Source organism: Hippopotamus amphibius, chromosome 3, assembly GCF_030028045.1.
Source record: "Hippopotamus amphibius kiboko isolate mHipAmp2 chromosome 3, mHipAmp2.hap2, whole genome shotgun sequence".
NCBI lineage: Eukaryota > Metazoa > Chordata > Mammalia > Artiodactyla > Hippopotamidae > Hippopotamus > Hippopotamus amphibius.
Window position 1 is genome coordinate 171,601,040 of NC_080188.1, and position 101,172 is coordinate 171,702,211.

The following is a 101,172-nucleotide window of genomic DNA, read 5'->3' on the forward strand; positions in this document are numbered from 1 at the left end:
AGAATTTATTTATTTATTTGTTTATTTATTTACTGGCTGTGTTGGGTCTTCATTGGTGCACACGGGCTTTCTCTAGTTGCGGCAAGCGGGGGGCACTCTTCATTGTGGTGCACGGGCTCCTCATTGTGGTGACTTCTCTCATTGTGGAGCACGGGTTCTAGGCGTGTGGGCTTCAGCAGTTGTGACACACAGGCTCAATAGTTGTGGCACACGGGCTTAGTTGCTCCGCGGCACGTGGGATCTTCCTGGAGCAGGGATTGAACCCGTGTCCCCCGCATTGGCAGGCAGATTCTTATCCACCTCACCACCTAGGAAGTCCCTCCTCTCACTTTAAAGGGGAGTTTTTACCTTAAGGATAGTCAGCAAACGGAGGTGATGGTATCAGAAGGACAAACTAGCATTTCCTTCTTCTTTTTAAAAAGAAACAAGGTTATTTTGTCTCTGACATACACATGTGCTGAGTGGAAAGAGAAGTGTGTTGGGAGTCGGCACCCCTCTGAGCAGCTTTGCCAAATTGAAACAGGGAGGGAAGGGGGCAGGGCACAACCTTGAAAAGAATGACACAGCCAGAGGACATGACGAAACTGGTTAGAACCAACCAACTAGGTCCAAGATGGCGGAAGATGTGACTTCCAGTGGACCTTGAGCCTCCTTATATGCTCACTGTAATGCGTTAGCATATGCCCAATGACATACTCCCCCAGGGCCACGACAGTTCTGAGGCCAACTTTAAAAGGGCAAAAAGTGGGCAGTGGCCCAATTCCTGGAAATCCCTGCCCTTTCCCCCAAATAACTGGAATAATCCTCCCACTCATTAGCCTATGAAATTACCCAGCCTATAAAAACTAACCAAGACATATTTCAGAGCCTCTTGCCTTCTGAGATGGCCCACTGTCTGTGGAGTGTGTTTCTCTCTAAAGAAATCGACTTCTTACCCATCACTTTGTCTTTCACTGAATTCTTTCTGAGACAAGATATCAAGAACCTCAGCTTCATTAAGTCCTGAGACCAGGTGTGTGATCTCAGTTAAAAGACTGTGGATTCAGGTCCCAATCTGAGTTGCACGGTTACAAAATCACCTAACCTCTGTTTCCTTCTCTGCAAAACCGGGCAGAGTGGGCTTAACAGTGTTCAGTGTCAGTGTGAGGTCAGATAAGAGTGTGTGTGTGAAAGCCCCTCACACACTCTAAGACACTAGCAACACTTTAAAACCAATATGCTGCCTTTGCAAATAGATTAAAAATTTTTTTTCTTGTCTTTTTAAACATTTTTCTTGCCAGAGTATACTGGACTTTGGAACGAGAAACTGGCCTTGCAGTCCTGACTCTGTTAGCTCACTGCCTGCCCCGCTGAGAAGAGTCATTCCTCTGAGATGCAGCTTCCTCATCTCCAAAACGGGAGGAGGACCAGTTGATTTCTGTTAACATTCTAAAATCCCCTTCACTCTTGTCTTTCAGCTCCTCTTACTACAAGCTTTATCTATGCTTTGACTTAAAAGCTCTCAGTTCTTTCCACATCTGTGAGGCCCCATTGCTTATAAGAGGCCCTCTTCACCGGGGTAACATTTCTTCTATCTTTGTTTTCAGACCTTGACTGAGGACAAAGAAGATGATTCTATTTTCTCCCGTAGGTTTCTGAGTCAAACCAAGGAAAACAAACACAAGAGATCCCAAATCACAGCGGGTTGTACATCCCTTAATACGGTAAAGACCCTGAAAAGTGACCTGGGGTTCTTCTATCAATTTGGTCTATTTGCTGAGTTCAAGGTCATTTTGGGTTCAGCAGAATGTCATGCTGTGTTTCCAGCCTTTGGACAATAAGAGAATGCAAAGCACATTTTGTAGTTAGGTTTTACACACACGGGGTTCCAAGATAAATTCAATACATATGTTCTGATTCATTCACACTTTACTCACTAAATAACTATTCGATATCTAAGAAGGCTTCGGGGTGTTAATGAAAAGTCTCTTCAAAGTATTCTTTCCTTTGAACTCAGCAGTCATATTTTCCTAAGGCTAAGAATGAATAATAGCCCATAGAATCTGTGGGTGTTTGAAACACTGCCAAAATCCCTCTCTTCTTAACTTCAGGGTTCCTTCAAAATGTATAATGTACATAATCATAATTTTTTAAAAATTCATGTACATGGGGTGTGTGTGTGTGTCAACTATGTGGCTGTGTGCCAGGAATTGTGCTCAGCACTCTACATATATTGTCACTAATGCTTATAACAATGTCTGAAGGTAGGTATTAATCCTCTCATCTGTAGCTTCAGAAGGTTTTACGGTTTGCCCAAGGCCAGAGCTGACAAGTCACTATGCCAAGATTCTATTGAACTCTCTCTGTTCGAATCTTCTTAGTTAATTTTGTTCAATTCAGCAAATACTTATCGAGTGCCTCTATGTGCCAGGAGCTGTCCCAAACCTGAGAAGAAACTAAAACTAAAGAAAGATCTTGAGTTGCTCCCAGTGAAGGGCTTCTTCTATTTTTATCCACCAGCATGTGATTGGAGATAGAAGGTAATTGGGGGGTTTATAGGGTTGTGTCTATTAGGATGCGTTTGATTATAAATAACAGGAAACACAATTCAAACTGCCTTAAACAGTAAGGAAGACACACAGTGGCTGAGAGTGCTAGTTATCCCCAAAGAGTCATTTTCCTCTTCTACCAGGAGAGGAACCCCCCACTTTTTAGCCAGGCATATGACCTCCCAGAATAAAGAAATTTTTCAGCCACACCTGAAGCTAGATGTAGCCATATAACTAAGTTCTGGCATGTAACCAGTGTTATGTGTGTCTTCTGAGAAGTGACGTTCCCTTTACTCCTTCTTGCTGACTGGATGCTGGTGTGATGGCAGTAGTTAGAGCAGCCATTTTGGACTACAGAGGAAGACATTATGTGCTAAGATGGCAGAGCTATCAGACGGGAGGTATACTATCCCTGGACTATCCACCATGACTTTTTTTTTTTTAAACCTGAGAAAGAAATAACCCTTTAGCTTGTTTAAGCCACTTTTATTGGGGTTTACAGTTACTTGCAACTGAATCTAATCCTAACTCATGTATTCCCATTGCTTGAAGTCTAGAGGTAGGGTGGCTTCAGTGTTAATTTGATTCAGCACCTCTGTGATAGTATCAAGGAATCAGTTTTGCTCTAGGTCTTTGTTTTGCCTTTGGTGTCAATTTCATCCTATGGCTGAGGCAAGATGGCTGCTAACAAAATAGACCAATATATGCTTCCTTATCAATTTTCAGAGAGAGAGAAAGAGTGACATCCAGAGTGTTCCCATAAAAACAATGAAGTTCCTTTCCCAGAAACCCTCTGGTATCTTCTTGCTTTTCATTGCTCTTAATTAGGCCAAATGCAGCCAGGGGAATGCTGTGAACTGACTGGCTTAGTTCTGATAAAACCAATCACTGTGGCAAGGGAGTGGGCTTATACTAAATGATTTAAATTAATCAGGGTCCACTGCTGGAGGTGGGGTAGTTTTTCTTTTTAAATTCGGGATAACATATTAATATTGGGTCAGTATAGTCAAGTCTTGGCATTGATGAATTTAACCTTCATCGTTTACCCTGTCCTTGAAGGGATCTAATGGTCCACTGCGTAAGGGGGTTAGCATAACACCTTCCTTGTGTGGTTGCTAAGAGGAGTCAATGAAATATGCAGCCCCTCTATTTCAGGAAATAGAAAGAGGCTGGTGGGCTAGAGGGAGTCATTTTACTGGGGAGTCCAAACAACGGATCCTTGGAGTCCCCAGATAAATCCCTTGGAGACGTGCATGGCTTGTCAGTACCAAACCCTCCCAGGGTGGTGGGACTCGGGGAGGGCTGCTACCTGCAAATGTCTCTTCTATACCCGCCGCCCTCAACCACCACTCCTTCAAGGCTACCTGAAGGGCCTATAATTCCTGGAATTTCTATTCTTTGGGCTGAAGATATCTTTCCAAAAAGGCTTCAGTAACCTAGGGGGAGCGACACATTAAACCTCAACACAGATACACTGATTACTTCCTTAGATCCCCACTTCCCAGCCCTCAGCACCACCCCTGTCTCCTCCTACACCAGGGACACTGAGCCAAGTGGGCAGTTGGGGTGCTGTCATAGAAAAGAAAACGTTCTCATGTTCTGGCTAATCAGAGAGGGCACGGCGGAATATCAAAATGAGGGTCCTGAGTCCCTGACCAGCAGAGGAGGCAGGGATAATAAGAGGGACCAGGAAGTGGAGATGGTGGGGAAACATCAAAGTCAATTTCAGGGACTTAATAATTTAGCCCAGGGCTAGCCCAGTGCAATCTATTCTGAATGACAAAATAGCTATCCTTTGAGTCTGTGGCTGTCGAGAGACCAGAGCTCCACTACTTCCCATCTTGGGTGCACCAGCGGCTGCCAGAATCTTTGAAGCCTGGTTTCTCCCTCAGCCATCTGGCCTGTGGCATGCCCACTTGGCTTGGGACGCAGCCTTGTTAAAATGACAGGATTCCATTATTCTCCCCCAAACGGAAAGGAGGACATTCATTCAGCACAGAAATCATGTCAGAGAAGTGGTGAAACCAGAAACACAGGCCGGAAATAGGATTAGAGGAAGCTGAGGTGAAGTGGAAAACAAAAGTCTTTTCCGTTATTTTCAACCCCTGTAAGAGCAATTCTACAATAAATATCTTTTTCTGTAGTGAATTCATTTGAGTAACATCTTCCAACAGGGCGTCAGCTCATTAGCTTATTTCAGCTTATCATTCAAAGCAATTAGATATGTTAATTTAATCCCTAACGTTCTTCTGAAGGGCCATTCCTGAAGTTCTTGTGAAGTGTTTTATTTGACTTTTACATTAGTATTTCTCTAAGTGTCATCCCTAGACCATTCATATACAAATCACATGGCAGGGGAAGAGGGCTGATGATGGGGTTGAGGAATTAAAATGCAGGTCTCCAAGCTCCATCCAGAATCTACTCAACTAGACTCTCTGGGAACAGGGCCTAGAAATGAATATTCTAAACCAGTGAGTCACATGATTTTAATACACTCCAGGATTTAAGCCCATTAACTCCTAGAGCACGCCGCCAATCACGATACCTTATAGTTGACGGCATTCCATGCTTTACAAAGACTTTTGTATAATACCTCATTTGAGCCTCACCACAAGCCTCAGGGAAGAATGTCAGAGCAGGTATTATCATTTCCATTTTATGAAGCAGAGCCCACAGCTCTGTGTGGTCAAGTAACTTGCACGAGGTCACATGCTCATAAGTTGGGTAGCCTGGACTGTAATTCAGGTCTTTCAAGCACCGAGTTCAGTGCTTCTGTTACCCCCGATGGTTACAACATTCCAGTTGACTAAATGTGGAATTTCATCTTTGGTCACTGCCTAAAGGGAAATAGTCTGAGCAGCCACAGGAAGGAGCATCATTTGTGGAAAGAGACAATAAAGCCATAAAAACTTGGAAGAGATCAACAGCCAGCATACATAAGGTCATTAATGGTCTAATCATAATGTTGAATCTGTTCAAACTACAAGTATAAGAAATAATTATTCTTATTACATATTGAGATTTGGCCTGGTTGACTCTATAATTGGCTTGAGCAGGAATAATCACATTTTTACAGTAGTGAACCATGTGATCAGAAATTCAAGTAAGTTACACTCATTCACTTTTAGTGATAATGGTGTTGGAAGGCAGCTGTGCTCACCACCGTACCACCAACGCTGGGTTTTCAGTGATAATGGTGTTGAATGGAAATGCATGTGACTCAACTCTGAGTCAAGGACATTCGGGGAATTATTCATACCTATTTTCCTTTTGTCAGCAATCCATCATGTCCCTGCTTCATTCTGAAATTTTAGTGGAATTAAATCTGAGGGATGAAGTTTGGTTCGATTCCAATTATTAGCCAATCCAAGCCTGCTCATGAGACACACGTGGGCAATTAGTGTCACAACCATAGTGTTAGGCAGATGGGTAGTCCCTGCTGAACCCCTACATACATGTGTGATGGTTAATTTTACGTGTCCGCTTGACTGGGCCATAGGGTACCCAGGTATCTAGTTACACTTTACTTTGGGTGTGTCTGTGAGAGTGTTTCCAGAAGTGGTCAGTACTGGAGATAGTAGACTGAGTAAAGCAGATTGCTCTCCCTGATGCAGGTGAGCATCACCCGGTCTGCTGAGGGTCTGAACAGAACAGAAAGGTGGAGGGAGAGCACACTTGCTCCTTGTTTGTTGGGACACTGATCTTCTCTTGCACTCAGATTAGAACTTACACCATCGTTCCCCCACCCCGCCCCTCCGCAGGTCCTCAGGCCTTCAGGCTTGGACTGTAACTACACCAGCCTTCCTGGGTCCCCGTCTTGTAAACAACGGGTGGGTCGTGGGATTTCTTAGCCTCCATAATTGCCTGAGCCAATATCTTATCTCAAAATCTCTCTCAACAGAGGTGGGGGGGTGTCACTTTTGTTTCTCTGGAAAATCCTAACACTGTACCTTTTTCTCACCTTGACGTCTCAGTGGCCACACCGTGGGGTCACCTAGCCCTGATCCCTTGCTGGCTAGTAAACTTCTAACATAACGCTAAGGAGGCCAGGGTTTGGTGTGGGGCCCCTGTGGAACTGCCAGCTCGGCTTTGCCTCGTGGCCGCAGGCTTGGCAGCCATCTTGTGGTGCGAGAGCGTCAGTGGCTGGTTCGTAAGGATGGGAAAGCCCAGGCCCCTTTCCAGCATCGCGTCCTCTGGTGAGACACTGCCTAAGCTGAATAAGTCCTTTGTTAGCTTGGAGTCTGCACGAATGTTTATGTCACATTTGGTGAAAAATGCAGATTACACTGCTGGGCTTACGCCACTATAATTAAAACATTTTGCTAATAGTCAGTCACTTATGGGTTAATTATAGTTGATCCTGAGTTAGAATAAATCCAGGGCATTTTGGGGCAATCTGGGTACACGATGGGATTGTATTTCTGTAAGTGTCAGTCAGGCTGTATATTTTTTTCCATGATCCCTCTGTCTAATCTTCTGTTTTTTGTTTTTTTTTGATCCCAGAAATGTATCTGTCCTCCATCACTGAAATAAATATATTACTTGTTTTCTAATTTTTAAAATAGTTTGCGGTCGTTGTTTATTCTTTGAACCATCTGGGTTTATCAAAATGCAGGATGTGGGCTTCCCTGGTGGCACAGTGGTTAAGAATCTGCCTGCCAATGCAGGGGACATGGGTTTGATCCCTGGTCCGGGAAGATCCTACATGCTGTGGAGCAACTAAGCCAGTGCGCCACAACTACTGAGCCCATGCATCTCAACTACTGAAGCCTGCACGCCTAGAGCCCTGCTCTGCAACAAGTCACCACCATAAACAGCCCGTGCACTGCAATGAAGAGTAGCCCCCACTCTCTGCAACTACAGAAAGCCTGTGTGCAACAATGAAACACATTCAATAAATAAATAAATAAATAAATAAAATGTAGGATACATGCAACAGGTATGAAATCTTCTACTGTGCTTGAGGTGCAAGAAATATGACTTTATTTTTCTTGCTCAAGATTCACTCTCTGAGCCCAGTAGTGATCATTTAGGAAGGGGGTCCTCGCTCTCCCCTGCCCCTCCCTGAGTTGTTTCAGGCCCTCGGGGCCCACTGAGTCTAGGAGGACAGGGAAAGAGGCCTCTGTCATTAACCCATCCGGTCACCACAGAAGATGCTCCTCGCCCAGGTGTGCACAGACCTCCTGACAGCTGGTAGGCCCTGTAGCTGTGCTCTCTCCTCACCAGGCCAGTGAGCATGGCAGCTGCTCCCACACTGAGGGGCATGGTGACTGGCCTTGACACCATCCCTGCAGCCGTCCCCCACTCAAGGTCCCGCCCCTCCTGGGCACTGTGTGTTCCCCTCTCCCTAGGCACCTCAAACCAGAGAGCCAACCACTCTCAGCCTGGCATCAAGCCTCTCCCCAGCTCCAGACACCCCAGCCCTCCCCCCACCAGCCTCCTGCTGCCTGGGAACCAGTGCTCCCAAACAAAGGCTTGATCCTAAAACACAAAATGTGTCCCTCGGGAGCCAGGAACACAGGAACACAAAGACTGACTGCCTTCTCTGAGAGGGGTGAGGGGAAAATTCCCTTCAGTCTTTGCTGATGAGTCCACAGCAGAGAAAACAAAAAAAAGCTTCCACAAAACCATAAACCACCAAAACTAGGCAAGACACCAGATACTTTCTCAATAATTCACTCTAAGTATGACATATATGTATATAGAATGATTCCTCTGTTTTGCCTACAATTTTGCTTAAATAATGTTTCTTTTCTGTATTCTTATACTGCTTACGCTCCTTCCCTCTCCCAGTGTATTTTGTCCCTATCGCTGTTGAATTTATTTCTGGAGTATCTATTTTATTCAATTAGTGATTTTTTTCCCTCTCATTGTTTTGATGTCAATACCATACAGTTTTCATGAAGATTTAGTTGTTACATGTTTCAAAATCTAATAGGATAACTTCAATAAAATTTAAAAAAAAATTGTTATTCTTTTTTTTTTAAAATTAATTAATTTATTTTATTGGCAGTGTTGGGTCTTTGTTGCTGCACACGGGCTTTCTCTAGTTGTGGTGAGCGGGGGCTACTCTTTTTTTTTTTTTTTTTTGCTACTTAAATTGTAAATTTATTTTTTATTTTTTATTTTCTTTTATTTTTTTTATTATTTTTTGGGGGGTACACCAGGTTCAATCATCTGTTTTTATACACATATCCCCGTATTCCCTCCCTTCCTTGACTCCCCCCCCCCTCGAGTCCCCCCACCCTCCCCACCCCAGTCCTCTAAGGCATCTTCCATCCTAGGGGGGCTACTCTTGATTGTGGTGCACCGGCTTCTCATTGCGGTTGACTCTCTTGTTGCAGAGCATGGGCTCTAGGTGCGAGGGCTTCAGTAGTTGAAGCACATGGGCTCAGTAGTTGTGGCTCACAGGCTCTAGAGCGCAGCCTCGATAGTTGTGGTGCACAGGCTTAGTTGCTCCGCGGCATGTGGTATCTTCCTGGGGCGGGGATCGAACCCGTGTCCCCTGCATTGGCAGGCGGATTCTTACCCACTGCGCCACCTAGGAAGTCCAAAATTTGTTATTCTTTACTGCTCTTTCTTTTGGACTAATTTCACATTATTTATCAAGCTGTACAAATTATCTTTGGGGAACTTTAATTGCACTAAATTTGCATGCTTATTTAATATATATTATCTTTACTGTATTCTCTTCTTAACCAGAAGCAAGGAAATATTGCCATTTTTTCATCTCCGTTTACTTTTCCTATTATGGTGTTTCACATTTCTTTCAAAAAGATAAAATTTTTTTATTCCAAGTTGAGTCAATACTCAAGAATTTATGTTTTTTGTTACTCTTATAGAATGGAATCTCTTTTTTCTGTGTGTACCACTACTATAAAGAATAACACCAAATTTTGCGGATTTGCCTTCTACTCCATAGCTCCTTGTCACCTCTTGTCTCCTGGGTTTTATAAGTTTATAATAGTATCATCTCAATGATACTTTAATTATTCCTTTCCAGTGTAGATGCTGCGGTTTCTTGCCTTTCTTAAAACATTGCTCTCGGCCCTTTAATATTGTGCTGAGGGCGATGAGGGGCAGAGAGCCTGCTGGCTCTGATTCTGCTTTGAAGGGATTCTCCGTTTTATACACCATTGGCTCATAGTTTCTGTTTCTTTAAGAAACTTTAATACAGAAACACTTTTTGTTAAAATATTTAGAGTTTTCAAAAGGAATAAATGTTGATTTGATTTGAATCATTTTTTGGCATCTATTGAGATGATAAAGTCATTTTACAAATTTTTCCTATTAGCATGATGATTTAAAACCCATCCCTTGAACAGATATGTGGGCAATGCAGTTATACCTGGATTTGGCTCCTAGCTCAAAGCTTAAAAAACAAAGAAGCAAGCAAACAAGTAAACAAACCAACCAACCCGGGAGCTCAGAAAGGCCTGAGCTTCTTTCTGAAAGAAGCACAGTTTATTTGGGAGTGTTCATTCCCAGAAAGCCCACCACTGGCAGTCCTTTGAAAGGTGCTCAGCTGATACCCAGACCACTTCTTGGCCCCTCCTGCTCATCCCTGCATTTAATTGTCCTGTGGATTGTGGTCAGGCCTCTGCCCGGCTCTGAGGATGTCCCTCTCTGACAATCTTCAATTGAGCTTTGCAACCATGATGGACTCTTTTTGGTCATTCAATCATAGGGATGAACATTTTAGTTACTGCCTGTTACTACAAACCATACCTATTTTATGTCATGAGATGAAGTTCATGTCCAACTATAGAGTTGGGCTTTCATTGCTTGATATACACTGACAATTAACAATAAATAGTAGTTTTTGGTAAGTGGATACTGGAGTGAAATACTACAACCCTGAGTTACACAATCTTGCTTAGAAGAATTGTGTGATTGTCTGATATATTTTGGATTGTGACCAATAAACACACTTTGTATTGGTCAACAATAGAAATTTTTTCTTTACAAGTATTTTGTTTAAAAATCCTTTAAAAAAACAGCAACATATATTGGGCTTCTCTGGTGGCACAGTGGTTGGGAATCTGCTTGCCAATGCAGGGGACACAGGTTTGGGCCCTGGTCCGGGAAGATCCCACATGCTGCAGAGCAACTAGGCCTGCGAGCCACAACTACTGAGCCCATGCACCACAACTACTGAAGCCCGCATGCCTAGAGCCTGTGCTCCACAACAAGACAAGCCACCACAATGAGAGGACTGCACACTGCAGAGAAGCCCCCACTCCCCACAACTACAGAAAGCCTGTGCGTAGCAATGAAGATCCAAAGCAGCCAATAAATAATAAAATAAAATAAAATAATAAAATGAAAAAAACATATATCAAGTTGGCACAGTTTGAAAAAAAGTTAACCCACAGTAAGTGAAGGTGAGGACATTTAGCAATATCTATCAAAATTGTACATGTCAAATTACCAATGGCATTTTTCACAGAACTAGAGCAAGAAATCTTACGATTTGTATGGAAACGCAAAAGACCCCGAATAGCCAAAGCAATCTTGAGAAGGAAAAATGGAGTTGGTGGAATCAGGCTTCCTGACTTCAAACTCTACTACAAGGCCATAGTGATCAAGACAGTATGGTACTGGCACAAAAATAGAAAGGATGATCAATGGAATAGAACAGAGAACTCAGAAGTAAGCCCAAACACATATGGGCACCTTATCTTTGACAAAGGAGGCAAGAATATACAATGGAAAAAAGACAGCCTCTTCAATAAGTGGTGCTGGGACAATTGGACAGCAACATGTCAAAGAATGAAATTAGAACACTTCCTAACACCATACACAAAAATCAACTCCAAATGGATTAAAGACCTACATGTAAGGCCAGACACTATAAAACTCCTAGAGGAAAACATAGGCAGAACACTCTATGACATTCATCAAAGCAACATCCTTTTTGACCCACCTCCTAGAATCAGGGAAATAAAATCAAGAATAAACGAATGGGACCTCATGAAACTTAAAAGCTTTTGCACAGCAAAAGAAACCATAAATAAGACTAAAAGGCAACCCTCAGAATGGGAAAAAATAATTGCCTATGAAACAACGGACAAAGGATTAACCTCCAAAATATACAAGCAGCTCATGAAGCTTAATACCAAAAAAGCAAATAACCCAATCCACAAATGGGCAGAAGACCTAAATAGACATTTCTCCAAAGAAGACATACAGATGGCCAACAAACACATGAAAAGATGCTCAACATCACTCATCATCAGAGAAATGCAAGTCAAAGCCACAATGAGGTATCACCTCACACCAATCAGAATGGCCATCATCACAAAGTCTGGAAACCACAAATGTTGGAGAGGGTGTGGAGAAAAGGGAACTCTCCTGCACTGTTGGTGGGACTGTAAGTTGGTACAGCCACTATGGAAAACAATTTGGAGGTTCCTTAAAAAACTACAAATAGAATTACCATATGATCCAGTAATCCCACTTCTGGGCATATACCCAAAGAAAACCATAATCCCAAAAGAAACATGTACCATAATGTTTATTGCAGCACTATTTACAATAGCCAGGACATGGAAGCAACCGAAATGCCCATCAACAAATGAATGGATAAAGAAGATGTGGCATATATATACAATGGAATATTACTCAGCTATAAAAAGGGATGAGATGGAGCTATATGTAATGAGGTGGATAGAACTACTATCTGTCATACATAGTGAAGTAAGTCAGAAAGAGAAGGACAAATATTGTATGCTAACTCACATATACGGAATCTAAAAATGGTACTGATGAACTCAGTGACAAGAATAAGGATGCAGATACAGAGAATGGACTGGAGAACTCGAGGTATGGGAGGGGGCGGGGGGTGAAGGGGAAACTGAGACGAAGCGAGAGAGTAGCACAGACATATATATACTACCAACTGTAAAATAGTCAGTGGGAAGTTGTTGTATAACAAAGGGAGTTCAACTCGAGGATGGAAGATGCCTTAGAGGACTGGGGCAGGGAGGGTGGGGGGGACTCGGGGGGGGGAGTCAAGGAAGGGAGGGAATACGGGGATATGTGTATAAAAACAAATGATTGAACCTGGTGTACCCCCCCAAAAAAAAAAAAATTGTACATGTACATGCCCTTTCACCCAGTAATTCCACTGCTAGGTAGTTATTGCTCATATGCAATTAAATGTGTGTGCAATGTATAAGGACCTAAACATAGTGTATTTATAATTTATAATATCAAAAAAATCTAGAAACATTTTAAATATGTCTAAAAATGGATTGATTAAATGTTATGATACATCCTTTCAATGGAATCCCATGAAACTGCTAAAGAATGAAAGAATGAGGTAGATATATGGGTCCTGACATGCAAATAGGACCAAAGCAAATTAAGTGAAAAAAGCAAGTATGTACAGCATGCCCTTATTTGTGGTTTTAGAAAATAGAATTAGGGGATATCCCCTAATTAGGGGATATATGTATAAATATAGCTGATTCACTTTGTTGTACAGCAGAAACTAACACAACATTGTAAAGCTATTATACTCCAATAAAGATGTACTAGAAAAAAAAAAAAGAGAACTTACCTGGTGACACAGTGGTTAAGAATCTGCCTGTCAATGCAGGGGACACAGGTTCGATCCCTGGGTGGGGAAGATCCCACATGCCGAGGAGCAAATAAGCCTGTGTGCCACAACTGCTGAGTCTGTGCTCTAGAGCCCGTGAGCCACAACTATTGAACCCATGGCCCGTGCAACTAGAACCTGTGCTCCATAACAAGAGAAGCCACTGCAATGAGAAACCCATGCACCATAACGAAGAGTAGCCCCCGCTTGCCACAACTAGAGAAAGCCCACGTGCAGCAACAAAGACCCAATGCAGCCAATAAATTAATTTTAAAAAAAATTCTATAGGTAACCAGACAAAAGAGAAAAAAAACAGAATTAGCTTCTAGATGTATAGAAAAATTCTGAAAGAATACTATTTGACTATTTCGTGTGATCTTGGGCAAGTTGTGTAACTGAACTGAACCACATTTCCTCTTCAATAACACGAGTAAAATAAAAGCTGGCCTTATCTACGTTATGATGATATTGTGAGGATTAGATGAGCTATCACAGACAAAGTGCTCTTTGAATTGAAAGTCTGGTCAGAATCTACCCACTACCCTAACGCAGACCCTCAGGGGCTTCCCCCTCCCCGTCTGCTCATTCCACCTTCTCCTTATTTGAGATCCTCTGGGAGGAGCTCACCTACTGAACAGTGAAGTCCAGACTCAATCTGGCAGATTCTCACAATCTGGACCAAACCCACATGTCTAGCCCCATCTGCTGATCCCACCATCTTAGCACCATTTTCTCCCTTCCATTCACTTTCACATGGAAACATATTCTCCAGGGTATCTTTTTGATACTGCCTTTACCTAGAATATCCTTTATCTTCTCCTGTGCTTGGCAAAATCCTACTCATCCTTCAAGGTCCAGGTCCAATGCCAGCTTTTCTCTGAAGGCTTCCCTGACATCAAAGACTAAAATACTGGTTTCTTTCTCTGGCTCACTCAGCACTTGACCTATACCCATTTAACACATGGTTCAAGAATCCCTTGACTCTTGCGGTGTAATTTTCACCTTGTGGTGTGTCTGCGCATGCCATGATTCATCTCCATTTTTTCAGGACATGCCTTCTTGTGCAGCAGCCTTATTTGGCCATAGCTGATGGGAACATGGGTGACTCCTTGGGCCAATAAAATTCTCTTTTCTGGGACTTTCGAATGGACATTTAGGATGCTAGTCAGTGTTTCTGCAAATGAGAACATGTACCTTGAGGAGCTGAGCTTGCCTTTATGGGGTGGCCATCTGGGGCCCATCTGGGTACACACAGGCAGAGAATGTGGTCTGCCAAGAAGATCCAGAAGTAATGAACGGACAGCAGAGGCCATATAACCTGGGTGAGAGAGTGACCGAGAGGAAGTGCCTTGATCCCAGGCAGCTTCCCAAATTCAGGGTCCCAGTGTTTGAGAGGCCCAACTGCACTTCCAGCAGCTTTGGGTTCCGTGAAGTAACCCCATGTAAATAACCTCTCCCTTCTGCTTAAGGAAGACGCATGCATAAATCACCATAAAATAGTGCGGATGTTCAGTAACAGAGACACACCCAAGGTTTTATGGAGCACCGGGGGTGGGGGGGGTGGGGGGGCGGGGGGGGTGAGGGAAGTTGCTGAGGTGAGCGGTTAGGAACGGATTCCCGTAGAAGATGAGGTTGGGCCAGTAGGGAGGGTGTTTCGGACCTCAAGGGCAGCATAAGCAATGGTGTGATGGTGGGAACTGTAAGCAGGTCAGTGTTGCTGGAACGTAAAGGCATGGAGAGGCCAGGAGGGAGGCTGGCTGGAGAGGTGAGCAGGGGCTCAGTCAAGAAAAGTCTTGGGTGCCACGGGAAGGGGCTTGGGCTTCATCCTGGAGGTCAGTGGTTCTCACCCCTGGCTGCACGTCAGTTTCCTAGAGAGTTTCAAAAACAAATATGGGTGCCTTCTCCTACCCTGTCAATTAAATCAGAATTTCTCGGGGTGGAAGCTGGGCATTGACATTTTTTTTCTTTTAAAGCTGCCCAGGTGATTCTAATGTGTAGAGAGCACAGAGAACCTGACGGGAGACCTTGAAGGGTTTTAAGCTAGAGATAGATGTGGCTTTAGAAAAATTGGTAGTTGGACTTAAAGTATGAAAAGGCAGGCAGGGAGCCTGCTGGCCACTGTAGCAGCGAGCAGGTGAGGGTCTGAGGAGGACTTGATGGAGGGCAGAGGCTGTGGGGATGGAGAGGAGAAGAAGTTTATGAACACCTGTTTAGGAGATAAAATAGTTTGAACTTTTTAAAAAGATTTAGTGACTCAAGAGGAGGGGGAGGTAGTAAGGGTTGACTTGAGGGTCCTCGCTTGGGAAACTGGAAATGCTTCAGACAGGCAGACAGGAGGAAAGGGTCTGGGGGAAGCTGGTGAGTTCCGCTTCGGACATATGGAATGGGAGGTGGGACCTGGATGTCCAGGTAGAGGTCAGGCCGCGGGACAGAACAGTCTAAAGCTGGGAGCTCTACCAGGTGGAGGGAATTTGCAGTTTGTTAGCTGATTGAGGGTTCTTTTATCTTTTTACCATTTATTCAGAGTAGCCTCCCCAAAAGTTGCTTTTCTAGCTCACAAAGGTGTTATGCATGTGAAAAGCAAGGAGTGGGCCCCACCCCAGATCAGCTTCTGAGATAGGGTGTGATGCGTATCTCCCAAGTGCCTTGAGGTCAGGTGGTTTCTCAGAGAGGTCTAAACTTAGCAGAGCAGCTGTGCGTGGTGGGTCGCGTTGCTGGGGCTCACTCGGCCGAGACCTGGGCCTTCCTGCCGTGGACTCTGTGTGTGAGTAGGTCTAGGATCAAGCAAGACTCTGTTTCTTTGAAGGATTCCCCCAGGAGCCGCGTGTCATGCCAGCGTGCTCTAAGGGGAGAGAAAATGTCTTCTGTCGCCAGGTGAAAGGGAAAGACAGGGAGGGGTGTACTAGAAGGAGACTCACATATGAATGATTTTTCAAGGATGTTCACTGTAGAAATGACACCCTTAAAAGCAGGTGAGGAGGCAGTTTGCATGGGAGGAGTCAGAATTAGGTCTGAAACTGAAAACTTGCTGTGTGGCTCTGCCCTTTGCACCGAAGAATACTGTGCAAATGCTTCCTGGTTGTGGTTTTGACGCTCCAGAGTGGTTCAACCTGGCCTCCAGAGGAGCGCCCTGCTGCCAGCACCACCAACCGGAGGATCTGGGGAGGGGGGCCCAGAAGGGGTGAGAGAGTGTGTGTGTGTGTGTGTGTGTGTGTGTGTGTGTGTGTGTGTGTGTGTGTGAGTGTGCGTATAAAATCTCAAACCTCAAAACAGACAAATGGCTGGGGAGACTCAGAGGCGAAGGACAGTAAATGACAAACTATTTCAACCTGGTTCCATGATATTGGATTTTCCCCTCTCTGAGCTCTGGTCTGCAGATTATTACACATTCAGGCGAAGGAACCCTGAGAGAATTAAAAGTGACCAGGTATAGGACTCACTACCTAACCGAAAAATGAATCAGTAACAAGCTGTCAGGAAGTTATAAATCCAGGGGTATCAATGTACATAGCATTTATTTGGGGATGCTTTTTCTACAAATACCACCATAATCCCAGATAATACCAGAAGATATTTAGTAGCAAGATTTAAAAAGTAATCTCGACGTGTCCTTTGGATTAATGTCCTTCACTTGCACAAGGAGTCTCCATTCCCTGTCCGGAGAGGCGGCCCCAGCTCTCTCTGTAACTGCTGGGGATGGATGAGAGTGCCAGGAGTGGCACTGGGAGGGAAGGGATAAAAGGGGAAGGCAGGTGGGATGTGAACAGGGCAACACCTAAGGACCAAAAAGGAGGCCTTTTCGGCTGGGTCTCCTGGTTTTGTACAGAGTTGGAGAAAAGAAACTGCCCAAGAAGCTCTGTCAGTTTGGCCCATGTGCACCCAGATGTACAGTATCCTAGGCTGAGCTGTATCTGTGCCTGGAATATTCTCTTCTGTAATCTTAGATGTGTTTCCTTGGATGAATTTAAGGGGAGCTTCCAAAGCCAGGAGAGCAAGAGAGCAGCAAGTTCCCCCTTGAGGGAGGGCAGAGAGAGTCCCAGTGGAGAGGAAAACTGCAGGTGGAGGTGAGTCCTAGAGGTGAAGGCTTTGGAAGGAGGGAGTTGCAGGCAGCTGGGACTGACAACGCCATGCAAACCCTCCTTTCTCTTTATACTTTCCATCTTTATCTTTCTTAATTTTATTCAATGTTCAACATTCAGCCCACTTACTTTACTTATTATAGCTGGCAAAGGCCTTTATAATCCTCCAGGAGCCAAGAGAAACGACTGGGCCAGTGTACTCTGTGCCTCTCCCTCACATTTAACGAAACGGGCCAGGGCACCACCCGGCACAGGCCCCACGCCCCGGGCCCCAGCGCTGGGTATCTCTCCTGCTTCTCAGCCTCCCCTCCTCCAGCCCCGGACCCAGGATCTTGGTGGCTCCTCTTTGCCTCCCCTCAGTCCCCTTCCCTTATAGCCAGGCTTCAGGGTGTGGTGCGTGTCCAGTGGCGGCTTACCCTGCAAAGCTACTCCTGGACAGCTTGAGCCCATCTCAGGCTACCTGCCAGGTAAAGGGGAGGAATTTCCAAACACGCGGCTGCCTTCGGGAATCACCTAGGGGAGCTATTTATTGTGAGGGGCAGGGGGCTCCACAGAGAACCTAGTGCCCACCTTTATCCGTGCTCACTTCTCATGCGTTCAGAAGTGGAGGCTAAACCACAAAATCCAATACAACATGAGGTCAGAAAATGGGTGTATCAGCGTTTCTGCATATATTACATACAACGTTCCTTTTACCTCGATCAATTTAAGAGCGCATCTGCCCTCATCTGAGGGCACAGGAATGGCATAGGCAGTATGTCTCTTATGTGGCATTTCAGGCTCAGTTTATAAAGCTTCTCAAAGTGGTGAAGCAGGATACTTTTTGGTGATAACTTGCTAAAGGAGCACATGAGGTGACTATAGTGAAGGCTGATGTCTAGACTCAGGGATTCCATGCCTTCTTGTTTGTATTTGGTTGACCATTTGGAGATGCTCTCAGGATGTCCCTTTGCTTCTCTGTAAACATTAAAAGAAACCAACAGTTATTGAGTAACCAGTTCCATGCACGGTGCTAAACACTTGATATAGATGTATCTGTGTGATTTAATCCTTGACACAATTTTGTGAGATAGGCATCTGTGATCCCACTTTACAGATGAAAATTCTTTACAGAGTCACCATGAGGTGAAGCAACTTGATGGCAGTCTGAGGGCTCGTTCGTAAGGGATGTGAGATCCTAATCCAGCTCATCTGGTGTCAAAGTCCATGTACTTTCTTGATGCTATGCTACCTCCCAGTAAAGAATTAAATCCCTCTTTTTATCAAGTTTGAAAGAATGAATAAGGAACTACATGAGAAAGCTTTGATAAGTGTAAATCCAAGTATCTGTAAGTCTTAGATTCTTAAGTATGATGAAAAGAAAATGGAAAGGTATCAGTCAAAATCTCATAAATTCAAAATGTATTGTTGAGGAATCCTCAAAATTAGAAATTGTAAGTAAGAACAGGGATGTCATTCTTTTCATTCAGAGGTAAGAAGCTACTGAGGCTCAGTTTGACTACAGATTCCAAACTGGTTAATGTGTACATGCATATTGATAGAACAGCTTCCCAAGCTTGAAGAACCCTCGGTCATCAAAAGATGAAGGGTTTACGATGATCGCAATTTTTAAAGAGGGCTATTAGTAAAGGAAATTTAGACTTCTGATAGATTAAAACAGATTTGTTAAAAGAATCCATGACTGCTTTACAAAGTGCCTGTGTGATGGACAAAGACAATAACATTAATTTCCATTTTCTGTGAGGAAAGGTTTATCTCATTTAATTCAAATCAACCCAACAGTCCTCAGGATTTGGAGACCTAGATCATTCTCCTAGATTTGAGCCAGGGCAATGTATGACATGTACAGGCTTAGGCGTCTGAAGAAAATCATATCGTTCCAGAGGAAATGTTAACACCTCACAGAGGCTCTGAGGATAATGCATGATTTCAATTGTTTTGTAAAGAAAGGAGTGGCCTTTGAATTGTGACACAGCTCCTAGCACTGCAGGAACCTCAAATCAACCTAGGTTCTCTGAATAGGTTGGTTTCAGTGCGTTTGGTTCTTTTTTTTTCCCCCAATATTTTATTTATTTATTTATTTATTTATTTATTTATTTATTTATTGGCTGCGTTGGGTCTTAGTTGCGGCACGTGGGACCTTTCACTGCAGAGCGCTGGCTTCTCTCTAGTTGTGGCGCACAGGCTTCTCTCCTACTTGTGGCATGCAAGCTTAGTTGCCGTGCAGCATGTGGGATCTTAGTTCCCCAATCAGGGATTGAGCTCGAGTCCTATCTGTGTTGGAAGGCGGATTCTTAACCACTGGACCACCAGGGAAATCCCTCGGTGCATTTGGTTCTGAAGTGCTCTAAACAAAGACATATTTTCCTTTCTACTTTAAAAAGATATCTGGTCTACCAGCAGAGTCCTATGATGGAGGATGCCACCAAAATAGAGAAAATCCAATGTCTTCTTTTCACAGTCTAACTCTTTTGGATAGAGATAATTTTCCTATTTGACTACACTTTTCATGTTGGCTAACTCTAGTTGAAGAATATGTCAGAGCCCCTTTGGGTGCTTGGCTGCGAGTCTTGGATATTGAGCTGTAATAGAATATGTAGCCCCTTTCTGGGGGAGAGAGAGGGAGTGTTCATAGAATCTGAGCTGGGAGGGGCCTTGGAGAGAATGTGTGGTAGGCAGCCTCTAAAATAGTTTCCAAGGAGCCCAGCCTCCTGGTATTCATGCCCTTGCATACTCCCCTCCCTTGGGTGTGGAGCTGGATTTAGTGAGTTAATTCTACAGAACAGAATACAGAAATAGTGACGGGATGTCACAGAGACTCTGACTTCTGTTTTGCTCACCCTCTCTTGCTAACCAAAACCAGCTGCCATGTTGTGAGCTGCCCTGTAGAGAAACCTTTGAAGCAAGAGTCTGAGGGAGGCCTCCAGCCAACAGCCAGAGAGGAATTGACGTTCTTATTCCAACTGTGACTCTTAGTCTAGAATTCAGAGAGGAATTGGATCCTGCCAACAACCTCTCGGGTGCTGGAAAGTAGAACCTCTCCACGTTGAACCCTGAGATGACTGTAGCCCCAGCTGACACCTTCACTGTAGCCTCAGAGAGACCCTAAGTCAGAGGAGCTGGCTATGCAGTGCCTGGATTCCTGACCCACAGTATCTGTGAGATAAAAGGTTGATTGCTTTAAGCTGCTAAGGTTTGGGTTGATTTGTGTCATCTTAGATAACTAATACTTCATCTAATCCAACGTCTATATTCTCAGTGAGCTAACAGAGACCTGGAAAGATTTGGTACTTTGCCTGAGCCCTCACAGACTCAGACCGGACCAGAAGTCAGGCCCCTGAATTCCCAGGCAGGGTTCTCTCACCAATTTACAATGCCCTTTTGCAATTTGGTGTTGTGGAAATTTGCCTGGTATGGCCTTAGGTAACCCCTCTATAAATGAGCCCACACTTTTTTCCTAATAGGATAACTCTGTTTCCAGCTGGCCAGGAAGAGGATGGGGCAGAGTCTGAAAGCCTGGCCCCTGGGCAGGGCTCCCCACTCCCAGCCAAACCCTATTCCAGGCGCTGGGCTTTGTCTTCTACAGTTGGCCCTCTGTATCTGCAGATTCTACATCCACGGATTCAATCAACTTCATATAAAAAATATTTGAAAAATAAAATGCCAGAAAGTTCCAAAGAGCAAAACTCAAATTTGCTGCATGCTGGAAGCTATTTACATATCATTTACATTTTATTTATAACTATTTACATAAATTACATTGTATTAGGTACTGTAAGTAATTTAGAGATGATCTAAAGTATACAAAGGGAGGATGTGCATAGGTTATATGCAAATACTATACATTTTACATAAGGGACTTCAGCATCTGTGGATTTCGGTATCCTGGTGGGTGGGTGTTCTGCCACTAATCTCCTGCAGATATCAAGGGATGACTGCACTCTGAAAAACCCTGAAATTTCCAAATCTCCCTAGATAATAGATGTTAGCATTTTATAGCCTTTGTCTCTCCTTCTACAATTTAGAACTATCTTGTCCTGTTAATTCTTAGTGAAATGAGGAGTCTCCCCTTATCCCATTCTCCTCAAGTCACAGATTTATGTTGTATGCTGTCTGTAGCCCTGGGCCTCCTGAGGAGAGGAAATGAAGTGGCTCTGGGAGGGGCAGGACAGTCCCAGCAGCTCAGCTTTGAGTGTCTGGATAGAGGAGGAAGTGGATGGGGTGGGGTAAGCCTGGGTGAAGCTGGGAGCAGAGGGCGGGGCTGGGCCAAGAGAACCTGGGCCAGGGTGGAGGTGGAGACAGATGGGAAGTCTTTGCTGGGTGAGGGGCAGACCGGGGTTGCATGCTGTGGGTATGAGTAACGGTATAAGGGTCAAAACCAGACTGAGAGACAGGAGGAGTTCACAGCTTGGGAGACAAGACAGCTAAGAGCCAAAACAGGGCAAGGTCAGGCAGGGGATCAGGAACTCAGGCCTCAAACACAGGTATTGGCATGAAGTAGACCTCGATCCTGGGCCTTGATGTGAAAACAGCTGTCTGCCCAGGTGGCCTGTTGGCTCCCAGTTACAGTAGAAACCAACCCCACGGCGTGGATATCCTTCCTCTTCGGTGACTTTCCACTTCGCACCAAGTGCCCTGCTGCTCAGAGGATGGAGGAGGCCGGGTCAGGGCTGTTTGCCTTTCATGCTCCACAAACTGGACCCTGAGTGGCCCTTGGGGTGAGGATGGTGTACCGGGCAGGGGTGGTGGTGGGTTGTGGTGGGGTGGGCTGTGTGTTTTCTGTGTTTTCTGGCATGGCTGTGTCCAATAATGATAGGAAAGGGGGAGGTGGTCTCCTCAGTGTTTGGCTGCTTTAAGATTTGGGGAGCCGTGGTTGGTGGGGCCAAGGAGACAGCTGCTTTTTAAGATTCCAGATGAATCCACAGAAACCTTCGATTCCAGAAAGGTTGACAAGCAGAAGAAATTGTCTACCTCTTCTTGCCACCTGGTGGATGCACCAGCTAATTTATAGACCATTTCTAAGCATCTTGTTCATGAAATGACCTCTGTATGGAATGGAGAGGAGGTCACAGAATGGCTGCCTGCTGGGTCCTATCCTCGGATACATTTTATTTGATTCAGCTCAGTATTAAAAAAAAAAAATTAGAGCCACTCAAAAATCAGCACACTTCACTCAAAAGTCCAGATTCCTGGCTTCTGTGGCCACACTGAGCCTCATGTCCTCATGGTGTCGTGGTGCGGAGACAGGCAGCATCCTTCAAAGGGAGCAAGCGCTCTCCAGGGTCCAGGCCTCTCTGCCCCTCCCTCACGTGACACAGACACAAGCACTTGAACCCTGTCTTTTTAACTCATTTACCTTATCTTCCTGGCCCCTCTATGCACCTGAGATTTTACTCCATGAAACTGAAGGATCAACTTGGCCCAGAAGAGGATCCAGGCATCATAATACAAAGATCAAAATTCCTCCACTTTAAATACATTTTTGATACCTGGGAAATGATTTTCATAATCTCCCTAATTACATGTCTGCTCCATTTTATTCTCTCTTCTGTGTTGCACTTTCTAGAACTCTCATAATAGAAACTGTCTGAGAGAGCCAAATGCACTTATATCATTAGCATGATAATACTGGTCAAAGATAAATTAGCTCTGACAAACATAAGATGAATAGACGGAACCAGCTCTCATTAACCAAAAGAGGTCATACAATGTAGATTATATCCAGAGATGCTAGTTTGATCAAAAGTAATCTGCGCTGATTAAAATAGAAATAAAGTAGCTGAATTATAATAACAGAGCAGCTGCTAAACTCACTGCTGATTTCGTCAGGAGACAAGGGACTGGGGACGACTGATGATTCCTGAGTCTCATCCAAAAAAGAGGCACAGGAGAGTAATTTTCCCATCTAATGTCAAATTATTAGCTGTTCCAATGAATATTCCTAGTTAAATTCAATAGAGAAATTGGATTATTAGCTTCTGCTCCATGTTTTTTTGAATGTGCACCTTATATGATTACATTTAACTATCATTACACAAAACAAATCCCACACACAGCTTCTCATTTAATTTGAAAATACGCTTTTTGAAAAAATCACTCGGAACCAGTGAATTCTAGTTTCTAGTTTGGCTGAATTGCTATTTTGCTCTATAATATTGAACAGGTGATTTTTTTCCTGCCTCCCCACAACCATTTTCCACATCTCCCACTCTGGGAATCATGGACACAAGGGCTTGGGTTCTAGGTCTGTGACAAAGGCCTTTTGTATGAAGGCTGAGGGATAGGAAGAGAGACTGTGAGGGTTTGTCGCCTGGAAGGCCCTTTAAAAGTATTGAGCTATCGTAGTCACATCTGATCTTAGAATACTCTCCTGGATGTCACAAGGGGTTGTGGGTTTTGAAGGATCACATGAGGAAAGGTAGTTAACTTTAATGAGTAGGTGAAGTTTAAAAAACTATATGTAAAACAACCCCATCAAAAAATGGGCAGAAGATCTAAATAGACATTTCTCCAAAACAGACATAAAGATGGCCAAAAGGCACATGAAAAGATCCTCGGCATCGCTAATTATTAGAGAAATGCAAATCAAAACCACAATGAGGTATCACCTCACACCAGTCAGAGCGTCCATCATCAAAAAGTCTACAAATAACAAATGCTGGAAAGGGTGAATAGAAGAGAGAACCTTCCTACACTGTTGGTGGGAATATAAATTGGTACAGCCACTGTGAAGAACAGTAAGGAGGTTCCTTAAAAAACAAAAAATAGAGTTACCATGATCCTGTAATCCCACTTCTGGGCATATATCCAGAAAAAAAAGTAACTGGAAAAGATATATGCACCCCAATGTACACTGCAGCACTATTTACAACAGTCAAGACATGGAAGCAACCTAAATGTCCATCAACAGATGAATGGATAAAGAAGATGTGGTGTGTGTGTATGTGTATGTGTATATGTATAATGGAATGGAATATTAGTCAGCCATAAAAAAGAATGAAATAATGCCATTTGCAGCAACATGGATGGACCTAGAGATTATCATGCTAAGTGAAGTAAGCCAGACAGATACATATATATAGATATATATAGATATATAACTAATTCACTATGCTGTACACCTGAAACTAACACAAGATTGTCAATTAACTATACTTCAATAAAAATAAAAACAAAAAACTATATGTATCAAAGTATAAGGAAGAACATAGATCAGTACAGTGTTTCCAATTAGAATGAGGAACTAGGTATAAAAAGGACTTAACTGAGAAACAAGGACTTATTTTGTAACTCAAACATATACTCTATGGCAGTCTCTGTGGGTAGGCAACTGGTTCTATGGCATGATTACAGGCTACCAGCAAATGATTGTCCCTAAGGAAAGGAATCAAATCCATTTCCACTTGCTGTTCTGGTATCCTGTATTAAGTTAATCAAAAGATGTGTACGGAACCTGCCACAATGCAGAGACCCTCACTAAGAAATATTGATAGCTGAAGAGTGCCTCACTCTCAATTTGAAGTTTCCTCTATTTAATGTCTCTCCTACCTGCCTACCATAGGCACTGAAATCATATTAAAGGTGCATTTCAAGCTGTACGTGTGTGTGAGGTGGGCAAGCACATTGAAAACAAAACATCGACACCTGTGTGAAGACCGCCAGAACAACGATACAGGGCCCTGCTTACACACATGCATGCATCACACTCTCACTTTGCAGGTGTGCAATAATTTCCTCTCTAATCTCATCCCCAAACATCTGATTTTTAAACTTTTGTTTTGTTTTTAATGTGACAGGAATTTAAGACTTTTTTCTTTTTCCTTCAGAAGATATCAGAGTATATCTGCATCGTGAGCTGTGGAGATATTAACATCCTACTGTTTATCCCTGCAATTCCTGTTATTTTTCTCCCATTCCGCACATGAATATTTACCTCCAACCAAGCCAAAGTTGAAATGCTCGCTTCTTTATTATTTTATTTAATAATTCATACTTGGTGAAATGTACAGTTTTTGGAAAAAAAAACTCAAAGTAAACAAGGAGAAGACTGATTTTTTTTATAGACTTGCTTGTGTGGGACAATTGTGCTGGCGAGGGCAGGACTGAGATGCTGAGGGGACTCCCTGGACCACTACCTACTGTCCGCTAGCCGGCTTCACCCCCTGGAGCTGAGTGCAAATCCCAGTCTTAGCTGCAGCAAAAAGGGATGTTTCTCCTTCTTCTTCTTCCTTTTTCCTCCTTAAGTCAACCTTTTCCTAACCAAGGACTCAGAGAGGGTGGGACACGTGTTCTCTCTTCTGGTTAGAAAAACACACATGCTCTCTACACCTCCAGCTTCTCCTTTCAGGTCCATCACAGCCTCCCTGTTCTGCTTTGCTCAAGAGAAGGAGAAGCTGCCCCACCTAATGTCCTGGATCCTCAGAGTCCCACACCCCAGCCTAGGTCAGTTCCTGGGATACCCAGCCCCCACCCCCAGGCCTTGGCAGGGAACCCCCTCTCCCTTTAAAGCATGGGGCCTTGACTGTTGCTGAGCCCCCAGGACTTGCTCTTTATCACTCTGGGGGCATTTTCTTTGAATGCAATCCAGTCTCTCAGATTCCCACGTCCCAAGAAGCTGCTCTCTGTCCAATGGAACATTCTGTTGCTGTTCGCTGTGAAGCAGTCTTATTTTGTTCTTTTCATTAGGGAATGTTTCCATCAGGGGCCTGCATGTTTAAAAGGCTCCATGCTCAGAAAGAGGGTGGCTTTGTCTCTCCCCCTTTCGTGACCTCTGTCAGGAGTTCTTTGAAGCTCCAGACAAGACATAATGGGGAGAAATGCTGAGAGCTGCACTGATAAAATTTTGAGATTCGCAAAGAAACTATTAGCCATGCTGCCTGGATATATTAAAATGTCATCTCTATAGTTTGGACGTGACTGGATTGTTTAGTTAATGCTAGAGAGGAAAATAGTTTCTCTCAAGGGAGAGAAGCAGAAGGAGAAAACAGGCATACAGACAGCCGACAGCATTCCAGCCACTTTGTCACAAAGAGCTAAATCCACCATTATTAGATCCAAAAAATCATCAGCCAATTTGAGGGCCCTGGGAATGATGCTGGGAGTCCAGCAGAGGTAGCAAAAGGCCCCCTCAACATGGAGGCAGAAGTATAAATTCTATTCTCCTAACTCAGGTTCTTGGGAAGGGAAGTCGAGCTCCTTAACATTTGTCATTAATTACGTGCCAGGCATTGGGTGTGTGCTTTTATGTAGGTTATTTCATTCAATCCTCACGGCAACTTGGAAACCTGGTATTATTACTACTGTGCATCTTTGGATTTATTTGATTTATTTTTATTGACACCCACACTACTCACATCCTTACTTGGTCAGGTCACTGCTCAAATAACTTCTTTGACAAGCCTTTCCTGAGCCCCCAATCTATAAGCACAGTGCCTGACATTCTCAATCTTATTTGGATGACCCCTTTGAAGCTGTTACCTTCTGGGTGAATTCCTCCCAATTCCAATTCGTTCATTCTCTCTTCAGCTACATTTAGTTTAGAATTTATCCTACCAAGTTTAAAATTTTTTCAATGGTTATATTTTCATAATTTCTAACCTTCATTTCATTTCTGCCTGTTTCATTGCAGAATATATCAGTGGTATATATGTAATGCTTTCATTTATCTCTTCAAGGATTCTAAATGTATATATTTTGAAGTCTTTTTCAGAATTTTTTATTATCCGTTTTTTTTCTGGAAAAAACCCTTATTCCAATTACTGATTTTATTGGCTGTCTTTCTTGGTGTAAGGTTTCTTCATGCATTTTAAAGTCAGGTTTACAGGATCATCAATATGTTCAATGTTTTCCCCTTCTTTCTTTTTCTCTAAGCATCCCCCTTCTGGGGGCTTGAGTTCTTTCCTGGTTCTAAAGGCACTAAGCTACACCCCAGGCAGTGGTGGGTGGCATGTTTTCTGGGCTCGCTTCACAGGCCAGGGAAGCCCTGCCCTGGCTTCTGGTGGTGAGCTCTGAGCATGACTCTGGTTCCCATGCCTCCTATGGAGCACTCTTCCCCTGTGGTGTATCTGCAGAAGCCAGACTCACAGTTCCTACTGCCTGCTTCCAGATCCAGAGCCCGGCAGGCCCTCAGATCAGCCTCAATTCATCACTTTGCATTTTGATTCCAGGACCACAGACATATGTATCTCATTTTTGAGTGTGGTTATGACTTTTAAAAATATACATATATATATTATTTGTTTATTTTATTTTGGCTGTGTTGGGTCTTTGTTGCTGCGCGAGGGCTTTTCTCTAGTTGCGGTGAGCAGCGGCTACTCTTTGTCGCAGTGTGCAGGCTTCTCAGTGTGGTGGCTTCTCTTGTTGCGGAGCACGGGCTCTAGGGATGCGGGCTTCAGTAGTTGTGGCACACGGCTCAGTAGTTGTGGCTCATGGGCTCTAGAGCTCAAGTTCTGTAGTTGTGGCACATGGGCTTAGTTGCTCCACAGCATGTGGGATCTTCCTGGCCCAGGGATCAAACCCATATCCCCTGCACTGGCAAGTGGATTCTTAACCACTGTGCCACCAGGGAAGTCCCGGTTATGACTTTTTAAATTCTCTTGTATGTGTCATCTATCATTGCTATGTATTGGAGTAGAGGGAGCTTCAAAGCATTCACTTACAATGCCACTGAATCTGGTGAATGGGAACAGGAACTGGGAAAAATAGTAATAGTGGGATAGAACTGGGAGGTGAAAAATGGGCAATTATGTACAGTTTTAAGAGTAAGGAACTTGAAAAAATGATGAGTTCAGGTATCACTGGTGAGTTGATGTGCAGGAACCCCAGTTATTAAAATGGAAAGAAAAGCCATGTAATTTAGAGATGGGATAAGTGGCCCTGACTTCCCAGGTCCTCCCTTCCTCTCCTTCCTTCTTCTCAAACCCCCTCTCCCTCACACCCTTTCAGGTGGGTGATAACCCCTAACAGGAGCAACCATTCTGGTTTGCCCAGGACTGTCCTGGTTTTACCATCGAATGTCCTGCTTCCTAGGAAAGCCTCAGTCCTGAGCAGTGTGGGACGGCCCATCACTTGAACTCTCTACCTTTCACCATGTGAGCCCTAAGAGAAGACCTCTAATACCGAAATTAACTTTACCGAGGGATGAGCTTGTGAGACAATAATGGGATGGGGAAGAAACAGGAGCAGGCAATGGGCCTCTGCGCTCTTTGCTTGGATGGAGGAAGCCACAGCCCAAGAAATACCTTTCACTTTGAATTGAGTAGAAACATAGACGAGAAAGGGCTCTTTGAAGTATGTGATTCTCAGAATTTACTTGGTTGGAGAAATCTGAACAACCAGTGCAAGTGGTGTTTATAGTTCCTTATATACTGTGCTCTGAAATGCCTTGCTTTTGGAAAGGGAGGTCGTATAAACATTATTTGATATGACGTCTCTGTACGTTCAACAAGCCATGCTGTCATTATTTAAGTATGTAATATTAGATAATATTCAGCTCCACTGACTCCATATTCACTATCAGTGATCAAAATCATACGTCATTTCACTGTGTTCAGAGTACCTTTATCTTAGGAAAACACTGGCCAGTTTTATAGCTATCATCACCACAGCCAAAAATACACTGCCAAGGTCGCCCTTGACTGTCAGCAGTCATTGCAAACACAACACTGATTTGGTCTGAATGATGGTGGAGGTCAGTGGTGTGTAGCAGCAATGTACTTTGACTCAGGGAATAAATTAAGATAGATAAATTCAATCCAGTCATGGTGGTACTATTTCTCTTTGAAGAATACTTTCCCATCCTCCCTTGCTGCCAGGGATAAAATGTCACCAGCTGAGACCAATTGAGACAGAATAAAAGTTGGCTGGGAGTTTTCCAGGAAACATTTTGCTTTTCTGATAAAAGGGACAGACTTGAAGGAAAGCTTGCTGCCATCCCTTTTCCCTTCCTATCTGGAAGATCAATGTGATGCCTGGAACAGAGGTAGCCACATTGAGTCCACAAGGAAATAAGCATAATGATGAAAAGCAGTATTCGAGTAAGTCAGAGTGAGAAAGAGCGACAGATCCTGAGTGAGCCCTTGATAACACAGTTGAGCGCTCAGGTCACCCCTAAGACCATACCTCTGGACTTCTAGGTCAATAAAAACAAATGGCCTTATCATTTAAGCCATTGTTGACACATATCTACTTGCAACTGAAAAACAATTTCATACTGAAAAGCAAGGTAAATAATGCACAGTAATGGTATACAGCTATGGAAACGGGATTCACGTTGCCACACTTGCCATGGTTTTTGGTGGACTTTCTTCGTTCCACAGCTCTTTATGCTAGATAAGAACGGAAAGACACTCTTTTTGTTCTCTTCAGTGCTCAATAATTATCAAGGGTCAGTATAAAGAAAACATACTACAAGGTACTATCACTGCAGTGGTTATTCAGGGATGAGACATGTAAGTCTGTAGGTAGATAATTCCATACTAAAATCCTTCTGTGCAGTTTGGAAATATAATCTCATTTGTGCTATATTGTTTTGGGGCAAAAGGAAATAGCCCGAGGACCAGCAGATTTTCCAGGGAAATGTTTTTGCTGGGAATCTGGACTAAATCCACTGCAAGAGCAAGACAATTGCCTGTAGTGGGCTGGGAGTTATAGCCATGAACCTGCTCCCATCTATAGAGCAGGAAGAGGATTGGGGAATTCCCTGGAAGTCTAGGATTCGCACTTTCACTGCCGAAGGCCTGGGTTCAATCCCTGATCAGGGAACTGAGATCCCGCAAGCCACAGGGAAAGCCCAAATAAATAGATTTAAATGTGAATAAGAAGAGGATTCAGCCAGTGTTCACATGGACAATGAGCCCAGCCCAAGGCAGACCAGAGAGCCTCTCTGTTCACGGGCAAACAGGTCTTACCTTGGTCAAGGATGAGTAAGCAGGTCAAAAATGAATTGTGTGGGGAAATGTTGTAGAACAAGGTAAGGGGAACGTCACTGAAAAGACTCAGAGGAAGAACATGCCTCTGAAAATGGTTTACTGAAGGAATCACATTTGGGGAAATGTGTGGCATCCTTAACAGACAGAAAAAATGTAAGGAGAAAGAAGAAAACACTAACAGAGACACAAAGAAGCAAATATGTTAAGAATGAACCATAAGAATTCTGAGCACCGTTAACCCCCAAAGACCTCCCGTGGACCAGCACTGGGATCTGGGGCTCAGAGATGGCATAAGTGCAGCTCTTGACCAACAGGGGCTCACAGCGCAGTGATCCCATTCCAACCAAATACCTTATTCCAAGTTGAATTCTAACAGTGAAGTATGATATCATGAGATCCTACTGTATTTAGAAGTGTTTATCTTCTGGACGCAGTCACTCTATTTCAGACAGAAATTAAATTATCATCTCCTAAGCCAGTGCAGCAGGGAATGCACAGAGGAATGGAAACCACCGAATGTTTTATTGAGCTCTGGTTGTTTCATACAAGACACTCTAAGAAAATCCACCATTCTTTAGAAGATATATTTCTCCCTGCTTAACAAGGAAGTGATGGAAGGTGCCCAGGAAGAGAGGTCAGGTAAGGTAAGCAACAAAAGCTGCTGCCTCTATCCAACCTGCGTTCAGCCCCTGGGTTGAGCTGTTAAGCTCTTTGAGAACTCGGATGACTCTGTACCAGTACAGAGACACGTCAGGGAAGCTCACTCACTGTCTCTGATATTGACAGCTGTTGATCCAACCCTGGCCACGCCTCTGCCTCTGGCCTTCCCTGCCCTGCTCTGAAAACAGAAATTAAGCCAACACACTCAGAATTTCCTATCCTCTCTTCCTCACCTCTGAGGAAATATCAGTTCGTAGCAGAAGAGTGCAGGGGGAAGAAGACATCTATTTCTCAACCCATTAATTAAGCTCTTCTCACAGGACCCTGACTCCTGGGTCACACTGATGAACCTAAGGGTGGGAGTGGGCCACAAACTGGGACAGTTATAGAGCCCATCACGCCCTGGGCATGGTGGCTGGATAAAGGATAGACAGCGGGCCCAATGGGGCCCAGTGCAGTGTACCTTTGGAATTGGTACCAGGGACCATAGAGCACAGTGCCCATTTCCTCTCTGTGGGGGAGACCAGCAGCTTAGAGCTCAAGATGGCGTTTCCTGCTGTGTGGAGGAAGCTGGCCCACGGTAGAATGAGGGACACCAACACCAAGAGATGTGATCTGACAGATGCGTTCCCAGCTATTTCCAAGGCACAGCCACACCTTGACCTTCCTGCAGTCATATTAGCCTTCCAGATACATTTTCCTTTGAGTCCAAATGAGTTTATACTGACTTTTGACATTTACAACCAAAAACAAAACATCAACCCACTGATTGTTATACCCTTCGTACGTGTTGGTTTTCCAAAAGAAAATTTTTATGAGACTCATAAAAAATTCAAATAATATTGAAAAATATATTTTAAAAATTACTATAATTCTACCCTCCAGATATAACCACTGTCTTTTAATATTCTTGCAGGCATTTCTTTCTTTTGAAAGATAAATAGATAATTTTACAATATACCATTTCACTTAAAATGTTTTTGTTATTTTTATAGAATAATACCTCTAAATCTATATTTTAAAAATGGGTACATAGTATTTTATTACATTAAATCACCTCAATTAATGTACCCAGTCCCTTTTGTTGGCCATGTAGGTTATTTCAAAAGCTTTGCCATTATAAAGAACACAACAGTGAACATCCTTGTATGTACATTTTGCGGCACTTGATTACCTCTTTAGGATACATTTCTCACTTCTGAAATTCTAATACCATTATTTGTTTTACAGGACTCAACAAGTTTTGGCAACTCTTCCTGTGGCCTATCAGTTTCACGTATGTCCTCTTTTTTTTAATTAATTAATTTATTGGCTGCATTGGGTCTTCATCGCTGTGTGTGGGCTTTCTCTAGTTGTGGCGAGTGGAGGCTACTCTGTTATGGTGCATGGGCTTCTCATCGCAGTGGCTTCTGCTGTTGCGGAGCACGGGCTCTAGGCGCATGGGCTTCAGTAGTTTGTGGCACACAGGCTCAAAAGTTGTGGCTCTAGAGTACAGGCTCAGTGGGCTTAGTTGCTCTGCGGCATGTAGGATCTTCCTGGACCAGGGATCGAACCCTTGTCCCCTGCATTGGCAGGCAGATTCTTAATCACTGTGCCACCAAGGAAGTCCCCACGTATGTCCTCTTGATTCACTCCTCATTCATTCACACCATCAACAAACATTTACTGAGCATGTATTACATGCCAGTCATGCTAGATTTGGGGAAAACAAATGTGGATAAATTTTGGTTTTTATCCTTAAGGAGGGAGGAGAAACTAGCACCTATTGAAATCTGACTCTGTGCTAAACACTGTACAGGATTCTTTACCTGGTTTATTCTTCACTTAAAAAAGCAAAACACCAACCCTGTGTGGTGGTTAGTATTATCTCTTTTATATAAATGAGGAAAAGGAAGGTCAGGAAAGTTGAGTACCTTGTCCAAGATCCTACAGTTAGTAAGTCCAAAGCTGGAATCCTAACCCATGTCTGTCTGATTTCTTTCTGTCACACATAGATTAAGGAGAGAGATGTGAAAACAAATGACAAAAGCAAGCTGTAAGGGCTATAAAATCTGAATAAATGGATGTATTTAGGTCCATCAACCACGATGACAGCAGAGTCAGACCTTAGGCAAGTCTTGCAGGAGGCGTTTTAAGAGTCCAGGCTGCAGGGTCAAAACCCAAGCTTAAATGATTTGCCCAACTCCACAGAGCGCCAGGAGGCCCCTGGTAAGCCAGAATACTGCCAACTGGGACACTGGGGGGAGTAGGAGCTGTTTCTAAACAGCTCCTGTTTAGAGACGCTGAAACCAGCAGGTGTGATGCAGCGTTCCTGGAAAGATCAGAACGGCAGTGAGAGAGCAGATAGTCATATGAAAGAAGAGCTCGGAGAAAAGGGACAGGCTGTTGGGAAGTCTCAGGGTTCAGGCGGTAGGGGTGACACCCTGAGTGGCCTCGCCCCGTAAATAGGTGACGCCCCAGCATACGCCAGCCCTCGGAGTAAGCATGTGCTTCCCTAGAGGCTGGGCATGGAGGAGCCTGGAAGCATTGCTTACCAGGCAGCAGGCTGCAACAGCTGATTAAGCTTGGACGGTTTGTGACTCAGAGTCTGCTGAGCGCTTCAGATTTGTCTGGACAAGATCCACAAAGCTGACCAGGCAGCACCCCAGGAGGTGGGGCCGGGAAATACTTCCCCAAACCGACAGGCTTCAGCTCTTTCTCTCCCTCCCTAAGAGAAGACCTGAGGTGCCGAGCATGCGCCGGTGGGGAGTTTGCCTCTGGAGCTGTTATCTCCATCCATCCCTTCCTTGTACATGTTCTATGTGGACTCCTTGTCCTGCAGCTGAGCCCCCACTGGAGGGACCATGGCAGAGTGCAGTGAATTTCCAACCTCTATCAAACCCCTTTATTACACACAAACTCTTGAATGGAACACCAACAGAGGAAGCAAAATTGGAGCTGCTCCCATCTGAGTCAGGGGTTGGGGATGCCAGGATCCCCTTCCTCTCCCAGGATGCTCTGTTGGATACACAGTTTAAAAACCACACTATAGTGGCAAAATCCCTGAATTGTAAAGTTAGAACACCCAGGTTCTAATCCAGGCTCTGCCATGTAGAAACAGTGTTGCTTTCAAGAAGTCATTTAACCTCTCTTAGGTTACATTTTTTTCATCTGTGAAATAAAGATAGTAATTCTTTTCCACTTCAGAGGCTGCTGTGAACATCAGATACTACCACATGGGTAAAAGCAGCTGTGAAATGCCATAGAAGTGTGACATGTTCCTTCCCTTGGCTTCTCCACACGTGCATAGCCCATGACTGCTCCACATCCTTGGACAGGGGATGACGCCACACCACTTGGGACCCAAACAGTGTGATTTACTTACTTTTATGATTTCCGAAGAGAAACAGTCATTTCAAAGGTATATTTCTTGGGTATTCCTCCCCTCCATGTTGTCATTCCTGGGTTGCCCTCTTCACTTTCTCTGACTGACAGACAGACAGACCTAGTTCTGTGCTTCAGTCCGCACACCAGGAAACCCAAACCTGCTGCCCTCAGGTGCCCTCTTCTAGAGTCTTTGGTAGCAGGTTCTCCATCAGTGCTGGCTGATTTTGTCACTTGGATTTATGACTCTCCGAGAAATCCCTTTAGCAGGTAGCAACCAGGCCATCTCCTCTCCCCCTCTAAGCGTACCCCAGGTCCATACAAAGCAGAAGTGCTGAGTCTCTTCTCTGAGTTGTGCCAGAGAAACCGTTGTGTCTGGCGGTTCTCCCGTTGCTTGGTACTGTCCGGCAGCACTGCACGTGGTGGAAGGCAGTCTGCGGTGGTGATAACACACCCACGGCACGCCCTCCCACCAGCAAAGCCAGAGACGGCGGGAATGAAGGTGGTGGTGGTGGGAACCGTGGTTTATCAGTGGGGTTCATCAGAGGGGACCATGTCAGCTACTCAAAGTCATGGGCTGACTTAAACTGTGGGCTTGATTGGGAGGGTGGTTTAGTAAATTACAGTGCCCACACTGCTAGGGCTTTCCTTCTATCGTGTGGTACTCAGGGTGGGTGACCTGAGTTGTAACTCCACGTTCCCAGATGGTCACCAGCTAAATATCAAAAGTATTCGTATTTTGTTATAGTAAATTGGATAGACTTTGTTTTCTGGGTATGATCTCAGCCAGTGGAGTGAATTCTACTAGTGGAGGGGTTTCCGGCCAATGACATCAACAGTCACCCCTTGAGAGAGAGCAAGCTGGTTCTCCTAAAGGGCCAGTGGTTTGGATGGCCCACTATGGGTAGGCTAGAAATTGGATTGCAAATGGGGGCGACAATCCTACCCTACATCCCATATTCCAATAGAGCTTAATTTAGCAGCTACTCAGAAGAGATTTACTTCCTCCTTTCGCACCTGTTTTGACATTTCCTATAGTTTCATACCCCACTTGACTTTAGTGGAGCCAGAGAGACTCCTGGAACTGCAGAGCCCGTTTCTTTTTTCTTCTTTATCAATAAGATCTTGGTAACTCTATTTTTTAAAAAACTTTTCTTTTTTATTGACGTATAGTTGATGTACAATATTACATGTTACAGGTGTACAATGTAGCAATTCACATTTTTTAAAGGTCACACTAGATTTTAGTTATCCTAGAATATTGCTTATATTCTCTGTGTGGTATGATATAGTCTTGCAGCTTATTTTATACATAATAGTTGGTCCCTCTTAATTCCCTACCTCGGTCTCGCCCCTCCCCCTTCCCTGTCGCCACCGGTCACCACTAGTTTGTTCTCTGTATCTGTGAGTCTGCTTCTTTTCTGTTGCATTCACTAGTTTGTTGTATTTGTTAGATTCCACATATTAGTGATAACATGCAGTATCTGTCTGCCTCTGCCTTACTTATTTCCCTAAGCACCGCATTTTCTTTGGAGTGATCCAGCCCAGTGAAAAGGGACAATAAATAAGGTGAAAGGAGTGAGGCCACCAGCAGAGAATTCTAGGCCTGAGTTTCCTGGCAGCAAGATCCACTCTCCTTGCCGGAGGGGCACTCGAGGCTTTCACTGTTTGGCCTCTTCCCACTACCCAGATCTCTTCCTTGTTGTTCCTCTAAAATGCCGTCATCCCCCAGGGCCAGGCTTCAGGACTTTGGTGTTTTCCCAGAGGATGACGGAGGAAGAGATGTTTCTTTGCCTCTTCCACTCTCTCTGCTCCACAGCCCATCCCTGTGTCTTTCCATGGTGCCAATGAGACATCACACACACTCCCCACAGCTACCATCCCAGCCATCTGTACAGGGGGGACTTCCTGTCATTCAGCTTGCAGGCCGGTTATGGCTATGATGTCACCTGGTGGCCTGGGTCCCCGTGGACCATCCTGACCTAGAGCTCACCAGCTTTTCAAGCTGAAGACCAGAGAACTCACTGGTGAACGAGTGTAAAATGTGTTCTGTGCCTGTACCCAACATTTAATTCGATGCACCACAAAGGGATCAGGGAGTGGATGGGATAATTGGAATCTCAATTGGTTAATTGGTTTCAAATTCCTTCTCCACCAGACCTTTTACCAGAGCTATTAATTTCTCCATTTTTCTCCTTTCATTTTCTCTGTCCAACCTCTACTTAGGGAGCTAATCAACCATGACAAGAACAAAATGCCAGCAGCCGGGGGAGGGGAAAATAGGAGCCCGGATCCTCTGCACGCTGGACCACAGGCTCCTGACCCGACTGTATTCCATCTCACGGGGGCGGGTCAGCTCGCCTTCCTCCTCTCTGCTTATCACTCAGGGCGCAGACCTCCTCCATGAGGCCCTGCCTCCATGGGTCCACCCGCCAGGGCAGAAGTGCAGAAAGTGTGGCTTTGCCTCTAGGGTGGGAGGGGAGGAAGGAGCTGGCTGTTGCCAAGGGAATAAGGGATAAGACTCCTGTGTGAGTCTAGGATGTTCTCGGCCTCAGAACTGGCCGGTGAGCCCTGACACACGCTCACCCCCATAGGAGAAGGATGTAAACAGAAGTAGCCCTGGGTGAGGCAGATAGGACAGCTGGTGGCCCACTTTGCATATGCTCCTAGGAGGTTAAATTTAGGTTCTGCCTCACACCAGGTGGAGGGGCCACATTTAGCTCTTCCCCACCACCGAGCTGGGGGCTTGCTATGCTTTGGCTGTGACGGGGTTTGGCTTGTCCTTTCAGTGTCACAGATCGGGCTCCAGGTCATCACTGTATTGGGGTAAAGTCAGGGGAAAAGCACAACTACTCCTTCCCTTTCCCTCAAGCCTGGACATCATAGATTTAAAACCTGGCTGAAATGGACTGAAAGATTGTCAAGTCTTGCCCAGTCACCCGATGCCATCACGTCCTTCTCTCTTCACTCAAATCTAAACATCAAGATCCCACAAGAGAGGCCCCAGCCTGGCATCGCTCATGGAATTCACCTGCTCCCCCGACCCATTTCCACTAACCCGTCTCCTACAACATCACTTGCTGTGCTTGTCACCCTTCTGACCTCTGACCCCTTGATGGGCCGTCCTTCCTGTGGTCCAGCCTCATTCCCCTACACCCAGTGCTCAGCTTCTCTGGCCTTCAATTTTGCTTCGTTCCCTAACTATGGTTTGCATTTCTCTTGTAGTGAGCTGCCTTGAGCCAGGCAGGCCCCCAGCTGTGCAGGACCCAGGAGCAGGGCACCAGGAGGAGGGCACCTGGAGGAGGGGCAGGAGTGTCAACCAAAAAGCCCATGGGGACAGGAGGTCTGCGGGCTGCGTGTGCTGAATGAAGATGTCTATGCTCCTCGGTTTTGTCAGTGACCCCCCCACAGCTCCAGCCTCCTCTCAGCTGTGGGATCTGAGCAGACCCCTAAGGTCCCAGCCAGGAAACAAGGGCTCTGTTTGCCACACCCCAGGGGCACCTATGTTGTGCTAAAGGCATGGTGCCCCCGCTGTGTCTTTGAAAGACTACGCATTAGACAGAGGAATTTTTTCCCCCTTTTTAAAAAGGGGTAGGGGTGGGGAGGAAAGGGTGGTGGTTTTAGGCAGGATGTGAGGCACCCAGGCAGCTGCCTTGCATCAGAGGCTGTCAGGGCTGGATGAAGTCCTGTCCACGGCGGTCTCCGTGACCCTGGGGGAGTGCGGTGGGGAGGCTGCCAGACGGGGTAGAGAGGGAGGAGTGCTCAGAAGATCTGCCCATCTCTACCTCGGCAGCCTGCCAGGCCTGGTGAGTGAGAGCCCAACCCTGTTTTGGCCCTGGAGATTTAGGGTTGTTCCCTTGTCAAGAGAAAGCTGTAGATTCTCATGCTTACAAAACCAAGAGGCTGGATGTGACTGGATGCTGGTCACTAGAACGACAAGTGAGCAAGAGGAGGGGCTGAAGAGGATGGGGCGGTGTCCAGGAAACTGTCACCCGTAATCCCACCTGGCCTGTCTTCGAACACGGCAGACATTCCCCAGCAGCCGTTATAGGCACATAGACAAACATAACTACTTGGGCCCTGAGGTCAATCATGGAGATTGATCTAGATTACTCAGATCTGTTTGAAGCTCTCAAATATCGTTTCCAGTGGTTTATTCTGGAAGTGATGTTGGTTCCTCTGGGAATCACTTTGAAGCACAGTCCCTCTAGAGACCAGCTACAAATATCAGGGACCAAGTCTGACGCTCTGTGTAGACAGTGGACCAGGCCCTGATAGAGAAGGACCAGGGGTAAGGTTGCCTTGAAAATAGTAAGATGGCTGACCCCTCCAAACCCCCACTCTTAAATCAAGCCCATCACGCAACTGACCTCACACCTGAGGGATTGTCTTGTTTGCTTGTCTGTTTCTCTTGTGCGGAAGGAAACAAATGCCAGGAAAGGTAAGTTATAAGTGAAAACTACTGCCTTATCCTGATTAACTGGGAATAAACACAGAAGGCTTCCTTCCTGTGGAAGTTAAAGCTGTAGAGAGCAGAACTAAGGGTTCTCAGCCTGGGCACCACTAGCACTATGGCCTGGATGGTTCTTTGTTATGGAGGCCTGTCCTGTGCATTGTAGGATGTTTAGCAGCATCTGTGGTCTGTGCTGACTAGGCCCCACCTCCAGCTGTGACAACCAAAAATGTCTCCTGACACTGTCAAACGTCCCCTGGAGGCAAAATCACCTGCAGTAGAGAGTTACGACAACAGATGAAGGGGTTGGGATCCCAGGCTGCACCAGGGACATACCCTCCCACTTGCTTGGGAAAGGGTTTGACTTCCAGAATCACAGGCGGGTCAGTGAAGGTCACAGGGTTCAGTGTGGCTCAAGTTTGAATGATGTTTGAATGATGTGGTGCCTTCTCAAGAAAAGAAGTGTTTGAGGATTTCCAGTGTTGATGTAAATCACTTTTATAAGATTGTTAGTTAAATATGTGCAAACATGAAACTGGGCATACATCCCACAGGCTTGTAACTTCTACAACTATAAAGTCAAAACAACTTGACGGTTTTGACAACCAAACAGCAAACCAGTACCTCTTAAGTTAACAGCATTACTTTAGCGAGACAGACGGCGTGATTTTGTGGATTACCCCTTGCATTGTCACTGGGTGCCAAATCACTTTTGGGGTTGGGCCTCATCCCCCGACTCACATCTCACACAACATGGTCTCTTCAAACTCCTGTGAAAACTCTGGTTGTGAGTCTTCCGTGAGGTCACTTGGCAAACACAGACTCTACGCGTGAGGGTCACCTGTGCGTTCCCCTTACTGGCCTGAGACAATTAAAACAGCACATCTGGGCCCCAACGTGATCGCAATCACAGAGTGGTGCTGGCACTGTCAGCTCCCAGATGGACACACGGAGGACCCAGAGGATGTGAGTGTTCTTCAGATTCTCGTCAAAATGAAAAGATCTTCTTATTGAAAAAGAAAAAATAAGGTTCCCACAGAGAACTTCCAAGAATACACCAGAGACTTTTCAGAGGAGATCTGATAGGGTCTGATCCTCTTTACAGATGAGGACAGAGGCCCAGAGCACTGCCCAGGGAAACAGCTGCTGAGGGTCAGGGCTGGCTGGAAAGGGGGCTGTGCTCTGGAGGCCAGTGCCCTCACCTCTCCTTGGGCTGTCTTTCCAGCACCACATTACAGAATTCTCATGTGAAACTACACATACAATTTAGCTTATTGTGTTAAGTGTTCTTTCAGCGGAACATGTTCATTTTTTAAAGGAACTCAATTGAACTAGGGGGTTTCTTTTTTCAAATCTCAAACTTTTAGTATTTAAGTTTGTGAATGTGTGTGCACGTGTGCGTGAACCATAACACACATAAAAGTGCATGAAACATTAATATCCAATTTAGTGAATACTTATAAAGTGAAAACCCATGAAACCACAGCTGGGTCAAGAAATAAAATGCTTCCAGTGCCCAGAAGTCTCGAATATTCTTTGCAATCACAATCCTTCCTTTCCTCTAAAAGTAACTGCCACCCTAACCTTTCTTTTTTTTTTTTTTTATTATTTTTGGGGGGGTATACCAAGTTAAATCATCTGTTTTTATCACCCTAACCTTTCTTATAATGATTTCCCTGCCTTTCTTTAAAGTTTTACCCTCTCCATAAGCAACCCTAAACAACAGACTGAATTTTGCCTGTTTGTTTATGAGCTTCCTACCAATTGCGTCTTGCTTCTTTTGCTCCACATTCTGTCTGTGAAATTCATCCCTGCTGTTACAAGTGGCTCTAGTTCTCACTTACCCTTTCTATGTCGGGCACATATTTGGGTTGTTTCCAGCTTGGGGCTACTAGGAACGATGCTTCTCTAAACACTGCTGTATATACCCTGGTGCACAGGATAGACATTTGCATCTACCTCCAGGGCATTTTCCCACAGTGGCATTTCTTCACTTGTAAACAGGGTGTGTAAATCTTCAACTTCAGCAGACAATGGTGACTACTTTCCAAAATCATTGCTTCAATTGAAAGTCTCACTAATGGTAGCTCCCATTATTCTCCATCCTCATTAGCACTTATTATTGTCAAACTTTAAAATTTTAACTGTCAGGTGTGTGTACAGTGATATCTCGTTATGGGTTTAATTTGTGTTTCCCTGATTACTGAAAAAAATAAGGCACCTCTTACCGCAGTTTTTGGCCATGTGAATTTCCTCCTACATGATGAGTCTGTTCAAATCTTTTGTCACCTTTCTATTGTCAAATTTAAAACTTCTTTTTAAATAAATTTTATCTTCATCAAAATTTTGTTTGACACAAAAGTATGCCCATCTTCCAAGGTACCTCTGCTTACCTGAGGACTATATACAGTTCAAGGCAAAATGTCTAAGGTCTATAAGCTTGGAAGTGATTGTTTTTTCTATTTCAAATCATTGAAAAGATAACAATAGAGGTTCACAGAAAAATACCTATCCAGATATTTTTTCTTGTCTCCATTCTCCAAATCTAACATCCTTTCATTGAATTTTGCTGCCTCTTATTTCTCTATATTTTCATAGAGTACAAACATACCCTTATATATCACAGTCCTTTGTTAAAATCACCAAATATAGACAAGGTCATTTATTATTCTATTCTATATTTCTCAGTGCTGTGTGTTGCATGCATTGTTAACGAGTTAGCTAAATGTCAGTAATGAAGCGGTGCCTCAATTATATATGTGACAATGCAGCTGAGATATTAAGTAAAAAATATATATATGGCTCTAATAGTTATGCATATCTAATAAAAATAAACAGCTCACCCAAGTCTGAGCTCTAGCTTTTGCTCACCTTATCTTCTTTAGACATTTGGGTATGAGCTCATTGGCAAAGAGTGAAGCCCATATAATCTACCATTAAATAAATTATTCAGTAATCTGTGATGCCCTTGTAACATGAGAATCCCCTATTAAAAAAATAAATAGCTGCACTGCTTACGGAGACATGTGCCTACTATATATAGTCTTTATAGAAGTTGCTTTGCTAGTGAACCCAATTAGGCTTCCCTGGTAATCTACAGAATTGATGTTTGTTGCAGGGTTTTATACTAAGCCATTCATTACATGCATATGTGGGGGTGTGTGATACATATACACACACCCCCAGAGGACCAGCAGAGAAAGCCCAAGCAGGTGTGAGTTATTTGTTAGAGCTGTCTCGTTTTCTCCTTAACACTTTGGACACTCAAATAGGGACAAAATGACTATGGGTCATCTGTAGATTCAATGATATGCATTTCTGGCTGTATCCAAGCAACTGGGTCTCTATTTTTTTCAAAGTAAACATTCAAGCTGTCTGCTAAAAACATCAATTTCCCTCCCAGACAAATAAAAACTCAGACACAGAGTTTCCTCTCTTACCTCTCATTTTCCCCTAGGGGCAAGTATGATGGTCCGAAAGCTGGGGTGGGACCTGGGCTGCATGGAGTTGGGGAATTGAGGAGGCAGCTTACGGATCAGAACTGGGCAGAGAGCCTAAATGAATTCTCATTCTGGAAGGGTTGGAAAAGAAATAGTCAGGTGTCTATTTTCCATAGTTTAGTTTTTTGATTAGAAAAATATTTTGTGAGTATAGAAACATAACTGGTATGTAGACAAACCAAATCCCTATATAACAGGCTCAGGAAGGCCAGAACAGCCCATTAACTACATTATTCAGGTAGTATATGTCATGTCAACTTTGAGTTGACAATTACTGAAAATGTTTCAACATTGTGCATCAAGTCATCTCTCAAAAGCAGACAGTGATCAAATTCCAAGCATACTGGAAAAAGTGTAGATTGATGAGTGAAATGGAATTATGTGAATACCAGTGGAAATTAGGTGGAAAACTTAAATTTTCCCACACTTCACACAGCTGTTTAATAGCAACGAAGCTTCTGAAAAACAGTACATGAGACAGAGAAAGACAAATACTGTATGATGCTTATATACGGAATCTAAAAAAATACAACACACTAGTGAATATAACAAAAAAGAAGCAGACTTACAGATACAGAGAACAAACTAGTGGTTACCAGTGGGGAGAGGGGAGGGGGAGGAGCAATATAGGGGTAGGGGATTAAGAGGTACAAACAACTATGCATAAAAATAAGCTACAAGGATATACTGTACAACTTGGGGAATATTGCCACTATTCTAGAACTATAAATGAAGTATAACCTCTAAAATTGTAAATCACTATATTGTACACATGTAACATACAATATTGTACAGCAACTGTAGTTCAATTTTTAAAAAGTGAAAAAATAAAATAATGTATTAGAAAAAACAATACATGAAAGCTGCACAGGACTTCCCTGGTGGCACAGTGGTTAAGAATCAGCCTGCCAATGCAGGGGACACGGGTTTGATCCCTGGTCCGGGAAGATCCCATGTGCCGTGGAGCAAGTAAGCCCATGCGTCACGACTACTGAGCCTGCGTTCTGGAGCCCGTGAGCCACAGCTATTGAAGCCCCCGTGCCTAGATCCTGTGCTCCACAACAAGAGAAGACACTGTAGTGAGAGGCCTGCACACTGCAACAAAAGCCCTGCTCTAGAGAAAGCAACTAGAGAAAGCCTGCGCGCAGTAACGAAGACCCAACACAGACAATAAATAAATTAAAAAAAAGAAAACTGCACAAATCAGTTTACAATTAAAAGTTGAAATGTAAAAATAGATTTAAAAACTTAAATTACTGAAATGAGATTTCACTACACACCCATCAGCATGACTTAAATAAGAAGTAGTGGCAATATCGAGACAGGATCAAGATGGTGGAGTAGGAGGACGTGCGCTCACTCCCTCTTGCAAGAGCACCGGAATTACAACTAAATGCTGAACAATCACCAACAGAAAGACACTGGCACTCACCAAAAAAGACACCCCACATCCAGAGACAAAGGAGAAGTCACAATGAGACGGTAGGAGGGGCACAATCACATTAAAATCAAATCCCATAAATGCTGGGTAGGTGACTCACAAACTGGAGAACAGTTATACTGCAGAAGTCCACCCACTAAAGTGAGGGTTCTGAGCCCCACGTCAGGCTTCCCAACCTGGGAGTCCAGTAACGGGAGGAGGAATCCCCAGAGAATCAGACTTTGAAAGCCAGTGAGATTTGATTGCAAGACCTCCACAGGACTGAAGGAAACAGAGACCCCACTCTTGGAGGGCACACAAAAAAGTGTGCTCACCAGGACCCAGGGGGAAGGAGCAGTGACCCCATAGGAGACAGAACCAGACCTACCTGCTGGTGTTGGAGGGTTGCCTGCAGAGGTGGGGGGCAGCTGTGGCTCACCGAGGAGACAGGGGCACTGGTGGCAGGGGTTCTGGAAAGTGCTCTTTGGCATGAGCCCTCCCCCAGTCTGCCATTAGCCCCACCAAAGAGCCTGTAAGCTCCAGTGCTAGGTAGCCTCAGGCCAAACAACCAACAAGGTGGGAACACAGCCCCACCCATTGGCAGACAAGCAGATTAAAGTTTTACTGAGCTCTGCCCACCAAATCAGATTAAAGTCTTACTGAGCTCCACCCACCCAGCCCTACCCATCATCAGGCCCTCCCATCAGGAAGCACCCACAAGTCCCCTAGATAGCTTCCTCCACAAGAGGACAGACAGCAGTACCAAGCAATATCAGCAGCATTTCATCCTGTGGAACTGAAAACCACAGCCACAAAAAGATAGAGAAAATGAAAAAGCAGAGGACTTTGTACCAGATGAAGGGACAGGATAAAAACCCAGAAAAACAACTAAATGAAGAGGAGATAGGCATCCTTCCAGAAAAAGAATTCAGAAGAATGATGGTGAAGATGATCCAGGACTTTGAAAAAAGATTGGATGCAAAGATCGAAAAGTTTACCAAAGACCTAGAAGAAGTAAAGAGCAAACAAACAGAGATATGCAACACAATAACGGAAATGAAAAATACACTAGAAGGAACCAATAGCACAGTAACAGAGGCAGAAGGGCGAATAAGTGACCTGGAAGACAGAATGGTGATCATCACTGATGCAGAAAAGAATAAAGAAAAAAGAATGAAAAGAAATGAAGACAGCCTAAGAGACCTCTGGGACAATGTTAAACGCACCAACATTCACAGTATAGGGGTCCCAGAAGGAGAAGAGAGAGAGAAAGGACCCAAGAAAATATTGGAATAGATTATAGTTGAAAACTTCCATAACATGGGAACGGAAATAGCTACCCAAGTCCAGGAAGCACAGAGAGTCCCAGGCAGGATAAATCCAAGGAGAAACACACCAAGACATATAGTAGTCAAACTGACAAAAATTAAAGACAGAGAAAAGTTATTAAAAGCAACAAGGGAAAAACGACAAATAACATACAAGGGAACTCCCATAAGGGTAACAGCTGATTTCTCAGCAGAAACTCTGCAGGCCAGAAGGGAGTGGCATGATATATCTCAAGTGATGAAAGGGAAGAATCTACAACCAAGAATACTCTACCCAGCAAGGATCTCATTCAGATTCGATGGAGAAATCAAAAGTTTTACAGACAAGCAACAGCTAAGAGAATTCAGCACCACAAAACCATCCCTACAACAAATGCTAAAGGAACTTCTCTAAGCGGGAAACTTAAGAGAAGAAAAGGACCTACAAAAACAGAAACAAAACAATTAAGAAAATGGTAATAGGAACATACGTATCGATAATTACCTTGAATGTAAATGGACTAAATGCACCAACCAAAAGACACAGACTGGCTGAATGGATACAAAAACAAGACCCATATATGTGCTGTCTACAAGAGACTCACTTCAGACCTAGGGACACATACAGACTGAAAGTGAGGGGATGGAAAAAGATATTCCATGCAAATGAAAATCAAAAGAAAGCTGGAGTAGCAATAGTCATAGCAGATAAAATGGACTTTAAACTAAAAAATGTTACAAGAGACAAGAAAGGACATTACATAAAGATCAAGGGATCAATCCAAGAAGAAGAGATAACAATTATAAATATATATGCACCCAATATAGGAGCACTTCAATACATAAGGCAGATGCTAACAACTATGAAAGAGGAAATGCCAGGCAGAAATAGAGACACAGATGTAGAGAACAAACATATAGACACCAAGTGGGGAAAGTGGGGAGGGTTGGGGATGAATTGGGAGATTGGGATACCAAATTGTACACTCTAAATATATGCTGTTTATTGTCTGTTAACTGTATCTCAACAAAAGTTCTTAAAAAAAAAAACAAAAAAACAAGTAGTGACAATATCAACTGCTGGCAAGGATGCATGGAACCGGAATCACTCATACATTGCTGGTGGAGAACATTTTGGTAGTTTCTTGTAAAACTAAATATGCAATTACCACATGATCCAGCAACTGCACTCTTGGGCAATTATCCCAGAGAATAAAAACTTACGTTTCATCTTTACACAAAAACCTGCATATGAATGTTCATAGCTTTATTCATAATAGCCCCAAACTGAAAACAACCCAGATGTCCTTCAGTGGGTAAATGGCTAAATTAACTATGGTACATCCATACCTTGGACTACAACCCAGCATAAAAAGGAACAACCTATTAATGCAAGCAAAAACTTGAATGGATCTCAAGGGAATTAGGCTGAGTCAAAAAAGCTAGTCCCAAAAGATTACATAGGTTATGATATCATTTATATGACATTCTTGAAACAACAAAAATATAGCAATAGGGAACAGGTTGCCAGGGGTTCGGGTTGGGGGGTTGAGGAGGGAAGAAGAAGATGTGTGGGGTTAAACAGAGGCAACAGAAGAGACAGTGATTGATAAACACACCTCCACATGAGATAAAATAGCAAAGAACTAAATACACACACACACACACACACACACACACACACACACACACACACACACACACACACACACCACAAAGGAAATATGAATAGGATCTAGGTATTAGACCAATGTCAATATCCTGACTCTGATACTGTACCACAGTTTTGCAAGATGTTACCACTGGGGAAAATTAGCAAGAACACATGATATCTCCTTGTATTATTTCTTACCACTGTATGAGAATCTACCTCAAAACAAAGAGTTCAATTAAATTTAAAAATTACATGCAATCTGGTATTCTCATGATAGACATCTGTTAACCCTGTTGTAGACAGAGTTCAGGTGTGAAGCTACAGAAAGACCAGTAGGGAAGCCGGAAAAGCCCGGAGAAAGTTCAAAGTGGAGGACAAAAGCAGAGGCTGGAGTTATTCCTGCAGCTGTGTGTGCATGTGTGTCAATGGAGGGTAACAGCAGAGATTATTTTTGGGGTGCCAGGGCAGGGTTGGGAGGGAGCTCTTAGCAATGGGAATCCTCTGTGTGCTAGTGAGGAAGCTTCCAGCGGCAAAGGAGGGGGGCAGATGGCAGCTCCCAATGGGGCCCAAGTTCTAACCATGAGATTTTTAACTTCAGCAACTCAAAAACATACACCATTAGATAGAGCTAGATTTATTCCAGCTGCTGGAACCCAATCTTGTGTGTGTGTGTGTGTGTGTGTGTGTGTGTGTGTTAATTAATTAATTAATTTATTTATTTATTGGTTGTGTTGGGTCTTCGTTGCTGCACACAGGCTTTCTCTAGTTGCAGTGAGCAGGGGCTACTCTTCATTGCAATGTGCAGGCTACTCACTGCAGGGGCGTCTCTTGTTGCGGAGCACGGGCTCTAGGCTCACAGGCTTCAGTAGTTGTGGCACACAGGCTCAATAGTTGTGGCTCACGGACTTTAGAGCACAGGTTCAGCAGTTGTGGCGCACGGGCTTAGTTGCTCCGTGGCATGTGGAATCTTCCCAGACAAGGGCTCAAACCTGTGTCCCCTGCATTGGCAGGTGGATTCTTAACCACTGCGCCACTAGGGAAGTCCTGTGTGTGTGTGTTTTAGACTCAAACCACAGAGAACAGTGGATTATCTTTAAGTGGCTGTGTATTAGTCACCAGAGCTTCAACTGTGCTTCTGTTTGTCTATCAAACTGCAATTCCATTGATACCCTCACTGTGAGTGTATTCTCTGTGAGCAACATGAAAAGGAGCTCGGGCTTAATTGAAAACTTGTCCTGAATTTGTAATTATAATATGACCTTCCTTATTCAGGCCACAATTAACTCAGCTTTAGGATAATCCATGGTGAAGAAAAGGAGTTAACAAAGAAAGAAAAGAAATGGGTGAGTCAAGGCCGGCACTGGAGTCTGTTCCCTCAGCCCTTGCGTGGGCTCAGTGGAACCTTAAGACCTTGGCTTACTCTGGTCCTCACCCCATCCCAGAGCCAGATGGGAGTGGAAGGGATTAATAATAACCTACTGACCAGCTGGAATGGGGATAGGAGTCCAGGAGATTAGTGAGACAAACAAAACAAACTTAGTACTTCGTGTTCTGTTCAAGATTGCAAACTTCAATAGTGATTTCTTAATAGCAATTCACAGCCTTAACCTTACTGGTTCCTTAATCCCACTTCAGAAAGCAAGGAGGTTCTACAGCATTTGTTTCTTAATAGCCCTAGTTCTGATTATCTGTCATCTTGGTCCATCTGTTTTTCTTCACGTACTCATTGTTATCCTGTGTTTAAAAGAAACTTGATGGACTTTATTTAGGTATCTTTTTTTTTTAATAAATAAATACATTTATTTATTTATTTATTTATTTATTTATTTATTTATTTATTGGCTGTGTTGAGTATTCGTTGCTGTGTGCAGGCTTTCTCTAGTTGTGGTGAGTGGGGGCTACTCTTCCTTGTGGTACGTGGGCTCCTCATTGCTGTGGCTTCTCTTGTTGCAGAGCATGGGCTCTAGGCATGTGGGCTTCAGTAGTTGTGGCACACGGGCTCAATAGTTGTGGCTTACAGGCTCTAAAGCGCAGGCTCAATAGTTGTGGTGCATGGGCTTAGTTGCTTTGCAGCATGTGGGATCTTCCTGGAGCAGGGATCGAACCCATGGCAGGCGGATTCTTAACTACTGTGCCACCTAGGAAGTCCCATTTACATATCTTAATGAACTTCTCTACCAGGCATTTTCAGCTTGAACAGTGAGGTCTATTTTTTTCAATCTCTTGATGGCCCACCAGAGTAAAATAGATGGCTTGGGCTAAATATGGAAAAAAGATGAGCTTTGGGGCCAGACAGATCTGTGCTAGCCAACTCTGTGATCTCATCAAGCTATTTAACTTTTCTGAATCTGTATGGCAAAATGGTTAAAAGTACAGGCTTTAGGATCAGACAACCTGATTTGAACCCTAGCATCACTACTACTGCCTGGGTGTCCTTGAATAAATTACTGAACTCTTCTAAACTTCAGTTTCTTCACCTGTCAAATATGTGTCACAGCTAGTTTCCCTCCTTCCTTAGTAATAAACTCTTTAGTTTTTAGCTGCACACATGGGCTTTTAAATAAAGGCCATATTTTTCAATCTCCCATGTAGCTAAGTATGGCTATGTGACTACATTCTAAAACATCATGTGGGATTTCTGGGAAGTATACTTAAAAGAAGGTTGTGTGCTCTTCTTCACCTCTTCCTTCAATCTTGTCTCCTGGAATGCAATGATTGCTGGAGCTAAGCAGTTATCTTATACCGTGAAAATGAGGGCCACACTCTAGGGCTGGCAGAGTTGAAAGCTGAAAGAAGCTGCTGTCTCTGAACAATTTGAATTTACTTTTAAATTTTAATGTGAGAGAATACAACTTGTATACTTCAGCCACTGTTAACTCAGGGTTTTTGTCACATGTATACAAACCTAATTCTAACTGCTATAATAAGGATCAAAATAGCTACCAAGGGACATGAGTGGAAAAGAACATTCAAAAACTTTCCTCCACAAAAGCAGTGAGAAAACTTGCCAAAATGGTCAGAATCAACTTTTTTTCAAAACTCTCTAAATTAACAAAAGGCTTTTTGGTTAGCCTATTTACTCAATCCATACATATTTTTTTATTCAAGAAAAGCCACTGGATCTCTATGAGAACAGCAAACTTTGTGGCATTTTAACATAACCCCTCTCCAGCTCCATGGTGCTCTTGAAAACCAAAAGCTTCTAATCGTGGTGAAAATTAGAAACCTGCCAGCCACTGGAGGGGGCAAAACAGGATTGAAGCACCTTTAAAACCTCATTTCCAGAGAATGGTCCTTATTTGAGTTGTCTGGTGACTTTCTGAAAGACCCCACTGGCAAGGCTATCTTTATGTGACCTACCTTGGAGCTCGCTCAGTATGAAAATCCCTTTACTCTGCTATGTTTGTTGACAACAATTAGAGGCAACTATTTAACTTCACAGCTGCCTAAAGTGGTGGGTAACAGGTGGGGCAAACAATAAGCTAACCAAAAAGTTTAAAAGGAAAAATTGCAGAATAAAATATTTATAGGAGCTTTGAAAAACCCTGACACATTCTTGGAAATCTACAAGGTCATATGCATACGTAAGGCTGTGCAAATGTTCAGGAAATACCTGAGAAGGCCCTAAATTCTCACCTCTGGCTGACCTTGAAATAGGAGGAAGTAAAGGCTAAGACACAGTTGTCAATTTCCTGGCTTAGTATTGAAGGTGTGCTTCAACACTCACACTGAGTCCCTGGCAAAGACTGGGAGACTTATTAGCTCTGGGCTTTTAAAGAAATCTCTGTGCAATCATTAGCTGGCCACTAAACTAATTAAGCAGAGACTTCAGTGGCCAACCTAACAACAACAACAACAACAAAAAACCTGACTTAGTTCAGAAAAGCCACTAAACAAACAAACAACAACAAATAGCAACAGCAAAACAAACCTGGGAAGGGTGGAAAATCTGATTTCCAGAATTGTCACATTATATTACTTAAAATATCTAGTGTTCAACAAAATATTACCAGACAAGCAAATAAGCAAGAAAGTATGGCTCATACACAGGGAAAAAAGCAATCAACAGAAACTGTCCCTGAAGAAGTCCAGACATTGGATTTACTAGATGAAGACCTTAAGTCAGCTGTTTTTGAAGAACTAAATATATTCAAAGAATATATTCAAAGAATTAAATATATTCAAAGAACTAAAAGAACTCATGTCTAAAGAACTAAAGTATAAGAATTATATATGACCAGATTGAGAATATTAATAGAGATAGAAATTTCATATATATATATGAAATTAATATATATGATTAACATTAATAATATATATTACATATATATGTAAAATAATATAACCAAATAGAAATTCTGATGTTGAAATGGAAAATTCACTAGGGGAGCTCAAAAGAAGATGTGAGCAGGCAGAAGAAAGAATTAGCAAACTTGAAGGTAGGTCAATCGCAATTATCCAGCCTCAGGAACAGAAAGAAAAAAGAATGAAGAAAAGTGGAGAGAGCCTCAAAGACTTGTTTGGGACACCACTTAGTGTACCAGCATATGCATAATTGGAGTTTCAGAAGGAAAAGAGAAAGGACAAAAGAATATTTGAAGAAATAATGGCTGAAAATGTCTCAAATTTGATGAAAAACATTAATCTATTCATTCAAGATGCTTAGCAAACTCCAAGTGGTATAAACTCAAAATATCTACACCTGGACACATCAAAAATCAAACAGTCAAAAGCCAAAGGCAAAAAGAGAATCCTGAAAACAGCAAGACTCAATTCATCGTACACAATAGATCTTCAACAAAATTAACGCTTACTCCAACTAAAAGGCAAGTATTGGCAGAATGGATAAAAATAAACCAACACAATACAACTATATGCTTTCTATAAGAGACACATTTTAGACATAAGTTGAAAGTAAAACAATGGAAAGGATATACACACCAAAAGAGCTAGAGTAACTATACCGATATCAGGTAAAACATTACACAAATTAATTATACTATGTTATACTAATATATGACAAAAGTGTTGCTACAGAAAAGAAAAATTTATAATAATAAAAGGGTCACTCTATCAAAAAAGATAAAACAATTACAAACTTATATGTACTTATCAACAGAGTCCCAAAGTACATGAAACAAAAAATGACCGAATTGAAAGAAGAGACAGATAATTCAGCAATAATAGTTTGAAACGTCAAAACCTCGCTTTCAATAATAAATATAAAAATGAGACAGAAGATCAACAACAACAACAAGAAACAGAAGACTTGAACAGCACTATAAACCAACTAGACTTAACAGATATCTATAGAATGCTCCACACAACAACAATAAAGTACACATTCTTCTAAAGTGCACATGGATCTTTCTCTAGGACAGCCCATATATTTGGCTATAAACAATTCTTAGTAACATTAAAAGGATTAAAATCATACACAGTACATTTTTCAACCACAGTGGAATGAAATTATAAACCAATAGCAGAAGGGAATTTGGGAAAGTCGTAAGTATGTAGAAATTACACAACATGCTCAACCAATGGATCAAAAAAAAAAAAAAAAGAAAGAGAAAAAAGAAAAAGAAAAAACAAGGGAAATTATAATAAAGACTCATATGAATGTAAATGAAAACAACACACTAAATCTTATGGGCTACAGCAAAAAACATGCGTAGAAGGAAATTTGTAACTGTAAATATTTTAAAAGAAAGATCCCAAATCAATACATAATCTTCCACCTTAAGAAATCTGAAAGAGCAAATGAAACCCAAAGCAAGCAGAAAGAAGGAAGCAATAAAGACGAAAGTGAAAATAAATAAAATCTAGAGAAGAAAAAAACAGAAAAACATCAACAAAAATTGGTTTTTTGAAAAGATTAAGAAATTGACAAATCTTTAGCTACACTGACCAGGAAATAAGAGAGAAAAGCTCAAATTATTAAAATCAGGGATGACAGGGATTATATTGACCTTACAGAAATTAAATAAGTATAAGAGAATACTGTGAACAGTTGTATTCTAACAAATTAGATAACCTAGATGAACGGACACATTCCTAGAAAGACACTATCAAAACTGACTCAAGAAGAAATAGAAAACCTGACTAGACCTATGACAGGAGATTGAATTAGTAAACAAAAATCCCCCCCACCCCACCCCCCACATACACAAAGCCCTGAATCACATGGCTTCACTGGTGAATTCTATCAAAAGTTTATAGAAAAATCAACACCAATCCTTCACAAACTCTTCCAAAACATAGAAGAGGAAGGAACACTTCCTAACTCCTTTTATGAGGACAGTAGTACCTTGATACCAAAATCAGACAAAGATATCACAAGAAAGAAAAAAAATTACCAGGAAATTGATCTAGCAATATACTAAAGGATTGTATTAAATTATGTTTTATAATATATATTAAATGACACAGTGAACGCAAAAGGCAGGCACATAGTCAGTACTCCATTAATGTTCATTTCTTTCCTGGTTTCCCATGAATGAGTATGACAGAACCACCACTATTCATCAATCTGGTTTCCCTCTTCTATGTATAGCAATCCTCATCATTTGTGAGTTCTATATTTGCAAATTCACCTACTTACTAAAATTTACTTGTAATCCCAAAGTCAATACTCACGTGCTTTCATGCTCATTCATGGACAAGTGCAGAGCAGTAAAACATCTGAGGTGCCTGACACATATGTTCCCAGCTGACGTAAAACAAGCCTTCTTGTTTCAGCTCTCTGACGTAAAACAAGCCTTCTTGTTTCAGCTCTTAAACTATAAACATGTATCCTTTGAGGGGGTTAATTGAGTGATTTTTTTTCACGTTTGTGCTTTTTTGTTGATGATTTCTCTGTTTAAATGATTCCCAAATATAATGCTAAAGTGCTGTCTAGTGTTCTAAGGACATGAAGGCTGTGATGGGCCTTATGGAGAAAACACATTGTGTTAGATAAGCTTCATTCAGGCATGAGTTGTAGTTCTGTTGGCCATGAGTTCAATGTTAATGAATCAACAATATATATGAAGGTATCTTTAAATAGGTACTTTCATAAAACAATGTTATTATTGATCAGTTGATAAAAAATGTTGTATCCAGAGGCTCATAGGAACTTAACCTTCTATTTCCCCTAGGAGCAATGGTTCAATATTTTCTATTTCCAATGACTTTATTGAACATAAGTACCATAAATAACAAGAATCAACTGTTCATGTACCCTGCTATAACAGATTTAAACACATGGCTACAATATTTGCAATTCCCTCCATCCAGAGGCTATTTCCTCATACTTTGAATCTAGGCTGGCCTTGTTACTGGCCTTGCTTGACCAAAGAATGTGGCAGAAGGGTTGTGCAAGTTCTGGAGCCCGGGTTCAAGAGACCTTGCAGCTTTTGCCTTTGTCTTCACGGGCCACTGCCCTGAGACTATCATGTAAGGAAGTCAGCTGAGTCTACTGGAGGATGAGAAGAACAGCATTCCCAGCCAACCACCAGCACCAACGGCCAGACATGTGAATGAGGACATCTAGGAACTTTCAGCCCAGCCAATGCAACCAAGTACAGCTGTATTATCAAGCTCAGGCAAAACCAGAAAAGAAGTTCCCCATTCAACTCACAGAACCCCCTTATAAACAGTGTTATTGAAAGCATAAATTTGTGGTGGGTTTTTTTGTCTGTTAGTTTTTTTAATGGGAGCCAATATCTGATACACCTGTCTGCTCAAAGTGCAGTGTAGCCATGGAACTTAATTTTGCAAATTAAATATGACATGTCACCTCCGTTTATTTGCTCTTGCTTTTTCTCTGCTGTGGCAATCAGGGAAATGTGCGTTGATAAGGAAGAGCCTTAAGATGGAGTGGAAGGCTGAGTCAACATGTGAGGATAGTTGCTCTGGATAACTGCTCAGACCTCAGATATGGCATGAGCCATATATCAACTTTTGCTGCATAAATCCTAAGATGTGAGGGCTGTTTGTTATTATAGCGTATCTAGCCTATCCTGATCAACACAGATGACATAGCAGGACTGGAGATTTAAGCAGACATTTTCTCTACAAGGTACCTTTCCCATCCACCCAAGAATTTCTTGACCCATTTAGAAAAAGGAATTTAGACTGATAATTCAATGCAAAGTTGGCTATCTAGGACTAATTACAAATATTAATCAGTCTCTTTGAATCCATCCATTCCACATACATCTGTTGGTGTCCTTACTGGTCAATTGTACAAAAGACGTTCCTGAGTCACCCTTGTGCCAATGTAATAGTTCTTTGGAGAATGAAGAGGTGATCCTGAATTAGGTCAGTAGATACAGCACGCAGAAGAGAACAGAACATCAGCCAGCTGACCTTGCTGTCTTTGCTGAGCTGTGTCCCACTATTATAGTCAAGTTCACCTTACAGCTCAACTAGCTTGCAACAATTTTCTCATGTGTCAAGTGAAATGAGAAGTAAAATGTGCCCTGAAATCTAAATGGCTGATAAAAGCAATGGTCCTTAAAAATAGATATAGTCATTTAAGACCTGGTTACCTTCCCTGTCTTTGACATGTTAACATACTACATAGGCATATATGTGAATATGGATAAATATTTGCATCTTTATTTAAAAAAAAATACACAGCAAAACCTCTAGTTATGTCTATGGGTGTGGAAGCAGACACTAGGTAGGTTTGCAAATTGCAGCACTGCCCTATGGTCTGAATGTTTATGTCCCCCCAAAATTCACATGCTAAACCCTAAAGCCCAGTGTGATGGTATTAGAAGGTGGGGCCTTTGGGAGGTGATTAGGTTGGGAGGTCAAAGCCCTCATAATGGGATTAGCGCTCTTTTAATAAAAGAGGCCCCAGAGAGATAACCTAGCCCTTTCTGCCATATGAGGTTACAAAGAGAGATCTGACCTGGAGAAGGGGCCTCACCTGGCCATGCTGGCACCCTGATCTCAGGCTTCCAGGCTCCAGAGCTGTGAGAACTAAATTTCTGTTGTTTACATGCCACCCAGTCTGTGCTATCTTGTTATAGCAGCTGAGTAGACTGAGACAAGCACTTGCTGGGTTTCTACACAAAACACTCCTAGCTTAACAAGGTGGGGCTGTGTTAACAAGCGCACAGAAGCTCCTCACTGCTGAGAAAGTTAGACATGGGCTTGTCTCTGGCCACCACACGTAAAGACAGAAGATGGGCTCACATGTGAGATGGGATAGGGCTAAGGACATTAAATAGTGCTTGGCAGATCTGGGATACACTTGGACTGACAATGAATGCCATTATTCCACATCGGGGTTAGTGCCTTTGGCTGCTTGAGATTGGTGTCCATTAACATTAGACTTTATACCACTGGAAGGCCAGGTATTTCTGAATTTCCCTATAATTTTTTCCACCAAGTGGGAATTATTCACTGTCTTTTCTGCAGAACAATAGTAGCCCCTTCCTATTGATAAGGATAGAATAGGATAGTTATACAGTTGTAGAAGTCCCAGTACGGGGATTATAGATAGAGAGGGAAACCTAGGGAACCTTGGGAGACCACCGTAAGTTAATGATCTCTCAAGAAAGCTATTGGAACGTTGTGGAATGAAGCAGGCTTGCTTAACTATAAAGCCATAAATAAAAGCACGAGATATGTCCCAGGTCATTAGGTGAAAGAAAAATATTACCACCCTTCTACTGATTTGAATAAACGCTATGACAGTCCCAGTCTGACCTCATAGGGTCAGACACTCTCCTGCCCAATAAGAAGCAGGAGCTAGTGATGTAAGCCTGACATCTACTCGAAGAAGGTGGTCTTTTCCCCACCCCCTTTCCTTTGACTATAAAATTGTAGCCCACTTAATCCTCAGGGCAGCGCCCCCTCGCCTGCCTCTTGCATCTCTCACAAGCATCCTATATTAATAAATCTTCTTCTTGCCTCTCACTTTGCCTCTTGCTGTATTCCTTCTGCGCTGAGACACAAAGAACCTGAGCCTCAGTAAGTCCAGGCACCAGGTGAGTGATTCTAATTAAAAGACTGTGGGTTCAAGTCCCAATCTGAGGTGCACAGTTTTACTATGGGTACAGCCCTAGCCCTCTGTGCTGGTGTAATTCATTTTCCAAAACTGTTGGCCCACAGTTTCCATTGATTCTGGCCAGAGCCTTCTTCCTTTGCCAGCAACGTATTTCCTCACAGTTCTGGATGTTGTGAGCCAAAGTTCAGGACACTGGCAAGGATTCAGCTTGAGCCAAACCAGAAGAAATGGATTTGAATTTGAGTTAAAAGAGCAATGATTTGGAATAAGCATAAAGGAAGAATTCTTGATAAACACTTATCTTCAGATTTGGAAACTGATGCCCTGATGAGTTGGGCTAGCCACAGACCCCCTCTTCTGTGAGGAGATCCTCCATGTGTGACCTGCATGTGACTAAGCACAGTTGGGCTGCCTCTGCTTTCCTTCATGTCCAACCAGTCCCATTCCCCTTCTGCCACCCCTACCCCTATTAACTCCAAAAGCACCAACTAGTAACAAAAATCGGACTGAAGCGTTCAAGGAGAAACAAAGAAGGGTACATGCACACCACGCAGCCACAGTCCATCCCCTTTTGCATCTCTGCCCTCTCCCAGAAGTTCCTCTCCAACCTCTTTTTCTACCTCCCCAGCCCATGCTCACTCCTCTCCCATCCCCCAGATTCCGTCTCAGAATCCCATCACCTTACAAGGTCCCTGAAGAAAAACAGAAACCAGCAGAACAACATTTAGCATAATAAAAGACCTACAAGTCCTCAGTCTGGCCATCAAGCCTCTGGGGATAGAGGTGGAAGGTAAGGCTCAGGTACCTCCACCATGAGGGGAGCCCCAAAACATGAGGTTGAGTTGGGGGAGACCCTGGGCCTTTCTTCAGCTCTGAACTCTGGGGCAGGTCATGGCATCCCAAGGCGCCCTGAACCAGCTAGGAAACATTGGTTCAGGCCTCCCTTGAGCTCAAGGCAGGAGGTTGGCCGTGTGGTCTTGGCTTGGGTCCTAATGGCTGCATGGGTCTGCAACTGACTTTCGTGCTGAGTCAAAGAAATCAAGTTACCAAGAACACAAACCTGCTAGAAGCCAAGACACTTTCCCTGGAGACAGAAGTTCTTATAAAAATCAAGAATAAATGGACTAGGGACACATGAAAACGATGGCAGCAATGTTCAATAGAAAATACTCGGAACTAGAAGACACAGTTTCTCATTTGATCTGACCTCAGGCTGGCTGTTTGGGACCTTGGGAAAAATCACTCAGGTTTTTTTTTTTTAATCCTCTGCTTCCTCCGCTGTACAAATGGCAATGCCCTTCCTACCTCGTAGGGGTCATTGGGAGGCTAAAATGAGACAATGTGTAGGAAAGGGTGTTGAAGGAAAAAAGGTTTAGCAGTGAAACAAACAAGCTAACCTGCATTTCTTTTCAGCCTGAATATAGAGACTCCGGGATACAGTCAGACCAGCTTTTCCCATGCAAGTTGTTATGGTTCCCGACATGTTAGTACTTGTGCAGAGCTTACTCATTGTTTCAAATGAAAGCTCCTATTATTGTGAAATTGTGAAATCATTGCCCTAGCAAACCATTATAGCTAAAAGAGTAGGATCCCCGATATGAATGTCAGAATTCTCCCTCATAGAGTGCCAAGGCGAAGTTGTTTCAAGGGATGGGTGACTTGAAGGAGCAAATGGGGTTGGGGCCAGAACTGAAGAGATTCTTGCTAGAAACGCAGCTGGAACCAAGCCCAAGAAGGCTGGAGAAAGAAGCCAGAGTGTCTCAAGAGGGATGGTGGGTGGGGCTGCAGGAAGAGAGGGGAATACTAACAAGAGCCCTTGGCCTTGGAGAGCACACCAGAGTTTTAAAAGTGCTTATGCACCGTTATTTCCCTGACTTCTCTAAAGGACCTCATGTTCGTGTGCATCACATTGACCCTCAGGAAACTGCCACACCAGCACAGAGGGGTTACGTGGATTTCACAAGGTCATATAATAAGTGGTAGAGCATGGCAGGGAAATGAGGTAGGGTAGTTTGGGAAGTGAGGACGTTTGAATATTCTCCCCCTACAACTTCTCCAGGACTCTCCTCTCCACTGTCATATGTTGCTAAAGGCAGATGCAAGTCTCAAGGAAGGAGTTAAGTTGTAAATGGCATTTGGAGGTCTACCAGAGCCAGAATTTCAATGGAAAGGCAAACAAACAAACAAGAAGCCTGGGACTTCCTAGGTGGCACAGTGGTTAAGAATCCGCCTGCCATACTGATGAACCCAGTGACAGGGCAAGAATAAGGATGCAGATGCAGAGAATGGACTGGAGGACACAGGGTTGAGGAGGGGCGGGGGGCAAAGGGGAAGCTGGGACGAAGTGAAAGAATAGCATAGACATATAAACACTACCAACTGTAAAATAGATAGCTAGTGGGAAGTTGCTGTATAACAAAGGGAGATCAACTCGATGATGAGTGATGCCTTAGACAGGGAAGGTGGGAGGGAGTCGAGGGAGGGAGGGGATGTGGGGATATGTGTATAAATACAGCTAATTCACTTTGGTGTACCTCAAAAGCTGGTACAAAAGTGTAAAGCAATTATATTCCATAAAGAGCTTAAATATATATATATATATAAAACAAAGGAAAAAAAAAAAGAATCCACCTGCCAATGCAGGGAACACGGGTTCAATCCCTGCTCCAGGAAGATCCCACATGCCATGGAGCAACTAAGCCCGTGTGCCACAACTATTGAGCCCGTGTGCTGCAACTACTGAAGCCTGTGCGCCTAGAGCCCATGCTCTGCAACAAGAGAAGCCACTGCAACGAGGAGCCCACATACCACAATGAAGAGTAGGCCCCACTCACCACAACTAGAGAAAGCTGGTGTGCAGCCAATAAATAAATAAATAATATTAAAAACAAAAACAAAAAAATAACCACAAGAAGGCTACCTTTTTTTAAAAAAAGTCCCTAACTCCGTATTTTTCACTGAACCGAACTCGGTTTCTATGTCTCCCAGGTCTGCTCGGCCGCAGCTGTCCTCTGGCTTCAGCAGCCGCTCCTAATAACCCTGGGTGAACACTGGGCTTCTATGTGCCTGATGCCAGGCCCAATCTGAATGAATGAAATGTGGGGTCCGGGGCCCAGTTTCCCCAGTGACTGCTTGGAGGAGACAGGTAACACAGTCAGAACCACAGAGGAATTAACACGCCTTGGAGAGAAAGACAGGAGAGGGAAAGAACCCACGGATAAAGTTCTTTCTCATCGTCTCCTACTCTGAACTATGACGGATCCTCTTGGCCTGTCTGGAAGACATCCTGCGCGACCAAGTTCAAGGTTGCACCATTTTGTGCAGCCTGACATCTCTTGCCTTCCCCGCCTCACCTCCCTTTCCCCTCACTCTAGCTGCCCAGACATTGCGCCTCCCAGTTAAACCTCAACACACACACTTTGCCCCAGACGCTTTCCACTAGGGAGTTCAGATAAGCCCTCTGACCCCACCCCCATTTCCTACCTCGTCTGCAGGAGGATCCCATAGTCTCCATGACGTCTTTGGGCTGAAGGCACCGTGCCCCTTCCCTCGATGGAGCCTAGATCCAGGGTGAGGACCAGCAGCGTGTAGGGGGCTGCCATCCTGGGAGCAGCCCTGAAGCAGGTGCTCTGGATGAACACAAAGCCAGCAGGAGGTGAACTTCTCAGGTGAGGCTCTCTGGGTAAAATGGTTTTCAAAGACTCACGGGGACTACTCGCAAAGAATGGTGCTCATTAATACAAATGAGACAACTCTGTAAGAAAAGAGGAGATTCAAGTTAGAATCGCTAAAACCTGGGAGCCATTTATTTCCAGAAATGATCCATGTCGATAAAATGAGATTAATGCTCCTCCTACTTGACAGCGAATAGATGAAGAAAAACAACCTTCACACGTGTATGTGACAATTCATTATGAACATAAAGTCCCATGGCCTCAAGGCATTTTTAAATCCCCCACAAGAGGGTTCTGGAAATGTCAGGTGCAGTTGTTATCACCAAGTGGGTTTGGGATGTAAAAGGCAACCCTTTGGGATCAGCCATGGTTTCCACTCTCTGTCCTCCTCCAGGAATCTGTCACACTTCGTGTTTGGTAACTTTATCAGGCAGGGCCACGGAGAGGCCGCGTTTGAGGCCAGGGCACAGCTGTAACCTGAGCGTTCCCAGGGAGTGGCCCTGGCTTGTCCCCTGGGAGAGAGCTGCTGTCAGGGGAGCAGAGCCAGCTGGAGACAGAAGGCGGAGGCGTGCCGCCCAGGGCCCCTCCCTGCATGTGCGAGAGCCCCTCGTCCTGCTGGAAGAGCGGGTGCTGGCCTGGACGCAGACCAGGGATCGGCCGACTCCACTCCCACCCGTCTTCCTTTCCTCCACCTCCAGTCAAAGCCCACTCTGTCCCTGGAGTCTGCCTCCTTCCTTTCCTGTCTCTGCTGGTGGCTTTGCCTGATGGTCTCAGGCATCTCACGCACAATGCAAGCTCCACTCTGACCTCCCGACCTCCAGTTTTTCTTCCCCTCTCATTCAGGTCCAACAGTCAATGCATCAGAATCACGGGGGTGGAACTGAGGGTGGGACATGTGCAGGAGTGTAAAATGCAGATTCTCAGGCCCTGCCCTGGCCCAGTGAATGACACCATCCAGGTAGAGCCCAGGAGTCTGTATTTTTTAACAAGTATTCCAGAAGATTCTGCCACAGGCTAAATCATCTTGTCCTTGACTGCCAGTCTGACCTTATTTAAACACAGAGTTGGTATAGGCACTGCGGTGGTGGATGGAAAGAGGGTGGGTGTGTCTAGAAATGCCAGGTGAACTGGTGGGATTGGCCCACCTGCAGTCTCCTTACCTGGGGGACCAAGGTGCTACCTGTCCTGGGAAAGAGCTCATCTTAAGAGAGGAGGCAAGACACCCTTGACTGTGTGAGAAGCACAAATCTCAGTGGAGGCTGAGGAAAGGCTGGTGTTTGACACCAAATTGATGCCTGGCCCTGACCCATGGACCTAGGGAGAGAGGGAGCTGTAAGTAGAAGCTGGAAGGACCATTGGACTAAAGTTTAACACACACACACACACACACACACACAGCAGCAGCAGCAGCAGCAGCACTTATTAGAAGTCCCTTTAGGAGACCATTTTTCCCATTTCACCAAAGGCTGACCCTAGCCCCGCAGGACATCGCGTGGGTGACGATGTCTGGTTGGAGAACGTGAGGACAGTTTGAATGGGAGCAATGCCTGTGAAGGGACGCCAGATCTCCTGCTTTAGAACGAAGGTTTCCTCCCTCCCACATCTAACCTCTGCCTCCCCTTTCAGACCCATCAACCTCTTCCCCAAGCAGGCACCCTGAATTCAGTCATTCCAAACTCAACCTCCACCCACTGCACGGCGTGAGGCTGCAACGTCTGTGGCTGGTCAGACAACTGGTGATTGAGGAACTTAAACCCTTACCAGAAAAACAGAGCTAGGGGGTCGAGGCAAGAGAGAAGATATAAAAACCTTTGTAAATACTTCGCATTCACTGCAATAAAGTAACAGGATGTCACACAGAACAATGACAGTATTTATGATATTTTTGCTCACCTTTATTAATTGGCATTAGATTTTGTAGAAAAATGTCAGGATCTTCTTCTCCTGTATTTTAAAGGAAATCCTTGTGAATTAATTTGCTTTGCCCCCTATACTATACACAGGAAGGCACTGCCCTTGTTTGTTTTCTTGTTTCTTTGTTTAAATACCATCCTGGTTTGTTTAAACTCAGAATTGTAAGCTGTTAGCTGTGGGACTGTTCACAGGTGCCCCAGCTGCAGTGTCACCTGGGGAAATGAGTAACTTGGATGTTTGGACAGAAAACACACAGTTGTCCTCTTGCCAGGGTCACAGAGTCCCCTCTGCTTGAGATCTTTGGGCCAAAGCTCATGCATCTCTGCTTCCCTCCCCATGGATCCCACCCACGTTCAAGGCCAAGGTCGATCTCCCCCTCTTTTTTTTCCTCCACGCCTCCTTGGCCATCTGCTTTCTGTCTCTAACCTCCATGTGTTTGTTAGAACTCCTTCAGCTACAAACTCTGGAATCAAAGAAGAGCTGGAGGAGTCTGGCAGCCCTGGGACTTCAGGGAAGGTAGCGGTGGCCTTGATGCTGCCCAGCCCTCTCTCAGCCCCTCATCACTTTCTCTGGCTCCTCCACGTGGCAGAAGTTGTGGCTCAACACCAAAGAGAGGAGAGAGAGTCTGCCCTTCCAACTTCCACAGAAACATCCTGTGGACGGGCTTCAGGCCCCCAGCATGGACACAGACCCACTCCTCACCTCTGGGGAAGAAGAGGGAATGCTATGACTGGTCAGTCTCTTCACTCACCTCCTTACTTTCATCTTCCTATAACCCAGGCTCCACAGAGTAATATTCGAAAAATGGAAATCAATCTCATCACTTCCTTACTTAAGATCCTCCCATCACTTCCCAGTCCACTTAGAAGACAATCCAAGAGTTTGGCCATGGCCTAGACAACCACAGGATCTGGCCTCTGTGGCTTCCCCACCTCCATCTCCTACTTTCTCCCCTCCTACACTTCAGCTGTATTGGCACCTTCTTGCTCATCCTCAGATACAACAAACTCCTTCCTGCCCCAGGGCCCTGGTACTTGCTCTGTCTAGAGTGCTCTCCCCCTGGAGCCTCCCATGGCTGGCTCCTTCCCTACCAAGATATCACAACCTCAGAGAGGCCTTCCCTAATCACCTACGTTCTTCCATCACACTCAATCCCCTTACCTTGCTTTATTTTCATCACAGCACAAATCGCCACCTGCATCTCTCGCAATTACTCACCTACTTGTTTACGACTGTCTCCTTGGACCAGAATGTCAACTTTAGAGGCCAGGGACCCGTTCTCCTTGTTCATGGGTGTGACCCAGTCCAGCACCTGGCACATAATTAGTGCTCAGCAAATGCTTACTGTAAACAATGAATCCAGACCTGGAGGGGAGGCGGCTTAGGAAGGCTGGGCAGTGGAAGTGCCACACTCACTGGCAGGAGCCTGGGTCCAGGAGATAAGCGGGCCCATGGCTGGCAGGTGAGCAGCATTTCCTGGCAAAGGTGGGGGTGTCAGCCACCAAGAGTGGGTGGTCTCCTCTGCCACCTTTTCCCATCTCTGTCCCCTTCCAGTTTCCATCTAATTCCCACTCTCTGCTTTTCTCAGATTCCTTCACATTCAAACCTGCTTTCTCACTTGTTTGATCTTATAATGCCCATCACACAGATTAGAATATGCCAACGCTTTGCTTACAGTCGAGAAGGCAGCTGGATGTTATCCTGCCTTCTCATGCACAGAGAGAGTTTCCTTAGCTGTTGTCAAACGGAAGTATTTTTCTTTCTAGATATTTAGGGGCCTAGTACAGTTACTAGTTACATGAATTTGCCATAAAAAATCTTATAAAATGATACAACATAATGATATCATTCTTTGCTAAGCAGCTCTCAAACCACGTACAAGGAGAGGGTCAAAGGAGAAAAGCTGACCCTTAGATAAGTAACCAATTTTCTTCTGCCTTTGAATTCAGGTGTGTCTGCAGCATTACGAACTTCACAAATCTGCCCTTCCACAGGACCCGGTTCTTAATTAAATGAACGCTGCTGCTGCCACTGTCTGGTAAATAAATGAGCATTTCCACATGAATTAGAAACGCTGACTTGTTAATAGCTTCCCTGAGGTTTCGTTACAAAATCATCACTGTCTTTGTCATTGTTCAGGCATAATACATACCACGTTCCAATCTGGAAATGAGAATGTTCCTCAGGCGGTGGATTCCCAAGTGTGGACTGGATTTTCCATCAGACAGTTTCCCCCTCATTCTTATTATAACTCATGCCAATAATTAACTGGCTTGAAAAATATATTGTTTTACGTTAGTGAAACGTACCCAATTCAGATCAGTTGGAGGAGGAAGCTGGTCTGAGCTTATTAAAATTAGGAAATTCACAATATTAAAAAGATACTGGACTTCTCTGGTGGTGCAGTGGTTAAGAATCCACCTGCCAATGCAGGGGACACAGGTTCAATCCCTGGTCCGGGAGGATCCCACATGGCGAGGAGCAACTAAGCCCGTGTGTCACAATTACTGAGCCCGCACTCTAGGGTCTGTGTGCTGCAACTACTGAAGCCTGCACGCCTAGAGCCCATGCTCGGCACCAAGGGAAGTTACTGCAATGAGAAGCACGCACACTGCAATGAAGACCCAACACAGCCAAAAAAAATACTAGATAGTAAACTTCCTAAAGGCAGAGAGCCGATTGTACCTGTTTTTGTATCCCGAGTATTTAGCTGGCTAACTTGGGCACGGCCCTTGGCCTCCCAGTGCCTCAATCTCCTCATCTGTAAAATAATACTAGTACCCCACACTTCACAGGCTTGTTCTGAGGACTAAATGCTTGGGAAGCACTCAACCAAGGGCCTAGCACGTAGCAGTAAACACCTAAAAGATATTACCTATTGTTGTTAGGCTTAAGAGGACTCAATCGTTATTGCTTGATGAAGATGAAATGCAATTTGCTACCTTTCAACAACTCAACTTGCTCCCCAAGTCCTTCCCCAAGAAGAGATCCCTTTCAGCCTCCTTCAAAGAATGGATGACTCATTTATGGTTCACAGCACCATCTGCATACCAACAATTATTGTGCTAAAGTCCTTTAAAGCCCTGATTTCTTAATTAAACCTAACATTCACCTTGCACGCCTGTTCGTCTGCTGAATTCACGTGGCATGCGGGATCTTAGTTCCCTGACTAGGGATTGAACCCATGCTCCCTACAGTGGAAGCGCACGGAGTCTCAACCACTGGACTGCCAAGGGAAGTTCCACATTAGAAAATCTTTTAAGTAGTGTAGAAGAAAGTGTCAGTCTAGCCTGAGCAAGTACATTTATCCACATTTTAGGTCAGTGGCATCTAAAAGAGTGAAGTTGTGCTGTGTTTTAAATCAATAGAGCAACACACAGAACCGTTGCTGCAAATAATGCACATTTGTTTTTGAGATGGAGCCTTGCAAGGTATATTCTCAGTTCAATGCCAGGCACCCTTCTCTCTCAACCACCTCCTTTGCCTTAAATTCCCTTATTTAACGCTATTCCCATCTTGGAACAGTCTTTGAATTCACTATGTGGACCTGCAGTTTCCACTTTGTTTTTCATGACTTATTTACTTAGAAAGTCCCCCAGTTTTGGGTTGAAGCTTAGCTAGGCATTTTATTATTTTGGTGACTCGTTTCTTAGCTCCAAATAGGTGACAGAAAAAGCAAGATGAGAATTAAACAGCGCTTTCAGGAACTGAGCTAGCCAGGACATGCCCAGGCTGCCTCAAACATGCGTGGCGCCTAAAAGAAGAGAGCCAATGGAAGCCTGCAGCCCTCATGCCGGGAGACCTCTCCTCGCCCCTCCCACTGCAAGCCTGGCAACCTCTGCCCAGAAAGTGCCTCTACCTCATTGCCTTTTAAGTTCCTCAGAGCAACACGAGGCTGGAAAGGCCAGTTCAAATGTAGAATTTCTGGCCTCCTCGGAACTCTGTACTAGAATGTGGTGGCACAGGGAGACGGACCTGGTACCCGGCCTGCAGTCCCACCCCCTTTCCTTCCCACCGGGCTCTGGCACCATGAAAGCTCTCACGTGGGGCCTGTGGACACTCAGCTCTGTGTCCAAGCAGACCCCCCTGCAAATAGCTCTCCCTTGGCCATTCCAGGGCCTGGCAACCTCATCTATCCAGGAAAGACAGATCCTGAAAAGGGGCCTATGTGGCCCCAAGTTCCTGGAGAATATTCCAGAAGGGAGGATGTGGGCTTATCCCATGAAAGTGCTGCACCAGGACCGAGATTCCTCTTGCCTGGACCTAAAGGCAGTGCTCACTAGACATTGTCATTCTTCTTATTGAGGAGGTAGTCCCTGATCCCAAAGTGGGTACTGGAGAAAGGAGTCCAGTCCAATATGAGTGGATTTTTTTAAAATACTGTGGTGTATTCTGCTCATTAGAAAACTTTAGATGAGGTTAAACAAGGGCAAGAGCTTAGATGCTAGTGTTGCTACAAGTGCCTCCCTGAAGGAGGCAGGACCTGAACCAGGTCTCGAATGAACATCTGGGGAACATCTGTCCACTATATTTTTTATTAGCATTTATGATGGTCTTTTCACTTTGTGACATCACCCATCATATCCTGTATTTTCTTGGACATTTTTCCTCTTTAAGTTTCTGTCTGGAAAACTACCCTAGCAAGGCCTCAGTTTTCTGCCCATCTCAATATGCGTGGCCCTCAAAAATGGAGACAACACCTTCAAGACCACCACTCCCACTCTTTGCCTCCACTGCATGTGCTTAAACGGTTTCTAAAATGTTCAGATGAACTCTGCCACATTCAAGGGCCAAGAAGGTTTCAGGAGTTTCAGAAGCAAAATGTTTTGTCTGAAACAAGCTGCTTTGGATTATGTCTACGTGACAGAGGCACATTCCTCCTGGCCTCTCAAATTTGGCCGAGAATCACCCCCTCAGTCCTTTGCTTGGTGTTATGACATGTAACAAATCAGAGCCTGAACATTTAGCCGGAACATTTTCGTTTTCTCTGTCTATCTCCAAAATGCCATTCTGGGATGGCCTGCTGGTGACTTAGGAAATAAATCTCAAGGCTCCGTGCAGCTGTGCTGTAGGTACTTGTCTTCCCCATGGGCCAGAGTTCATCCTTTGTGATGTTCAAGTTTATAACCGCAGAGTTTATTCTTTGGTTTAGAGCATGAAATGATGATCGGCTTACGCAGCTCCAGAATTAAAGCAGAGGAGGTGGGGGGGGATACAATTTCTTGGGTCTTCAATGAAAAAGCCGGAGATCATTGTCCTGGCTTTTTGATGAGGTGGAATGAATTTGGATAGTGAATCAGAGCAGCTGGGCTTGATCCCAGAGGCCCTCTTCTGTCCTTCATTGCACATGCACTTGCTGAAGCCCTGGGGTGTTCTAGGCACCCAAGACGCCCAGGTGGGTGGCACCACATTCACTGGGAGATTGTGACTTGGGGCCAGGCTGTTAGCCTTCATCAGGCTCACTTTTCTCCTCTATAAACAGGCAATGACACAGAACCTTCTCAGGGAGAAGGCACACCTGGCACTTATATGGTCTAAATAAATCTTGCACAGTCAGTTTCCTGGAGCCCAGCGGCTGCCTGGAGATCCGGGTGTGGTCCTGTTCTAGTCCTGGGCTGGGGGCCCCGCACAGCCCGTGGGGTCCCCAGGCGGCCACGGCTGCTGCAGAGCAAGTTCTCCATGGTTAGCAAATAAAGCTGAACTGCTGTTTCTGTAGCTGCAACAGAGAAGATTCCTGCAAGTTTAGCACCCTTTTACCCAACAAGGAAATGTATTATCTCTTTCTTGAAGCCCCATTAAACATTGGAAAACACCTTACTGAATCTAACTTGAAAACATAATTTTTAGAACGTGACAAATGTTTTAGAAAAATGAAATCTTTAGAGGGTTCTAGATGCATCTAGAGCTCAGTTATGACCCTCGCCAAGATCTCTCATCTCACCCAGAACTCATCTGCCCTCACAGAGCTGAGGGAACGTTCATTTTCCTAAACTCTCACCAACAGCTTCTCTCCGGACCCGGCTCCATATGGCTGGGCAGCCTGTGTCTCGGGGACACCAGGTCAGAGGAAATTCTGAGCCAGGCCCTGGACTTGGGAAAGTAGAGACAGACACCATCTTCCGCTTCTCACTTCTTGCTCAAAGCGCAAAAACGACGGGCCTGCCTGGCCTAGTTACTGCTTTCAGTCTCTGCAGCTCTCCCGGCGCCAGCTCTCAGCGGCCTCCTTATTAATATTCCATAATGATCCCTCCTGGTGCTGTATATCCATCGCACGGGGTCATCAGAGGGAAGACACCAGCAGGGAAGGGGTGGTGGGCTCCCTCTCACAAATATCATCCCTTGAATTATCAGAGCAATTACAAAATACTGCTTCTAAAAATGCAATAATGAAATACCCAACTCTGAGGACTCTCTGTACAATCTGTCTGCCGACTTTTTATTTCCATGATAGAAGGTTGAGCCAGGAGGGAAAATAAACCCCAGAGAAGCGTAGTTACTTTAAGTTCTTCTAGGAGATAAAGGAATTTAAACATTTTCTAATTTCTGTTTAAAAAATAAATTTTGCCCCTCTAATTCCATGAAAAATAAAAAGAATGAAAGAAATTGTGACTGACAGCACAAAGATCTGGAGTTCAGGAGGCTCAGAGGAATGGGGATGGGAGTGGAGAGGGTGTGTTTTAGGCTCAAATCAAAACCATTTAAGAACAGAAAATGACGTGGTTGCAGAATGCAGGGTCTATAAGAACGGCTGGAAAATGAAATTTTCATTTCTTACAGAATTTACCCTATACTGCATAACTGTTTGAGGCTTCCTAAAAGTCCAGGTTGATGCTAATAAAGAGCTTACCTTCTGAAAGAATGGGGCTCAATGTTCCAGTGAGATCAGGAAAAAGAAAAATAAGAGGACTTCCCTGGGGGCGCAGTGGTTAAGAATCTGCCTGCCAGTGCAGGGGACATGGGTTCGATCCCTGGTCCAGGTAGATTTCACATGCCACAGAGCAGCTAAGTCCGTGCACCACAACTAGTGAGGCTGCATTCTAGAGCCCGCAAGCCACAACTACTGAGCCCGTGTGCCACAACTACTGAAGCCCACATGCTACAACTACTGAAGCCCTTGCACCTAGAGCCTGTGCTCTGCAACAAGAGAAGCCACTGCAATGAGAAGCCCACACCCTACAACAAAGAGTAGCCCCCGCTCTCCACAACTACAGAAAACCCATGCACAGCAAGGAAGACCCAAAGCAGACCAAAAAAAGAAAAAAGAAAAAAAAAAGAAAAGCCAGGCCTGGGAAAGCTGAAAAGGCTGAAGTCAAAGGACAAAATGCTCTGGGAGGAGCCCTGCCTGAAGCCACACCAAGCCAGGTGATGCTCTGAAAGGAGGGAGGAACTGCTGACTCCAAGCATCTCCTCGTGGAACAATAGTGCCCAAAAGCTTTGGCTGGTATTTTTCCAAGTGTGGCCTACCCACCATGCCTCCGGATCTCTTGGGGTGTTTGTTAAAATGCATATTTTTGGACCCCATCCTAGTCTTCCTGAATTAGAACCTTTAGGAACAACAAAGTGGAATCTGCATTTCATACAAACAGCCCAGGGGCGCGTTATCCTGAGGTTGCTCTCCAGCCCCCGGGATGTAGTGGGACAATAAACCCTTACTAGCCCCCTGCTGTGTGTGGAGAAACATTCCAGGAGTGGTGTGGATGTGCCAAAGAAGCAGGGGTGGGTTTGTGCCCTAAGACGTACACTCAAGGTGCCCATCAATCCTCAAGTGCCTGTTCCAGGTCCACGTCCCCTGACCCTGTTCCCAAAACGCTCCACTGCCTCACCCCTCACCTGTTCCTCTGCTCACAAGCAAAAGGCAGACTTGAATTGGGCAAATGGGGCGTGGCCCAGCTGGGGAAGAAGGGTTAAGTCACAAGCAGGGGCAGAGGGCGGGTTCCCATAAGAATCTGAGAACCTTGGAGAAAATGCCAAACAGCTGCACCCAGAAGCAAGAGGACGTGGTGGGGGGAGGGGAGGGCCCCCACTTCACTCCAGCAAGCCTGGGCCCTTCCTGACAAGGTGGCTCCTCTCTGCTTCTCTGCCCCCATCTCCCCGCTTGGTTCCCGTCTCCCCGGAGAGCCTCCCATTCCCGCCCCAGCATTTGCAGGAGAACCCCAAGATCAGGGCGCAGCAGGCTGGTTAACTATCAAACCAAGAAGGCTGACCACAGTCTGGCCTTGACCACTGACCGCCTTGTGCCTCCTCACTTCACTCTGCGAGCCCCCCCACCCCCGCCCCGCCCCCACTTCTTCTCCCCATCCCAGTACATCTGTGGCCAAGCCCGTGGCCTTGGAGCGTCCTTGCTCTGTGAGATGCGAATCCCCGAGGAGAAAAGTTTCTGGAAAGCAAAGGGAAAGCTTTTGTGGGAACCCAAGCCCGGTGAGGCCGCAGCTGCCCTCCCAGGTCGGGGCTGCGACGCCGGGGTCCTCTGTCGCAGTTGGAGGACCCTCCCCACCCGCGTCCCTTCCGGACCCCTCTCCCTGGAGGTCAGCCCGCGCGCGGCCCCTGGCGCCCCGCTCCCGACAGCGTGCTGCACCTGCGCCTCCCAGTGGGCGCCGCCGGAACTGCACCCCGCGACCCCGGCTCCCTCCCGCCGCTGGCGCTGGGCCCCGGGACAACGAAGAACAATGCCTGGCGCCGAGTAGTGCGCGGTGTTAGGTTGCTATCATTCCCGTGCCAGGAGCGAATCCACTCTTAGCAAAAGAAGAAACCGGAATGGTAGGAATATCAGCAGCGCGGACGAAGACAGTAACATCTACTATTTCAGTGGCGCTTAAAATTTCCCCCAGTGTCATGTTCTGGGCCCTCGGACTGGGCCCTCGGACTGCCCGTGGCAGAGGTGAGAGGTCTGCAGGACAATTACCAGTCTACGTCTTGGGGACCTTGAGGTCCATGCCTTAGAAGCATTCGTTTATTCACTGAGCTGCCCTTGTCCTTAAACTTCAGTCCCTGAAATCCGAAGGAAACTGCGCAGGAAACCGTACTCCTTCGGGCGGCCTGTGTAGCTCTCCTATGGGACTCGGCGCTTTTCTCTCGGAAAAGCAAAGGGATATGTTGGGCCGGCAACCTCCCCCAGCTGCGGAGGCGGAGAAAGGCTCAGAGCGGGAAAGGGAGGCTTCCGAGAAGGGGAGGGTATTGTGCGTTTCACCTCCTTGCCCCGAGGCTGCTGCTTCCAGCCAGGCGGTGATAGAACACCTGAATCCATTGGGCTTGTCCTCCGCTCACCTGCCCTTTACATTGCCCTCTGGCTGATGTGGAAATAGGAAATTCGCACCCGAGCAGGACCCCTCCAGCCGACCAGGTCTGCATTCCCACACCCGAGGCTGCCTTAAAACTCTGGATACCTCCGCGCAGGGGTCTGGGAGCCTCACTGAGCACCATTTGTAAAAAATCAAGTCATTGTGAAGACGTGTGTGTGTGTGCTTCCTCACACCGGGTATTTGCATGACTTTCTTCAGTACATGTTCAAGTGTGCCCACATGTCACCTCCTCAGAGAATTTCCCCTCACCACCCTAGGACAACAGGCCCTCATCCACCTCCTCTACTCTGGCATTATTCTAGGTAGAACAGGGTAAAGGGGGGACCAAGTGACACTCAGAGCCAAGGGAGGGAGGGGAAGTGGTAGAGGATGAGGTGTGAGAGGTGGCCAAGGGCCAGAACAGGTGGGGTTTTGTCAGCCATAGTAAGGAGTGTGATTTATGTCCTGAGTCTGAAAAGGAGGGCTATGATCCGATTCACTATTTTTTTTTTTTTTTTTTTTTGGCTGCTCTGCGTAGCTTGCAGGATCTTAGTCCAGGGACTGAACCCGGGACCCCAACAGTGAAAAGCCAAGTCCTAACCACTGGACCACGAGGGAATTCCCCCCCTTTTTTTGTTTTCTGATTTACATTTTTTAAAGATCACTCTGGCTGCCATTCGGAGAACTGATGCGGGGAGGAGGGCGATAACAGGAGCAGGGAGACTGGTTAGGAGGCCGCTGGAAATGACTGTGCGGCTTGGCCCAGGCCAATAGCAATGGAGATGGTGGGAGGAGGTCAGATTTGGAATATGTATCTGAGGGTGAAATGGACAGGGATCGCTGATGGATTTGGATGTGATGAGTGAGGGAAAGAGAGAAATAAAGGATCCTTCTTCGGGTTTTGTGCCGAACAACTGGAATAATGACAACTCCTAACATGCACTGTTAGCCAGGCACTCTTCTGAACCCTTGACATATTTTAAAGCCATTAAAATTTGACAACACTCCTATGAACTAGGTGTTATTGTCCCCATTTTACAGAAGAAGAAATTGAGGCACAGAGAGTTTAATCCATTTGCATAATTTCACATGGCTAGCAAGTTCAAAAGCTGGGATTTGAATGAACTCAGTGTTTACTGCATAGCTCTCCCTCTATAAAAGAAGAAGAATGCTATTAACTGTGATAGGGAAGGCTTGGGGAGGAATAGGGCGTTGCAGTAGTGTGAATCCAGAGTTCTGGCTTGGATGTGTTCAGATGAGATGCCTTTTAAACACCTAAGTTGGACTTCGCTGGTTGTGCAGTGGTTAAGAATCTGCCTGCCAATACAGGGGACGTGGGTTCGATCCTGGTCTGAGAAGATCCCACATGTCACGGAGCAACTAAGCCCGTGTGCCACAACTACTGAGCCTGCGTGCCTAGAGCCCATGCTCAAGAACAAGAGAAGGCACTGCGATGAGAAGCCCGCGCACCACAACGAAGAGTAACCCCCACTTGCCGCAACTAGAGAAAGCCTGTGCAGAGCAATGAAGACCCAACGCAGCCAAATAAATAAATAAACCATTAAAAAAAAGTTTAATAAAAAAAATACATAAACATCCAAGTTAGGTGTGTGACTCTGGTCCTGGAGGCAGGGAGGGAGCATTTGGGGCTGGAGTATTCACCGTGACAAGTAGAGAAGAGAAGTCTTGAATGGATGGAGACGGAAATCGATCTTTTAGTGCAGTCCATCAGGCCTTCAGCGCATTTCCTTCAGCGTCAGGAAGGTGTTGAGGAAATTTTGTTATAGAGCAGTGCTTGTTTTCATCTGAAAACACCATGGAAAGCCCTGACCTTGCTCCAGGAAAATTACACATACACACATACAGCATCTTCCACACAAGGTCAGGGTGTTCATGGGCCCCAGGAGCCATCCATGGGCCAGTCTGCTGTTGCTGTCAAACTTCCCTGCACCCATTAGCAACAACCAGATGCCATCACATCCTGTAGGGTCTGACAGGACCTCTGACAAACTCTCCACAGGTCCCAGCACCCTCTCTGGCTATGTGAACTGGGAACTGCACCACTAGAAAAGCAAACTCTCTGGAGGGTAAGAATGGAGTCATTTTGGAACATTTATGTAGAGCAGAGCTCCTCACCCCTCCACCGCCGCAGGTGTTGCATCTGTAAATGTTTGCTTCGGGTACGGCCCCGTGTGGAATAGGAGGATGTGCCCACATGAAGTCTTTTGCTCTTTCATTCGTCTCTAGGTGATGTTATTAACCTGGATATTCTCTAAGTTTAAAGACAAGACTAGGGACTTCCCTGGTGGTCTAGTGGTTGAGAATCCACCTGCCAATGGAAGGGGACACAGGTTCAATCCCTGGTCCGGGAAGATCCCACATGATGCGGAACAACTAAGCCCGTGCGCCACAACTACTGAGCCTGCACTCTAGAGCCCACGAGCCACAACTACTGAGCCTGTGTGCCACAACTACTGAAGCTCGTGTGCCTAGAGCCTGTGCTCCGCAATAAGAGAAGCTGCGGCAATGAGAAGCCACCACTCGCCTCAACTAGGGAAAGCCTGCTTGCAGCAGCAAAGACCCAGTGCAGGCAATAAATAAATAAATTTATTTTTTTTAAAAAGGGGAAAAAAAAAAAGACAAGACTAGTTCATCGTGGGCGTTGGCTGCTGTTGCTCTGTTTGTTGGGGCCGCCCCAGCTTCTAGCACACTTCCTCTTTGGAGGGAACCCCCTTGTGTGAGTCTGGGTGGGAGGCAGGCTCCATCAGGCCCTCTGAAGGCCCAGGTGTTCCCACTTCTCTCCACCCCTGTGGCACTTATGGGCTCCCCATCCTGGCCCAGGCAACAGGGGGCTCTGACCTGGGATGGGAAAGATTCAGGGACAGAAGAGAACTCATTTGGGGCCATGGCAGCTCAGCCAGGAGACCATCTGTGAAGGCAGTGTTCTGTGCCCGGTGGCAGCAGTCCCAGCAGTGGCCTCCTAACCACACGTGGCCTCAGCTGGGTCTCCTTGGGACATTTCCCCAGAGTGGGTCTCCAGCCTCCCCACTGCTGACGTCTGTGTGCATCCCCGCACCCACTCATCCTTCCCTGCTTAAGCCAGTCAGACTCCGCTGCAGTGGTTGTGCAAAGCTTTCAGCTGCTGTCTTGCTCTGCCTGCAGTAACAGTGTTTGGGATTCTTCTTCTCCTGGTCCCTGAAGTTATGATTCCTGGCCTGTCAAAGCCTTGCTGTGAGTCTCCTGCCAGATCCCCACTGGTGCCCTTGAATGCAGGTGCACCATAAGGAGGAGGGCTTCTTCCCCAGTGAAGCCTGTGCAGGCGAGAGTCGCCATGCAGCAGTGGCTGCTTCACAAAGGTTATAACTACAGCCACAATGTCCCAGGGACAGTCCTGGCTCTAAATGAGTCATCAAACCTGTTCTGATATGCCCCTGGTATTTTTTTTCTGACTTCATGAGACCAGCTGGGGCTGGAGTCCTCCTCCCAAGGAAGACTTTGAGCCTCCAAGTTGGAGACCAGGCTGGGAGGCTCCCAGCTTCTGCTGGGCGGGGCCAGGGCTATGGCTGGGTGATGACTGGGCCAGGAGAGAGTTGTCACAGCTTTTCCGACGGCAGCGGGTGCCTGCAGGGTCCTCGGCGCGATGTAGGAACACACCATCCTTTTCGAGAAGGAAGGAAAACCAGCAACTCCTGACTCGTGACTGTGTCCTTCTGCAGACAGTGTGGCTGAGGTGTCCTGCCGGAGTCTCTGTGTTCTGGGCTCACATCTCATGGCCACTGCCCCACCCGCAGGCTGGGCAGAGCTTCCTGGGTACACGCTACTCATGGCCCCGAGGGTTGTTGAAACCCCAAGCCACTTCCATCCTGGGCGGTAAAGAGCTGCTGCGCTGGGCTCCCCACCCCCAACTCCACTGTGACCCACCCACCATCACCCTGGTCCTTCCGCAGGACCCCGCAGACTCCCCACAGCACAGCACCTGGAGGGTCACAGCTGGTGCAGCCAGCACGTCCAGGTTCTGGTGGCTCGGGCCGGCGGTTAAATATTTGGGGCATCACCCTTGCCTCCAGGGGTTCTCAGAGCCCATTTGCTCCTGACTTGTCTCCAGTCACCACGCACACGGCTGCCCAGTCCCATTACTTCTTGCCCCCAAACGAATATCCAGCCTGTCCTCCTTACCTGCTTCAAGCCCTGCCTCCTCCAGAAAACTGTCCTGATTCCATAGCCCACGGATCTTGACCTTGTACCCACATCACACTGCCTTCCTCCAGCCTCATGTGGACCCTGCTTCACCAAGGACGTCTCACTTGAAGCTCCTTGAGAGTCTTCCTTAAACTTATCCTTGCCCGGTTGATGGGATACAGATTCCTGCCTATCGTTACTTGGCAGTGGGTAAGGGGTGCCAGGACCTCTCAGGCCAGGGCCAGAGAGGGGAAGGTCCCCTGAAGGCCAGGACATAGCAGGTAGGGCTGCCTGAGAGAGGAAGCTCTTGAGAGAGGCCAAGCCAGAAGGACTCCAGGGCTAGGAGCCGTGAGCAACATGGTCAGAGCAGGTACACACGGGTAGGGCTGAGGCAAGGGGAGGTCAAAGGCTGGGTCACACCCAGAGCAGAACGAGACAGAGCAGAAGGAGGGTGTGGCAGGAGGTCAGCTGAGTCACAACCCCTGCGTGGAGGTGGGGCTCCCCTCTGGGCCCTGATGTGAGTGATGGCCTGGAGGGAGGCCAAGCAGTACCAGCACAGGCCGAGGAGAATCCGGGCACCTCCACCCGGCGAGGAGGCCGCAGTGAGGGGACCTCGCTCTGCGCCACGGCGAGTACCTGGCAATGGAATTTTGGAAACTCCATCACATTTTCCCATAATGTGCCGTGATTGCTTAGAAACTGCCATCCTCCGTTGCCGGGGATCGGTGGCTCCTGACACGCGGACTTTAAATCTCTCTGTTCCCTGTCAATTAGCCAGTTTAACTGTCTAGGGTGGCACTGATGAAAGTCACCATTCAGCACCAGACCCAGATCCTGCGGGAGGGATTTTGTTGCCATGGAGATGGAGTCTGGGCTTGGCGCTGCCCGCTTGGCCGCTGGGTGTTCCTGGGGTTGACTCACAGCCCAGCACGCAGCAGGAGGCCATCCTCGTGGACCCCAAAACTTTCCTCCCCCAACTTGATCCAGACCATGACTTCTGCCGGCCAGCTGTTTACCTTTGGTACTTGCTACTTGCCGCCAAAACCTGCAGCCCCGGGAGCCCACGGCTGAGCCCACAGGAGCCAACCTTTAGCCTCCTTGGATCTCAGCCACACCCCAGAGACCCAGAGAAAAGTGACTCAGGTTGGACACAGTGGCTCCAAATGACCTCAGTGACTCACAGCAAACAGAATGAAGTTGACACCCAGTGTTTCACTTACCAACTCACTTTGTCATTTATCCGGCAGTGGCTGCCACCGTTTCCCAGCAGGTTTACCCAGCTATTTAAATGTGGGCAGACCGGCTAAAAATCCTCTCCCTCTGACTGCATGTCAGGATCAGTCACCTGGGGGAGCTTTGGCACTCACTGAAGCCACGGGCCTCCTGCAGAGATTTAATGGGGCTAGGGTGGAATCCAGGGCATCTGTGTGTTTCCGGAACTTTCCAGGTGATTCGAATGTGCAGCCAAGGTTGAAATGCATGACTCTAACATTTGTTTCTGTTGGGGAGAAAGATGCTAAACAGATACACTGTTTCCACCTACTATGCAGCCGGAGGTGAGCACAACTGCAGCCTGGCTCATGCCCTTGGTTGGGGGGCCTCTGGTGTGATCTGACCTGTGCTCATTTCTGACCCATAATGCTTTTTTTTGGTCGCACAGCACAGCATGGGGGATCTTAGTTCCCTGACCAGGGATCAAACCCACGCCCCCTGCAGTGGAAGCGCAGAGTCTTAACCACTGGACCACCGGGGAAGTCCCCCATAATTATTTCTGTATCCAGTTCTTTCTCCTTGAGTTTCATAATGTTTAAATTTCTGCTTCATCTGCTGGACTATGAATTGAGAGTCTCGTTCTATAAAACACCCCTGAACGCAAATTATTACATTACAAAAAATCTAATCATGGTAAAGCAGGTTGAGAAGGAAACAAGAAAGCTCATCTTATTGTTCTTAGACAGTTTTGTTTTGCTTACATGTTTTCCTTACGTCAACGCTTTGTTATAAATCTTTTGTTTTAGCTTTTTTAATTTTAGAGACTTTTGAATATACACAAAAGTAGGCAGAATGCTATCATGAATTACCACACATCCATCAACCTTCAACCCCAACAATGGCCAAACTGGCCCCATTCCCCACACTCATCAATTTAGCCCATCTTCTATTATTCTGAAGCAAATCCCAGATATCATACTATTTCATCTGTAAAAGTTTTGGTAAATCACTCAAAAAGAGCTCTTTTTGTATCACAACCAGTAATTCCCCAATTGTCTCAAAATTGTCATAAATGGATTTTTTAGAAAAACAGTTTGAATCAGGGTTCAAATGAGGTTCACCTGTTGAAATTGGCTGCTGTAACTTTTGTTTTAATCTAAAGGTTACTCCTCTGCCTTTTTTTTTTCCCCTTGCAATTTGATGGTTGAAGACACTGAGTTGTTTATTCTGCAGATTTGTCCACAATCCAGATTTTGCCGATAACCTTCCTATGGTGTAATTTTACAGGATCTCTGTCCCTATTTTTCCTGCAAATTGCTACTTGGATCTAGAGCTTAATCATATTCAGGTTTGGTTTCAGTGGTGGGATATTCTTCCAACAGGAGGCATGTGATGTCTGTTTGTCTCTTTCTGTGATATTAGATGCTGCAGGTGGTCAATGCCTAAATCTTTTGAAGTATCACTATTGCAAAATAGTGATATCTGATTCGATCATTTTCTCCTTCATAGAAGTATTCCAGCTTATAAATGAAGGAGGAATAATAGAATCAGATATTACTGTTTATCTACTGTTTGACACCCAGGGTAATTGCTTGATTTCCTTTCTTTATTTATTGATACCATTTTTAAAATAATGAATTGCTTTCCTACCAACAGTGAACAGAGTTTAGTTTAGTTTTTAGTATTACTAAGAATTCATGGATTTTTTTTTTTAACACGTTTGATGTGTTTTAATTCATTGCAACTGGTATTCTAACTGCTGCTCAAGTGGCCTCTTTTTGGCCAGTGTGAATCTCTTCCAGTTAGTTCCTGAATCTTTTAAACATGACTTGAGAAGACTTGTACATTTTAAACAAGCCTCATCTTGAACATTTTCTGCTTAGATCTAGAATCAGTCATTTCTCCCAAAGCCCTGATACCTTTCAGTGGGAAACCGTATTTAGAGACCTCACTTTGGATGTCCAGAGTTGATGTATTCTCTTATCTGACCAAAGTTTCCCCAGATTTTAGTTTCTTCTGTCCTGCCCTGAGAGTTAGAGTAGGTATTGGCTTTAGTTCTGAGGCCACTATCACTGAATCCACAAATGTTGATGAGCGCTAGGTGGGGAGAGACAAAGGCAGTCTTTTTGTTTTTTTAATTTTTATTGGAGTATAGTTGATTTACAATGTTGTGTTAGTTTCAGGTGCACAGCATAGTGAATCAGTTATACATATATCCACTCTTTTTTAGATTCTGTGCCCATATAGGACCTTACAGAATATTAAGTAGAGTTCCCTATGCTATACAGTAGGTCCTTATTGGTTACCTATTTTATACAAGGAAAAAATATTAAAAATAACAAGGGAAAAGCAACAAATAACATACAAGGGAATCCCCATAAGGTTATCAGCTGATTTTTCAGGAGACAAAGACAGTCTTAAGGTGTAAGCAGCAGGTGGAGGAGGAGGAGGTTGGGAGAAGCCTTCTAGAGCAGTGTTTCTCAAACACTGTGCATGCAAATTACCTGGCAATCTTGTTGAAAGGTGGAATCTGATTTAGCAGGCCTGGGGGGCCTGAAATGCCACATATCTACAAAGCCTCTCCAAGGGATGCAGAGATGCCGGTCCTCAGCTGCACTCTGAGTGGCCAGGCTCTACAAGCAATAAGCAGTAAGCAGGAAGTCCGCACTAAATCCTAAGGGAGCTCAGAGCAGGGGTGAGGGAGGCTTCAAAGAGGTGGCATTTTTGCTGCGACTTTTTTGTGTGTGAAATCAGGAGCCACAGCAACAGAAGTGAAGATGTAGTAACATCTTCACTTTTAAACTTTAAAAAAAATTATTATTAAGGTATAATATTCATAGATCAAATGGAACAAATTGTAAGTGTACAGCTTGATTCAGTTCTTGAGATAAAATTCACACACCATTACATTCATGCCTTTAAAGTATACACTTCAGTTGTCATCCATATAGTCACAGAGTTGTATAACCATTGCCACTATTTAATTCCAGAACATTCCCATCACCCCCAAAAGAATTCCCATATCCATTAGCACTCATTCCCCACTTCCCCTGCCCCCAGTCCCCAGCAATCACTAATCTATTCTCTACCTCTGTGGATTTGCCTATTCTGGACTTTTCATATAAATAAAATCATACTATATGTAGTCTCTTGTGACGGGCTTCTTTTACTGAGCATAATGTTTTCGAGGACCATTCAGGTTGTAGCAGGTATCAGTACATCATTCCTTTTTACAGTTGAGTAATAGTCCATGGTATGGACAGATCACATTTTGTTTGTCATTCACCATCAGCTGATGGACATTTAGGTTATTTCCCCCTTTTGGCTATTATGAATAATGCTGCTATAAACATTCACACACACATTTTTTATGTGGCATATATTTTTGATTCTTTGGAGTGTATACCTAGGAGTGGAGTTGCTGGGTCATGAGAGATAGATGTTAAATTGTTGAGGAATTGCCAAACTGTTTTCCAAAGCAGCTACACCATCTAACATCTGTAGTTTGATGAATACCTTTTTACACATAGCACACACCCATATCACCACCACCCAGGTCAAGAAACAGGATGTTATCAGCACCTCAGAATCCTCCCCTGAACCTCTAGTCTAACCTCTGTTACCATTGATGGCTGGGACTTTGAGAGGTAGAACTGGGGGAACATTCCCTATGGTGAGAGCAGCCTTAGCAAAGGCACAAAGAACCAGGCAGGGCTTTAAATCCTTCCGTGTGGACAGGTACGCAGCTTCTTCTGTAGCACCAAGGCCTGGTGAGCAAACAGGTTTCCTCCTTCCTCACCCCACTTCCTGCACAGCCAGTGGACCCTTTCAGAGGAATAACAAGCGCTGACTTGGGATCCTCTGGGAGGCCAGGGGCGGGGCAGGGGCGGGGCAGCTGAAGCGGGAAGTGCCAGATGCTCAGCATTCATTCTGAAGGACAACTTCAGCCCCAAGCACCCTGGTTAAGCCCGCTGTGTGGCGGGTGGCTGTGATGGAGGAGTCTGCCGTTGCAATGGTCCTGTCACTGTCCTCCCTGAACCTTTAGTGTCCGCTTACCTCCTCCCACCAGCAGATCCTTTGGAAAAGACCCAGCCCTCCAGATGCCAGCCCGCCCACAGCTGCAGAGGCAGGACTTTCTGAGCAGGTCTCCGACCAGTAGGGAACCGCGCAGGGGCGGGTAGCCTTCTATTCTGCAGAGTGTGCTCAGCCAGGAGGTGCTCCAGGGAGGTGGCCCTTGTAGTGTCAGGCCCGCCGCTGCCACAGCGAGGCCCTGGCCCGGCCCCTGGAGGCCCGTGCTTCTGCCTCAGTGGTTCTCCTGTGTCCATCCTCTCCCCCTAAACTGACCTTCTCCCTCTGGCCTCATCCCAGCACACACACAGACTCATACACACACCCATACAGTCACTGTCACACACACTCACAACTGCTCAGAGAGATTCATCTCTGACCTGCAAATCCTTGACTTGCCAATGACCTCTCCATACCAGGCCGTCCCCTGCCCCCCAGAAGTCCCTCCCGCCAGCTCCTCCAAGCGACTGTGTGAGACACCCCCTTTGGCAAGTGCTCTGGCCTTACTCCCAAAATACCACTCCCGACACAGCAAGCCTGAAATAGTCATGTCCCTCCAGCCTACTGTCTGGGAATCTACCACTTAGAGGTGAATTTGGATATTCTTGAAAAGCTGCTCTTGTCACTGGGAGGACCAATCTGCCACACATCAGGGCACATTAGTTTAACAGATTACTCAGCTGCCAGCACTGCGCTGAGAAGGGCAACCGCAGTCCTGGGGGTGTGGACAGGGAGTGGAGAGTAGAGACCTCTGGAGCATGGTGGCCACGACGGGCAGGGCAGGCTGGGGTGTGCTGCAGGAGCTCTGCACACCCCCATGCCGTCCAAGGCTCTGGAGAGGTTAAGTCCCAAGTCAGGGTCTAGAGAGGGAAATGGGAGGAAGCTAAACACAAACTTTTTAAGGTTCTATATTTTGTATGCCCCAGGCACGGATGGGAAGCCAACCTCCCTGCCTCTGCCCCAGGGTCCTCTTTCTCCTCCTCCTCTCTCCTCTTTCGTCTCTTCCCACGCTTTCTTTTCTCTCCTTTTCTCTAACCCTAGAACAGAAAATAATGTCATTAGTCCTATTTTCTCTATATTAAAGTTTTAAAAGGCTTTAGGGGGCTAACCTCAGAATCTAACTATTGCTCTGGTACCACGTTGTGGGAACATGCATGGTCTAGCCCTGTGCCTGGCTCATGGCAGGTGCTCAGCAATGCTGGTTAAGTAAATAAGACGTGCATGAAAGTCACGTCACCTGTGAGTCCCAAATGCTAGATTTGGGGGTGGCCTTTTGGAACCGATCCCTATGTGGGTGACCACTGGCTTTCCTATAGGCACAGATCAGAGGTTTCAGTAGTCCTGGGCTCCCACAAGATTCTAAAGATGAAGCCAGGATGGGACCCAGGATCCAGACTCCTGACCTTGTGTGATTTTCTTCCTTGCATCTTTGCAGCGTCTCCTTCTGGAGAGGTCAGTGGGCGGGGACTGGTGGGGTCACAGCACCCTCTGCTGGTGTGTTTTCATAGTCAGTTTTTACATGCTTGGGTTTACATTTATGTTTACTCCTGTTTTTCATGGGCTTGGGCGAGGCTGGAAGTGTGGATTTCTGGTTTTATTCCAGGCCCACTCTTCATGAATGTCAAGACTGAAGGTGGTACTCGGTGATTAAAAAAAAATAAAAGGGTGTCGGGGTGGGCTCCGAGGCATTAATAATTTAATTGACAGTAGGTTTTGGTTTTAACGACCTCCCTGGCCTGAGTGCCTACGTGTCAGGTGGAAATAGCTTCTGCTCCGGGTTCAGTGCCTCACCTCTGATGACAGTGGGTTCTCTCACATGCTTTTAAGAGGCACAGGTCTGGTTTTCCCTGAGTGAGCTGAGAGACTTTCCTCCAAGAAAGACAAGCAACCCTGCCCACAGCAGGGCTGGCTCCTGGACAGAGGCTGGCACGAGATTTCCCCACTCATCACGAACCTTGATTCCCCTCCAGAGTCCGGCAAATACTAAAGAGCTCCTGGGTCGAGGGGTAGCAGCCAGGGGAACCACCCACAGGGGTATAGAACCCAAGGCCAAACTAACCCAAACTACAGTAGCCTCTGCTCAGGGAAGCTCCCTATTTCCCATACACCTGTTGGCAGAACACAGAACACCACTGCTCAGACTACAGCAGGCACTAGGGTCACCAGGGAAGTCATATTAAAATGCAGGTCCTGGTTCAGTAGGTCTGGCACGTAGCCTGAGACTCTGCATTTCCAACAAGCTCCCAGAGAGCACGGAGGCTGCTGGTCCAGGGACACAAGAAGAGAAGCAAGAGTGTGGAGGAAATAGATTCTGACATCAGAATGCTCGAGTTCAGACTCCAGCTCTGCCACTTATCCTGTGACCTTGGACAGGTTACTTTCATTACCTTCTGTCTCTGAGCCTGTTTCATCCTGGACGACCATTTAAATGACTTCATAGAAAGACAGACAGAATGACTTCATGGGGTTGTTGTAAGAATAAAATGAAACAATGCAGCTGGAGCTCTTAGCGCGGAGCCCGCGGTGCCCAGTACATGGCAAATATCTTTATCCTCATGTGTCCGTTCAGCAAGCGTCTGTCAACTCCCTGCCGTGCACTTGGCACTGCCCTAGCCCCTGTCGCAGAGCAGTGACAGAAACACAATTTCTGCTCTCAAGGAACACACACTGGAGCAGAAGAAGACAGACGACAAGCAAGTGAAATGGACAGGACGTTGCTGCTGATGAGCTGCAGGGGAGAATACAGCGGAGCAAGGAGGATGAGGAACGCTGAGGGTGGGGATGTTGCTGTTTGCACAGATGGAGACGTGTCACTGAGAAAGTAATTTTGAGGTGATGGCCACGTGGATAGCAGAGGAAAGGGGAACACGTGTGAGAGCGAAGGCCCTGAGACAAGCGTGTACACGGTATGTGTGAAAAAGAGCAAAGAAGCCAGTGTGGCTGGAGCCCAGAAAGTGAGGGGGAGGACAGCACGTGAGGGGTGCGTGTGACGGAGTCAGGGCTCTTCCTTCAGGGCGCTGCAAGCATCACCTGTTGATTCGGCTCTGAGAGAAGTGGGCAAACACTGGAAGTTCTCAGCGTAAGAGCAACGTGATGTAACTGACATTCTCAAAGGACAAGTTTGGCTTGTTGGGGAGAGACTGCAGGGGCTCCTCCTGTACTCGAGGACCCCTGTAATTCCTCAGGGGCGAGAGGAGGGTGCTGGGCCCCCCCGGTAGCAGTGGTGGGAGGATGTGTATTGAGTAAGCATCACTGACGGCTATAAACATAAAGCCATTTTCATTTTGTTTCCTATTGTCCTTTTAAATTATCCTCTTAGTGGGGTTAATTCGCCCCTTTCTCTGGGTGAACACTTGGACGCGGCATGATTTCACTGGCCACTCCAAGCAAATAGGAAGGTCCAAGGTGCTTCCCATCAGAAAGGATCTCGGGTGATCTCACCTGACTTTGTGTCTATCCTTAAGGGCCCTTCCTGGGCCATCGTCCTCTTCCTTAAAAAAAAAAAAAGTTATTAGTTTTATTATGCAAATAATGCATATTCCTTGTAGAAACTTTAGAGATTATAGATAGGCACAAAGAATGACATAAAAATTGTCATAATCCTACTACTCAGAGAAAACCACTGCTGTTATTCTATTCTTGTATATATCCTTCTAAGTCTGTTCAGTTCATGCAGGCCTGCCTATGTGCGCACACACACACACACACACACACACGCACACATACATTTTTATTATGCTCATACTATTTCATAATTTGCTTTTTTCATTTAATGTATTATCATTAATGTCTCTTTATGACATTAATATATTTTTAACAATATATTCTTTTTTTAAGCTCTTTATTGGAATATAATTGCTTTACACTCTTGTACCAGTTTTTGAGGTACACCAAAGTCAATCAGCTGTATTTATACATATATCCCCATATCCCCTCCCTCCCATGACTCCCTCCCACCCTCCCCGTCCTGGCCCTCTAAGGCATCTCCCATCCTCGAGTTATCTCCTTTTGTTATATAGCAACTTCCCACTAGCTATCTATTTTACAGTTGATAGTGTAAATATGTCTATGCTACTCTCTCACTTCGTCCCAGCTTCCCCTTCGCACCTCCCTCAACCCCTTATCCTCCAGTCCATTCTCTGAAACTTCATCCTTATTCTTGCCCTGTCACTGGGTTCATCAGCACCATTTTTTTAGATTCCGTATATATGAGCTAGCATACGGTATTTGTTTTTCTCTTTCTGGCTTACTTCGCTCTGTATGACAGTCTCTAGGTCTATCCACCTCATTACATATAGTTCAATTTCATTCCTTTTTATGGCTGAGTAATATTCCATTGTATATATGTGCTACATCTTCTTTATCCGTTCATCTGTTGATGGGCATGTTGGTTGCTTCCATGTCCTGGCTATAACAATATATTCTTAATGTCAGTGGAGTATTCTGTTTTATGGGCATGACACAATTTAGCCAACCAGTGTCCATTTATGTTGTTTCTGATTTTCAAATCTATATATCATAAATGATTCCATGATGAGTACCCTTGTAGCTAAATCCCCGCAACTATCTTTAATTTTTTCCTATCTTTCAAAGCATCTGTTGTGCATCACAAAATCACCCTCAGAAATATTGTATGAATTAGACTCATACTGGAGTTGCTCATCTCCCCACAAACTCATCACCCATAAAAAACCCAAACAAAACAAAACCTTCTTGGTCATGTTTAAACGCTGATATTGATATTAAGGTGTCAGGTGGGCAGAACCTGGCACGATTCTGCTCCATCGCCTGCTGAAGGTACATTCTTCACCTTCTGGGTCCTCTGTGGTTGGCATTGGGGTTGGGCTTTCAGGCTCACTGTTCAGTCTCCAGAAGTGAGATCTGGATTGTGCTTGGTTGTGTTTTGTTCTAATATAGAAGGAAGTACCAAACAGTCACCTCGATCACAAGAATAGGAGGGTAAATCACCTTTCAAATACTGAAGCGGGTACAGGGAGGCTCTGGGGATCCCCGGAGCCAGACAGGGCAACTCCCCTCAGGAAGGTGGGTGGTTGCCATGGAAATGGACATACTCAGACCTGCTGCATGTGAGAGAGATGGGGCGTCCCCCGTGGTGGTGGACGCCTGAGCCCCCCCTCACCCACCTCTTGGGAGCTGGCTGCGCCCGTGACCCCGGAGAAGGGGGGCTGTGAGTGGGCCCCGGGCAGTGATGGGAATGGATGACACAGCTCGGCCTCCTCCTGAGCCCGGCCCTGCCTGCCTAATTGCCGCCAAAATGACTCACCCTCCTACTTCTCTGGTGACTGCTTGAGTCAGGGCTTGAGGCTAGAGCACCTGTTACCTGTGGTTGGGCTGGGGTGAGCCACTTGCCCCTCACTCTGTTGGAATCAGACACCGAGGTTACAAGGGTGGGATGCTGTGTTACAAGGGACCACTGTGTCCTTTAGAGCAGGCAGTCCCAGTCCCCACACCATTCTTATATTTCCCTGTTGGCTGATTTCCTAATATACACATCCTTCTTCCTCTAAAACATTTTTTTTAAAATTGAAGTAGCTCAAAATTCATTTTATTGCAGACCTGCCTCTGACTGGAGTCAGTCCAGGTGTTGAGAAATTGGGATGGAGGATTGAAGCCTTCTAATCTGGGAAAGGCAATTCTGGCCTCATCACCATTGTTGTCAGAGCAATGTTTTAAAAAGAATTGAATTCCTCTCCAAGCACTCTCATCTAACTCTCATTACACCCCTTTGAATTTGGTATGATTATGCCCACATTCCAGGTGGAAACACTGAGTCTGAGAGGTGAAGCGACTTACCTGCGGCCACACCACTGATTCGTGTCCGGATCCAGCTGACCCCGAGGTCTCTCTTCCTCCTATCTCATCTCGTTGCCCTTGAAAGTACAACAAGCCCCAGAGAGCCACAGAGCACAGGCCTAGGAGTCAGAAAACCTCAGTTCTGGTCTTGGCTTTGCTACCAATGGGCTGTGTGGCTGAGGGTACCTCACTGCACCTCTCTGGGCCTCAGAACCCTCATTATAAATTGAAGAGATCTGACCAATCTTTGAGATTCCTTCTAACCATGAGGCTTTAGTTCAGGCTTGTTTGGTGGTAACAGAAAGCCACTCTGCTTAAACAGAAATATGCACCGTGGTCCGAGAGACCAGAGGCTCTCACAAGGCAGGGGCCAGCACCAGGCCAGCAGGGCCTGGGCCAGACAGTGGCTCCTGCAGCCCCCTCTCTGGAACGCTACAGGTCTCCACTTCTCTCAGTCCCTCGGTTTCATTCTTCTCTCTCTGCAAAATGATTTATTTTTTTCTGTAGATCCACTTTCTCTGCTTCTTTGGCCAATGGTGGCAGAGGCCTTCCCAGCTCCCAGTTATAAGTCCACTTCTGGGGGCCAGCTGAGCCTCACCAGATTCCAATTACAAATTCCCAGGGAAGGAAATTGATTGGGCAAGTTGAGTTGGCTGTCCACTTTGCTCTGATCAATTGGATGCTGTAGAACAAAGCAGAAGTGGTGGCCCAGGATGGGGCAGTGCCCCGCAAGAGGCTCTGTACACAGGACAGGAATAGCATCTTTGGGAGAAGAAACAAGTATAATTCCCTTCCAGATGAGGTGACATTGAGACCTACGGAAAAAGCACAAGCTCACCAGCAACACTGGCCCACACGCAGTGTCGGCAGGAATGACAGGCTGTGGCTCCCCAAAGGTCCATTCCCAAGGGCAGTCACGACAGCTGTCTGACAGCCGGGCAGACCTGTCCCCCCAACACACAGTGTTGTCCTTCTGCTGCTCCTGAGTTGGATGATGTGGAAACAGGGCACGGGGGAGCTTGGGAAGGGTCAAGGGACAGGGACTGCAGAGACCACTGCCGCCAGTCCTCAGGACTTGATTAGCACTGCACAGTCATTTGCACAAAGACGACTCAGCACTTCAGCTGACCCTGGCAGTTCTGCTTTCCTGACGACCTTGTCTTAGTTCTTAAAACTGGCACATGTATTCTCTCTTGCTGCATAACCAATTGCCTCAAAGTCTAGCAACTTAAAACAACAAGCATGTATTATTTCACAGTTTCTGCAGGTCGGGTAGTTAGGTAGTAGGATTCTCGCTCAGTGTCTCCTTGTGAGGTTGCAGTCAAGATGTTGGCCAGGGCTGCAGTCACTGCAAAGCCCAACGGGGACTGGAAGATGACACCTCACGTGATCGTTGGCAGGAGGCCTCAGTTCCTTGCCATATGGCCCTTTCCATAGAACGGCTTGGATGTCCTCACCACACGGCAGCAAGCTTCACCCAGAGACCAGAATGTGTGTTCAAGAGAGAGCAAGATGGAAGCCACATGTCTTTTATGACCTTAGTCTCAGAAGTAACACACCATCACGTCTGCCATATTGTGTTCATTAGAAGCAAGTCATTATGTCCACCCCCACTCAAGGGGAGAGGGATTAGGTTCCTTTTGAAAGAAAGAGTATCAAAGAATTTGTGGGCCTACTTTTAAAATTAATTTTTATTGGAGTACGCTTGTTTTACAATGTTGTATTAATTTCTGCCGTACAGCAAAGTGAATCGGCTATACGTATACATATATTCCCTCTTTTTGGATTTCTTTCCCATTTAGGTCACCACAGAGCACTGAGGTGCTATACAGTGGGTTCTCATTAGTTATCTATTATATACATAGATATATATATGTATATATGTCAATCTGTGGGCCTATTTAAAACTACCACTGCACAGAACTGAACAATGCAATGTTCCCAAGTGTTTGGAGGTTTGTAGTCAAGGGACGGGGTTTGGGGAGAAGTAGGCAGAAGATTAGCCCCCAAAGATGCCCACGTTCTAATCCCCAGAACCTGTGAATATGTTATGCTATGTGGCAAAGGGGAAGTAAGGTTGATCATCAGGTGACCTTGAACTAAGGAGATGATCCTGGATTACCCAGGTGGGCCCAGTGTAATCACAAGGGCCCTTAGAAGTAGAAGCAGGAGGCAGAAGAATCAGAGTGGTGCAGAGTGAGAGACTTGACTGGCCTTTGCTGGCTTTGAAGATGGAAGGAGGCCATGAACCAGGGAACGCAGGCAGCCTCTAGAATCTGAAAAAGGCAAGGAAACAGATTCGCCCGAGTCTCCAGAAGGAGTGCAGGCTTGACTTTAGCCCAGTGAGAACAATTTGGGGCCAGTTTTGTGTTGTCTTAAGCCATTAAATATGTGGTAATCTGTTAGAGCAGCAATAGGAATAGAGGACTCTACCCACCCCTCTTTTCCCCACTCCTAATCCATTTCTGCTTTCATCACAGGCTTATGGTGATTGTGCTTATTTATAATATGGTCCATTTAATACACGTGCTCACTGTCTCTCCTTTAAAACCATAAGCTCCTTGAAGGCAAAGCCTATGTTTTGTTTTGGTTTTTATTATTATTTTTTTAATGTATAGCTGAAGCACCCAAGGCATCCCTCATGATTATGTAGCCACTAAGAACTTGATCAGTCATTTACTAGACCATCTAAAAGTCTAAGCAGCCAACTTAGCAAAAAGACGAAACAAGAAATAAAATACAGAATCCCATTAATTTGCCCTTAGTTGAACTGAGGTCAGAGAATCTCATCCATGGCAGGATAGGTTGTTAAAATACTGTTTTCTCTGTATCTTTCTTTGCTCTTATTCCAAGCCAGCAGCCAGGCTTCACCTTCCCTTGGTGGAGGGGTCCCTGGCAGGACACAGCGTGGAGCAGTGGGAGGCCAATGGCTCGTCTCCACCTTTAAAGGCCGCTGAAGGGCTAGGTCTCCTTTGGGGCGGGGAGGGGAGGGGAGGAAACTTTCCAGAGGATAAGCAGGGTGGATTCTTAGAGCCCAAGAAGGGGACCAAGTTCCTACATGCAGCGGAACCTAGAGTCCTGCTTAGTGACCTTAGAGGGAAGCAGTGCAGGCTGGACCCTGGGCCCAGCGGATTCCTCCCATTGCCCGAGACGCACACACATGCGTGTGCAGCGCACACACATGTGCACACTTCTGGGATCACACAGAATGGCATCTGATATCTTCAGGGCCTCCCCTCCTCTCCTTTGACTTGGGACATTTTCAGAACCAGGTGAAGTGGAGGGAGGAGGGGATGGAGGGGCGGAGGGGAAGACCCTAAGGATGACCCTAAGAATTTTCCACTAAACTGTCAGGAAGCAAGAAGAGGGGTTGGAATCTGAAATGGACTGATTTTGATCCAAAAAATGTGAGGCTCCTTGCACACTCAAGCTTGAGGCTGGTATTCAACACTTTGACTCCCACTTTGGCTTTCAATGAAGATTTTACTCTCCGGATGGAGGGAGCCAGGGGCCGGGTGGTACACGAGAGGCAAGCAAGCCTTTGCCGTGCAGCTCAAGGAGTGGGAAGAGGCTGAACCAGAGCTGTGGATAGGTCTTGCGGTGGCACTAAGTTGGAACTACGTCCTCGGTCACACAGAAGTTGAAGCACAGATAAATCAGAAAGCAGGTCCAGATGCCAAGGGTGAAAAGGATGCGCAGGCCTGGTATGGAAGTTTCCTGGGATGTGGGGAGAAAGTCAGGAGCCTGAGGCAAGTTCAGCTCAGCAGCCAGCAAGGTACCCTCCCCTCCACAGGGACCTCTAGGCAGCAGCTTCCAGGCTGGGCTAAGCAAGTCCTCCTTCCTGTGCCACGTCCTCTCAGACTGAGTGGATGTGGGGGGGGGGAGAGCCTGCACAGCCACAGGTGAGGTTTGATGGGTACGCACACCCGAGCTAAGCAAGTCCTCCTTCCTGTGCCACGTCCTCTCAGACTGAGTGGATGTGGTGGGGGGGGCAGAGCCTGCACAGCCACAGGTGAGGTTTGATGGGTACGCACACCTGAGCACACTGCCTTTGGGAGGACAGGGCAACCAGTAGAGACAAGGGGCTTGCGTGGATCTACCTACCCCTGATTGTAGTTGTTCTTTGGGGCACACAAGAAACATGTCTCCTGTGGAGGACAGAAACGGCACAAGAAAGATCATTTTTCCCTGGTCCAAGATGGCCAGCCTGCTGGGCACCTCATCAGGTCTTGCTATAGGAAAGGACAGAACAATACAGTTGCACTTAGGAGCAGGTGCATCCAGGGTTGAGTCCTACTCGGTCATGGTTTCACAATCTCCCCAGGCCTGGTGGGCAAGACCCCAGAGTGGACTCAAGACTAGGGAGGTATCCCGGGTTCGAGAGAGGAATGGAACCAGTCCTTTTTTACAGCAAGAGGTAAAGGAGCGAGAGAGCCCAGCGGAGGTCGGGGGGAACAGGAGCCCAGGAGTGCAGCACTGGGGCAGGGTGGGGGAGGGCTTCACTTACACAGCAGGTATCACAGTGGTGAAGGGAATCCATCGGGTCCTTTTTTGGTTGTTGCGGTGCCATCATCTGTTTGTGACGAGCAAGTGGTCCTCCATCAGCTCCATCCAATTTCTTGAGCCGGAGCTGTGGGTCTGTGCCCATCTTTCCTATCTGCCTGAGTTCTTGCTGCTCCTTTAGTCCTCTCCTAAGGGGACTGGGGAGTCAGGGAAGGACAGAGTTGGAGAGAGAATTTTCAACATGAAAGGAGATAACCAGTAGCATGGGTGGCCATGGAAGGCCTTGGCTCCAAGCCACTGGGGCAAGAGAAACCAAGACAGCTCCTTGAAGAGCTGGGAGTCCTCCGAACCCTGAGGCCATTTAGCAAAGTGAAGGGAGGAGATTCTTTTTTTTTTTTTTTTTTTTGAGGGTACACCAGGTTCAATCAACTGTTTTTATACACATATCCCCATATTCCCTCCCTTCCTTGACGCACCCCCCTCAAGTCCCCCCCACCCTCCCTGCCCCAGTCCTCTAAGGCATCTTCCATCCTCGAGTTGGACTCCCTTTGTTATACAACAACTTAAGGGAGGAGATTCTTTAGGGATGAGGAGATATGGGTACAGGTTGCACTTACAGCTTGCTGTTCTTCTGTATATTTATGAAAACATCCATCTTCTCATCCATATCCTTCTGCATTTCCTTCAAGAGAGAATTCAAAGCTAGAATCATCATGATGAAGGGCTTTTGAAATCCCTTTCTCCTGCCTCACTCTTCGGAGCGCTCAGGGACCACCTCAGCATCTTCCTTCCTTAAGAATCCTTGCTGGCCCGGGGAGAGGTGGCTCACAGGATGTACACGACACGTGCCACCTCTGCCTGGCCCCTCCCCCATTCCATGATGAAGCTGAAGCACAGGGAGCATCATTAAGCGCTTGTCCAAAGTCTCCACGTGAGTCAGAGACCAGGATCTGTTTTACCTGATCTCACACGTAAATGAAATCCTTATCTGCCTTGGTTCAATGCCTGTAAAATCATGGAACCAAGAAAACAAATCTTAGGACCCTCCCAAAGATGCTTCTGGCTCCAATGTCTTGACCTCTGCCATGTATGTAGATACTGTGTATCTGTGTTTGTTCCATCTTTTATCCAATTCCTGGCAGAAATGGTCAACACTAAATAAAGTAGACGGTAGCTCAAGCGGCACCTCACATTTTTTATTAAGAACTGAAATAATAATAAAATCTTCTTGGCAAAGTTTAGATCCATAAAAGTTGACCTGGAAAAATTGGATAGAAATAGTGGTCACAAAAAAGTTCTAAGATGGCAGACATTATTATTGACAATATCTGTTATGGACAAAAACAGGGACAGAGTGGATATTACAAAATATAAATGAAAAATAATTTGCCTCAGGAAAACCATTTTAATAAAAACTGAAAAATTGGGGAAGAGTTTACTGATCTGGGGTAGAAAATTGATTAAGGAATTATACTGTCAGGTTGGAAATGATTTCCAAAAAATATCTTCTTGAAAAGCATTTTTAAATGTTTGTATAAAATTCGAATAAGACATTTGCATTCATAAAGTCAAAATATTCTTGAAATCAAAATTCCCCCGGGTCCAAAACATCAGAGTCAAAATGTCCTACATTCTTAAAAGTCTCACCATCACTTCAAACTCATCATGTTCCAAACTGACCTCATTTTCTCTTCTAAATTAACTGCTTGCCAGCTAGCCTTGTCACTGTTACCACGTTCCTCTAATCGCCCAGATTAAAACTTTGGTGTCACCACGCACACTTGCCTCTCCTTCATTCTTTATACTGAATCAATCACCAAGAATGTTATTTTTTCTTCGCTGCATCTTTCAGACTTACCCTTTTCCTTCTGTTCCTACACCTGGTCCAGCTTTCTTCACCTTGAACGGGGATGTGGCTTCCTGTGTGATATTCTTGCTCCAGACGGCCCCCCACCTGCTCCCCTGGCGCCCCCAGGCCACCTTGCAAGCTGCTGCCAGCGCAGCTTTCTGAAGTGCTGCTCCTAGCATGTTCTTTGATTAAGAATCTCCAGAGGCCTCTCACCGCTTACACAACCAAGTCCCAACCTGTCTGCCTGTCTTTCAAAGGCCTTCATTATCCACCGCCTTTGTGCCCACTCCATTTCATTTCTCACAGTTTCCCGCAATGGTCCCACGTTTATGACTGATCTCCCCACTGACCGTGATAAGCTTCGCGTTAATCCTGCTTCCACGCTGTGTGCAAGCTGTTTCCGTGCCCAAAATAGCCTCCTTTGTGTCTTGTGATACCCAGTCCTACCCACTAACAAAACACTTACTGTGTTTGCATTTTGATATAGAAATAATACATGCCCTTTGCAGAAAATTTGGACAATACAGAGAAATATAAAAGAAAAAAATTAATCATTGCCTAGCAATAACAGCAATTAATCCTTTGGTACATTTCTTTCCAGTCTTTTTTCTACATATTTACTTTCCTTTTTTTTTTTTGTTTTCACCTTGTTGAGATCAGCCAGTATATATTATTTGCATCTTGCTTTTTTACTTCTTATTATAAGCATTCTTTCTAAGTACTGTCTCCTATAGTGAATTTTCATTATATTGTAATGTAAGATATGTTGTAATTCTTTTGGCTATTCCTCTACTGTTGACAATTGTGGTTGTTTATAATTTTTTGCTATTATAAGTAATCCTGTGATGAACATCTTTTTATATACACCCATGCTGGCATTTCTGATTATTCTCATAGGTTAAATTCTGAGAAGTCAAGGAGTTAAGTCATGGAGTTTTGATATTTTTGATATCTATTGTCTAATTCCTTTTCAGTTTGTACAAACTCGTACTCCAATCAGCAGTATAAGAGCATTCCTATCTTGCTTTATAATTGTTATAAATTAAAACCTGGCTTATTTTGAATGTGGCAATTATCTAAGTATTGTTTTCATTTGCATTTATTTGATTATTCATGAGGTAAAATTTTTAATATATCTATTGCTTTTTAGTAATATTCTCCTCTGTGGATTGTTTATATATACCCTTTGCCCACTTCCTATTTGGTGTTTATTGATTTGTGTGAACTTTATATGTTACAAACCTTTTGTCTATGTCTCTCATATTTGTGGAAAATTATTTCCCCAAAACTGTTGCTTACTTTTTTATTCTGTATATGGTGCTTTTCTGTTATAATTTTTAAAATTTTTATATTGTTAAACATACCAATATTTCCTTTGTGATTTCTTCCATTTAACTATATTTAGACCGTCCAGTTAAATACATACAGCTTCGTATCTTTATTTTTAAAATTCACTCTATAGACTATCTCAGTTTATAGTGTTAACTGATTGAAGTGTTTCCCTCATATAGCCAGGCAATATTCTTTATAGTAATAACCTTATGCCGCTCACTGGCAATTTAAATAATCATCTTTATTATATTTAAAATTTTATAGAGCTGTAGTGCCCAATTTTGAGTACGTAATTGAATTAGCTGGGGATCTTTAAAAATTACCAATGCCCAGACCTCATATTAAGAGGTTCTGACTTAATTGTTGTGGGGTGCAGCCAGGTGAAAAGAGGGATGGGTCAAAACCCGGGTACAGGTGATTCCAATGTGCAGGCTGGACATGTGGGGGTGCGGGAGGTGCAAGTCAAAGCCACAGTGCAGGTGATTCCAACATGTAGCCAATGTTCATAACTACTGCTAAAGTGCCAAGGACCTGGTTCTCATCGGGGCAAGTATTCTAGAGTTTTGAGCAACTGTGTCCCACCTTGGAGATTTTTATTCAGATCATCTGGGCCAGGGCCTAGGTAAAGGGATTTTAGAAATTCTCACAAGTGAGTCTCAGTGCATCCCTAGCAGAGAGGCTGTTACAGGGTTATCTATGCTGCTTTCTTTCATTTGTCTGGTAATCCTTGGGCTGAACCACCTTAATTTGATTATTGTGACTTTATTATGAATTTTAGTATCTAGTGGGGTAATGCCCCCTTACAACTCTTGAAAAACTTATAAATACTTTTGCCTATTTATGCTTCTGCAGTGGTTGTTCTCAAACTTCCACCTGGGGAACATGAACAAAACCCCAGGGTGCAAGCCTCATTCAAATAGGACCTAGGCTCTGTTTCCTGTATTAGCACTCACGGTGATTCTGAAACCCACCAAAGTCTGAAAACTACTATTCTAGAGTTTAGGTGATCCTTTTCGTAGTTATTGAGTTCAGAAATAATCTTACTGAGCTCTTCGTTAGATTTGCATTAAAATTCCAATGCTGCCTTAAAGACTCACCTTAAGACTCACTTTCTCTAAGAGGGCTTTTCTGGTTACCCCAACCCACATTCATTACTCACTTCTCTAAACTCCTAGTTAATTGACAACCAGTCATTATTTAGCTTGGTACTTACTTGTTATTTAATTCTTTCTTGCAATAGAGTTTGGGTCTCTTACTCGATTCTAAGCCCTTGCAGGGCAGGCTCTGACATCTCCTTCCATGGTTCCTAGTATGGTACTGGCCTATGGAGGGCACTCAGTAAACGCTTACCTTCATAATCTCCACAAATTCCCGGAGTTTATCAAAATCCTTGTCCATTACATCTTTTATCTAGTGAGGAAGAAAAGCAAAGAACATATTATTGAATGTGGAGTTGTATTTCAGGCATTTTAAGCTAAGGGCTGCATCTGTTCCCCTGGAATGAGCTGGATAAAGTTTAAGGAATGTTCTAATAATGGCCTATTAAAGCCACTTTCTTCCCAAGAGTCTATGGAGGGAGTAGGGTGCATGTACCACCAAGTCACCACTAGCAGCAGCCTTGCCACAGCTGGGATCTGGCCATTGCAAAGCTGCCATGTGGCGCTCAGACCACAGCTTCAATTACACGTTCTTACTTGGACATTTTCTTTGTTCATAAATATGCTATAGGTGATTCCATCAGCGAAACAAGAAGAGGGTTCCTGTTCTGCAGCTTGCTCAGGGGAAGAGAAGAAGGACAATGGAATTGGTCCCTGACTGCCCCCAAATTCCAAGTCAGCCCCTCTTACTCTGTCACTAAGGTTGTATCTCTCCACCCTTGTCAATGAGATACCTTAGAGAGCCCTTATCATTCAAAATTTGGGTTTAAGCATCAAGCAAGAAATAGATAACCTAAGCTGCTGACACAAACACTCTAGGAGATTTGGGCTCAGTTAGTTTGATTGCTTTTTCCATGCAATTCCTGATTTTCTTCACTATTCAAAGTTAGGCATTGCATTTTCCTTGAAGCTACCCTTTTTCTCTGTGAGATAAAAAGTCTCATCCTGTTACCTGTTTTATCTCCTCCATTTTTTCCTTGAGCTCTTCCCTCACCTCCCTGAGTTCATTCTGAGGAAATAAAATAGAGACGGAGTAAAAAAATGTCTTGGATGAAAGAGAAAGGGTCAAAAGGAGGAAAGGAAAGATCCTGGGGCATTGCCTAAAGAGGAACAGAGAGATAGATGCCAGCAGGGAGGAAAGAAAGGATGCTGTTAAGAAAATAGGATAGTGGGACACACAGACCTCCTGTACCTCCAGATGTGATGCACTTTGAAAAGGTCATACTTTCGCACTGGCAGTGTGACCACCAAAAATGCATGACCTAAGTCTAATGGTGAGGAAGCATCAGACAACCCAGATTCAGGGTCATTCTACAAAATAAATGATTTGTAATCCTCAAAAATGACTATGTCCCAAAAGACAAGGTTGAAGCTGTTCCAGACAAAAAAAAAAAAAAGAGAGACTGAAGAGACATGAAAACTGGATGCAAGGTGTGATTTTGGATTGGATCCCAGACCCAAAAAGTTATCCTTCGTTATGAAAGACATTAGTGGAATAACTGGTGGAATTAGAATAAGGGCTGTAGATGAGAACTGTATCAACATTAATTTCCTGCTTTTGATGTTTTGATAATTGTACTGTGGCTGCATAAGAGAGTGTCCTTGTTTTGAGGAAATACATACTGAAATTTGAGAGAACCACATTGCTTGCAGATGGTTCAGGAAATATATATATTATATACGGGTGTGTAAATATGAGAGAGAGAGGGAGGAAACCATGATAAAATGCCAACATTTGGGGAATCTGGGGAAAGGGTATACTAGAACTCTCTGTACCATTTTTTGGAAATTTTCTATAAGTCTGAAAGTATTTTAAAATAGAGAGTTAAAAAAGACAGAGCGAGAACCAGAAGGAATGAAGTCACAGGGGCTGAAGCAGAACCGCAGATGCCAGCAATTTATCCGCCAGAGAAGCTGTTCTGCTGGCCCCACCTGTTCACTGTGCTGACCCAACCTCCTGCCTCCTGGGTCCGCACACCTACCTTTAGCTCCTTTGTCCCTCCCGGTTTGGTAAACGGCCCTTCTTGTTTAGCTGCTTTGTAGTCATATGCCTGTTGGTTGAAAACAGAGACACAGAATATTGGAAATTGCAGGCATGGGTGGATGAGGCAGGAGAGATCACCCCGAGGTTCTGCTCCTCCCTTTGGGCCAGGGCGGAGCTGACCTCGCCTCCCCTGCCCAGGAGTTCCCTCCATCCTACCCCCTCCTCTGAGCTCACCGCATCCCACTCTCTTCCTGGCTCACTGGGCCTCAGCTTTCTGTCCGCAGCCCCACTCCCCAACCCCCCGACCCCCCAGCCACACTCATTCCCGCCTCAGGGCCTCTGGACACTCTGCCTTCTGCCCCCACAGTGCTCGTCCTCAGCCCTCGAGTGGCTGGAACCTTGTCCTGCAGCTCTCAGCTCAGAGAAAGGCCTTTCCCGAACCCCCGACCTACAGCAGCCACCCAGTCGCATCTCCCTGTTTTAATTCCCTGCATCGCAGGTAACATGACTGAATTTTCCCTTATTTATTTATGTATCTGCTTCATTCTGTGAGACCAGAGAGCTTGTCTCTCTCTCCATGTATCCACCAGCACCTGGGACAAGTCTTGGCCACCAGGAACAGCGAATGACCCCTGACTCCAAGTCACCTCCTCATGGGTCTCAGGCCTGGCTGCCGGCATGGCGTCAAAAAAGCTTCTTACTTTGATCGGCTCTGGCTTCAATTCCAGGCAAACTGCCTTGTAGTTCTTATTCTGCAGAGAGAGGAGGTTGGGATTCAGCCTGCCAGGCATCAGGATTGGGGAGGACCGCCCCTCCCCCCCGCCAACCCTGTCTATCCAACTGTGCTTAAGCTCAGGCCCGCATACCCCCAGCACCTGAGCCAAGATAACTCGCATTTCGCCATGTTCTACTCCTCTTACGAGTAACACCTGCCTGTTCAGCAGGCCGCCCTCTCCCTGCTGGGGGGCGGGGGGCTGGCCAGAGCACTTTAAGGTAACAGAAGGAAGCCATCGAAGTAAATGTCCAGGAGCACTGACTTTGGAGGTCGACAGACAGACTTCTATCTCAGCTGCCCTCCTTACTAGCGGCGTCGACTTAGGCAAGTTATTTAGTCTCTCTGAGCCTTCATTCTCTCATCTGTAAATTGTGGGTGACAATCACCTTTATCTAATAAGGTTCCTGTGTGGCTTAAACACGTAGGTCACATGCAGACCTGGCCGGGATCATGGCTCCTAGAGTGGCCAGGGTTGGGGTGTGCCTTTCAGTGCTCTTTGTCCTGGGGTGGGGGGGGTCCATTCTCCACCCTCCTTCCAGGCTGAGAGGCAGCCTACTTCACGCTCAGAGGGAGAAAAAAAGCTGAGGGTCCGTTGGAGACTCTCTGTAACCCCCCAACCCCCCACCTCCATCCAGCGCGAGCTCAAAGAGGCCCACGTCGCCCAGCAACGCTTCTCCTTTACCAGGTTTGTTTTCTTCAGTTCCGCCCTCTTGGCCGACATGATAGAGGCGGCCAGAGTGTTCGTCAACTTCCCAACCTCCCCACAACGGGCCCCCGTGACCAGGCCACTGTCCTGTGCAGGTTACAGGCCAAGGTGAGGGCAGGATGACTGCCTCTCTGTGTGCGGAGCCGCTGAGGTCACAATGCCCAGGGCCTACATGCCGGCTCAGAGTGTCACCGCTGCTTTGAGCCTGGGGTGCCTCGGCCACTGAGAAGAGAACCTCGGGCAGGGTTCCAAAGCAAGAGGTCTCCCTCCTGCAAGGGGGAGAGGAGCTCTCCTGCAAAGTCCACCCAGAAGGACCATGGCTTGTACGGCCCACGCACAAGACACACGACAGGAGAAGCAATGATGGCTGGCTCCTCCCCCCGCAGGACCCACTCAAAGACCGGAAGGACGTGTCTTCCCTCAACAACAAGATTCTCCTGGGAGCCCACACACCTGCTCTCCTGACCCCTCCTCGGACCTGAAGCTAGTTTGGGCTGAGGTGCCCTGAAGTCTCTCCAGTTTACAGGGCACGTGCTGTGCTAACTCGGGGTTCTCTCTACTCGGGGAGGGGTGCCAGTCTTGGCAGGATGATCTCTGATGCCCGGGCCTGACTGCAGAGCTGGCCCTGTCCCCTCTCCCCTCCTCCACCCACTCCATTCTTTTCTCGTGGTTTTTCTACCATCCTGGAAAAGCACTGGGGCAAGAAGCTATACATGGACAGCGCGGATGGTCAGAAGCCCAGATGACGGGCAGGGGAGAGTACTGAGGCCATTCTGAAGGTAGCTGTGATTAGTGCTTAAAGAGTCAAAGGTACATGGCCTCCCCTGGCACCTAAAATTACCCAGCATCCAGGTTAGCAAGCCTAATTTCTCTTTCCTTTTATCTCTGGGCATTCCTTCTTCCCTCTCATTTCAACTACTAGTTGCTACAGAAAGGCCCAGCTTGGAAATTCCTAGAACAGACAGTACAGGAAATGATGCACATTGCATGTGAAGCACATGCCTGCACCCCGGACAGGACTTATCACCCTCACCCTCCCATTTCCTATGCCTGTGCCTGTCTTTCCCAGAGGCCCTGAGCACTAGAAACTTCTCAGAGTCACTTGCAGCATTTCTGATGCACTTCCTAGGGGGTTATTTTGCAGCTTCCATCTTCATGGTAGCCCTCAATCTCAGCCCATCACAACCGAAGGAGAATGTCTGTCACTGTGCAGCGGGGGAGAGGAGGGGAGGGGAGCAGAGGGAGTGGCGGGGAGCTTCCCAGGCTCCTTTGCCCCTCACAAACGAGGGGTTGGAACGCTAAGGTCCTCTGACCACAGTACTCAGTCCTCCCAGATCTGCTGGCTGCATGGCAGGAGGGCCCTTTCTCCACAGGTTTCCAAAGATCCCACAGGCTTGAGCAGGAAACTACAGTGAAAATGACTGCCTTCTTCTCAGCCTTTGCCGACAACATGAAAATGGGCACCGTCTCCTCTTTGTTTGGGGTTGAGCTCCTCCTGGGCCTGCAGCAAAGTGTCCTTTGCTTGGCTGAGCAGCTGTGAAACAAGCCTCCTCTTAGCCAAGCATGTCACATGACCCCACTGGCCCCTATATCAGGAAATTGTGTGTAAAAGAAATCAAGGTCTCATTGTGAAACTGCTTTATAAAGTAGAAAATTACACACACACACACACTCATCATCATCATCATCTAGACAGAAATTTAACAACAGACCCACAGCTCCAGGCTTTTGCCTTCATATAGTACGTGCTATTCATGCCCTCAAATACACCACTGTTGTCATCAGTATGTTCTAGAAGGGCTGGGAATATGTTTAATGAACCTACATGAGTCTGCTATTTTCTTCGCTAAGATTTTGCAGCTGCATGAGGCCCTAGGTGGAAGCAGCACTGCGATGTGAATGTAGCTGTGGTGTAACTTTGTTCCATGCGGGCCGTAGGCCTTTCTTACCTGGAGATCGCCAGACGTGCTTCTCCCAACCCCCCTTCAAGGCAAAATCCACTGGTCCAGGGCATGGAGCGTAAAGGCCTCTGATGTTCCAATGGAGTTTGGTGAAAGGGGAGATTCCCAACAGAAAGAAGCAGTCGTGTGTCTCTTTTCTCCATGTTGATGGCATTTGGATTTCCTTTTCTTTACAGGGTCCGGGTTTTTCAGTTTCATGAAGACAACGTTTTGTGCGGGGTGGAGGCCGGGGGAGGGGGATGAAAAATGGCCTTAGGCCTCTGTGTT

General features: G+C 45.4%; 1 protein-coding gene and 1 long non-coding RNA gene across 6 annotated transcripts; both read right to left on the bottom strand.

Annotated features, from left to right (window-relative positions):
• Positions 1-15,884: 15,884 nt before the first annotated feature.
• LOC130849531 (uncharacterized) lies at positions 15,885-63,337 on the bottom strand. 5 transcript variants are annotated; one of them, XR_009052757.1, is made up of 4 exons: positions 60,357-60,569; positions 59,983-60,253; positions 17,907-18,167; positions 15,885-15,973 (listed from the first exon to the last, which is right to left on the bottom strand). It is a non-coding gene; the product is annotated as an uncharacterized LOC130849531 (long non-coding RNA). The 5 variants fall into 5 exon arrangements; XR_009052756.1 differs by lacking the exons at positions 15,885-15,973; positions 60,357-60,569 and adding an exon at positions 63,306-63,337 and having other exon boundaries at positions 16,730-18,167; XR_009052759.1 differs by lacking the exons at positions 15,885-15,973; positions 60,357-60,569 and adding an exon at positions 63,249-63,320 and having other exon boundaries at positions 16,730-18,167.
• A 26,764-nt stretch (positions 63,338-90,101) lies between these two features.
• TEX35 (testis expressed 35) lies at positions 90,102-99,038 on the bottom strand. The gene is made up of 9 exons (XM_057729381.1): positions 98,921-99,038; positions 98,165-98,215; positions 97,462-97,530; positions 96,432-96,488; positions 95,673-95,732; positions 91,759-91,823; positions 91,146-91,338; positions 90,743-90,786; positions 90,102-90,355 (listed from the first exon to the last, which is right to left on the bottom strand). Exons 1-9 carry the CDS (start codon positions 98,957-98,959, stop codon positions 90,295-90,297), a joined length of 639 nt encoding a protein of 212 aa, XP_057585364.1. The 5' UTR covers positions 98,960-99,038; the 3' UTR covers positions 90,102-90,294.
• Positions 99,039-101,172: the final 2,134 nt, after the last annotated feature.

What these genes read in the sequence shown, in the direction of transcription:
- TEX35 (XM_057729381.1), bottom strand. Translation starts at nt 98,959, where the DNA reads ATGTCGGCCAAGAGGGCGGAACTGAAGAAAACAAACCTG. An exon ending in TGAAGCCAGAGCCGATCAAA is followed by an intron (nt 97,531 to 98,164) that starts GTAAGAAGCTTT and finishes TTCAACCAACAG; the next exon opens with GCATATGACTACAAAGCAGC. An exon ending in AAATGGAGGAGATAAAACAG is followed by an intron (nt 95,733 to 96,431) that starts GTAACAGGATGA and finishes CTTCCTCACTAG; the next exon opens with ATAAAAGATGTAATGGACAA.